Source organism: Dama dama, chromosome 32 (genome assembly GCF_033118175.1).
Source record: "Dama dama isolate Ldn47 chromosome 32, ASM3311817v1, whole genome shotgun sequence".
In the NCBI taxonomy this organism is placed as follows: Eukaryota; Metazoa; Chordata; class Mammalia; order Artiodactyla; family Cervidae; genus Dama; species Dama dama.
This window is the reverse complement of record NC_083712.1, coordinates 18,368,120-18,512,298: the sequence shown is the minus strand read 5'-3', so window position 1 is coordinate 18,512,298 and position 144,179 is coordinate 18,368,120.

Genomic DNA, 144,179 nt, shown 5'->3' with positions numbered 1-144,179 from the left:
CTTGGTTAATTATATGTGTAGCAACTTGCTGATGAAAATATGAATTTCTCCTTACATATGCAGGTTAGCTGAAGTTTAGTGGGTGAAGTAATTCCCTTGAAAAATTTCCTCAAGGTCACAAAGCTAGTAAATGGCAAAGGAAACATTCATATGCAGATGTATTTAACTTCTAAGTTTATATTTTCTATTTGTTTCATTATAGCATATCAAGGATCTTCCCATTATTATATAACTTCAGAAGTGTCCAAGTTGAGGGGTTAGGTTATACACTTAGACTGCAACTAATCATAAAATATATTTGTCTCTTGGTCTACTTTATTATAAAAATCTTAAGGGTTATGAATATGCAGCCAAAAGATGATCATTTGTGAAAGGTGAAAGTGAAGTTGCTCAGTCGGGTCCACCTCTTTGCGATCCCCGTGGACTGCAGCCTACCAGGCTTCTCCGTCCATGGAAATTTCCAGGCAAGAATACTGGAGTGGGTTGCCATTTCCTTCTCCAGGGGGTCTTTCCAACCCATGGGTCGAACCTGGGTCTCCCGCATTGCAGGCGGAGGTTTTACCCTCTGAGCCACCAGGGAAGCCCAATATGAAATATGAGAAGGAACAAATATGAGAAATATGAGGGAAGAAATATGAGACTATGTGAAATTAACAAATGATACCCAAATAATGTTTAAGCCAATATTTTAAATATGGAACATACTACACACTCCTCATAAGATTTTCTAAGAAAAAGAAAAAGTTGACCTGAATTTCATCTTTTCCCCTATCTTGAGTTTCTCTCTTAGAACAATAACTATCCAAACAAACAAAAGGCTCACTTAGCACTCCTTAAATCCCACAGCTTCAATGTTAGCAAGGACTTGCTTGGCTCTTCCTTAAAAGACAGGAATCTACTGAAATTCAGGATAATTTGTATAGAATTCAATGTAATACTAAATGTCTTCCGTATACAAAGATATTTAAAAAGTAATTGTGCTCAGTCACTTGAGTCATGTCCGACTCTTTGCACCCTATGGACTGTAGCCCATCAAGCTCCTCTGTCCATGGATTCTCAAGGCAATAATGCTGGAGTGCAGTGCCATACTCCTCCAGGGGATCTTCCCCACCCAGGAAATGAAGCCATATCTCCAGCATCTGTCTCCTATATTGCAGGCAGTTTCTTGACCCATTGAGCCACCTGGAAAGCCCTATAAAAGGTAATCCCCAATCTCCAAATTCCCAGTGTTTCTTATCTAAGTCAGTAGTCAGAAGAAAACAAGTGTGCAATGACTATAGCAAGAGAGAAACCATGAGAATTGCCTAATAAAGGCACAAATAAAATACTTCTGGAGGGTGAAAGATGGGCTTTTCATTTTGTTAATGAGACATCTTTTTTTATAAATAAGATCCATATAATCCTGTATAGAGCTGCTGCAATCTAGTATTTTTAAATACAGGCACACACTGACACACAAAAACATCTGATTCATGCATTTAACCCATTTACCTTTAAGGTAATTATCAATGTGTATGACCCTAGTACTATTTTCTTAATTGTTTTGGGTTTATTTTGTGTAGATCTTTTCCTTCTCTTGCAATCCCTGTTTAGAAAAGTTTTTTTTTAGCATTTGTTGTAAAGCTGGTTTAACGGTGCTGAAGTCTCTTAACTTTTGCTTGTTTGTAAAACTTTTGATTTCTCTGTCAAATCTAAATGAGAGTCTTACTGGGTAGAGTATTCTTGGTTGTAGTTCCTTCTCTTATCACTTTTTTTTTTTTTTTTTCAGCTTTTATTTATTTTTTTATTTTTTATTTTTTTAATTTTTATTATTATTATTATTTTTTTTCCAGTGGGTTTTGTCATACATTGATATGAATCAGCCATGGATTTACATGTATTCCCAATCCCGATCCCCCCTCCCACCTCCCTCTCCACCCGATTCCTCTGGGTCTTCCCAGTGCACCAGGCCGGAGCACTTGTCTCATGCATCCCACCTGGGCTGGTGATCTGTTTCACCATAGATAGTATACATGCTGTTCTTTTGAAATATCCCACCCTCACATTCTCCCACAAAGTTCAAAAGTCTGTTCTGTGTTTCTGTGTCTCTTTTTCTGTTCTGCATATAGGGTTATCGTTATCACCTTTGTAAATTCCATATACATGTGTCAGTATGCTGTAATGTTCTTTATCTTTCTGGCTTACTTCACTCTGTATAATGGGCTCCAGCTTCATCCATCTCATTAGGACTGGTTCAAATGAATTCTTTTTAATGGCTGAGTAATATTCCATGGTGTATATGTACCACAGCTTCCTTATCCATTCATCTGCTGATGGGCATCTAGGTTGTTTCCATGTCCTGGCTATTATAAACAGTGCTGCGATGAACATTGGGGTGCACGTGTCTCTTTCAGATCTGGTTTCCTCAGTGTGTATGCCCAGAAGTGGGATTGCTGGGTCATATGGCAGTTCTATTTCCAGTTTTTTAAGAAATCTCCACACTGTTTTCCATAGCGGTTGTACTAGTTTGCATTCCCACCAACAGTGTAAGAGGGTTCCCTTTTCTCCACACCCTCTCCAGCATTTATTGCTTGTAGACTTTTGGATAGCAGCCATCCTGACTGGCGTGTAATGGTACCTCATTGTGGTTTTGATTTGCATTTCTCTGATAATGAGTGAGGTTGAGCATCTTTTCATGTGTTTGTTAGCCATCTGTATGTCTTCTTTGGAGAAATGTCTGTTTAGTTCTTTGGCCCATTTTTTGATTGGGTCATTTATTTTTCTGGAATTGAGCTTCAGGAGTTGCTTGTATATTTTTGAGATTAATCCTTTGTCTGTTTCTTCATTTGCTATTATTTTCTCCCAATCTGAGGGCTGTCTTTTCACCTTACTTATAGTTTCCTTTGTAGTGCAAAAGCTTTTAAGTTTCATTAGGTCCCATTTGTTTAGTTTTGCTTTTATTTCCAATATTCTGGGAGGTGGGTCATAGAGGATCTTGCTGTGATTTATGTCGGAGAGTGTTTTGCCTATGTTCTCCTCTAGGAGTTTTATAGTTTCTGGTCTTACATTTAGATCTTTAATCCATTTTGAGTTTATTTTTGTGTATGTGTTAGAAAGTGTTCTAGTTTCATTCTTTTACAAGTGGTTGACCAGTTTTCCCAGCACCACTTGTTAAAGAGGTTGTCTTTTTTCCATTGTATATCCTTGCCTCCTTTGTCAACACAACAGACAACACTGAAATACAAAGGATCATAAGAGACTACTACCAGCAGCTCTATGCCAATAAAATGGACAACTTGGATGAAATGGACAAATTCTTAGAAAAGTATAACTTTCCAAAACTGAACCAGGAAGAAATAGAAGATCTTAACAGACCCATCACAAGCAAGGAAATCGAAACTGTCATCAAAAATCTTCCAGCAAACAAAAGCCCAGGACCAGATGGCTTCACAGCTGAATTCTACCAAAAATTTAGAGAAGAGCTAACACCTATCTTACTCAAACTCTTCCAGAAAATTGCAGAAGAAGGTAAGCTTCCAAACTCATTCTATAAGGCCACCATCACCCTAATTCCAAAATCAGACAAAGATGCCACAAAAAAAGAAAACTACAGGCCAATATCACTGATGAACATAGATGCAAAAATCCTTAACAAAATTCTAGCAAACAGAATCCAACAACATATTAAAAAAATCATACACCATGACCAAGTCTGCTTTATCCCAGGAATGCAAGGATTCTTTAATATCCACAAATCAATCAATGTAATACACCACATTAACAAATTGAAAGATAAAAACCATATGATTATCTCAATAGATGCAGAGAAAGCCTTTGACAAAATTCAACACTCATTTATGATTAAAACTCTCCAAAAAGCAGGAATAGAAGGAACATACCTCAACATAATAAAAGCTATATATGACAAACCCACAGCAAGCATCACCCTCAATGGTGAAAAATTGAAGGCATTTCCCCTGAAATCAGGAACAAGACAAGGGTGCCCACTCTCACCACTACTATTCAACATAGTGTTGGAAGTGCTGGCCACAGCAATCAGAGCAGAAAAAGAAGTAAAAGGAATCCAGATAGGAAAAGAAGAAGTAAAACTCTCACTGTTTGCAGATGACATGATCCTCTACATAGAAAACCCTAAAGATTCTACCAGAAAATTACTAGAGCTAATCAATGAATATAGTAAAGTTGCAGGATATAAAATTAACACACAGAAATCCCTTGCATTCCTATATACTAACAATGAAAAAACAGACAGAGAAATTAAGGAAACAATATCATTCACCATTGCAACAAAAAGAATAAAATACTTAGGAGTATATCTACCTAAAGAAACAAAGGACCTATACATAGAAAACTATAAAACACTGATGGAAGAAATCAAAGAGGACACAAACAGATGGAGAAACATACCGTGTTCATGGATTGGAAGAATTAATATTGTCAAAATGGCTATTCTACCCAAAGCAGTCTATAGATTCAATGCAATCCCTATCAAGCTACCAACGGTATTTTTCACAGAACTAGACCAAAGAATTTCACAATTTGTATGGAAATACAAAAAACCTCGAATAGCCAAAGTAATCTTGAGAAAGAAGAATGGAACTGGAGGAATCAACCTGCCTGACTTCAGACTCTTATCACTTTAAATATATTCTGTCATTCCCTTTTGGCTTCTAGAGTTTCTGTTGAGAAATCAGTTGATAGCCTGATGGGAGTTCCCTTGTAGGTTATTTGATGTTTTTCCCCTGTTGCTTTTAATATTTTATCTCTGTCTTTAATTTTTGTCAGTTTCATTACTTAGTGTCTCAGTGTGTTCCTCCTTGGGTTTATCCTGCCTGGGATTCCCTGTATTCCTGGATTTGGTTGACGATTTCTGTTCTCGTGTTAGGGAAGTTTTCAGCTATTATCTTTTCAAATATTTTCTCAAGCCCTTTCTCTCTCTTCTCCTTCTGGGACCCCTATAATGTGAATATTGGTGTGTTTAATGTTGTCCCAGGGGTCCCTTAGACTGTCCTCATTTCTTTTCATTCCTTTTTCTATATTCTGTTCTATGGCAGTGATTTCCACCTTTATTCGTTTATCCATTATATGTTCTTTATCCTTTATCTTTTATCACTTTTATTCTTTATCCATTCTTCTGCCTCAGTAGTTCTGCTATTGATTCCCCTTAGTGTATTATTCAATTCTGTTTGTCCTTTAGTTCTTCCAGGTCTTTGGTAAACATTTTTTGCATCTCCTCCACTGCTTTCCTGAGATCCTGGATCATCTTCACTGTCATACTGAATTCTTTTTCTGGAAGATTACCTATCACCACTTCATTTAGTTGTTTTTTCTGGGGTTTTGATTTGTCCTTCCATCTGGGACATAACTTTCTGCTTTTTCATCCTGAGTAACTTTCTGCAAAGTGCTTTTTATTCTAGTCACTGTGGGATTGTGGTTCTTCATGCTTCTTCTGTCTGCCCTCTGATGGGGGAGGCTAAGAGGCTTGTGTAAGCTTCCTGATGGGAGGGACTGGCAGTGGGAAAAACACATAGATTGACTGGGCTGATGAAAACATGTGCATGTATGCACTTCTGCTTACCACATCACTCTACTTAACTCATCAAACTATATGTAGTTATTTTATATTGTTAGGTTAATCTTGTTTCCATTATGGTTTGCAATTGTAATGCTCTTTTATTTTTTGTCTGGCTATTGATTATAAATACATCATGATTATGATGTACATCATGTGAAATACTGGGCTGGATGAAGCACAAGCTGGAATCAAGATTGCCAGGAGAAATATCAACAACCTCAGATACAGAGATGACACCACTCTTATGGCAGAAAACAAAGAAGAACTAAAGATCCTCTTGATGAAAGTGAAACAGGAGAGTGAAAAACTTGGCTTAAATCTCAACATCCATGAAACAAAGATCGTGGCATCCAGTCCCATCACTTCATGGCAAATAGATGGGGACACAATGGAAACAATGAGAGACTTTATTTCTTTGGGCTCCAAAATCACTGCACATGGTGACTGCAGCCATGAAATTAAAAGACGCTTGCTCCTTGGAAGAAAAGCTATGAACAACCTAGATAGCATATTAAAAAGCAGAGACATTATTTTGCCAACAAAGGTTCACCTAGTCAAAGATATGGTTTTTCCAATCGTCATGTACGGATGTGAGAGTTGGACTATAAAGAAAGCTGAGCACCGAAGAATTGATGCTTTTGAACTGTATTGTTGGAGAAGACTCTTGAGAGTCCCTTGGACTTCGTGAGGATCCAACCAATTCAACCTAAAGGAAATTAGTCCTGAATATTGATTGGAAGGACTGATGCTGAAACTCCAGTAGTCTGGCCACCTGATGCGAAGAATCGACTGATTGGAAAAGACCCTGATGCTGACAAAGACTGAAGGTTGTAGGAGAAGGGGATGACAGAGGATGAGATGGCTGGATGGCATCACCGATGCGATGGACATGAGTTTGAGCAAGCTCCAGGAATTGGTGACAGACAGAGAGGCCTGGCATGCTGAAGTCCATCAGGACGCAAAGAGTCGGACACAATTGAGCGACTGAACTGACTGATGGATTATGAAAATTCATAAATGTCTTCTACTATTGTGAGTTTTTGCTTAATACAATAATCATATCATGATTGGTCAACAGAAAATAACAGAATTCTGTATCACTAAAACTACCATTTAATAGAGAAAACTATAATCACTTTTTAAATCCAGATGCATATCAGAACTACCTTGGAGTTTTTTAGAAAATGAAAATGCCCAGGTATGGCTTTCCCCCTCCCCCAAATCTCCAGATGTGTCTCTAATAAGCAGCCATGTTTAAAAACAACTGGACTACATGATGATCTTTTAATTTTATGTAGTTAATTTCACTTTTTCTATTTCATATTCAGTGCTCCCATTTCATTTAGTTTATATTTTCCAGTTTCTCTCTATTTTTTTTTTTTTTTTTGGTTGATGTCCTTTCTCAAGCCTTTACCAAGCATTGTAGAAAATCTTGTGTGTGTGTGTGTGTGTATATCTAACAAAATTTATGAATTTTTGCCTAGCTAAACAATTTATGACATTTAATTCCACTTGCTTGACTTATTATGAAAAGAAGATTTCAAATTTGGATTCACAGTTCCATGTATTTTGGCATCTAGTATTGCTGCCAAAAATCTAGAAAGTTTATTAACTCAGTGATTAAAAAAATTTTGAATGGGGCTTGAAACTTCTAATCTAATTATGAGAGTATAAAGAAATATTATGTTGCAAAAAAATAAAAACAGAAAATTGACATGTGATATAACATTACCAACTAAATTACAGATTTTGTTAAAATCTCACAAAATTTTATCCTAGTGTCCATTATTTGTTTTTACACCTTATTCAAGATTCCGTATTGTTTTTAATTTCACTGAGCAGCTTCAGTTGCATGCAATAAATTCTGGTCAATTCTCTTTTCATTTTAATTCTATTACACACATTTTCTTATTTTCCTTGTTATGGCTTCTTAGATATACTCCTCATTTAAAAGTGGACATTTAATTTTCAGACATATGGGATTTTTAAAAAGTATATTGGATATTAATTTCTCATTTTGATATTAATTTCTCATTTAAATGCCTTCTTCTCTACAATTACCCTGTGTGTGTGGTTTTTTTAGCCTTCTAACTTTACTGAGGCTTTCAATAGCTAAGTCAAAGATCTCTCTTGGTTACTATCACACTGCACTTGAAAATATATGAGTATTTTCAAATGTCTTTTGATATTGATCTCTAACATAATTCCACAGTAATAAGAGAACTGACTCTGTATGATTTCAATACCTTCAGACCATGAAATTTCTGCTCCTGGTCTTGTGTGTCTGTTCCAGTATCTCCTAGTTTATAGTCTATGGGAACTGGAAGAGATTTGTGTCCTACCATTATGTGAAAATTGTATAAATCTTAATTATGTTGAATTGGTTCATAATGCTTTTCAGGTCTATTATATTCTTGCTTCTCTGTACATTCATTCTATTAATTAGTGAGAGTTTGATACTGGAACTCCAACTAAAAATCTTAATGTGCTGTGCTTAGTCGCTCAGTCATGTCTGACTCTTTGCGACTCCATGGACTATCGCCTACCAGGCAAATCCCTTTGGATTTTCCAGGCAAGAATACTGGAGTGGGTTGCCGTGTCCTCCTCTAGGGGATTTTCCCAACCAGGAATCGAACCCAGTCTGCCACATTGCAGGTGGATTCTTTACCCTCTAAGACATCAAGGAAGTAAAAAATCTTAATATAGCTGCTTAAAACAAACACTGGAGAAGGGAATGACAAACCACTTCACTATTTTTGCCTTGAGAACACCATGAACAGTATGAAATGGCAAAAAGATATGACACTGAAAGATGACCTGCCCAAGTCAGTAGGTACCCAATATGCTACTGGAGAAGAGTGGAGAAATAGCTCCAGGAGGAATGAAGAAGCGAAGTCAAAGTGAAAACAATGCCCAACAGTGAATGTAACAGATGATGGATGTTGTAAAGTCTGATGTTGTAAAGAACAATATTGCACAGGAACCTGGAATGTTAGGTCCATGAAACAGGATAAATTAGAAGTGGTCAAACAGGAGATAGCAAGAGTGAACATCGACATTTTGGGAATCAGTGAACTAAAATGGACTGGAATAAGCAAATTTAATTCAGATGACCATTATATCTACTACTGTGGGCAAGAATCCCTTAGAAGAAATGGAGTAACCCTCATAGTCAACAAAAGAGTCCAAAATGCAGTACTTGGGTGCAGCCGCAAAAACGACAGAATGATCTCTGTTCATTTCCAGGGCAAATCATTTAATATCACAGCAATCCAAGTCTATGCCCCAACCACTTATGCCTAAGAATGCCACTTATGCCTAAGAAGCTGAATGGTTCTATGGTGACCTAAAAGACCTTCCAGAAGTAACACCCCCCAAAAAATGTCATTTTCACCATAGGGGACTGGAATGCAAAAGTAGGAAGTCAAGAGATACCTGGAATAACAGGCAAGTTTGGCCTTGGAGTACAAAATGAAGCAGGGCAAAGGCTAACAGAGCTTTGCCAAGGAAAGAACTGGTCATAGAAAACACCATCTTCCAACAACACAAGAGAAGACTCTACACGGGGACATCACCAGATGCTCAATACTGAAATCAGATTGATCATATTCTCTGTAGCAGAAGATGGAGAAGCTCTATACAGTCAGCAAAAACAAGACTGGGAACTGACTGTGGATCAAATCATGAACTCCTTATTGAAAAATTCAGACTTATATTGAAGAAAGTATGGAAAACCACAAGACCATTCAGGTATGACCTAAATCAAATCCCTTACGATTATACAGTGGAAGTGACAAATAGATTTAAGAGATTAGATCTAATAGACAGAGTGCCTGAAGAACTATGGATGGAGGTTCGTAACATTGTACGGGAGGTGGTGATCAAAGCCACCCCCAAGAAGAAGAAATGCAAAAAGGCAAAATGATTGTCTGAGGAAGACTTGCAAATAGCTGAGAAAAGAAGGGAAGCAAAAGGCAAAGGATAAGAGGAAAGACATATCCATCTGAATGCAGAGTTTCAAAGAATAATAAGGAGAGATAAGAAAGCCTTCCTCACCAATCAGTGTAAAAAAATAGAGAACAATAGAATGGGAAAGACTAGAGATCTCTTCAAGAAAATTAGAGATGCCAAGGGAACATTTCATGCAAAGATGAGCACAATAAAGGACAGAAATGGTATGGACCTAACAGAAGAAGAGATTAAGAAGAGGTGGCAAGAATACACAGCAGAACTATATAAAAAAGATCTTAATGATCCAGATAACCATGATGGTGTGATCACTCACCTAGAGCCAGACATCCTGCAGTATGAAGTCAAGTGGGCCTTAGGAAGCATCACTACTAACAAAGGTAGTGGAGGTGATGGAATTCTAGTTGAGCTATTTCACATCTGAAAAAGATGATGCTGTGAAAGTGTTGCACTCAGTATGCCAGCAAATCTGGTAAACTCAGCAGTGGCCACAGATTGGAAAAGGTCAGTTTTCATTCCAATCTCAAAGAAAGGCAATGCCAAAGATTGCTCAAACTATAGTACATTTGTACTCATCTCACTGCTAGCAAAGTAATGCTGAAAATTCTCCAAGCTAGGCTTCAACAGTACATGAACTAAGAACTTCCAAATATTCAAGCTGGATTTAGAAAAGGCAGAGGAACCAGAGATCAAATTGGCAACATCCTTTAGATCATAGAAAAAGCAAGAGAATTCCAGAAAAGCATCTACATCTGCTTCACTGACTATGCTAAACCCTTTGACTGTGTGGATCACAACAAACTATGATAAATTCTTAATACCAGCTCACCTTTCCTGCCTCCTGAGAAATGTGTATGCAGGTCAAGAAGCAACAGTTAGAACTGGAATCGGGTGGAGAGGGAGGTGGGAGGGGGGATCAGGATGGGGAATACGTGTAAATCTATGGCTGATTCATATCAATGTATGACAAAACCCACTGAAATGTTGTGAAGTAATTAGCCTCCAACTAATTAAAAAAAAAAAAAAAAAGAACTGGAAATGGAACAACGGACTGGTTCCAAATTGAGTAAGGAGTACATCAAGGCTGTATATTGTCACCCTACTTATTTAATTTATATGCAGAGTACATCATGCAAAATGCCTGGCTGGATGAAACACAAGCTGGAATCAAGATTGATGGGAGAAATAGCAAAACCTCAAATATGCAGATGACAACACCCTTATGGCAGGAAGTGAAGAGGAACTAAAGAACCTCTTGATGAAGGTGAAAGAGGAGAGTGAAAAAGCTGGTTTAAAACTCAGCATTCAAAAAACAAAGACCATGGAATCCAGTCCCATCACTTCATGACAAATAGATGGGGAAACAATGAAAACTGTGACAGTCTTTGTTTCTTGGGCTCCAAAATCACTGCGGAGGGTAACTGCAGCCATGGAATTAAAAGATGCTTGCTCCTTAGAAGAATACTATGGCCAACCTAGACAGCATATGAAAAAGCAGAGATATTACTTTGCCAACAAAGGGCCATTCTGTCAAAGCTATGGTTTTTACAGAAGTCATGTATGGATGTGAGAGTTGGACCATAAAGAAAGTTGAGCACTGAAGAATTGATGCTTTTGAACTGTGGTGTTGGAGAAGACTCTGGAGAGTCCCTTGGACTGCAAGGAGATCCAACCAGCCCATCCTAAAGGATATCAGTCCTGAATATTCATTGGAAGGACTAATTCTGAAGCTGAAACTCCAATACATTGGCCACCTGATGCGAAAAACATACTCATTGGAAAAGACCCTGATGCTAGGAAAGACTGAAGGTGAGAGAAGGGGATGACAGACGATGAGATGGTTGGATGGTACCACTGACTCAATGGACATGAGTTTGAGCAAGCTCTGGGAGTTGGTGAGGACAGGGAAGCATGTTGTGCTGCAGTCCCTCAGGTTGCACAGACCTCAAGTAACTTTGTTCTGTATTTTCCAAGTCTCCTGTAAATATGTTATCATATTTTTGTAATATGAAATATAAAAAAGAAAGATAAAAAGTCTGAACCATCAGAAATCCATACAGTGGCATTACCTGCAGTCACTAAAAAACCACTATAGCAACACAAACTGACTGATTTAACATAAAACAATATTGAATGGTCAGAGGAGGCATCACTGAGAAATATTCCAACCAGGAACAAAGAGTGAGGAAAATCATTCCTAAAGGATAGAATAGATCATGCATGAAGACACTATGGCAGGATTGTGCTTATAGATTGGGAAGAGTGAGGCACAGTGGGAAGGCAGAGGGGCCAGCCGGGAGGGCATGCGGAGACTGGTGTGGAAAGTGCTGGGCAATAAACAGGGATCCACTCATGCAGGCCCTTGTTATCAGGTCCTGGGTATTCCAAGTGCAATCTAAGACATTCAAGTGTTTTAATCAGGGACACGATCGATTTTCTAAGATGAGACCCTTCAAAGGTGTGTGAAGGGATTGGGGGCAGGCAAGAATGCACTTGAGGAGACTGATGAGAAACTCACATTAGTCTATGGAAGAAATGGCGGCTTGGCTTGGGGTTGTGGAAGTAGATGTGGAAATCAAATGATAGATTTGACACCAAATAGTTTGGAAATGGAATTTACTGGACTGCATGTTAAGATTTCTGGTGCAAGTGAGATCCAAGAATGAATTTGAATTAGAGAATTCAAGTTAAAAGTTAGAATTAGAGAAAGAGAATTAGAATTTTCTTGATAAGAATCTACTCGTAGCCTACTCCTGACATCACTCTGATAAAGCATAGATACATACTACCCCGGAAACTGGTTACATATCCATTGTGACTCTTATTCTACATTTCCTTGTCACCAGCAGTAAATCACTGGTAGCTCACGTTAATGAGTACTTCTTTCTGAACTTTTTCACTGGGACCATTGTCAAATTCCTCTGCCCTGCTCTGCACATAATCAGATAACTTCTCAGTTCTCTTTCCTAGAGAGGTTGGTCCAGATCACATTTCCTTTGAATGCACTGGTTCACTATAACATTCTTTGTTTCTACTTTACAACGCTCCTTGCTTCCATATTCTAACACTGTAGTCCTCTTCCCTCTCCCCTACATAAATCATTCAAACACGGTTCTTCACTGACCATGCAATACTCATTTGAGTGCCCATCAAACCAGACTAAAACTACAAGACCTATTCAAGTAATTTCTGAATAATTACTAATCAGTCTCAGAAATATTTTTATTTTTAAGTGCATAATGAACTCTTTAAATTCTATCATTCAGTCTGAACAAGAGACACTTTCAACAAATTGAGTACTAAGTTTAGAAAATCCTATTTTCAATATCAATTACATTTCTAACTTTCTCTCAATGCAATTCTTTTATTCATCTGTTTTACTAATGCTCACCCTGAAATCAAGTGTTCAATTATTCATACAAAATAATTTTTGCCACTTATTTCCTTGGTAGATGCAGTGAATGGGTTATTCTACAAGCATATAATTCTTCATTTTCATATTCTTGACGGAGTAATGACTTCAGACTTCCCCCCAATAAAATGCATTTGATGTCTTTTGCAAAAGTCACTTAAGCATCAAGATTAGGTTCATATGCTACACCTGAGACCTCTCTTCGTGTTCTAGGCAAGGCCCAGCAGCAACAGTCTTGGCTATTTATTTAACATCTGTCATATATTCATATGCCAAGGACCCCAAATCTTTTATTGCCTAATCTCTACTCTGTAGCTAATCAGTAGTATTATTATATATCCTCAGTCATTTTTTTTTTAAATAGATATATGAAAAGATGTTTTATATTATTCACAATCAGGAAAATAAAAATTAAATCTACAGTGAGATAATACTATACAACAAACATTATCAAAAAATGAGAAATGAACACTTACAAAGTATTGGCAAGGATTACATAGTATTTTCCAATTGCTGCTGGAATAAAGTACCACAACCCCAGTGGCTTAAAACAACACCTATTTCTGGAGGTCAGTCTCACTGGGATAAATTCAAGATGTTGGCAGGGCTAGTTCTTTTTTTTTTTTTTTTTAATTTTTTTATTCTAACAACTTTTAAAGTTTTTTCTTTTTTACTTTATTTATTTTTTTTTTAATTTTTTTTTATTATTATTATTATTTTTTTATTTTTTTATTTTTTTTATTTTTTTTGTGAATCAGTTCTATGAAGGTTGGTAATGTCCCTGAAATGGTAATAAAATGTATTTTAGATAAAAAGTTTGTTTACTTGATTTGTGATTCTACATATACCACATTTTAAAGCTACACAATCATTATTTAAATAAGAAACATCACAGAAAATATCAACCATTTTATTACCTCGTGAATTGCCACACCTTTAAATTTAAAGGGTTTTTCATTATAATTAAAATACTCTTCCTCCCTAGCAATGACCTAGAAGCCTTTAACAAGAAAATGAACACCAAATGCATCAGCAAAGCAGGTTGAACTGGGAAAACAATCTTGATCAATCTTTATCTGTGTTTCTCAAATCAGAGTCCATAAAGACCAGCTATCGAAAAGATTTAAATGCACACTTGTGAAGCAGTGTGTTCACTGGTCTGGAAGGGACCTATGACTCCACCTTTGCAACAAAAACCTCCAAAATTATTCTGATTCACACCAACATGTGAAAACCCTGCAGTTATATTACACCCTGGGCAGGTGTTAAATGACTATGTAACAGGTGACTAGAAAGAGGATAAGATTAATCTATTAATTCAGCGGAAGATTGTACTGCTGATATAAATGATATTTCTACAGAAAATGCCATTTTTCTTTACTCTAGCCACAGTAAAAATAAAAGTCTTGTAAAAATAAGTAACTGAAGTTACCTTAAAATTTTAGGAATACAGCATCAAATACAGAATTACAAACACTCATTTCATCAAACAAGATTAAAACATGGAAACTCTAATGATAGCTGCCTCTTGAAATCAAATGGTATTGTCTGTGATGGCACAAATTTCTCCAGGATTTAAAGAGCGACAGAGTCACACAGTCACTTGCTGAGAATATCGCCTGTAATTCTACCTCTCTCCTTGCCTGGGTGTCATTATTGTGTAATCAAAGAGATATCAAGTTATTCCACTGATGCTTCCTTCCCATTTTTCTGAAATTTGTCCTTTTCTTGTAATGAGTGATGAGCAAAATTCTGAGTGCAATACCACGGTACCTAAGGAGGTGATTTCTTAGAAGAAAAAGAAAGGCATGATGAAAAAGTCCCTTTTCCCCCTGTGTGCACTTGGAAGTAGCAATCTATCTGTAGGGATCTGGGGATATAGATAGTCTTTTCTGCCTTAAAATTCAGAGGGTTCTCACCTACATATAAGATGAAAACACATAGTTATGAAGAAGTAAGATGCATGTGACAGACAATATATGTTTAATGAACATTTGAAGAATTGATAGATGGAGAAGTGAGTGAGATTTGGCAAAAATGCAAGAATTGGAAAAATCAAGTCATAACTGGATAATCCTGAAACAAAGAGAGGGATGCCTAGCCCTTGCAGAACCCCAAAGCCTTTGGATATTAAATCAATGTGGCAAATCAGGGCAAAACTAGGATGCTCTTAGCTGGATGACAAAAACAAAGTTTTACTGGTAACAGAAATAAGTCAAAGAGAAGTAAGTTGGTTTCTGGTAAAGCTGAAAATATACTTCTTGAGTTTGAGATGATGACATGGTGATATGAAGCTGAAGCTTCTAGATATAAAAAATATTGAAGACTCATGTAGTAACACAAGAGGACTATCATGTGGCAGGGGCTGTGTTAAGGAGATGCATCACCCCTCCTTGTCATTAAAACCCTTGACCTGGGGTTGTTTTCCTTCCTGTTTTACTTATAACAAACTGAGGCTTGCTCATGGCCTCACGGTTATCAGTACTCACACAGCAGAGGCAGTTAAGACATACTTTCACAACATTTTCCAAAAGCCAACATAGAACACGTGTGTGTCAGACACCAAGACCCACCCGCATCCATTTTTCTACATGGTGCCTCTTCCACTACTTTTCATCTCATCCACATCAAAAACATGTGCCCTCTTTGACCAAGCAATCCTACTTCCAGGAACTTACTCTATTTCAGCATTAGTCTACACATAGAAAGACACGCATACTAGGATTTTCATTATATCCACCAGCAAAAATATTTTTAAAAAAATATGGTCATGTAAAATATGTAATGGGGGCCTATGTAATAATAAGAAACATGTAATGAAATGGAAAGACATCCTCAACATATTGCATATGAAAAACAAAGGAAATTAGAGAACACTTATTCTACATAACAAAGCCATTTAAAAAAAATCTATCTTATATGTGCATGCACATGTACACAGAGACTTGTGTGTATGGAAAAAATATCTGGAGAGATATCCAGCAAACTATTAGTCATGATTACTTCTGGAGAACGGGATTGGTTGGGAAAGTCTGGGTGGGAGCTTTCATTAGATACCTTGTAAACCTCCGTATTATCTCCAGTGACAAGTTTTACTTTTGTAATTGAGAAACTCGAAACTATATAGGAGTAAATCATGCAAACTCAAATTCTCAGAGATAAGAGAATGAGATGACCCAAGCACAAGATATATATATATGGCAACCTGGTATCTTAAACCGCGAGTGAAATCACCTGCAAACAAAGTTCATACCTAAAGATGATCCATATGGGCTTCCACTTGCAGAGCCATCTGCTGAATTTAACTTTTAGGAAGGGAAAATATTGTGATGCCAACAGGAGTTTCTCTTTCTTGGTGACAGAATATGGGGTATGACACCAGTAGAGGTGATTTACTTTATTATGGTAGTGCATCTGTAAGATGTTTCTAGAATGTCATAACATAATAACACAGTGTCATACTTTTCCTTTCTCTCTCTCTCTTAAGGACCAAAATAATGAATTTTCTAAGCTTTCATATTGAAACACACACTTTTCTTCAGACTGGAAAACGAAGAAAACCACTTCTTAATACTGCATGTTTCTTACCGTGTACAAATTACCACATCTAAAAATATGAAAAATGTAGTCGTCGGATTTATAAACACCTTATTTCTCCTACAAATTTTAATGTACATCTATCTACATTAAAGAGCTTACTTTATGCCATTAGTTCACATTGGCATAGGGACATATAAACATTATCTGACAACAAATAAATTACTCTCATACCTTTTCTACTTTCCATTGATTATCTCACTCCTGGTCCAGGGCCATGAATCTAAGGGCTATTTATTAGCTCTAACTGATCGATTGACTCTTAGTTACTTAAAGGCTACATCTTGCTGGTTTTTTCTTTTTAAGTCAAGTAATTATAACTTGATTTTGTAAACGCAGCTTTAAAAGAAGAGAAAGAGAAAAACATTTTTTTACATGAAAAGACATGTTTTGAAAAGGTACAATTCAACATAATTACAGCAGGCAATTACAAAATGCCTACCTCATGAATCTGAATAGATTACCTATAATCACATTAATGTGACTGTAGCCTAGACTTATAAAGCACAGTTGATGAAGATTTAACATGCTTTCTCACACCAAGCCAACCATGGTGTATCTTTTTTAAAAATAGAAACAGGAATACATGGCACGGTAATTTCACTCTCCTTTTTCTACTTCATTAAGATTTCCTAGGCAGGGGGTATTACTGTCTCATGCTGCAGGCTTTTAAAGATTTCTTTCTATAGCAGCATCACACCTGGTGACTGCTGGGAGGTGGGTGATGACATCCAAGTTTTCGTTCTCATCACTTTAGGTCTAAAAGGACAATTAATAGGTCAGGTGGGATATTCTGAAATATAATTTTAAAAATTGCTTTAAGTACTTCTGACCAAAACCTATTAACCTCCATACATCTCTACCAGAAAAGCAGAAAAAAGCTCTTCTGAGGCTTGGCCATACTGCGCCAGCCAAGTGGCCCCAGACCTTGGTGGCAAGTTGGTGGATTTGTGATAATGAGAAAGATGCTCACTGCGGATGCTCAAATTTTGCAGAGTAGGAACTGAGAGAAAAACCTGATTTTAAAAGGCAAGCATATATGTGTTTGTGTGCTTTCTTTTTTTAACAAATGAAATCTAAGTCTTTTAATTCAATTGGCTAATATAATAGAAAGATTCAATGGGTTTTTGTCACTGTATTCAGTTATCTCAGTTTATGAAGTAAACAGCTTTCATTGAAACTTTAGAAGTAAGCATAATTATTTCAACAAATGTGAAGGTGAGATTTAAACATAAGTGAATATGCTATGTAATTTGCATATCTGTACATATCCTGTGGTTAAAAAAAAAATTCTACACACATACGACAAACATGAAAATCTGGATCTTGTTACAAAACACCGAAGCAGTGTAATTATCCTCTTTGTAGTGATACTTTATTAAAGTTCCCTTAATGAAAACAGAAAAAAAACACCCTCATCAGATTTGCTGCTGTTCTTAGCCCAAGTCACCGTTTGGCTCAATGTTCTGAATTAACTCATAGCGATTACATCATAGATAGAGTCATGGTAACCTTTAGTGATTAGCTAACAAAGGAAAGATTTAATTCAAGCACATGTGGAACAGAACATAGACAAAATGTCCAATTACACAGAAGTTCAGAAGTATTGCTAATTTTTCCTGATATGGCAAAATGAATAACAATCTCAAAATTTAAAGAGGCAGTGTTCTAACTAAAGCAATTTATAGATTGAAAATTTTGTGTAAAAATATAATGTGGACCTCCAAATTATCCTTTGTAATTTGTCTTTAAAATATTGGTCTGATCCTCAGCCTTCTGAATTGAACCTACAGCCTAAAATAAGCTCTTTTAATTAGCTAAGTAGATTTGCAGCCTCTCTTTTATTGGGTGAATTCCAATTTTATGCCAGTTGGAACACTCCCTGTATCTAAAAATCATTTGAAAAAGCTGAGTTAGTCTCAAAAATATTAATAGAAACTCTAAAACTGTATGTATTACTAATACTACCTAATACTACCATGATCTCTAACACCTTGTGAACAATTAACAAACATTCATAAACTGAACTGACACCAATAAATATGAATAGGGATCTTGTTAACGGACTAGCTCCATCTATAAAATACATTGTTTAATCATTAACATTAGAATACATTTTTTTAATCACAAATTACACTGACACTATTTTCTTTTTTGAAAGTCAAAAATACTTTAGAACTTTGTTGCCTCAGGCTAATATCTTAGTGTTTAGTATAAATATGTATAAGTCTTAATGAAAGACAGTTCCATTTAATATGATAAAAGGAATTCCATATTTATTTTTCAGAGTTTCAAGTCAGCTGTCAATTTCAGGTTAAGATATCAGAAGCAGCTAGATTAGATATAAGGAATCTGATGTACCCAATTATTCTAGCTCACTAAAATTCAAATGACTTCAGTTTTTATATATTCTCCCAAATTCTTGATACTAAGGTGGCTTATTTAACTGGTTAATTAAAATATTTACACTCTAGTCCAGAAGATTCCCTTTTCAAAAGAAATCAGCATATATGTGTATAGCTTTCACTACATTTTTTTTACATAAAAATACAGACTCTTCATGAACTCAAAGGTGAATTTTACTCCAAATGTATATTAGCCAGATCTGCATTTGATTCAGAACAATTTATAACCACGTTCCAAAGAGATCCTAATATTTTGCTTTTAAAGAGTTGTGTTAAAATGCTCCGATTTTATTAGGTATAACGGTTATAAATTAAATGCCATCCTTCTGTTTAATTTTAAAGATAATGACTCAGAAAAGTAAATCAAGATAAACATAAGGGTTAATACTCAAGCTTGGCTGGTGTCTCTCAATACCAAGAGTATACCTGCTTTTATAAAATGAGGAGGGAAACACCCAACTACTATCTCTTTCAGTGTTCCCTCTAGCATATCCTAAGGAATACACCTAATTGTTAAATTTCTTTCTTTCTTTCTTTTTCTTTTTTGAGTCAAATGTGTTCAGGTCAAATAGTCTTAAGGAAATGCCATCTGAGTTCTCTTCTGGAGATTCTTAAAGCCAAGAACACGTAAGTTGTGAGAAATTCCCAATAAAAATAAATAATAATAATAAGCAAAGATAAAAAAAACTAAAATTAGTTATGTTCTAATTTTACATGATTCCTACATTTTTTAATATCTCATATTTGTCTATTAGCAGTCCTTTATTTGGGGCAATACTGTTCTAAAATAATTTTTCAAAATGCCCCAACCAGTTTCTAAAGCTTCATTATTTCCTTATACTTCATGAATGGGGCTCATTCTTTACTCTTTTTGATGCCATCAGAACCCATATACTGATCACTTTCCATGTGGTTTATGGAAATATCCTTTCCCACCTTTCTGCCTGTTTCACAGCCCTCAAATTCATCTCACTAGCACACATTTAGTCTCACACTTGTAAAGCACTATTTTGCATAGCTACTTCATTGCACAGATTCTCATATGTGTAGACACAAGCTCCGATTCTCACATTTACAATTCTAGACAACTGCAACACAGCCCGTAATGTACTTTAGTCCACTAGTTATCACGTGAATACCCTGCTTAGCAAGTCTAATTCGCCAACCACACAGAGAGCATCCTTCTGGCTTCATTCTGCCATGTGTCCTCGAATGTGCCCCTCATTCTGATCCATGTAACCAGGTCTGTATCTTGCGCCGTCTCCTTCTGTGTCATTCTATTAGATCTCAACTTGACTACTCTTGTTACTTGAATCATCGGTGGGTGTATCTGCCAATTGTGATCTCTTGATTTGTCTGTCTTGATGCTACCAACAAATTCGCCTCAGGGAGGCCTGAAACATACATTTCACTGTGTTTTTGCACAGGGAAGGCAACTAGCCTTGTACCTTACAGAAGCCACTTAACAAGTATGTACTGCTGCTTATATTCATGTATTTATTTGGTCACTTCTTGAATCATTTACCAAATATTTAGTGTCTATTTGCTGCTGAACCCAGGGCTCAGCACAGTTTCTTAAGAGCTGCCAGAAGGTCTCAAACTCTAGTGTTCTATTCGTCTTGCTGGAGTGGGGTAGCCTGCTGTTGAAAAAGGGAAGAAGAGGTGATAGCGAGCAGGTAGGTGTTTTAGAGGATGAGGCCCCCAGCTGGTGGCAGCCTACAGCCTGTACACAGATAGTGTGGATCACAAGGCGTCCAACTCTTTATTACGAGCACCATTTGCACTGACCAAATGACACTCCAACTTCTCAGCTAGTGAGACGAGGAACAGGAGTTCAGGCTAAAATCTGTCACAGAGTGTGCTATCATTCTATAACCTCTTAATATTTTTCAAAGGATTTTACAGGAATTACTTAATCAACTTTCATATTAACATCAATAAATCAGAAGGACCTGGGACATTTGGTTGGTCCAGTCTTCATTTAAGCAGCCACTCCTCACTGAAGAACCTGAAATACAACCTCACTATAATTAAGCTGTCCTGACAGTATAATTTCCTTTGAGCAGAATTATACAGACCCACCACTGGGTGTTAACTCTTTCAAGCAACAAGGTTGTCGTCTATTTAGTCTATGAAAGCTGTATCTTATTGAACAAAAGTCAGGCAAACTCAAGACTTATTGAAAGTTCTGGAAGCCCCCCTTTACATTATAGGGACCCACAGGAGGTGCCTCTGAGAGCTATACATTTCAGTAGATTGAGATGACATTTAAAATCAGTTCATTGTGTTATGTTATGCTTCCAGAACAATCGGAATGCTCCTGCAAACAGCTTGTGCTAGAACAAGCTCTGCATGTGTCTACTTCTTTAAAGGTAATAATACGAAAACAGACCTGGGAGTCAGGGACTTTAGTTTACAAACACCAGTTTACTGAAGCTGCTTCACACTAATAACTAAGTTCTAAAATGAGTCAAACAGAAATGGAATGCTGAACAATTAAGAATCTCTCCCCATAAGCCCATCTCTATCATTTTATTAAAGGCTACTGGGAAAACCCTTACTGAATAACTAATTCTAAATTATATTCGATGAAAACAAATTAATGTAATAATTTTCTTTCTGAAATTAATTTAAATCTCTGTGGATGCTGCAACAAATTTAGTCTTTACTATGCATACAAAAAGTTATGAAAAGCCTTATTGCACTCACCGCTTTAGGCAAAGATTCATTGTCTCACACAGTCACTGGTAATGGCCATGATTTCAATTTAGCAAACTTGCTTTAATCAATCATTTTTGCCTATTTGGCTCCAATATTTAAATTACTCTGTGTTTTGGCAAGCAGTACTTGCCAAAATGCTATTGGCACAATGTCTACTGTTTCCAAAAGGTTCTATTTTGTTTCTAGAAACCCTCCCCTAAGTATATTTCTCTCCACTTCTATACTTGCCATTGAATTCAAACACAGGCAATACAATCTTCAAGAATTTTACAAACTTCAGATGTTGCTCTTTTGAAATATATTAATTAGCTGTTTATTTCTTAGATTTTAGATGATTCTTAAATATAAAAACAGACATTTATATGTGGTCTGGTAAATGTTCTAAATTGTTTCAGTTGTGGCTGACTCTTTGTGACTATGAACTGTAGCCCACCACCTCCTCTGTTCATGGGATTTCCTAGGTAAAAATATTGCAGTGGGTTACCATTTCCTTCTAAACAGATATTGGTTTTAGTTGATTATTTAAGTATAAGATGAATCCCCTGAATTTACAATCAGATTATTTAGGTGATGACTCAACTTTTGCTTTAGAAATATTTCAAACTTCTATCTGAACATCTATGCTAAAATTGTACTCTTCTTCTTATTAGTCAAAATCATGCAATTAGTAGGATTTAAAAAAATTAAAATCAGGAGCACATTTGCCACGGCTTAAAAAAATAAATCCATTTGTAATTAACCTAACAGCCACACATATCATCTCTAAAATACTGAAGAGAACAAAATAATTGAAAAGTCACAAATATTGTTGATGGTGTGAGGGAAAGAATGTTTATAAATTAATAAATTAGAGTGCTAGAAAAATCTATTGGAAGATGCCTGGTGGGCAGGACAGTGGTCCAAACAGGCATGTGGCCTGCAAATTCATAGCCAGGATGGAGCCCCAGAGTTAGGGGAGACGAAAAGAGAGTTCTCGGCATCTCAGGGCGGTTAATATGCCCTCAAGTCAAGTCCTTCAGGTTTTCCTGATCTCTGTCTATAAGAACCTGGAGAGTTCTATTAGGAAGACCGCAGACAAGCCCAACTCCAGATCAAAACAAAGCCATGGATGACCTTAATCAGTGTCCTGACTGCACTACTGTACATGTCCCCTCCTGGTAGCTGGGGCTTCCATTAACTGAGGATCTCAAGTTGGGAAATTCTTCCCAGGTTCTGAATGCATTTATTTAGACCAGGGGACTGGTCTTCACCCAGAGATGAAGTTTCTGCTGCAGTGTCTTGTACAGGCAGGTCCTGGAGACCTGCCAGGGTGAGGGAGTGTGAGAAGTCCATCTAAAGAAAGGGGGTCAGTCCCCTACTGTGATTTTCATCCTTTCTTCCCTCCATTTACACAGTCAGACCTCCACTGAGCATGCGTGCAAGGAACACCGGCCATCAGCATGGCTCAGTCTCTGCCCTCCTCTCTTCTTCTCACCCTTCCTTGATGATCTTCAGTCACAGAATCCCTGGATGTGTGCCAGAGCAAGGCTGAAGCCCCGAAACCCTCTTTAGGGCAAAATAGAAGTAACCACTGTGACACATTCAAACAGAGAGTACTGAAGGTATAAAGGCTTGCAGGGACTCTGAAGACCTCCACAAGACCCCATCATCCTCACTGCGCGCTGCTGGCTATTGTACCCCCTACTGTTTTTCCTTCCTGTTCCCTCCCTTCCGCCCTTCCTTCCCCACTCCCTACCTCCCTCCTTTCTCTCTTTCTTTGCCATGGGTACTCTTTCATGTTTAGCCTCCCATTTTTCCCCTTCCTGGTTTCATTCATTAAAAACTACCACTGGGCACCGATTGTGTGTAGGTCCACTGTGTCAACAAAAAGGAACAAAAATGTTTGGCTTCTGAGCTCAACTCACTATGAGCAGGAAATGTAGTATTCTAAGAATACTAGTTTTATTATACATACTAGTTTTCCTAAGAAAGTAATTCAAGCATGAAACCCACATGAACAGGAAATTCAAAATAAATTAAATCTTTTGTTAAAATAGAAACATGCAGAGGGTGTCAAAGACTGCATCATTAGAAAACCCTATTAAGTATACACTTTATAGTTTAAAAAGTAAATCAAGCAAATCTATGTCAGTTGCAGGGGGGGTGGGGGCTTCCCTGGTGGCTCAGATGGTAAAGAATCTGCCTGCAATGTGGGAGAGCTGGGTTTGATCCCTGGGTTGGGAAGATTCCCTGGAGGAGGGCATGGGAACTCATCCCAGTATTCTTGCCTGGAGAATTCCCTGGACAAAGGAGCCTGGCTGGCTAGAGTCCATGGGGTCACAAAGAATCGGAAATGATTGAGTGACTAAGCACAGCACAGCATGTTACTTTGGGGCTTCATAGTGACTTAGAGGTTAAAAGAATTCACCTGCAATGAGGCATATGCAGGAGACACTGGTTCGATCCCTGGGTTGGGAAGATCCCCTGGAGAAGGGCATGGCAACCCACTCCAGTATTTTTGCCTGGAGAATCCCATGGACAGAGGAGCCTGGTGGGCTACAATCCATGGGGTCGCACAGAATTGGACACGGCTGAAGAGACTGAGCACACACGTATGTATGTCATTTTATCTAATATTTTTATTAGTAATAACCAACCCTGTACAAGTATTTCCCATTTGTCATGCCTTACTCAAAGGACATTTTTCTAGATCTAGCCAATAGCAGAAATACTGTTCTTACAAATATGTTTAAATTTGGAAACAAATCTGGTTCAATGGTGTGCATTATGCACACTCCTCTTCTGTGTGTATAAGAACTCCATCTAAATGTTCAATACTGCCCACGGGGCTTTACAGTTAAAGGTCCTCAATATACATGCCTTAATTCCAAACTTAGAATAGCTTGCAGACAAAATAATGAAATAAAGCGCAAGCTTACTGAGATAGAGGAGAAGGTGTTTGTGTGGGGGGGGGGGAGGGGAGCAGATAATCCCCATTGTTATGCACTTGGTCTGATTTTCATTTAATGTAAGGGAAATCTGTGATGGACAAAGACTAGCATGTTTTATTTATTCTCATCTTGATTACTTCTTTCCTGCACATTAATGCAGTTATGAGTCCATTTTATGGACACGTTTCTATAAATGATGAATGTCCAGAAACTTCCCAACCAGGTCCCACTTCAGGAGTATTCACGGTGGGGTCAGCACAAGACTGTGTTTGAATCATGGCTCTGGGAAGTGCCGGGCACTTTCTGAAAGCACTGACCTTCCCAAGCCTCAGCTTCATTTTCTACAGCATTTTCTACTCTTTCATATGCTAAGAGAGCTGTTCAAAGTTAAATGAGGGTATAATGTGCATGCTTTGATAAAACAGCACTACAAAACAACATTTTCTTCCTAGTTTATTATAGCTTATTTAGATATTTGGCATCACGTCACTGGATTTACAGTTCATGAATGAAATAAATACTGATATACTGTGATTTTCTTAACGGCATGGTGAATATCTAGAAGTATCATCTTTAGATACATTTGGGGAAAAAAAGTAATGAGTTTACAAATCTGAAAGAAGATACAGTTTAAATGTACTACCTGATCATCACCATCAAAGAACTTTATTTTCTCATATGTTTTCACTTCTCTACAAAAATGACTCGTTATCATCATCTTCATTGTCCTCATCCTTTAGGTAATTCATAAAATGTTTTGTCAATGGTATAGTGATATATTATTTATATTGTGATAATAATTTATCCAACTGAAATATGTCACATGTTAGTAAATATAAAATGTAATTAATTTTCTTCTGATGTGTTAGATTCTTCATATCTTAGGAAAAAATAATTGTATTATATATATTTCATATCCTTCTATGGATTTTTTTCTAATTTTTTAAGATGACATAATGTAGCCAATGAGAAGAGACAACTCATTGGAAAAGACCGGAATGCTGGGAAAGACTGAAGGCAAAAGGAGGAGAGGGTGGCAGAGGATGAGATGGTTAAATAGCATTTCTGACTCAATGGACATGATTGTGAGCAAACTCTAGGAGACACCAGAGGACAGAAAGCCTGGCAAGCTGCAGTCCATGGGGTTGCAACGAGTTGGACATGACTTAGCAACCAAACAACAACAATGTAACCAAACGGCAAATTAAACATTAACATCTCTAAACCACACTCTATGGGACAGCCTTGAGACATTGTCTTAGTGGTATGTTAATAATTTTGGGGGGCTCCAAAATCACTGCAGATGGTGATTGCAGCCATGAAATTAAAAGACGCTTACTTCTTGGAAGGAAAGTTATGACCAACCTAGACAGCATATTAAAAAGCAGAGACCTAACTTTCCCAACAAAGGCCCATCTAGTCAAGGCTATGGTTTTTCCAGTGGTCGTGTATGGATGTGAGAGTTGGACTGTGAAGAAAATTGAGCACTGAAGAATTAATGCTTTTGAACTGTGGTGTTGGAGAAGACTCTTGAGAGTCCCTTGGACTGCAAAGAGATCCAACCAGTCCATCCTAAAGGAGATCAGTCCTGGGTGTTCATTGGAAGGACTGATGCTGAAACTGAAACTCCAATACTTTGGCCACCTGATGCATTGACCAAGATGGCCAAGAGTTGACTCATTGGAAAAGACCCTGATTCTGGGAGGGATTGGGGGCAGGAGGAGAAGGGGACGACAGAGGATGAGATGGTTGGATGGCATCACTGACTCAATGGACATGAGTTTGAGTAAACTCTGGGAGTTGGTGATGGACAGGGAGGCCTGGCGTGCTGCAGTTCACGGGGTCACAAAGAGACACTACTGAGCGACTGAACTGAACTGCACTGAACTGAATCATTCTACCAGTGTGACGAGCACTGGAAAGAGCCGGGAGCATCCACCCAGCCCTTGACAGAATCACTAACCAGACAGCAGCAGTCACTGGGAGGAGGTGCTGATTATATCACAAATAATCAAAGTGTCCGGAGGACGGCAACCAGGTATTTAATACAGGCCAAACATTGCCTTAGTCACTCTAGACTACCTTTGGAAGATCAGTGAAATGATAAACTCTTAAGGCTGATTTATAAAAGTTTTCACAGTTGTCTTGGTCTTTAGCCAGATGGAAAGTTGGATTAAAAAAAAAAAAAGGCTGTTAAAGAGCTCAAGCAAGAAATGATCACACTTTAAATATGGAGAGTCATGGTACAAGATTCACTGTGCTTACACCATGTGTGAAACTTCGGATTCTGATAAAGATGGAAAACAAGAGCAGACCCTCTCTCTTCCCAAAGAGACTCTTAACATCCACTAGACTCACAAGGCGATTGATGAGAAGTAGTATTTCTGTTAACAATCGAATTTGAAAGTTATTCCTAACTATGAAATGAACCAATTTACAACTCTATATATCTCAGCAATGACTATGTGCTTATTTAACCATAAAATCTATAAAACAGACCCGTGGAGACGCGCGATTCAGCCACAATAAAGCTATTGAAATTACTAGAGGTAGTCAATGAAGTAACACTGAATCAGATCCCCATTTTTATTCAGGTAAATACTGTACCCATTTGTCTGTAAACTACAATTTTTTTTTCCAGCCTCTCTCTCAATTATTTCTCAGTGAAAGAGGACAAATTCCCTTGCTTTAGACATTTGCTTTAATGGCAGTGTTAATTTGAATTCTCAGACCATTGGCTGCCTTGTGTTAGAGTTTATTAGGCGATAATACACAGTCACTTCATCAACCAAAGTTAATATTCTCTGTGTATTTAATTAGATTTGAGAGGAAAAGAAAAATCAAATAATAATAATAATAGATTTACTCCAAAAAGAAATCTAAATGTGACCTAGATTAAATGTGGATTGGGAATAAATTGATGAACTGTGGAAACACTGAATTATTTAAAAGGTATGGTTATGAAAACTGCATTTCCATATGACCTCATATAAAGCCACAATTCTGAAGGGGATCCTTTAATTGTAGATTATTACAGTTTTACATACTATAGACATTTAGGTAAACAGTTCATTTAGACAGCCAGATGATGTTTTCATAGATTCCAGGCATACATATGAAAAAGTTGTCCAGAAAAGGGAAGACACTGTATAGAATTTGCAATTTCACAGTGAATCATACTTTAGTAACAAATCTCTTAAACCACTGGTTTAAGAGGATAATTCCTTATGTGAATGTTACATAATCCTTTTGTTACCTGAAATGTTACAAACATGGTTTTTAAGAAACAGCGGCCCAGGCCAAGTTTTAGGTGTTGCTCGGAGGTCTCCAACCACTTAAGACATTGTTTGTGTTGAAGAGCAAAATTAATCAATAAAATGCTATTAGATTTGTTATAAAGCATCACCAGCTTCTCATTAAATGTCATCAAAGTAGAAGATCTCACATCCTTTCCTCGGTTTTCCCTCTAAGGTATCAGCTTGCTGACACAGATGGTAGTCTCAGCTCCATGGAGAGGCGTTTTATTATCTCCCCATCACAGGTTTTCCGTAGGATGGGCCTCCTGTGTAGGGTATTTCCCTTTAAGGTTTTGTCTCCTATATATGAAAGCTCATAGCTGAATATGGTCACCCAAGCTGGCTTTTGTTTTCATTGACAGCTAATTGTCATAAAAATAATATGCTACGTGATATTTCCTTTTGTACCATATAATCTTACTTTCTGGGAGAAAAGGTCAAAATTGTTTCAAGGATTCATTAATAGAACAATAGGTATATGGGAGCCTTTTTCTTATTTCTTTTTAAGCTCAAACAGTCCATTTATTAGCTGAATACTGACAGTTTGTACTATTTCAAAATGTTTCCCAAAGTGCTGCTGCTAACATTATTGCTACAACTCCACGTCTATGATTTCTACAATAATAAAAAGATTCTTTAATTGACAGCTTAATCAATAATAAGCAGTTTTCAAACTATTTGTATGGACTAGAAGTCACAGTTCTATGAGGTTAGTACTGTTAGCATCTCCATTTTACAGAAGAAAAACTGGAAACAAACATTAAGTCACTTGTACACAGTTAATAGCTGACAAAGCATGCAAATCAATGCATTTTCCTCCTGCACTGACACTCTAAGCTACCTGTGCATATAAAGAATAAATTGTTCTGGTAAATAAAAATAGAACAATTTCTTAAAATAGTGAAAAACAATTTATGAGTAAAATATAATACTTTTCAAATATTAAATGTCACAAATAACACAATATTTAAAAGTAGGGTATAGGTGCCAACTAATATCATTTTACAGAAAAAGTGAAGTTGCTGGGCCCCAAAGATATGACCTTATTTTCTCAGTATCTGATAATTAGTAGAAAGAACAAAGTGAGAATGCTTACTTTCTGAAACTAAGATGTTTCAGAAATTTTAACTCATCATTGGAAGGACTGATGGCTGAAGCTAAAGCTCTAATACTTTGGGCACCGGATGCAAAGAGCCAACTCACTGGAAAAGACCCTGATTCTGGGAAAGACTGAAGGCGAAAGGAGAAGAAGGCAGCAGAGGATGAGATGATTGATGGCGTCACTGACTCAATGGGCATGAATTTGAGCAAACTCTAGGAGATATCTGAGGACAGAAGAGCCTGGTGTGCTGCAGTCCACGGGGTCACAAAGAGTCAGACCCGACTTAGCGACTAAACAACAGATCTCCAGTAAGTTTTAATCATATGCGGGAAGCAGCCCTTGAGATGACTCTCAGTGACCCCTGTCTCCTGGTATCCCTGCCTTTAGGGAATCTCCTCCCTTAAAATTATGAGCTAATCTCATATCAGTTCAGTTCAGTTCAGTTCAGTTGCTCAGTCGTGTCTGACTCTTTGCAACCCCATGAATCGCAGCATGCCAGGCCTCCCTGTCCATCACCAATACTCACTTCTAATCAATAAAACACAGGTGTCACTTCTGAGGTTTGGTTACAAAACAACCATGGCTCCCATCTTGGCACTCTCTCTTTCTATCCCTTTATCAATCAAAATCCTTACGGTGGAGGAAGCCAGCTATCATATTGGGCTGCACCATATGCAGAGATCTATATTGGAAGAAATAATCTCTACCCACTAGCGAGTGAGGACCTGGAGACAACTGACAGGCAAGAGAAAGAGCTTGGAGGAGGGTCTCCCCCACTTTTCAAGCCTGAAAATGACCATGTTCCCAACCAACACTTTGCAGCCTCAGGAGATATCAGAGCCTGATACACAAAGTTAGGCTTTCAGATTCGGGGTCCACAGACACTGAGTTCTGAGTTCTGGAGGCTTTAGTTTTTTAAGGAGCAACACATAACAAATATACCACACATATATTTAAATATATATATATATATAGAGAGAGAGAGACAGACAGACAGAGACAGAGAGAGAGGCAGGCACAAATACATAAACCCAGTGCAAGTATACTTAAAACCACATACCTTGAAGGAGAAATTCTATTATACTTAATGAAATTGGCTTTATTCCAAATTATGTCAACTCATGACAAATTAGATAAAAAAATAAACTTTGTTTAAAAATAAAGTCTTAATTAAGAATTACTAGACAACAGTTACCCTTCAAGGAGATGGAGCAGAGGTTAAAGAGGTTCCATCTTTAGAACATGGCAATTGCCAAGTTTTTTCCAAATGTAAGAATTGGTCAAATTCAAAAATTAGCCACATTCAGAAATTAGCCAAATCCCTGCTCCTATCTGTGGGAAAAGGCAGCAATAGTTTAAGAAGTACCTTCTGTACAATTAAAAATATGCTGTCGTGTTTTCACATAATAATTGTGATGCAACTATGCTACATTGACTAAGTCTATCTAGTTGGCAAATATACTTTGAAAGTGATTTGGTGTCTCCCTTTCAACAAAATTGGAGAAGGAAATGACAACCCACTCCAGTACTCTTGCCTGGAAAATCCCATGAATGGAGGAGCGTTGTAGGCTACAGTCCATGGGATCGCAAAGAGTCGGACACGACTGAATGACTTCACTTTCACTTTCAACAAAATTAAGCTCCAATAATTTGTATATATTTTCTTTACTTTTATAAATTCAGCATCTTTCTTTTAGAGTTCAAAAGTAATTTTTAAAGTGGATCTCTGTAAAGTGACAAATTCTGAAATGTATTTGTTCAATCCTTCATCATTTCTTATGACACTTGTAGAGTCAACAACAGACTATGGATTTTATCCCTAAATCTTCCCTTCAAAAAATTACTGCGAAGTATTTTTTAAAAGTCCACATCATAGCAAAAGGTTTTTTAACAATATCTAGTTAAATCAGATTTCAGGGGAAATGCTAAGTATTTATCCACAGAATTTAAATGTGACTTTTTAGGAGCCTTTATGGTAAAGTTCAATAGATGTTCTGTAGGTGAAACTGTGAAAAAAATCCAGTTGTTATCGAACAGCGCCCACTGTGCACATTCAAAGAGAGGGAAGGGATGATGGGGAAAACTCTGTGCGTCGCTTTTAAAGTTTCAAAGTTGAAAGAAAACTGCAGTGTACACTTTACATAGCGTATTTCCCTCAAGTTCATCAATCTCTTTTTCATCTGTTCTTAAAAAGCACATCTAATTTTCTTCCTAGAGGCCATAACTCCTACTGAGAGAAGCACTACATACGGAAATGCTAAGAATAAGGAGAAGCAATTCAGCTTTCACAGTTAACCACAGAAACCCTAGACTAAATAAAGATTCTACATAGCTACATTTTCTTGCATTTATTTTCTTATTCACCAATATACTCATAATATGATATTAATTGATAAATTGTTTTAATGCCATCATATCTATGTCATGATTTTCCAAGTAGGTGGAGGAAAAAGAAAAAATGAGAACTTCACATGTCCATCTTTTATTTGCTTTGAAAGAATACCATTCTGCAGGTCAGTGTTCTTGTTATTAACAGTGTATTAGTATGTGTTGATATGTGCTCAAGACTTTTAATAACTAAGAACCTTAAAATTTTATAAAGTAATTCTTCCTAGTAAATGAAAAGCCAAAAAAGTCACTGCCAACAGACAGCTTAAATGCCAAGCTGGGAAAAGACCAAGGTAGTATGAATATTGCCTCAAAAGGTGGGTCAATAGCACCAACAAAGGAGGAAATTGCAGAATGGTTATGGTGGAGAGGAACACGGCTGGTCAGTCCCTCTTTCTGGTATGAAAAATTAGGTCAGCATTTCAATCCTAGTACACTTGAACAAAGATAATGATTAGATATGAAATTATATATATATATATATATATATATGTATATATACACACACATACACTTATGTGTGTATATATAAAAATATATATCAGATTTACTTTTGTTCTCCTGTTAAAATGACACTGATACCAGTGTAGCTTCACAGATGAGATGAAATTACATCAGAAATGGACATTCTGCAGTGGCCCTACTTTAGTCTAGGGTCTGCCATTCACAGGTGGCCGGCAGGGGTCCCATTATGATCTGTGGCTACAGGAAGCTGGCCCTGCATGCCATGTCTATACCACAGATGCTAAGAATCCTCCTCACTGTACATGCATTTTGTTCTTTAATTTCACCTTATGGACTGATAATTCATAAATATTGAAAATGGAAATGACTACCATTTCTATGATCACCTTCCAGATCGCCTTACACAAGGAAGAGGTAGGAGCATTAGACAATCAGAGTGATAAGAGTCTATTTTAGATTAGTAGAAGACATTCAAATGCAGAAAAAACAATTCCTAATGATTCTTAAATTTGCATATAACATCAATATGAAGACCAGAAAACACTTGAAATAATGTAAATGCACTTACATATAAATACATAACCTGGTTCAATGGTAAAGAACCCATCTGCCAATGCAGGAGACTTAGTTTCAATCCCTGGGTTGGGAAGATTCTCTGGAGAAGGAAATGTCAACCCACTCCAGTACTCCAGCCTGAAAATTTCCATGGATGGAGTAGCCTGGCGGGCTATAGTCCATGGGGTCACAAAAGAGTCGGACATGACTCAGCAGCTAAACAACAATAGCAACGTAAACTATGAGAAAATGTACACATTTTAATATGGGGCATGTGAATACTTATGTGAGAGCATTTAGATCTGAGAAGAGTAAAATCTAAAACATAAGTTAAACAACACTTGAAATTTCTATTGGTTCTTGAACTGATTAAAAAGCAGTCCTGCAAGCATCTTTCAAACGTACACATTTTAGAAGAAACAAATTCAGAAATCAGCTATTTTTATAACCAACCAAATTTTTTACAACGGCTATTTTGCAAGGTAACAACAAAGGGATTTATTTAGCCAGCAGTTTAATATTTAATACTAAAACCTTATCAGTCGAGAAGTAGTATCTTGCCTTAACAAGAGCAAGAGGGATAATTTCATTATTGGGTGTTTTGACTATGCTACCACGGTGCCGTTATTCTTTAAATGTATACTTTATAGGATATGCGAAGTTATACTTTAAGGTCCCCCTAAATTTTTCTTAACTGTTAAAAGAAGTAGTACTTATAAGTAAAAAGTTGGACGATATTCACCAATCAAAGGATGTTTTGAAATTAGTACTTACTGATTCAATACTTTTTCAGGGCCTCACATTATACCCCTATAAGATCTCTGAGAATCTTTTAGAAGTATCATGCATACTTATTCTTCTAACAGGATGCTTAATGATTTGCGATCACATCACAGAATGCCACAATTCTAAGAAGTTGGTAATAGGAGAGCAGATGGTCCTAAGTATGTAAGTAACTTGCAGAAAGCATTCAAAGGAATTCAGAATATCATGTGTGTGTGCAAAAGATAGTACAAAAAAATAGAGATACAATAAATATATATATAAAAAATATATATATATATTTACTCTATCCTGTTTTCTATAGGACAAATCCCACAGGCTTGAAAAATATTGAATAGAACATATGCTCTATAATGTAGAAATAGATTGCAAAAATAGTTTCCTAACCTCAGCGTTCCTCTGTTTGGAGGGTGGTCTGTCATCTTGGAGTGTCACATCAAAAGAAAGAAGAGGTGTGACCTGCATTCATTCTATCGCTAACTATTTGCCATTTCAGGAACTGACAAAATGTCACACGATAATATACATTTCCATTTCCCAATTTTGTAGAATTGACAACACTATAACCTTCTGAAATTAACTTTGACCCAAAGATTCTTTCCTTGCAACTGCTATTGTCAATACGGATTGCAATGAATGTATTAAATTGTATTCAATCCCTGGATTTGAAACTAAAGTCACTCAGAAAAGTACCCCAAGATACTCATTCTAGCAGCCTCAAAAGATTTCAAAAACTGACACGGTTTAATTAAAGCTAATGAGCAGACATCAAATTGTAGCATGCCACATCCTTCCATAATTATGCACTTAACAGTTTGACTTCAGTTTTTCCTCCTTAAACTGCATTCCTGTGAGTGGTATCCCATAATACCCAGTACAATGAGGAGATTATTCAAATTTGTAACAGGTGAATCAAGCATTGGAGAAGCTGTATAAAAATATTCAAATTATAATGTATACATATTTAAAACAGCTTAAGGTATATTAAGGTGTTATGGTATAAACTACAATAAACGTTAATAAATTATTAATGGTGCATTCTGACAAGAATTAAAGATGGGCTTGATTCAAATGGAATTCCTGCAGGGGAAAACATGCACATTTTATTTTATGATTTAAATTCACAGAGAGCAGTTTGATATGCAACACTTCAGAGAATTACAAGCCCTAGAAACAATCAACTTTCATTCTAAATTATAAAAATTAATACAGATGCTATTTTAAATTAAATTTGAAGCACTTTCATTGGCAGAAAAAAATGATTATGGAAATTATGAACCTTAAAATACCTGTAATCCAAAGTTGATGTTTTAAATTGCAATCAACCTGTCATAGTAATTTTCCTCTTTAAAAATATATGTTAGATAATTTTGGTTCAGAAAGTCAGTATTCAGCTCTTTTTCATCTTTTTTGTCCAAATTAAAGCTTGTAAGATTGATGATTACAGGTCAAAGTGTGACGGTTCATAAAATACCAAAAGTCTTTTGTGAAGAATTAAAGCAACAAAGCTGAATAAAAGTGAAGGGAAAGATGGTTACACCTCAGAAAGCCAATAGCTGCCCAGGCAGGAAGATTAAAAACACTCATACCAATAGCACACTGACATTTTCCACCTCTACAGAACACTTTACTGTCATCATTGACTTGACGTGGAGAAGTATTTTTTTACCAAATGGAAAATATACAATTTGCATAGGAGAATAAAATTTTAAGACACCAAAAACACTTAAAGAAGTTACCATGTGAACACATACCTAAAAATACCCTTTGATTTGGCTCTGGTTTGATTAAAACTAAAGGAAAAACAGAGCCATAGACTTAGGAAAGTGCATTGTGACCACAAGCGAAAACGTGGATCTTTAGTGATATAAGAGTTCAGTGGGTCACCTCATGAAATCCTGTGGCCTCCATTCTCCAAAACCAGACAATTAAAAAATCCCTTATTCCTTTCAACCTCCCAGCAGCTGAATCTCAATAAGTCTGAAATTTAGCATGGGAAAAATTAAACACTGATGCTAAGCCAGAATTACTGAGTGGTAAGACGGTGGATAGAATGTGTGTGAGACAAAGGTATCTATTTACAGACAATAAGCAGACTTCATAGTAAAGGATGTTTTAGCTTCTGCAACAAACCTCCAGGTTTTATACTTTAAACTTAGTGTGGATGTTTAATATCTGGGCCCAGAATGCCACGGTTCTAGGAGCAAATACTCTGAAATGCAATGCCAGTTTGAGATGATGTTTTAGCAAACAAGCCATTATGTCTCATTTAACTTTCTTTAAATCCTTGAAATAGATGAGCAATAAAACAGCAATTGTCTTGAATAATTTATTATGTATGGTAAATCAGTGTGAAAATAACAAGTTTGGACGCTCAACCAAAAATCCCTGGTTGTGTGATTACTGGATATTTTTGGATGTTTGCTAGCTAATAAAATACATTTCATTAAATAGATTTCCTTGAAGTAACTGCATATATCTATATTTACATAAGTCCATTCAAATGTACTTTTTCAAAAGGTTTTTAAGGAACTGTTCTTCCTGCAGTGTTCTGAATCTTCTGTCTCTACAGAAAGGTCAAAGATACTCTGGAGACGAAGTATTATGTTATTTTCACATCATTATTAATGTTTTTAGGGAAAGGGTGGGTATACAGTAATAGTATTAACATAGAAATAGTAGGTAAACAAGGCTCTATGTGATTGTCAGTGACTCAGTTTATATAGTTACAGAATATTAAGATAGAAACTTGACTAAGATTACTACTCAGTCATAAAAAATAATTTTGCCATTTGTGAAACATGAATGGACCTGGGATATAATATACTTGCTGAAATAAATCAGATAGAGGATGAAAAATACTGTATGTTTTCACTTATATGTGAAAAATAAAAAATTAAACATTAACAAATACAACAACTATAACAAAAAAACAGATGTACAAAGGGCAAACTAGAGGTTATCTGAGGGGTGGGGCAGGACAAGAGGACCAAAATAGGCAAAGGAATTAAGAGATATAAATCACTATGTATAAAATAAGTCACAGTGATGTAATGTACGGCTCAGAAATATAGCCAATAGTATTTCGTAATAGCTTTATAAGGATATAAGCTAGGAAAATACCAAATCACTATGCTGTGCACTTGAATTAACATAACATTGTAAGTGAACAATATTTCAATTAAAAAAAAATCGTAAGTCACTTCTATAGCTTTGTGGAAATTTGATTTCACAAAGCTGTAGCATTGGGAGGGGTCTATGAATCTGAAGGGTTTATTTGGGCTGTTGTGTGTTAGGAATACGAGTTAAGGTTATGTTTACATTTGGACTCAGCCTAGATATATTAACTTGTCAATAAATTATTAATACTAAAACTTTAAAACCTATTTAGACTCTTTAGGCTCTGTTTTATATCAGTATTTTTTTTATAAAGCAATTTTTTTTTCTTTGTATTTCTTATTTTCTATAAAGCAATGTAGGGTTAAAAACGTTTCAGTAAAGGAATCTTTCAATATAGAATTTGATGAAACTCACAAACAACAAATTTACCACAATAATTACTCCTACTAACATACTGTTTTCAGTTACTTTTGCTTAACTATCATACGGATATGAGAGCTGGAACATAAAGAAGGAAGGCTGAGTACCAAAGAACTGATGCTTTTGAATTGTAGTGCTGGAGAAGACTCTTGAGAATCCTTTGGACTACAAGGAGTTCAAACTAGTCCACCTTAAAGGAAATCAACCCTGAATATTCATTGAAAGGACTGATGCTGAAGCTGAAGCTCCAATACTTTGGGTACCTGATGCGAAAAACTGAGTCACTGGAAAAGACCCTGATGCTGGGAAAGACTGAAGGCTGGAGAAGGCAGTGGCAGCGGATGAGATAGCTAGATGGCATCTCCAACTCAAAGCACATGGATCTGAGCAAACTCTGGGAGATACTGGAAGACAGAGGAGCCTGGAGTGCTGAGTCCATAGGATCGAGTTAGTGACCGGACACGACTTAGTGACTGAACAACAACAATTACAGAGCTTACATATTCCCTTTGTTTAATGATGAAAAATATTCTATTGTAGCAAGTTTAACAATACTGGGCTTAACCACAATAACTTATGTGTATCTAAAAATTACCTCAATTAGGAAAGGCTCTTTGTGACAGAAGATGAACACTATGTTAATTGTTAAGAAGAGAGTTCTTATTATTTACATATGTTGCAATGATTTATGAAACAGACCTCTAAGCATATCATGTTGATGAGTCTTTTGTCTTTGAACTATGTCATTCTTAATTATTTGACTAACCATAAAAAATAAATGAAATACAATATAGTTTTCTGATGGATCTCTCCAACTTAATAGAGCTTGCTAACTTGCTAACTCCTGGGAAAGAGTAAAAAAAAAAAAAAAAAAAAGTAGGTCCACTCAACTAGGCAAAATCAAAATAGAAACTGATAAAATTTGAAATCCAACTACATTTCATTTCCTCAAGGGGAGACATGTGGTCTGTGATCATTTGGGTAACACACAGAATCAGAGATGTATTATAGCTAGCTATATGATAAGTGAAAATGCTGCAATTTGGTAATTTTTTATTGAACCTTTTATTCTGTGCTAACGTTTTGTAATTAGTCAATAAAACCTTTATTTTAGATGTGTTCTTGATATTAAAAATAGTATGGTAAAGATCATGATAAAAGTTATAATTTACTTTTTCCGGACATCTAAGTACCACTGAATAGCCTACTTCATCACCATCTTTCTATTGCAAAGGAAGTATATCCTAGTTTTGGACTCACGGTTCTAACTCCCCTCTTCCAATTCTACTGTTTGACAGGATGAGGACAGGTCTGTGTTTTTTGGGTTCTTTACCAAGTATCAGCTCTTGGAATAGTGCCTGGTCCATTGATATCTTTCAAAACACATTTATTGAATGGAAACCAGATAGAATGTGGTATATGAAACACAAGCCAATATTTTTTAAAAAAATATTATTTATCTTTAATAAATTGAAGAATAGGAATGATCACTTATAAAAAAAGTCATTTATAAATAACATTTTTTATAAGTGATAGTTCTCAATCATCAAGATTGAAATAATTTTGGACTTCCTTAAAACAGACAAATTGATAGGATGAAAAGAAAGTATTTCAGACTGTGAGTAAAGAATTCCAGATTTTAGTTTAATCTTTGTCTGGCTCTGTGGTCTTGAACACATCACTAAACTTGCCTGATATTTGATGTCTTTATTCACTTAAAAAAAAAGAGAGCAAAAATGTATGAATGTACCTCTGTCTCTAAAGCTCCAATAAATCAACTAAAATGATACTTAATATGAATTACTCAGAATCCTTTTCCATAAATAAATAGATTGATCAATTTGTTGCTTTATTTGTTCAGGAAGAATTTAAGGAGACTTCCTCTATCAAGAGTCCTGGTTTTATGTATCTTCTAAGCCCAAAGTCTGGTAAACGGTACAAACACCAATGCCTTTACCCTCTGCTGTACGCAGGTCCCTACAACTCATTAGGGACCAATCAGTCATACATACTTCTGTGCTGTCATCCTAGCCTGAAAGAAGCCAGGTTACAGCCCTAGACATGGTGCCACCAACCTTAGTTTCCTGGATTTGGCATTTTATATGCAGATGAAATGCCCAGGGGACTTATCTGTGCATAGATAAATCCATGCTTGCGTGAGCTGAGCTTACAAGGAAATCAGTCAAATCAAAATCCATGTCACACTGCTTGTTTAATTCTATAAAGTCAATCTTATTTTAATAGTTGGCTGGAGCTCCATTAAAGCACCATTACACAAAAGTAAACTTTAAGAAACCTTTCAAGTTGAAGGGTGGTGATGCTTTGATAGAATGAAAAATTGTGGATGGTAATTAATACAAAGTGGTAAACAGTCTTAGAACTTCCAGCCTGTGTGATGTTGGATGAGAGACTTGTTCTCTTTGGTTAGATCAACTCTGAGGTCTTGTAGCGAGGGACGATCCTGTAATTTTAATACTTCAGATTCCATTTAAATGTGTGTACCAGGAAAAAAAACGATGAATGGGGTAATCGGGAACATAAAGCAAACCTTGACAAGTCTGAATTTAAGAGGGAAACTATTTGCTTTACATTTATTCTCTTGTGAATATGCCACAGAAAGTGAACTTTTATATCCTTGAAAGAAATGGTTATGAACTAATGAAGTTCATAGCTCTGCGGTTCACCTCATCTCACCACATTAGAAGCCACGTCACACTGCCTTTAATCACAAACCAGGCTTTGCTGAATTCTGTGGTTTGCTTAGATGCTGGGCCCATCGTACACTCAAGGTGGGGTTCTTCTCCAGTGGGAAAGCACTGGGTTTTGTATTAATAATAAAATTACTCTGCCTGGTATTAATGGAGCAGATGATCTGAGGAACCACTCCATGGAATGCTAAGACCTCAAGCCGTTCAGATGTGCAGCTTCTCAAATGTACCTATTTGTTATCTCAAAACACCTCAGTCTCTGCAGTAGCCCTTTAAAACACATTTATAATGAAATCCTGAGAAGGTAATTCATCAAACTGCAATGGGAATTGGGACAGGATTTACAGCAGTTTTGTTGTGAAATAAAAGGAGTTCAAAAAGCCGGAATGAGTAGTACCTCACCAAACACACGGAGTTGGGTGATATAAAATCAACTTTCCCGCGAAAGGAATCTCCAAGCTCTTTAAAAACAATGACTCGCGTGTCGGTAGGCATCAGCTAAGGCCAGGGACAGCCAAAACAGCATAGCTGTGAGGGTAGGAGCCCCCTGGTCTGGGCACCAAGGTATAAATAACATCCAAGGATTTCTGGAAGGGTTCGGTTTCTCTCTTATGTTTCATTATTTATTTAACAAATGTTCAAATGTAGATGACACATCCCTTGACCACAATTTTCCACAGATTAGCTTTTAATTTTCAGCCAGCGGTCTTACCTACTACAGGTCTTAATATTGAAAGTAAACAGTGATTTTTGATTCGAATGAAATGTTATGGCAATATTTCATACTGGGATCACTTTCTGCAGATGTTTTCATTTTATTTTCTGTTTACTCAACCTTGCAGGGAAGCCAATATTGGTAACATATACGATATAATTCGAGACTTTTTTTTTGAGTGCAGAAACCATTTGAAAGGCTATAAGATTACACTGAAGGTTATGTTTACATAGCAAAATTGCATAGCCAATTTACGCATAATGAAAGGAAATGATTAGCTTATATGCTTCATAAGTTACTTGTATAACAACTGTCAATTTTTTCATGAGAATAACAATATGCCTATATATGTATGTGTATATATAAATGCATGTACATAGATATAAATTCCAAAGAAATTTACTGTTAATCACTAAATCTGGATTTATTTTAAAATCTAAGAGAACTAAATTTCTACCATATATGTAATAACTCAATATGCATATTGAAACTGAAAATGTTAGTTGCTCATTTGTATCCAACTCTTTGTGACCCTTAGACTGTAGCTTACCAGGCTCCTCTGTCCATAGGATTCTCCAGGCAAGAATACTAGAGTGGGTTGCCATTTCCTTCTCCAGCAGATCTTCCCAACCCAGGGACTGACCTGGGTCTCCTGTGTTACAGGAGACTATACTGTCTGAGCCACCAGGGAAACATATTACTGGCAGATTTATTAACATTTATAGTTGGCTCATATACACAACTCTGTAAAAGACCTTCAAGTTGCAAAATTCAAAATAAAACAAATAATGTAAGCCCTATCTAAAAATGTATAAAGTCCAGAAGAGAGTATCACATATCAATGTGCTAAAATAAAGAGGAAAAAACCCAACATTTTATTAATAAGCATATAGACTGGCTTAATTTACATATTTTGCTCCTATTATGTAAAATTTGAATGGTTTTATGGAAATAAAATCTAAATAGTTTCACGCCACTAAGAATCTTAAAAATTACTTTTAATGCTGTCATTTTTTTGTGAAGCATTTGTCTAAACCAATATGCTCTACAATAGAGAAAATTTATGTGAAAGAGAGTGTGTGCATGTATGTGAGAGAGAGAAAGAGAATGAGTATGCATGAATCTATTTAAAACAGCAAAAGGAAAATTTTTGTTTAAAAGAGACATGACATATAAGTATCAGTGCTTCAACACAAAAAAGAATCAACATGATTCTCTGTTCATATTACATATGCATTATATATCAATATATAATTTTGTGATAATCTGGATAAAAAGATATTTACTTTTACCCAGAAAATACGGAATATTTCTTCTCTGCTTATTGCCCTCAAAAGTTAACCAACGTACTGTGTGGACATACATATATGTATATGTATGTATGTAAGTATGTATGTATGTATGTATATAGTGGTTTCTTAGTTATTAGCTATGAGTATTAGCATTCAGCTAAATAATTCTTTTCTCAAGACGTATAACCTAGAAGGTAACACACACTTCATATGGACTTTTCCAGGATTGTTCATAATTAAACCTATTTAGAAAGACGTATTTTTGTAAATATGTTAAAAATAATATAAAGCAAGACCATTTTAGAATTCTCTATTAGGAATATAATTAGAGAGCTTTTTTAAAAGTGTCTCTTTAAGAGAATGATTTTCTTTTTCTCCTCCTCTTCTCTTTTACTTTCTTAATAGAAAAAAAAATAGATGAATTTTACTCTGGAGTTCAAATACCTTTCTCCTTTTTAGTAAAGAGGTAACACTCTTTTAAATAAAGGGATTGAAAATCATTTGAAACACAAGGTAATAAAACATGCCTTTTAATTTCTTAAGATTACTGTTTCTCTGTTAATTTAAATTATCTTTATAGTATTTCAAACTTCCTTCAAAGCACTCTCTAACAACAGACATCACTGTTTTCAAAGCACTGTTACAGCACCATGATTAAATTAAAAAAAATTAAAGATTATTTTCATACGTTTTCAACAGAAACATTCAAAGGCGTGCAGAAAGTGAGTCAGTTTATTAATACCCGATGTCCATTACCATATAGTGGTTATGCCAACTCCCCCTGTTTTTTCCCTACTCAATAGCATCTTGATGCTGTAGTTATGTACAGAAAAAATGTACACATATACACACACACACCCCTCATGTCTTTCTCCATTAGCAAACACCGCAGAAAAAGGGTTACAGTTTATCGTTGCAAAGATTTCTCTTAGGAGCTTTTTAAAAAGTGTGAGCATAGGCAGAAATGCATATAGCTATGAAGTCTTCGTTCATATTTGTAGGAAGATTCTTTTTAATGTACTTATTAGTGGGAGCTAAACAGTTTGAATGTTGAAAGGAAGGGGCATGCAGCTGATGTATAGTTCAACAGTGGATGGAATACAGAGCTCATTAAAGAGAACACATTTTATAGAGCATCTTGAATTGCAGATAGTTCTGAAACCTAGTGCCTACATTTTTCCAATGTAACTGTGCTGGCTAGAAATACAGAATTAAATCTAAATGTGTAACCTCTTTACTCCCCTTCACATAACTCACTAAAATGTGGGCAAAATGAAACGTTGAATTCAGCCTCCATCCCATACGATGATTTTATTTAAGGGAGAAATCTGACTGACTTAACGTTAGTTATAGATTGTAGTTGTTTTTAATAAGGGTATATGATCTCTCAAGAGATGCAATGTTATTGCAGATTCTGTGGTGCCAACAACACTCCAATTCAAGCATGGAGGGAAAAGAGGACTTGTTCAAAGCTGGCCCTAGGGGGAGCAAATTGGGTTCTTGCCTAGGGCACACACGCTTTTGGAGAAGGGATGGAATTTGAACACTTACTATAGGTATTGCGGTCCGTTTCATCTAATAACCCGCGGCTGTCTTTGCCAAGCTTCCAGGAAACTGCAAGACTTCATGCTTAGAAGTGCATCAAGACACCCTGATACAAGCTGGATATAGGACGCCTCGGGGCAGCCTTGAAGCAGAGTGAAGGTTATTGTGGCTAAATGAAGGAAACTAGACAGAAAAACTGTTGGAGGCGGGCTTAGAAAGAGCAGGGTGATTCTTGGTGGTTTCAGGCATAAAATTTTTAGGGGAAGTGGTTGCACTGGCGTTAAGTTTAGAGACCTATCAAATCTAAGCTGACTTTGTCTCCCACAGTTGCTATATTTATTTTGCACTTATGTTGTAGCAATGTTAATTTATCAATTAGTCTGTTACTTGGATAGTCACAGCTCTTAGAATCATGCTATCATGCAATCCAGTCCAAAGTCAATCCAAAATAGAACATTTACTGAAATGATAAATCTGCTATCTGATTTTAGTCTTTAAGGAGAGAGGGGAAAAAGGAAATTGATGTCATTTTAAAATCTGGATTGGGAATTACTATGTAAAGTAACTTCACTTTTCGTTTTCCTAAATAAATGTAAAGAAATAAAACAGATAGTAAAATACTATAATAAATAAAAGTCACTGTGAGATATACCACCATAGGGAAATGACTAATAATCAAAAATGTATAGAAAACTTTGATAATTTCTGACACTTAACTCATTCAGTGAGTTACATCTGAATTTTAGTTCTGTAGGACCAATGCAATAGGTTAAAGAACACACAAACACACACATGCACACGCACACACACACACGCACACACACACATATACCGGATATGGTACCTGATTCCCCATCCCATAACTCAGAGAGCAGCCTCTTGTAAACTTGGAGACGGAAACTATCTGTGGGTTTATGCATAGCTGAGGGGCTTGTAAAGCGGTCTTGAAAGGAATGTTAAAACTACACACACATTTCAGAAATGCACAGAATTCTCTCTCTAAAATAGGTGTAGAAATGTATTGGAACCAACAGCTATGCAGGCTGCCAGCTTGAGGAAAGGCGTCCTCCCCTGGAGCTAAGGAATATATTTTTGTGCTTCTGGGAGTAAACGAGAGAGACATGGGGGGAAAGACACACCATTGCATCTAATACCTGATCTAGAAAGGGTGAGCTCCTTTACGGCTTGAGGGAGAGTTAATGCACTACATTATTTGTTTTTCAGATCTGCAGCACAGGTAGATCAGCAATACTGAGTCAACTATATTTTTTTTTTTTTTTGATCCCTCCACTACCTGTACCCCTGGAGAAGGAAATGGCAACCCACTCCAGTATTCTTGTCTGGAAAATTCCATGGACGGAGGAACCTAGCGAGCTACAGTCCATGGGGATGCAAAGAGTTGGACATGAGTGAGTGACTAACACATTCACTTTCACTTTTCCCCTGCCTCTAATCACATAATGTGCTGGCTGGGCTGGGCTAAGTCGCTTCAGTTGTGTTCAACTCTTTGCAACCCTAAAGGCTGTAACCAGCCAGTCTCCTCTGTCCATGGGATTCTCCAGGCAAGAATGCTGGAATAGGTGGCCAGGCCCTCCTCCAGGGGATCTTCCTGACCCAGGGATTGAACCTGTGTCTCTCACAACTCCTGTGTTGGCAAGCAGGTTCTTTAATACTAGCATCACCTGGGAAACTCCAACCATATAATGCCCCTTCCTAATTATTATGGTCAAATGGAAGTAAAGATATCACAGTTACAGATTAGAGCATATAGTACAATCACTTTTTTCGACTTGGGAAAGGAAGTTGGTAAGGTGTGAAAAATATAAATAATTAGCATCATTGTTTACTATAATAGAAACTCATACCTCTGACATCATTCATGATGATTCCAGGAAATAAAAATTACCATTTACTCTTTCAATCAAGCAGAATAATCTGAACTTTTACAAATAATTTGAATGCCAAACTATGATTTCTTGGTGAAAAAATGCTTTTGTTTCTGAAAAATTAAGTATCCCAGCAATCATGCAGAAAAACAGTAAGGACTAATATTAGATGCAGGTCAGGCTTGATATTAGTTGTTTTCCACAGTTACTTTATTAAGTGCTCATAATTTAATAAAGTAGGTAATTTTTATTATCTACAGTTTACAAATGAAAAAACTGGGTCCCAAAGAGGTAAAATATCAAATGATCTGGTCTCTGAGCTATGGGATAGGGGATCAAGTACAATACCCTGTGTGTGTGTGTGTGTTGCCTTAAATCTACTGGATTGGTACCACAGACTAAAATCTAAGTGAGGGAAGTGGCCATACTTCAAATGGCCAAGTATTGTTAGCAGATTATGCATTAGTCGAAATAAAGCAGCAGCAATAACAAAAAGATTCACTGAGATTCCAATATTCTTTACCATGGAAAGGAGGAAGGAGGTGGATATCTCTTTGTTGACAATGTTAGCAGAAATTAGGTAGAGAATGAAATAAATCCAATTTTTTTGGAGCAAAACTGGGTTCGACTTGCAAGTGTCATTAAAAAAGGAATTTCTGAGCTAAACATATTTAGTAGAAAGTATAAAAACGGTTTCAAATAAAATTAAGTGTTTTGTCATAGATTTATAAATGTAGACAGGTAGAAACATGCTTACATATACAACATAGCTTAGGTTACAGATGTTAATGGAATTACAGAATCAGGCATGGCAAATACCAATGACACTTTGTAAATCTGAAAAATATTCTAAGGAGAAATCCTAGATGCAATTGTCATCTGATAAGGAGCAAGAGAGGAAGAGAACAGGCAGGGAAGAAAGAGAAGATGTAAAAGTTACATATGTGTGTGTGTGTGTACACACACACAAGCCCAAGTGACCAAGATGCTTTCAGTGAAAAGGAAATACTAAATCTTTAAGAAAGGCAGAGAAATTCTATCAGAATTAATGTATAATAATAAAAAATAATCTGCAGCAAGACAGTTGCATAATATAAACTAACGGAATCCAATATTCTTTAGTGACTATGTGCAAGTACTTGTGAGGCATTAGACATCGTGGAAATGAGGATATATCTTTTCTTTTATTAGAACAACGAGGAACCAGACATGAAGCCTTTTAATTGTACACATTCATAACACAGCTTTATCTCTCCTGCTTCATTTTAATCAAATAGCAGCCCTACCAACAACTATGGATTTGATTTAAAAATTATGAATATACTGATCACTATTAAATTGGAATGCTTTCAACAACTTGGGGGACATATAAGTAAATATAGAAAGACAGCTTTCAGAAAACTCAATTCATGGCTATATGTGAAAAATAAATTAACCATGATTCATCCTATTGATTCCCCAGGACCATCTTACTATACTGGCCTTAAGATCCATTCATCTCATGTGATTACTACCAAACCAGAAGTTTGGTAAAACATAAGGTGATCATAGACAGGTACATCTGGGCATCTGTCTTTTGTGATTTTCAAAAGAGTTCATAACTTAATTCATCAGCCTCTGTTCGATTCATAGGAGTCTTGTTTGTTCTCTAACATCCAAGAGATACCAGTCAAGTATTTTCACTTTGGTGCTAGTCATGAAAAGGGATAATTAATAAACTGACTTACTCAGGATGTCAAAAACAATGACCGTAAAAAAATCCTCTGATCTTTTTTTCTTACCAGTTGACTATGTTTTATCACAAAAATGGTAATAAATAACATTGACTTTATGCAATTCAAAATTAAGTATGTTTTCTATGATTATTCTAGATATGACAAAAAGTTTGGTGTAGGTATACTTATTACATTGCAACTTTTAAATTTATTTGCACTATTACTTATCACAAAATTGAAGATGCATATTTCCAATTAAGATTTGAGAGACTTTTTAAAAAAAAATAAAGATGCTATAAACCACAAATTTATCTTTAAAGATTTTTAGCTGGCACACCATTACTCATTGGATGTTTCATTATCACACAAAATGACATCATTTTAAGAAAAGTCCAATGGGGCATGATTGCTTAACATCTTAGAAGGCATTGCTTTAGAACATGAAGAATGTGGGCTTTTGAACTTGGTTTCAAAAACTGGCACCATAGTTTAGAAATCTTGAGCAAGCAATTCAACTTCTCTGAACCTCAGTATAATTAGATATAAGGAATAAAAAGACTGCTTCTTTCTCTGAATATGAGATAAAATGAGATAATATGTGTATCTCAAACTTTCAGCATCTAATGAATACTGATTATCTAGCATGTGCCAGATACCATTTTCAATACTGGAAGACAGTCTGGAACATGGAAAAACTCAGCCTCTGGGAGCTTAATTTCTAATCAGCTGAAGAGGGTAAGAGGAACAGCAAATATACACACATATTACAAATAAACTAAAAGTACATGCATGCATAGCTACACACATACACAGATACATACGTCAGTATAGTGTCAGGGACAAATGCAATGAAGGGATTGGTGATGAGTGACGAAGTGAATGGGTATTACAATATATGTTTAGATTCTCTATAAATGCTAAAATATTTTGTGTTCTTTCTTTTATCCCTCCTTCCTTTAAAGCTCCTTCTTCTAAGGCTTTCAATCAAGACTAAACACACACACATACACACATACTCTCATAGAGCAAGCCGGATATTGGTTGTTACTATGTCAGTGGTTATCTGTACATTACAGGCTATTTTTCTTGGGCTATTTTTTCCTTCTCTATGTAAGTATATTAACATTCTATATATTACTGTTCAAGCATATTGAGGTGGAAGGCATGCTATGGTCTTGGATCTTTCTTCTTTGTATCTTTCCTCAAATTTTTGGGGTATATATGTGCAGATGTGCAGGAAATGATTTTTACAGCTTAATTAAATGCTGCCCAATAAAACAGAAGTACCTTGAGAAAAGGACTTTCCAGGTGGCGCTAGTGGTAAAGAACCCACCAGGCGACGCGTGAGACATGAGACACAGGTTCGATCCCTGGGACAGGAAGATCCCCTGGAGAAGGGCTTGACAACCCACTCTAGCATTCATGCCTGGAGAATCCCATGGGTAGAGGAGCCTGGCGGGCTACAGTCCATAGGGTCACAAAGAGTCGGACATGACTGAAGTGACTTAGCACACACGCACAGTGAAAAAAAAATGACAATTTTTACCTCTTAAAGAATTTCCTAATCAACTGTCTTAGTGATCCAAAGCCTTCAAAAAGGCTTATTTTTTTTTTCTAAAATATTGTATGATTTAAAGGATTTACTTGGTCAAGTAAATATCATTATATAAGGAATCATTTCTCATTACTCTTGAAATTGCTATACTCAATTTTTTTCTTCCAGTTTTGTTTTTTATGATTGATGTAAGGTACTGTGTAAGTTTAAGGTGAGTAACGGTGATTTGACTTGCATCATGAAATGATTACCACAATATGTTTAGTGAATACCTAACATCTAATATGCATACACAATTAAAGAAACAGGAAAAAAAAAAGTAATTTTTCCCTGTGATTAGAACTCTTAGAACTTACTCTCTTTACAAACTTTCATATATAACAGACTGCAGTGTTAATTTTATTTATCATATTGTATACTACATCCCTAGTATTTATTTATCATATAACTTGACGTTTGTGCCTTTCTGACTGCCTTCATTCAATTCACCCTCCCCTCATCCCCTTTCTCTGTTAACCACAGATCTTGATCTCTTTTTCTATGAATTTGTTTGTGATGTGTAATTGACCTACAATACTATATTAGTTTTTCTCACACAACACAGTGATTCAATATTTCTACACATTTCAAAATGATCACCATCTTAAGTCTAGTTACCATCTGTCACCATACAAAAATGCTACAAAATTATTGGCTATATTCCCCACAATGTGCATTTCATACCCTGACCCATTTACTTTGCAACTGGAAGTCTGTACCTCTTAATCTCCCTCACCTACTTATTTTCTCCCTCCATCCCCTCTTGTCAACCACCTATCTGTTCTCTGTATCTGTAACTATTTCCATTTTATGTTTGTTCATTTGTTTTGTTTTCTTAGACTCCACACATAAGTGAAATTATTCAGTATATCTCTTTCTCTGTCTGACTTATTACATTTAGCTTAATACCCTCTATGTCCATCCACTTTGTCACAAATGACAAGATTTCATTCTTGAATAATATTAAAATTGCTACATTTACAAATGTCAATCCATCACAGTTCCTAATTGCCTGAGCTTGCCAATGTTATAAATCAACAATGAATTGGCATAATTATAGACAAAATGCAAATAACCGATCATTCACTTGTTTAAGCTTTGTTGTGAAAATTTAATTGCATATAAATGTACATGTATACGCATATGTGAGTATACACTCACACACATGCACACACATATTTATAATTTAGAACAGAGCTGGGTGTACAGTAAGTGCTCAATTAATCATACTTTCATCTTTCCAGCTTTCACCATCAAAGCTCTTGTAATACCTTCCCTAATTGATTTTCTACTTCCAATCTCTCTAGGCTTTGTTCTACATTCCAACGTTCACCAGGTAACCTTTCTAAAATATAAATGCTGCTTTATAAAATATAAATGCAGATTATAAAAATATAATCTGCTTTCAATGTTTCCTCATCACTTTGTCATGGAACAAAGCTCCTTCCGAGGAAAGGGTTCCCATTCTTCTCTGAGGATTCCCAGCATCTCCCTGCTTCCCTCCAGTGCTGAGAATACTCTGTTACAAGTTATCTTGGGCTTCCCAGGTCGCTCAGATGGTAAAGAATCTTCCTGCAATGCAAGAGATCTGAGTTTGATCCCTGGGTTGGGAAGATCCCTGGAGAAGGGAATGGCAACCCACTCCAGAATTCTTGCCTGGAGAATTCCATGGACAGAGAAGCCTGGAGGGCTACAGCCCACGAGGTCACAAAGAGTGGGACACAACTGAGCAACTGACACATGCATAAATACACGTTATCTGTTTTTGGCTTTTGTCTCCGTGATTACATTGTGAGCCATTCACAAAAGGGAACCCATTTCATTCACCTTTGGAACTTAGTGGATATTCAGAAAATGGAAAATAAACAGATTAATTGAACAGATAAGAATGTGCCAATGATAGGATGCACACCAGACATGAACATTCATTGTTTTTAATAATCTAGTTGATGGCCTCTTTCACACAAATGCATTTGTTCAAGGAACACTTTGCTGAAGTATTTTACTGATTTGGGATGATTTTGCTCTTAAGATTCTACCTTTAATATCTAAACCCAAGAATCATTTTCAAGAGAATCATCATCTTGTGTCCCCCCCCCCTCCCCTAACAGACACGGAGACTGTGAAAGAACACCTGGCATCTTTCTAAAGTGCTGCCTTTGGAAAGAAAAGGCAGCACACTCTTGTTTATTTCACACGGCTTCCCTCCTGAAGACAAGATTCTCAGGCAGGCACTCGAGCTCCTCCCACGATGCCCTGCTATCTCTTCAGCAGCAGCAGCGGTGACCCTCACCCCCAGGAAGTCCTTACGAGGGACTCCCACCCTCAAACACTGTCTTGCTGACTCTCTCCCGTAGTGTTTCACTTCTGCTCTTTCTCATACAAGGAAAGGTTAGCAGATGTGGATGTGAACAGTCCCCATCTCTCTGTAGGTAAGGACTGTGTGCTCAGCTGAGGATAAGACACCCTTAGGTCTCAGCAACTTCAGGATCCATCAGCCTCAGTTTCCAAAGACCACCAAAACCAAAGGCAAGCTCTCTCACACCTGAAGACCAATCAAGAAAGTGTCAAAAGGTCCACTTTGGCCAATTCAGGATTCTCTTACGGGGAAGGCTGGCTGGCCCCAGTCTGCCTGCTGGGCTGGGAGAAGCTTTGTCACCAAGTCCTAGCTCAGTTTCTCTCCCTGCCCGGTCCTGAGGGGCCCACCTGTCATTCATTTCTAATGCACATCTGGAATAAACCTTCAGCTCAGCATCTGCCCTACAGAACCCTCCTGGCCACGAATGGCTTTCCTCACTTTCCTTCCTGCCCACATCATCCATCACTTCAAGGCCAGTTCACATTTTCCAGGCCTGGACTGACAAGGCCTAGGTTTAACAGATCCTGTTCTACTTTTTCAAGCACTTGCTACCTTAGCAGCTCATTTTGAGGAACATTTCCTTTCATTTGTAGATAACTTGTGAGTGTGTCTTTTCCTTATCGATTTGAAGCTATGCAATTAACTCTTAAAGGTCAAGGGTCATCTCATTCTTTTTCCTTCTGTCTATGGCAGGCAGTATAGTACTCAGCGGGAAGAACTAAATATTTACTGAACGGAAAGTAGCACATCTTAGGTAATTCAAATTTGTGTTAGGGTTTTTTTTTTCATCTCATTCTTTTTCCTTCTGTCTATGGCAGGCAGTATAGTACTCAGCGGGAAGAACTAAATATTTACTGAACGGAAAGTAGCACATCTTAGGTAATTCAAATTTGTGTTAGGGTTTTTTTTTTCCCCCCTCTACTTTTCTGTAAGTCATATTTAACGTAATTTGGTTCATCTTAAACTTGTAAAGAAGAATAAAGTAACTTCCTATGCATATTTCTCCCTGTATATAATTTGAGTAATACACTTTCCTGAAAGTTCTATAAAGGAAAGCATTTGGAGTTTAGAAGCATTTTTATATTCTTGGCTCAAGATGTACATAAATATTAAGGTATAATTTTTGGCAAAATATCAATTAATGTGAAGTCAGCACTGATAAGTTAGTAAAATAAAGCCTAAACAAAGTAGTAGCAAGCACATTAGTATCTCTAAATTATATTGGACAGAATCAACACTGTTTGGTTGTGATGCAGCAAGTTAAAATTTTAGGCTTCATTCAAAATAAAGTATAATTTAAATTACTCGCAAAGGCATTTCAGATATCTCTTAATGTAAAAAGTAAAGATACATTTAACTCATAAGAAACAAATCAACCCCTCAGAGGATGGGATGGTCTTCTAATTATTTCTAATAGACATAAGCAATATTTTTCCTTTAATTTTTCTATAGAATCCTGGGGAGACTAAGGGAAAGTCTTTATTTGACATTTGATTCTTAGTTTCTCCAAAACTTTCAATCAAATCTAGCAATGGTGATGCAACTTGGAAGAATATAGGTTTGAACTTGGGCTTCCCTGGTAATGCTAGTGGTGAAGGATCCACCTGCCAACGCAGGAGACTTAAGAGACTTGGGTCCAGTTCCTGGGTCGGGAAGATCCCCTGGAGGAGGACATGGCAACCCACTGCAGTATTCTTGCTTGGAGAATCCCACGGACAGAGGAACCTGGCGGGCAACAGTCCATAGGGTCACCAAGAGGCAGATACAACTGAAGTGACTTAGCACACATTTGAACTTAAAAAAAAAAAAAATGCAAGAATTCTGACTTCTGCATATACACATGATATTAAGTTTAAAATCCCCTAAAAATAACAAAACATGTGTTCCCAGAAATGAAAGTCCCACTCTAACTTCCTCCATGTGTCCTTTTGTTGATTACAACAGAACTGTGCTCCAGCTGTGAGAAGTTTCTTTTATTCTTTTCAGCACTGAAACAAACATGCTCTGTCCTTGAAACTCTTAATAACTTTGCTTCTGATTGCTTGTTTTTGAGGAAATATTGTTTGTTTGTTTTAACTGTTATTTTTTTTTTTTCTCTCTATTTGCTACTTGGAGTAGTATGGTATTTATATCAAACCTTCTTCCTTTTAAGAGCAGTAAACAAGCATATCATTTCACTCACTTTGGATATCACTTTCCTTCATGGTAAAGCTGACTTTTGTCTGAAATATTTAGGCTGAAGATAACCTATGTGTTCATTTCTCTCTATATAATACCTTAAGGCAAGATAAGTTTAAAAATGTGCTTAATGGGATAAGTGATCAACTGATGGCCTTTTGTATGAGACAACATACTTGACTGGCAATCACTTATGGACACAGAAAATAAAGCCTGGATTGGACTTTGAAAACTGTGATGAAAGCCCACCTCAGACAATCTTTTGAGCAAAGAGAAGAAAAATGTCTTTGTTCTCCCTTGACACTTTGTCTTTGGGAAAGGAGCAGGGGTCCAGAACAGGCTAAAAGAATAAATAAATATATTTGATATATTATTCTATGTAAGAGACTCTCAAAAGATGGATACTTTTTGTTATCTTCACAAACAGTATACCATGTCTTCTAAAACACTTTACCAGAACTGTTGTAGTCCAAGGGAAGAAGAATTTCCCCTGAGATAAGAGCAAACACTCTTTGAAAGTAATCCCAGGTATGAGGATTAGAAAGATAACTCCAAGCTTCATTTCTTTTATCTTATCACATCTTTGCTCCCTCACAGGAGTATAAGTGATAAGTTCTGTTTCAAAGAACACCACGTTGGAGCTGCAAAAACTGAAGCAAAAAAAATTTCCCAACTTCTTATGTGTAAGAGGAAAAAGTGAGCTGGTCCCTTACTGACTCTCAGAAAGTTTATATAAAGCAGGTGACTGAAATGGCCCATCTTCAGATTATGTGCTTAAACCTAACAAGAGCAAGTCACAGCAAATTTGAAGTGAGCATGTCCAATGCTTTAGCAGAGCAGTGATGCTCTCTGGCATAAAATGCACCGAGAAAGGGTGCACAGTTCAACCACAACAGGAATTTTTCAATATTTAGGACTTTTAGCATTGGAGTACAAGAGAGTGGCTTCAAAGACACATCTCATCTTTCCTGCTTCACGTTCCCTTTCTTTGGCGACACGTAGGTGTCACCAGTAGGCTCTGAGCTTTGGATCTGAACGTGAGCTGAAAGCAGAGCTTCGAGTCTGGCTGGGGTGCTGGGGAGATTTTGGGCCTGGCACTTCTCTTTGTGAAGAAGAGATCCAGACTCTACAGTTGGTTTCACTTTGTTTTGATTTTGAGGGCTTAAATAAAGCACTGTGCTAGCCGTGTGCTCAAATAAAGTCACTTCAGTTGTATCTGACTGTTTTGCGACCCTATGGACCATAGCCCACCAGGCTCCTCTGTCCATTAGATTCTCCAGGTAAGAATATTGCACTGGGTCGCTATACTGTCTTCCAGGTGATCTTCCTGACCCAGGAATCAAACCTGTGTCTTTTATGTCTCCTGCACTGGCAGGCAGGTTCTTTACTATTAGTGGCTCCCTGGGAAGTCCAGTATAACATTATTAATTTAGATAACACACATTTTAATATTTGTGATCATTGTATCAGATCTAGGTTGAAATAAATGTGTTCACTATCTGGGAGGAAAAGGCTTAAGAAACTGAACAAGATGTGTTTGAAAGATTTGTATAAAAGAAAGAGAAATTTCAGATGCCAAATATCAGGGAAACATGACAGTAATTCTGTTAACTAGAGATAGGAAATGGGACATATTTGTCTTGGACACTAGTCAGAACACTTAATTTCTAAGTCAAGAAAAGAACCTTATTTTATAATGACCTTATTTATAAGGTAGTTTCATGGCACACACCCAAGGACATTATTACAGCAGGGCTCACAACAAATTATTCATATCCATTTCCTTTAATAATCTATTAGGGACCTGCAGTAGAGTGAAAAAGCAGCATTTCTTTTACACTCCTCTATAACTCAGATTTTTATCAGTGCAGACTAACCCTGTGGTCAATTAAATCTGAAGTAGTGCAGTTTCTATGTTTCTTGAATCTAGTGAACTCAAAAGCAAATATTATTTTATGATATGTTAATAACACAGGGAATTTTACTAGCAATATTTAGTGGAACATAAAGACACCTAAGCTCTATCTATTTGTGCAGCAGCAGAATGGATCTCAGAATGATTCCAACCATAACTCTTAGTCAAACACATTAGCACAGTCCATTTATACGCGAAAAGTTCAGTAAAGACCTGGGACTATTGTTTACAGTCACCATCAGAATTTGTCTCCAAAATGTCCTTGTGCGTATCAATGCCAAATCTGAACTGTGAATTAAAACCCGTAACAAGTGGCTCTAATTTGCTGCAATCTGAAAATAATATAATTTGTAGCTGAACCAAAGTTTTGCTTCTCTCCAGTCCTGAGAACCAACTCAAAATACATGGCACCTTATTTTGTTTATTTGTTCACTTGTTTTCCCCAGAAATAATTGAGTCATACTTTTAAAAACACCAAAATATTCTCAGAAAAGTCCGAGATGGCCTTGATATTTTACTTAGCTTAGAACCCTAAAAGAAAATGCTAGTGCCAAAAAGGACCATGTAGCCAGTTACATTGCAAGGGAACAGTGGAATTGTTCTCAACAATGCAAAATGCAAATCAACTCCTTAGAGGTAAAAATGAATTCATTCCTCTCATCTGTTGTTTATAGATACACTCATTCCAACTAAGACTCTTTTCTTCCTGATTTCTGTTTGCTTCTGGAATTTTGTACAATCAGAATGCAAGATCATTTTCTGCTCTCTGGATTCTCTCGTTAAAATCAAGTTCTCTCTTCCTAAATTGCTTCACTCTCTCTAATAGGCTCTAGGTTCACAAATACAGTATATTAATGCATATATATGGAATCTAGATGGAGAAGGAAATGGCAACCCACTCCAGTACCCTTGCCTGGAAAATCCCATGGATGGAGAAGACTTGTTGGCTACAGTCCATGGGGTCGCAAAGAGTCGGACATGACCGAGCGACTTCACTTCACTTCACTTCATGGAATCGAGAAAGATGGTCTGATGAACCCGTTTGCAGAGGAGCACTAGAGACGCAGACATAGAGAACAGACTTGTGAACAAGGGTGCAGGAGAAGAGGGAGAGATGAATGGAAGAGCATCATGGAAGCATATACACTAACATATGGAAATAGACAGCCAATGGGAATTCACCGTATGACTCAGGACCCCAGACTGGGGATCTGTAATTACCTAGGGGGTGGGAATGGGCAGGAGGTGGAAGGGAGATTCAGAAAGGAGGAGACATATGTACACCTCTGGTTAAGTCATGTCAATGTATGACAGAAATCAAACCCATATTGTAAAGCAATCATCAATCAATTAAAAATAAATATTAAAAAAAAGGATCAAGTTCTCTTATGTATAAAACTTGACTGATGCTATGTATAATTAAGCATGTGATGAATGTGACTCTTACATGATACATTTAGTATGGTATGAAACACATAATCAGTTTTGCCCTAAATTATAGCTTATCATCAACATCCCACTTAGCTCTGATAATCATCTGCTATCATATTTACAGATGTTCTGATATAAAGATTTTTATGAGTTTTGATCAATATGTGGAATTGAAGTAACTTAACTATTACTACTATGGTTTAATTTAATTGTCATCACACATACAACCATTTCTCTCAGTTCTGACTATGAGTTCCAGGTGGCAAGGTTTGAGAATATAATATTTAAAGAAGAATAGCATGCTCCATGAAATTAAAGATCAAATTGTTTTATATCATGTTGTTTTGGACATTAAGTGTTATAATGTGGGATATATACCAGATATTGCATTTATCAAAATCTTAGGGGAGAGAAAGATTTCTGTCTAAAATATTGACATAAATCCCTTTTTCTTGAAAGCTGTATTTGGGAAGGGAGAGCGTAATCTTGTAAAATGAGCATTATACCATGCTTAAGGAAAAAGCAAAAAAAAAAAATTAGAGATTGGTTGAATCTTAAGTACATCTTTTCATTTTTCATTATTATTATGAGAAGATTATTATTTCATTATTATTTATTCAAAGAAAGCCTACTAACTCCCTTGTGAGGTGCAGAAAGAACTTAAAAAATGAGAGTCAATTTCTGCTTAATTCAGAGACACAGAGAGGGTAGGGCAGAGTGAGTAATCCAGCTTCAAAAGGAATCAGAGCATGACAGAAATCCACCTTGTTAGTGGACAGAGCAGTGTATCTGCCTTGGGGATCAAAGTTTTATTGAATATTCTTATTTTAAATGGACAACATAAACTATGCCATCATTACCTACAAGCATGTCCTAGAAGAATCTACTGTACCTATACAGACAGGTGACAGGATTGTTAGACTGACTTATTCTTATCTCACACAAAATAGACAAGAGAGAAATGCACAATTTTGCTGATGCAAATATTAAGTTGAAAACTGTGGCCTTAAAGGGGTCAGAGAAAAAACAGAGGACTTTGAGTAGTGGATATATTCTTGCCTGTTTTATTAGCTGTGTGTCCCCATTGTTATAATGGGTGATCAAACATATTCTGTGAATTTTCTTAAAAAGTACTTGAAGAAGAAATACTTACCTTCAAGATTTAATACGGTCTTCAGATTACCCACAAATTACCACTCCATCTTATACATCAATTGGACCAATAATTAGACAATGATGACAATACACTATGCTTGTTTGAGAATTTTATAACTTATTTCTTATATAACTTTCTTGTCCAAAACTTCCCACAATGGTGGGTTAAGAATCACTTCTATAATGTTCTAAGAAAGGAAACTTGGGTTACAATTAATTGCCTCTCACTGGGTCCCCAATTACCAAGTCAGACAGAATTATTTCTATGTAGTTCATATATGGTCTAGCCTGCTTCAGTTAATACCAGTATTACTCAAGAGCTCTATCTTTCCTCCCCTGTATCACTGCCAAGGTCTCCCTGTTTGACTGTTACTTCTCATTGTCTTCTTCCTCTTGTCACCAAGCCCTACCTTACCAAAGTTAATTATATATTTTGAAAATAGTCTGAATGCTGAAAATACAGTAATTAACAATCCCCTCCTTCAAAGGAGCGGAGACAGAGGGAGGAAGGAACAGAGATTGGGCAGGCAGAAAAACAAAAAACAAAAAAACACCTAAGTTCAGTGCTACAACAACAAGCTAATCACAGTTTTATGGAGCCTACAGGAAGAGCAACTAACTATGCATTATTTTGAGACTGTATCAGAAGCAACATTGAAGTGAAGATTTTAACAAAAGGGTGGGTTTAGATTTTCCTTCTTTGGCAACATGTAGGTAGCTATGGCTAGAGAAGGACGTAGCAACCCACTCCAGTATTCTTAGTTGGAGAATCCCAGGGACAGACGAGCCTGGTGGGCTGTCGTCTATGGGGTTGCACAGAGTCGGACACGGCCGAAGCGACTTAGCAGCAGCAGCAGCAGGAAGCTATGGATGGAAAGCTTCTCTAGGCATGGCAAGATTCCCAAGTAAGAGAAATGAAAATGCATTTATGCATTGCAGGTAGTTTCCTATGGCTGAATCAAAGCGAGCGCAAAGAGGATGGGTTGGGGCTGGTGGGGCTGCAGTCAAAGCAAGAGGGACTTGATGATGTCACAGGAGCCAGGTCAGGTAATGGTACCTGGTTCTGAGCTGGTGGAGGGGCGATGGTGGTGACATGGATAATGTGTGGGGAGGTGGAGGATGAGACTCAGGTCTCAGCTTAGGGCACTCGAGTGAATGAACCGCAGCGCTCTTCACTGAGGGGTGGGGGGGAAATGGGAGGTTCAGGGAGAAAGGTGTTTGATCAAAACGTGTTCTATCACTTTGGAGTTTGTCTCTCTTTCCCTCTTAATCTTTACAGCAGAGAGCTGCCCATTGTCTTGTCAAAACATCCATCTTCTCCAGTGAATTGCTTCCTACTTCTGCTATTGTTGGACACGCATTCTCACCGTCTTTCTAATGTGAAGAAATAACCATCGGAGACAGGGCTTCTTAGAGGAAAGTGATTTTCAACTAATACCTGGAAATTCTTATCATTTCACTCCGATTCCATCTTCAAGATTTCACTGCACGTGAAGATGGAATCTGAGGAAAGTGGGAAGATGTCGCAAGCTTCATTCTTTGAAAGATTTACTCCTAATAATTTTCTCATCTCAGTTTGAAAGCTGGAAACTACAAACCAGAGCTGTGATTGGAGCACTCACAATAGGTGCTGGACAGACTTTGCTAAATCAGTTAAGAATAAAGACTCCATAGAGTTAAGCACTATTTAAACCAAATTGCACAGTACTGAAGAAAAATAAACATGGCTATTTATCCAATTTTACTAAATTACTTGAAAATTCAATACATAATTCACTCCTAGATTTTGTCAAAAAGTATTCCATCTTGTACCTATTACTCACAGAATAAATGAAATAGGATAAATATAGAGATCGCGCCTATATATTGGAAGCTCCCCTGTAAAGTTCTTTGATCGTCACTCACTTTTTTGCCCAAAGAACGTGTGAGCCTTTGTAGATATCTGTTAAAACAAAGAGCTGTCCCAGTGGTTGACAGTTCTTTGATATATGGTTGTGCTTTTTTGTAGAAAGGATACAGAAGTCTTTGTCAGAATCATGTATTAATATATATGTCTTTATCTAAAGGTTTGATGTAAATTGGATTTTACATCTCCCACATTAAAACACTAAAGAAAGTAAAAACTCCCTGGGTCAAAATTTAATAATGGACTGCATTAACTTTTTTTTTAATCCTCTAGTTCAGTCTGTTAATATGACAAAAGCCAACAATTCTGTGATATTCTGAGGCTTTTTTTCTTTTTTTTTTTTTTTGGGTGAGGATTTTATTGCTATTTTCATCATGTGTCTGGTATAGCAACAACCTAACTACATTCACTAAATTTAGTCACTAAACTTCAAAACTTATTATTGTTGACCTGGTTGTATTTCTTGTTTCCAACCAATATATCCAGTGAATGAAATAAATAAATAAGAATGTACAAATATATAAAATTACACGACAGCAATTTAGAATTATATAACATGATTTCATCCTTAAAAAAATCAATCACATTGAAAACTCTGCAAATAATTGAAAATTCACTGAGAGATTATAAAATATTCTGACATGAATATAAAGATGTCTAAAATGTGTTTTAAAATTTACTTCCACTAATTCACTCCATTATATCAGAAGCAAAACATTAATTTTTCCAATTAAAACGAATTAAAATCTTTTAAAAGAAGACTAAAGGAAACAGAGGATGAAATGTTTGGATGGCATCACTGATTCTATGGACATGAGTTTGAGCAAGCTCTTGGGAGCTGGTGAAGAAGAGGGAAGCCTGGCATGCTGCAGTCCATGGGGTCGCAAAAAGTCAGAGTTGACTGAGTGACTGAACTGAATTAAACTGAAAGGAAACACTACATACTACCCAACACAGTTGTGTAAGCAACTTAAAAAAGTGCAAGTTGATGACTCTGTTTGCAAGATTTTATAGATCATTTCACATTTTGCATAAAATTACTACTCATGCTTTAATGTTCACATTGTCTTTTTTTTTTTCATTTAGTGCTTTTAGACACAATTTCCTTTTCCCAAGACTATATGTATTTCTTTCTCCCATCATTTAAACAGGAGATTGGTATATACTTTCAGCTTTGTCATGAACCTCTTCCAAAAAGACCAGAGGTGGATGGACCTAGAAATCGTCAAACTGAGTTAAGTCAAACAGAGGAGGAGAGATGTGGTATGACATCTCTTATATGTGGGAATCTAAAAAGTAATGATACAAATGAACTTACAAAACAAAAAGAAACTCACAGACTTAGAGAAGGAAATTATGGTCATCTGTACACACTGCTATATTTAAAACGGAGAAACAAGGACCTACTGTATATCACAGAGAACTCTGCTCAGTGTTATGTGGCAGTCAGTCTGGATGGGAGGGGAGTTTTGGGGAGAGTGGATACGTGTATATGGATGGCTGAGTCCCTTCATTGTCCACCTGAAATCATCACAACATTGAAAGTCAGCTCTACTCCAACACAAAATGAAAAAAATAAAAAAGACCAGAGGAAATTGACCAGGCTAGCTCTTTTAGTGCATACTCTTGTTGAAATACAACCCTAATCTCTTAATTTGCTTGTGTTTGTCCCTGCTCTGTCATCCTGCAAAGCACTTACACCTAAATTCATCATCCTTCCATATTTTAGTCCAATGTTGCTCAGTTGTAGTATCTATATACTGTGAACTTTTCTACAGATCTTGCTACTTGAAATCATACATTCATAACAGGTGATGGTGGATCTCTACAGCTCAAGAGACCATGACCTAGGAAACCAAATCTCCTTCCTCTTTTTAATGATACTGCCACAAAAAATCAAAGACAATATGCCTGTGCATTCTATTAATATATTATTTTTTGATTCAACCTTTTCTAGTGTGCTAGTGGGCAAAGCTGTGTATGCTAGAAAGAAGGGCCATGGGATCTTCGGAGGAAAATTAAAAACTAAAACAAACAAACAGTGGACCATTTGATACTATTTAGTTTAATGATGGAAACAGTAGCAGATGAGTCAAGGGACATTAAAGGATCAGTTTCCTGCCTTAGGATCTGTTGAGAGTGCATCTTTTCAACAATATTGACTGTCACTAAAAATACTGAGAAAGAAGGATTCATTTCAACTTCATCACACATTCTAATAAGAATTGATAACTTTTGCAGGTTTTGTAGATATTTTATAATGAGCAAAATTCACTTAATAGTGCACAAACAAAATCTGCTCACAGCAAGCTTCATTCAAGTTCCTCAATTCTACAGTGAGTATTCACCATTAACATTTTTGTTTGGATTTATTTTTGGAAATATATGAAATCATACATTTTTAAGGGTATAGTATACATATATATGAATGAAAACTCTTTTTTTTTGGTATTTAAGTCCTTGATTTTATTAAATCTTTAGAAATAACCTGATAAGCAAAATGATTTTGTGGTTTTAGCCACCTGAGTGTCTAAAATCAGGGGTTAATGATACAAAATACATAACAGTGTAGTTTAATTAAATGAGTCTATTTTAGTATGAATTCTTTCAGTTAAGTAGACAAAAATCAACTTACAGATAAATGCATTATGCATTAGTTTTACTCTCTGATATCAAATTGAGCTAGAAAATAAATAGTATTTCCTTCTTTTTCACCAGTTAAAACAAGCAAAATTATATTTAAAAAATCTATTAAACACTAAGAATGCTTTTGATATTGAGAAAAGATTTAAAGGTTTAAGGTATTCTAATTGCTCAAAGTAATGTTTTTAATTAAAAAATGTAAAAAAGTAAATACATTCTTGATATATATATAACAGTTTTTCCAAAGAGGATTCAGTTTGGGATTTTTTCCCTATAAAAATGTATGTGGATAACAGTTCATCAGTTACCCTGTGACACTTGGCAGGTCATCTTAAGTGAATAGGTTTAATCATTTTATTATTTTCTTTTTTTTTTTTTTTTCTCATTTCTTCTTTGGCATAAAGGGTCTCTGACAGTTCTGTTACATGTATCGCTTTACTCTCTACCTTTGATAGTTTTGAAAGGATAACATAATAGGTACTTTTGTCAAACTCAAATAGAGAAGATTCAGGAGCTTTCAATTTTATGTAGGAACTCGGGAGAATTGTTTAACAAGATTAGACAAAAGGTCTTCTGTTTCCCTGGTGGCTCAGACAGTAAAGAATCTGCCTGCCATGCAGGGGACCTGGGTTTGATCCCCGGGTCGGGAAGAACCCCTGGAGAAGGAAATAGCAGCCCCTTCAGTGTTCCTGCCTGGAAAATCCCATAGACAGAGGAGCTTGGCATGTTACGGTCCATGGGGTAGAAAAGAGTCGGACACGACTGAGCGACTAACAACTACTACCAGTAGACAAAAGGTCTTCTGATTCCTAGTCTAATGGTCTTTGCACAATATTACATTACTTTTCACATTGTGTCCCAAACCCCCTATTATGTTCACAGAGTCACATGAAGACACAGAAATAGAAACAGCACATTGAATGAAGTCGATTACATTTTATGGCAATCAACTGGGTCTAGAAACTTTAAAATAACACACACATTTTAATGCCATATGTGTCTGTGAAAGAATAATAAGGAATAATGCTGGTTCTTGTTTCATGGGGTTTGCAGTGGGGCCCCTTTTTGTCCCATAATTTCCCTAATTAGTCTCAATTGCGTTCTCCCTCTAAGTTCGCAGGCCAAGATAGTACCTGCTTTATTGCCATGGGAGGAAAACTTGCTCTTATTGAGCTTTATTAGATACTCCATTCTCTCATTTAGAATCCTATTAAGTTTCCCCTTGGCATTTTCTAAATCAATTAGTTTTAGCCTTACCCTTCTTAATATGCTCCTTTTGGAGGCTCCTCATTTGAGTCCCTAACTCTGGTATTTGTAGTTGCCTTTCTCTTTTCTTTTGGGCAAAGATTTCAATCAATTTTCCCTGCAATAGTGCTTCGCTGGCGTCCCACAGAGTCGTATCTGTGACCTCACCATTATCACTGTCTGCTAAATATTCAGCCCATATGTCTTGGAGCTTTTCCCTAAACTATTGCTGCTGAAGGAAGTAATTATTACTTTACCATCTTAGCACTCCCCTGTCGCTTTTCAAGGGAAATAATTCCACAACCCAAGTGAATCATTGCAGAGTCCAAAACCAGAATCCTGTCAATAGAAGAGCAACTTTGCCCTCAGTCTCTACTGAGAATAGGGGAAGAAATGGTCTGAAAAAGGAAGAACAATTATAGAATAAAATGTGACTTGTGGTCATGAACATGCTTATTTGCTTAGAAATCAATAGAGATGGTTAGTAGATGGCACAGTTACAAAGAATTAGAAGACAATTAAATTTTAACACTATGAAATACATAAAAATTCTCTAAAATTAAGAGGATTGTTTCAATAATTTATTTATTCAGTTCACATATTTCTTTTTATAAATACATTATAAATAAAATGCACAATAAGTTCTTAATTCACTTAAAATAATTGGAAAAAAAAAGACTGGAAGGAAATATATAAGATAACTGTTGCCGTTGTTCAGTTGCTAACTCATATCTGACTCCTTTGCAACCCCATGGACTATAGCTTGCCAGGTTCCCCTGTCCATGGGATTTCCCAGGCAAGAATATTGGAGTGGGTTACCATTTCCTTTTTCAGGGCATCTTCCAGACCCAGGAGTTGAACATGCGTCTCCTGCATTGGCAGGCAGATTCTTTACCACTGAGCCACCAGGGAAGCCCATAAGATAATTAGTTCTAATTCTACTTTTTAAAAATGGTTGATTATGGATCATCTTAATTTTTCAAATTAATCATTTTTCAAATAGTTAATAGCAATTATATTTATCACTAAAAGGAATTTTTAAAAAAATTAATACCTATATACTATAATCTGGGTAACCTGTGATTTCTAAGCTTCACACACCAAAAATGTGGTTATCTTATAAAATTAAGGAAATGAGTTTCATTGCTTTGCTTTGCAACTGTATTACTGTTTTTTCTGGTGAATGTACAATTTTAGAAATATGCATTTCCTATTTATGTTAAAACAATGCATTTTTCCCAAATACGCTTTAATAGTTTTAAGTAAATAATCTGAGGGCCATAAATGACACTATCAGCTAGTGTCACAGGACTAGAAAAATAAATTCTAGTAAAGACAGTATAAGGAAATACATTCATAATATCACTGATGAGCAAGAGTGTGTGCGCTAAGTCACTTCAGTTGTGTCCGACTCTTTGCGACCCCATGGACTGTAGCCCTCCAGGCTCCTCTGTCCATGGGATTCACCAGGCAAGAATACTGGAGTGGGTTGCCATTTCCTTCTCCAGGGGATCTTCCCCACCCAGGGATCGAACCCGGGGTCTCCTGTATTGCAGGTGGACTCTTTACCACTAGCGCCACCTGGGAAGCCCAATGAGCAACAGCACAAGAATGTAACATTTTTACTTTCTAAATAATTTTCAATAAAGTATGTAAAAACTGAAGAAAATAATTCATTGTTCCATAGTTTATTAAATACTAGGTACCATGTTTTTGTTGGAACATGACATTTATGATATAGTTTGCAGGAATCACCATGGAACATTCCGTGTCCCAGCATTTCAGTTGCCACTACAAACATAGCTGGTATTGGTGAGGAGGTCCACTGTAGTCATCATTTCCCTGGGGTATACTTAGCAGAACAAGAAAACATCCAATAAAACCTTAAGTAAACACATTTCTTTTCAAATTGTTTGGGAAGCCGGACCATAAACCTGGCAGTCAAGGTGGCCCTGAGTGGCCCTGGGAGTGTTAACTGCCGTAATGGTCTCTATGCCTATGCTGTTTCTAAGTGTTCTATTCACTGAGGACTCTGCTACTCATACTGAAATTTTCCTGTTACCATTTTATTAGTATCCTGAAAGTCTTCTCCATAGAGAAGGTTGGAATCCAAAATGAATTTTAGGTCTCATAGACATTGACAACACAATTATATTAAAGATAACATTTTCAAGGTCAAAATTGGGCAATGGCCTGAAGCTATTTTCCCTGGAGAAGGAAATGGCAACCCACTCCAACATTCTTGCCTGGAGAATTCCATGGACAGAGGAGCCTGGCAGGCTACACAGTCCATGGGGTAGGAAAGAGTCGGACGCGACCGAGTGACTGTTACTCACTGAAGCTATTTTATCTGCATGTAGCTTTTTCCTTTGGATTCTAATATTAATTGTTTGGGCTGTAACCATTTTTAAAGTTTTTATTTTCCCAGTGACATTTATTTTTCAATTCACTGCATTTTATGAAAGCAGTGTCCAACATGGATAGAAATTTAAAAAAAAAAGTTTCTTCCACAAGATAGTTTTAGGCCATATAAGAAGCATTTGTCTTAGGCCATATGAGAAGCATTCCCAAATTTCAAAATATAAATTTCATACAGACTACATTGAATACTCATTTAAGAAAGAAATCAATAATTTAAAAAAAAAATCATAGTAAACAAACAATTGAGTATAGATTCATGGGTCTAGGGAGTAATCACAAAGACATTTAGAAATCACTTATGACTGATCAATAAAGAATCAAAACTAGCGGCATCTAGATTAAGGCAGTGTGTAGAAAGAAATTTGCAGTGTTAAATGATTAATTGAGAAAAAAAAAGTAAGCTGAGTGTTAAATAAAGTAAGTGTCCAAAATAGGAGACTCAAAAAGAACCCTAAGTCTAAAGGAAGTAGAAAGGAATCCTGCGATGTGAACAGAATTAATAAAAATAAAATTAAAATTAAATAAGTGACTCAAAAATCCAAAGCTTGGTTTGTTAAAATGTTTCATGAAATTGACAATCTATTTCAAAAGTCTATAGGTTAGGTTTGACCAAAAAGGTCGTCTGAGCTTTTCCATAATGTCAGGGAAAATATGAACAGTTTTTGGCCAACCCAACATACATAAAACTGGGTTTGTTTGAGAGACAGAATTTTTTTTTTTAATTTTTCCACCAGAAGAATAATAGTATTATTATTAGTATTATTATCTTTTAACTTATATGTGTTAGCCCCTATCTGTCAGTATATTCCTACTGTCAGCAGGCCTTTAAACTAAATGAAAACTATCTATTTCACCAGCCTTCTGAATGCAGTGAGACACTGCCTCATTCTGCAGCTAGTCAGTAGGTGGGGGTAGCCAGCAAGAGGCGATGAAAGCTTGTTGGGAGCCTCAGGGCCAGGAAAAGAGAATAAGAAAGGGATGACTTGGCCACAGGGGAGGTACTGGGTTTTCAGCAGGAGGAAAGACCGACCCATGGAAAAAGAAACAAGAAAGCTATTTGGTCACAGAGGGGAGGGACAGATATGTTTTAGTTTATTTTATAAGGAAAATGAATAGGTGACTCTGTATGAGCCATTTGGTTTACAAAAGAAGTCTTTCTGAGCATAGCCTGGATGGCTAAGAGGAAAAAAATTGTTCTGCAAAATGAAGCAGAAACACAGTGAGTCTCCAAGCAGAGCTCTGGAGAGAAGCATCATGGACTTGGGAAGCGGGAGAGGCAGGAAGAGTTAGGAAGATTCAAGGTCAGAGTCAAGAAGGAATCATCTGTCACTGGGATGAAGGGATGGTTGGCAGAATAGTGTAAATGAGATAACTCCGACATCAAATATCTGAATTTTAAGTAGGTCCCCATATTTTGATGTGGTGCAATATCTTCCCACTGTAACAAAACATTCCAAGTGTCCTTTATTAGTGATCTTCTGAACAAGGGACCAGAGGCAGGGTCCAGGGCTGGAGAAGGTAGGATGAATGGGGAAATGGGAGGCACTGGGTTCCCCAATCCATGTGCAATGCTCAGACATTTTTATTCAAATAGTGAAAGGCAGAGAGACCTCAGAGGATGGGAGATGTCTAAGAACCTTAACAACTCAGATTGGAGTTACAGGGGCATGAGGTAAAATAGATAATGCCTAAGGCAGAATTGCAACTCAACATGTTTTCAGATAGTAAATAATTAACTAAATAAGAAACATATTATGACAAGACAGGGAGTTTATTATTATATTAACATAAATTATATGCTCTTAAATTCCTGGACTTACCTCTTAGAAGTTCAATCTTATTTATGAAGACTAACTGATACCAAAACCAAGATGTCATCTTTAGTAACTTCCCTCTTTCCACACAATCTTCAAGCTGAGCCAAGTATGAACTTAAATATACATCCTACTTCTCTGCACATTCCTCTATATCACTTTCCTAGTAAAAGATCCTTGTGCAGTGGCTCAAATTCCAAATATTTCCCCCGCAATCCCTTCAGTCCTTTTTATTTTGGGGCATATGACTGTGCTCAGTTTAGAGAAATAGGGACAATGAATTATCAACAGACATGAAAGCCCGCCAGAGTCCAATGACTAGCAGTATCATCTTGCATTTCCTGGACTCAGAGTAAATATGAACGTCCACATTTCAGATAGCACATCAGCTTTTGACATATTAGCCTTTCAGACTTTAAATGGAACTATCATCTCCCTCATGGAATTCACTCCCTCCCTCATGGAATGTACAAGGACACATGTGTAACTAGGGTGAAAAAGAATATTTGGCCCTTATTGTCAATGATAAAAATCCTTCAAACACTGGTTTAGCATATATTTTATATTTTATATACCTAGAGTATTCCCATTAAAAGAAATAATTTTTAGCATGTATAATTGGTTATGTATAACACTCCAATGGCTGTAGAATCTGTAAGCTGTGTGGAAAATAGAAGGCATGGTTCTGTATTCCAATGGTTTTATAATAATATAAAGAAGCGGTGTTTGAGGCAGCCAATAATGAGGCTCAAGGATATCCTCAAGGATATCATTATTGGCTGCCTCAAATACCACTTCTTTCTCTTATCATCTCTAACGTGAGCATGAAACTCTGTTTCATGAAACTATCCACAGACTCATGTGTTCTAAGAATGATAATATTCTAAAGAATGCTCAAACTACTGCACAATTAAACTCATCTCACATGCTAGTAAAGTAATGCTCAAAATTCTCCAAGCCAGGCTTCAGCAATATGTGAACTCTGAGCTTCCAGATGTTCAAGCTGGTTTTAGAAAAGGCAGAGGAGCCAGAGATCAAATTGCCAACATCCACTGGATCATCAAAAAAGCAAGAGAGTTCCAAAAAAACATCTATTTCTGCTTTATTGATTATGCCAAAGCCTTTGACTGTGTAGATCACAATAAACTGTGGAAAATTCTGAAAGAGATGGGAATACCATCAACAGTTAGAACTGGACATGGAACAACAGACTGGTTCCAAATAGGAAAAGGAGTAAGTCAAGGATGTATATTGTCACCCTGCTTATTTAACTTATATGCAGGGTACATCATGAGAAACGCTGGGCTGGAAGAAGCACAAGCTGGAATCAAGATTTCTGGGAGAAATATCAATAATCTCAGATATGCAGATGACACCACTCATGGCAGAAAGTGAAAGAGGAACTAAAAAGCCTCTTGATGAACGTGAAAGAGGAGAGTGAAAAAGTTGGTTTGAAGGTCAACATTCAGAAAACTAAGATCATGGCATCTGGTCCCATCACTTCATGGGAAATAGATGCGGAGACAGTGGAAACAGTGGCTGACTTTACTTTTTTGGGCCCCAAAATCACTGCAGATGGTTATTGCAGTCATGAAATTAAAAGATGCATACTCCTTGGAAGGAAAGTTATGACCAACCTAGATAGCATATTAAAAAGCAGAGACATTACTTGGCCAACAAAGGCCCATCTAGTCAAGGCTATGGTTTTTCCGGTGGTCATGTATGGATGTGAGAGTTGGACTGTGAAGAAAGCTGAGCGCCAAAAAATTGATACTTTTGAACTGTGGTGTTGGAGAAGACTCTTGAGAGTCCCTTGGACTGCAAGGAGATCCAACCAGTCCATCCTAAAGGAAATCAGTCCTGATTGTTCATTGGAAGGACTGATGCTGAAGCTGAAATGCTAATACTTTGGCCACCTGATGCAAAGAGCTGACTCACTGGAAAAGTCCCTGATGCTGGGAGGGATTGGGGGCAGGAGGAGAAGGGGACGACAGAGGATGACATGGCTGGATGGCATCACCAACTCGATGGACTTGTGTTTGAGTAAACTCTAGGAGTTTGTGATGGAGAGGGAGGCCTGGCATGCTGCGATTCATGGGGTCGCAAAGAGTCGGACACGACTGCGTGACTGAAATGAACAGAACTGAATAATACTAAGAGAACACTTATGTGACTAATAATAATTATTATTATATTATTACAAATCCATTGGAATACAGAACCATGACTTCTACTTTCCACACAGCTTACAGATTCTACAGCCATTGGAGTCTTATACATATTATATTCACAATAATAATTTTCTGAGAAAAGGATCTATTTTGAACTAAATAATGGGAGGTAGATATTTCCTACCACATCCAGTAACTCAAAGGTAATACAATATGTATGTATCCCACATTTTATTCTCTCTGACTTCTGCTTTCCATGTTGGAGAGGAAGATGGAAAACTTAGGGAAGAGGATTGCTTTCTTTTTTTTTAATCCCCTCCCTTTTGAAACTCCCATCTCCCTCCCCTACCCATCTCTCTAGGTTGACACAGAGCCCCTGTTTGAGTTTCCTGAGCCAGACAGCAAATTCCCCTTGGCTATCTATTTTACACATGGTAATGTAAGTTTCCATGTTACTAGGAAAGAAGATTTCTTGTTTGCACCATTAGAATGGTGCACTTTTTCTTTTGTGTTCCAAGCAATAGAGACAATGACAAATAAGAGAGAAAATGCATAATTACACATAAAATTCAGATAAGCAGAATCCTCTCCTTCCCCCTTCCACTTTTTAGCAAATGAACAGTAATTGAACAATAGATGGAACTCTAGGAGCTCCCCCACATAGCTTTCCCCTTCACCCTGTTCCAGGAGAGTTATTCAATGTGAGTTTCTACAGTTATGGTTATTAGAAAAAGGTCCATGCAAATATATTTATTATTATGCAAAAGTGAAAGCAGATTCCAACCACTGTACATAGTCTTTTACACCTTTATATACAAATATTGCAAAACATGAGAAACAAATGCTCTGGAGAATGAGAGAAGAAAGAAAGAACCCTAGCTTTTTAAAATATTTATCACTCTATAAAAAATTAAAGATCAGTGCTATTTTGACAAGGATGTGTGGCGTGCTATAATATGCACATCAAATGTTGTATCTGAAAAGGGTTAAAGAAGCAATCACAGGGGTCATTCTGACATGTGCTCCAGAATGCCTTGATGGACAGCATCTCTCCCCAGTGCATTAGATATAGAGGTACAATCAGTGAAGCAAAGTTTATCACAGTCATCTATCAGCTGTTCAAATAACCAGATCTATCCAATCCTGTGAAGCCTGATGGACTTCACTAGTTAAACATCATAGTGTTCCAGTGCATTAAAAAATGTCAGTCTCCTATCTAGTTACCTGACCAAGAGAATGATGTTTTGAGGAAGCACATTTAATGCGACTGGGAATAACAAAATATTTATCTGCATTCTTCCTATGGAGGCAAGTTCATTAAATCAGGATGATCAGATTTCCTATGAACAACTAAGAATGGATGGGAAAAAAATTTTTTTAAGATAATTTTAAGACTGAAAATATGATTGACTCAAATGGCAAGGCCTCCAACAAGATAGGGACACTCAGGCCACAGACAAGTAACAAAAAAGCATTTGTGTTGACTAAAACTCTGCTGAAGAAATCTAGATAAATTTTTATTGGATTTGTGTTTTTTTAGTTGTGAGACACACACAAAACTGTTAGTTAGAACTTGTATAACTTTACCACCTATGTGATTCAGTCCAAAGACATGGACGAGTGTTAATTGTGGAATTTATCTGTCTCCACCCCAACATTCCAAGTGGAAATGTGTTGGGCCACTCACGTGTCACTATTTCTTAAGTTCAAATCTTATACTGGGTTGGCAAAGAAAGCTCATTCAAGGTACAGAATAAACCCGGATGAACATTTTGGCCAAGCAAATATATATAGCTCTAGCAAAACTTTCTCAAGCAGGTGTTTTCATGATTCCTATTTCACTGATGAAGAAATTGAGACATATTTCAGCAATTTGCTTGTGAGGAAATAACATGGAAATATAAGAGTTAGGATTTAAACCTAGATATTCTGACACCAAAATTGTGTTTCTTTGTTTGTTTGTTTTTTAAAGCATTTTAAGTACTTTTTTAATCTGCAAGTTTATTTTGGCCATAATTGTAATCTTTTATTTAACGAAGAATTCAATTCTTTGTTTCCTCTTTGAGAGGACTTACGCACGAGTTTCTCCTGCATGTAACTGATGCATGATTTTAGAATATCCTAAGAATCATCATAAGATTAAAATATCCATCATTATATGTGCATTTTCAAACATTCTAGTGAAAACAGAAGCATTTCATTACAAGGATTCCTCCTTCTCTACTCATTTTCTTCGTAACAATGGCTTCCCACTAAATACATCATCTGAAACTGAGACAGAAGGGTGAAGACTATGGTAGGTATTGTTCCTTCTCATGCATCTCTCATCACTATGGCGTTGTTCAAACTTAAGTAACATGTATTTAAAAAGGAGAGAGGGATCAAGACCATCCCCAAGAAAAAGAAAGGCAAAAAAGCAAAATGGCTGTCTGAGGAGGCCTTCCAAATAGCTGTGAAAAGAAGAGAAGCGAAAAAGCAAAGGAGAGAAGGAAAGATAAACCTGTTTGAATGCAGAGTTCCAAAGAATAACAAGGAGAGATAAGAAAGCCTCCCTAGGTGATCAGTGCAAATAAATAGACAAAAATAATAGAATGGGAAAGACTAGAGATCTCTTCAAGATAATTAGATACCAAGGGAACATTTCATGCAAAGATGGGCTCAATAAAGGACAGAAATGCTATGGACCTGACAGAAGCTGAAGATATTAAGAGGTGGCAAGAATACACAGAAGAAGTATACAAAAAGATCTTCACAACCCAGATAATCACGATGGTGTGATCATTCACCTAGAGCCAGACATCCTGGAATGTAAAGTCAAGTGGGCCTTAGGAAGCATCAAATTAGACTTCCCTGGTATCTCAGATGGAAAAGTGTCTGCCTACAATGTAGGAGACCAGGATTTAATCCCTAGATTGGGAAGATCCTCTGGAGAAGGAAATGGCAACCCACTCGAGTACTCTTGCCTGGAAAATCCCATGGACAGAGGAGCCTGGTAGGCTACAGTGCATGGGGTCACAAAGAGTCGGACATGACTGAGTGACCAAACTTTCTTTCTTTAGGAAGCATTACTACGAACAAAGCGAGTGAAGGTGATGGAATTCCAGTTGAGCTATTACAAATCCTAAAAGATGATGCTGTGAAACTGCGGCACTCAATCTGCCAGCAAATTTGGAAAACTCAGCAGTGGCCACAGGACTGGAAAAGGTCAGTTTTTATTCCAATCACAAAGGAAGGCAATGCCAAAGAATGCTCAAACTACCACATAATTGCACTCATCTCACATGCTAGTAAAGTAATGCTCAAAATTTTCCTAGCCAGGCTTCAGCAATACATGGACTGTGAACTTCCAGATGTTCAGACTGGTTTTAGAAAAGGCAAGTGAACTAGAGTTCAAATTGCCAACATTCGCTGGATCATCGAAAAAGCAAGAGAGTTTCAGAAAAATGTCTATTTCTGCTTTATTGACTATGCCAAAGCCTTTGACTGTGTGGATCACAATAAACTATGGAAAATTCTGAAAGAAATGGGAATACCAGACCACCTGACTTGCCTCTTGAGAAACCTGTATGCAGGTCAGGAAGCAACAGTTAGAACTGGACATGAAACAACAGACTGGTTCCAAATCGGGAAAGGAGTACGTCAAGGCTGTATATTGTCACCCTGCTTATTTAACTTATATGCAGGGTACTTCATGAGAAATGCTGGGCTGGAAGAAGCACAAGCTGGAATCAAGATTTCTGGGAGAAATATCAATAATCTCAGATATGCAGATGACACCACCCTTATGGCAGAAAGTGAAGAGGAATTAAAAAGCCTCCAGATGAAAGTAAAAGAGGAGAGTAAAAAGTTGGCTTAAAGCTCAACATTCAGAAAACTAAGATCATGGCATCTGGTCCCATCACTTCATAGGAAATAGAGGGGGAGACAGTGGAAACAGTGGCTGATTTTATTTTGGGGGGCTCCAAAATCACTGCAGATGGTGAATGCAGCCAGGAAATTAAAAGACACATACTCCTTGGAAGAAAAGTTATGACCAACCTAGATAGCATATTAAAAAGCAGAGACATTACTTTGACAACAAAGGCCCATCTAGTAAAGGCTATGGTTTTTCCAGTGGTCATGTATGGATATGAGAATTGGACTGTGAAGAAAGCTGAGCGCCGAAAAATTGATGCTTTTGAACTGTGGTGTTGGAGAAGACTCTTGAGAGTCCCTTGGACTGCAAGGAGATCCAACCAGTCCATCCTAAAGGAGATCAGTCCTGGGTGTTCATTGGAAGGACTGATGCTGAAGCTGAAACTCCAATACTTTGGCCACCTGATGTGAAGAGCTGACTCACTGGAAAAGACCCTGATGCTGGGAAAGATTGAGGGCAAGAGGAGAAGGGGACGACAGAGGATGAGATGGTTGGATGGCATCACCGACTCGATGGACATGAGTCTGTGTAAATTCAGGGAGTGGTGATGGCCTGCCGTGCTATGCTCCATGGGCATCGCGAAGAGTTGGACACAACTGAGTAACTGAACCGAACTGAAGAATCTTTATGACATTTTGGTCTTAAGCTGGATATTATAGATTCAATAATTCACATTTAACACCTAGGACAGATCAACAGAGCTCGTATATAAAATAAACCCTATCTAGTAAATCATCCTGAAAAGATGCTAATTTTTGTCACACCTATATGGGGCCAAAGCCTGATGCTTTCTCCCTTAGTTGAACTCTTTATAGTCGTGGTGGAAAAAGGAGGAGAAAATATTTCTCGGTATTTGCCTGCATATACAAAGATTCCACAAAAAATACTGCAGAAATCACATAACATCAAAACACTCTGTTGCCGTACGAGCTATGGGATGGTGTTGACCTATATCTAAAGGAAGAATGAAGCAGAGTACAGAGCACGTGTGAGAGCTAAATGTCCTCAGATGTCAGTGGGAGCTCTGTGGGGTGTAGAACAAGATGAGAACTCACTATCACTGCACCAATAATGTGGACCCTCACATAGCACACTGAGGAATGTTTTGTTAATGCTACCAATTTACCTTACCCTGGCTACGGGTTTTTTTTTGTTTTTTTTTTCTTTACAATATAATGGAAGTATATGTGACAAAAGTGCTGATTTTGTAAGAAAAGACTGGTAAAGAAAGAAAAATAATAGGATCTATGTTTAGAGATAAAAGAGAACAGTGAAAACTGGCTTCTCATAGGAAGACAGAATATAGAGATATGATCAAAGGCATCATTTTATGGATATGCTGAGCATAGTCAATGAAAAAGAAAACAAGAAAAATACATAAATGTTGATCATGTATGTACTGAATGCTTACTATATGGGTCTTCTAACAAAGGATCCTCAAAGTGAACAAATTCTACCTCTTAGTGATAAACAGATGTCTTAACATTAGGAATTCTAAAATCACATTCAAAGACACTTTATTTATATAAATCTCAAAATGTATTTTTTACATTTTTATAAAGAATATTTCTGAGGGAACTACTGCTGAGCATTTATATAATAAACTGGAATTTACAAGGAATAAAGGAGAACATTTTCCAGTGACAAAAGATCTTGAGTATACATAGCAGCAGAAACTCAATGTAATTTTTCTTTTACAGAGAAAATATGTAATCTCACCTGGAAATATGACCAGATTCATATTAAACAAAACCAGTATCTTTACACTATAGATCACCTTAGAAATCAGTACACAGCCACTTCGACCGTGTTTGCTTCTACATTTCGGATTTTGAGTGGTATTTTAAAATGTGAATTTGATCTTTAAGAAGTCAGACATTTACAAACTGGAATGAACTGCCTATATTATCTTATTTATTTATTCAATAAATGTTTGATTTTGTTGAATGTGTTAGCTCTTCATAAAACTTTTCTCACCTAATTACATTTACAAATTCAACAAGAGCTAGAAAAGCAGATTTTATTTTCGTTATAAGTTAGGCAAAAATAAAATCTGTGAATCAAGATCTAGATAGTTCTGTCACAAAGACTTGCTACCTCAAGTAAACGAAGAAAAGGAAAAATGCACATTTTTTTTTTGCTCTCAGATAATAAAACTTCAATGATAATCATAACAATGCCAACACTTATTATGATTTTGTTGTTGTTCAGTTGCTAAGTCATACCTGACTCTTTGCAACCCCATGGAGTGCAGCGAGCCAGGCTTCCCTGTCCTCTGCTATCTCCTGGAGTTTGCTCAAATTCATGTTCACTGAGTCAGTGATGCCATCTAACCTTCTCATCTTCTGCCACCCCCTTCTCCTTTTGCTTTCAATCTCTCCCAGCAACAGGATCTTCCCTAATGAGTCAGCCCTTATGATTTACCACAAGGTATGATTTGCTCACACTCATCATTTTAGGTAGAAGTGTTATTAGAAAATCCACCACCCTATTACTGCTTTCATTGCACTCATATCAATGACAGAACTGAAATTATGCTACTGAGGGCACTTTCTATAAAGATGTAAAGCCAGGTTTTAAAGTTCAGACAGTCCCCTACATTACAGAATAGTTCAGCACATCTATTACTGCTTAGTTTATATAGTTATGATGTAAGTCTTACTCTTTGTAAGTTATTACAATTGATTGTGCTTCCTTTTACTCTGTTAATCTTAAAGAGGATCATACTGTAGGGACTGAACAAAACATTTATTACTTGTTATAAAACTTGCTGAATCTTCTATATCATATTCAGTTATACCCAAGTTTCAGAGTGATGAGTCAAGTATCAATCAAAGACTTAATTCATAAAATGTTTTCCTGGTTGAAGAACATGAATTGCATGAGGACAATAAAAAAGTAAAAGTTCTATCAGAAGTAAAGTGTAAGAGAGTTAGAGACAATAGATCCTAGCAAGCTGAATAAAAAATGATGGAAGGTAAAATAGGAGAAAGAGAAAGGACAGAAAGATAGAAAGGGGGGGAGAAGAAAATAGTGAATTAAAATGGCAATTAAGCTAATGACTTCTTTTTATTAAAAAAAGAAAAAAGTATATCATAAAATACTCATTCTTTCAACCATAAACTCCAGAAACATGGTCCCTTGATCCCAACAGTTTAAGAAGACAGCTAGAGTGTTTCCATGAATGACTTACAGTTTTTGTATGTCTATCAGTTCAGTTCAGTTCAGTCGCTCAGTTGTGTCTGACTCTTTGTGACCCCATGAGCTTCAGCACGCTAGGACTTCCTGTCCGACACCAACTCCTGGAGCCCACCCAAACTCATGTCCATTGAGTCGGAGATGCCATCCATCCATCTCATCCTCTGTCATCCCATTCTCCTCCTGCCCTCGATCTTTCCCTGCATCAGGGTCTTTTCAAATAAGTCAGCTCTATGCATCAGGTGGCCAAAGTACTGGAGTTTGAGCTTCAACATTAGTCCTTCCAATGAACACCCAGGACTGATTTCCTTTAGGATGGACTGGTTGGGTCTCCTTGCAGTCCAAGGGACTCTCAAGAGTCTTTTCCAACACCACAGTTCAAAAGCATCAATTCTTGGGCGCTCTGCTTTCTTTATAGTCCAGCTCTCACATTCATACATGACCACTGGAAAAACCATAGCCTTGACTAGATGGACTTTGTTGACAAAGTAATGTCTCTGATTTTTAATATGCTGTCTTGGTTGGTCATAACTTTCCTTCCAAGGAGTATGTGTCTTTTAATTTCCTGGCTGCAATCACCATAGCAGTGATTTTGGAGCCCAGAAAATAAAGTCAGTCACTGTTTCCACTGTTTCCCCATCTATCTGCCATGAAGTGATGGGACCAGAAGCCATGATCTTAGTTTTCTGAATGTTGAGCTTCAAACCAACTTTTTCACTCTCCTCTTTCACTTTCATCAAGCGGCTTTTTAGTTCCTCTTCACTTTCTGCCATAAGGGTGGTGTCATCTACACATCTGAGGTTATTGATATTTCTCCTGGCAATCCTGATTCCAGCTTGTGCTTCATCCAACCAAGCATCTCATGATGTACTCTGCATATAAGTTAAATAAGGAGGGTGGCAATATACAGTCTTGATGTACTCCCTTCCCGATTTGGAACCAGTCTGTCATTCCATGTCCAGTTCTAACTGTTGCTTCTTGACCTATAGGTTTCTCAAGAGGCAGGTCAGGTGGTCTGGTATTCCCATCTCTTGAAGAATTTTCCACAGTTTATTGTCATTCACACAATCAAAGGCTGTGGCATAGTCAATAAAGCAGAAATAGACGTTTTTCTGGAACTCTCTTGCTCTTTGGATGATCCAGCAAATGTTGGCAATTTGATCTCTGGTTCCTCTGCCTTTTCTAAGACCAGCTTGAACATCTGGAAGTTCATGGTTCACGTATTGCTGAAGCCTGGCTTGGAGGATTTTGAGCATTACTTTACTAGCGTGTGAGATGAGTGCAATTGTGCGGTAGTTTGAGCATTCTTTGGCATTGCCTTTCTTTGGGATTGGAATAAAAACTGACCTTTTCCAGTCCTGTGGCCACTGCTGAGTTTTCCAAATTTGATGGCATATTGAGTGCAGCAGTTTCACAGCTTCATCTTTTAGGATTTTAAATAGCTCAACTGGAATTCTATCACCTCCACTTGCTTTGTTTGTAGTGATGCTTTCTAAGGCCCACTTGACTTCACATTCTAGGATGTCTGGCTCTAGGTGAGTGATCACACCATTGTGATTATCTGGGTCATGGAAATCTTTTTTGCATAGTTCTTCTGTGTATTTTTGCCACCTCTTCTTAATATCTTCTGCTTCTGTTAGGTCCCTACCATTTCTGTCCTTTATAAAGCCCATCTTCGCATGAAATGTTCCCTTGGTATCTCTAATTTTCTTGAAGAGATCTCTAGTCTTTCCTGTTCTATTTTTTTCCCTTAATTTCTTTCCATTGATCACTGAGGAAGGCTCTCTTATCTCTTCCTGCTATTCTTTGGAACTCTGCATTCAAATGGGTATATCTTTCCTTCACTTCCCTTCTTTTCACAGCTATTTGTAAGGCCTCTTCAGACAGCCATTTTTGCTTTCCTGCATTTCTTTTTCTTGGGGATGGTCTTGATTCCTGTCTCCTATAGAATGTCACAGACCTCCATCTATAGTTCATCAGGCCCTCTGTCTGTCAGATCTATTCCTTTAAATCTATTTCTCACTTCCAATGTATAGTCATAAGGGATTTGATTTAGGTTATACCTGAATGGTCTAGTGGCATTCTCCACTTTCTTCAATTTCCGTTTGAATTTGGCAATAAGGAGTTCATGATCTGAGCCACAGTCAGCTCCAAATCTTGCTTTTGCTGACTGTATAGAGCTTCTCCATCTTTGGCTGAAAAGAATATAATCAATCTGATTTCGGTGTTGGCCATCTGATGATGTCCATGTGTATATTTATATATGCAAATAAATCAGTAGAAACCTGGAAATATAATAGATTAACTTCATTGTCCATGATATATACGTCACTTTCCTTTCTAGCTTTGAAGAACTCAGAGGCAGAGTTTGTATGTGTGTGTGTATGTGGTCACGTGCACACAGTCATGATTAAAGTTAGACAATAGGGACTTTACGAAATAATAATAAAGTGAGAGGAAAGGGCAGCAGAGGATGAGATGGTTGGATGACATCACCGGCTCAATGGACATGAATTTGAGCAAACTCCGAGAGATAGTGAAGGACAGGGAAGCCTGGCATGCTACAGTCCCTGGGGCTGCAAAGAGTCAGACATGACCGTGACTTAGGGACTGAACAACAGGAATTCTCTGAGTCAAGCCTGGTGCCAGAGAAAGGCTGAGGTCAGATGACCCACAAAACCAAAGAATGCTGACTGAAGCCCATCTAGGATGATTCTAACCCTAGTTATCCCATTTTTTAGTTATTCAATCAGACTGAAAATTTTGAGAAACAAAAACATCTTGACAAATACACGCTATACATGCTTAATAATGTGAAGTCATTTTGAACTCCTTTTTAGAAAGTAAACACTTGCTTCAAAATCCACCCCTAAATTATGATATAGATACACATTTAATGTATGCTTATAAAAGATTTATAATTTAAAATATATTTACAGTCCCCAATCACTTAATATAATGCCAGCATTTACTTATGAAGTGTTATCAAACATTATGAAATGCTGTAATGCTGTAAATGAAGGACTTCAATGAATAGATCGTAACCTTTATACTTACATTTGAAGAGCTAAAAATAACTATTCTTTGTAACTGAAGAAGTCCTACTGCAGGGTCAGTATTTGGCAGAAACCATCATATTCTTATGAGTAAAAGCATCTAGAGAGCTGCGAAGTCCAGCTGGCTAAAGACAAGTAGCTGGAGTCTGGTACAGCAGGGGAGAGTGGCTGACCAAGACATACAATGTTTCTATAAGAACCACTGTCAACAGAAGTCTCCTCAATGATGCCTGCAGTAATTGATAACCTTTACACTCTGGATTGCATTGATTAAACCATTTAGGAGACACCAAATTATTATAACAGGACTCTCTGGGTCAGTGATGTCTGCACAAAGCATCACGTCCATATGCATGTTTTCAGCGGTGTCTGCAGTAATTGATAACCTTTCTACCGCTTCACATTGGTCAAGTCATTCAAGCCACACCAAACTATTATAGAATGTATTTCTGGATCAATGACTACACAAAACATTATGTACCGTACCACATTATTTTTCTCAGTAATGTCTGAATATATATTGCATACTAGCAAGGGAAGTGTTTAGAAAGTAATAGAATGTTCTTCTTTGAGAGGTACATTCCTTTTACTCATGCTAAATAGAAATTTTTCCTAATGAACAACTTATCAAAACACATAAAGCGTTTGAAAGCAGCATTACTGATTGGGCTAGACTTTACTTAAACTACTTGGTTTAATTATAATGATTAAGCTGCCTACTGGGGATTCAGTTTTTAATGACTTAATTTAATGTGCTGTCCATTCAAATGTCACCTTGTGAAGTTTTTCTTTATCCAGTTATCAACTTACTGGACGCTCAAGCAAAGATAAGCATCATTTGAAAAACAGCTCCTATAGTAGGTCTGAATTGTTGTCTTCAGACTTATGTGTTTGTAAGTAATATAACTTTTTTCCGCCAACAGTTTGATTTCTGAGTTTGAGGCTCCATGTTGTGGATGAACAAAGAAGTAAAAAATAAAACAAACAAACAAAGAAAAACTTCATACCACTTCCCCTCCAGCCCCTCTTTTGTTAACCACCAGACCTGAAAGATACTAGTACCCATTCAACATAGATCACTGGGTTGTCTGCAAAAACTGCAAGCTAGCTAGCATATTGACAATCTAAATTCCAGCATGGTGGGTGTACTTGCAATAAGGAAAGACTACAAGTCAGAGTGACTCCCAGAGCTGGTTGCTAAACAGGTCCCAGCACACCATACCCTACAACTGATCAGCATTAAAATGAATAAAATCTCAAATACTTTCTGTGATTGTTATGGACTGAATTCTGTGCCCCCCTGTATAGTGCATATGCTAAACCCCTCACTCCCAGTGTGAGTATATTTAAAGACAGGGCCTTTAAAGTGGTATGTGTGTTAGGTTGCTCAGTCATGTCTGACTCTGTAACACCATGCACTGTAGCCCGCTAGGCTCCTCTGTCCATGCGATTCCCCAGGCAAGAATTCTGGTGTGGGTTGTCAGTTCCATTTCCACGGGATCTGCTCGACCCAGGGATCAAACCTGGGTGTCCCACATTGCGGGCAGATTCTTTATTGTCTGAACCAGCAGGGAAGCCAAACAGTTGTGGCCTGTGGGATCTAGTTCCCTGACCAGGGATCAAACCTGGGCTCCCTACATTGGGAGCACAGAGTCTTAGCCACTGGACCACCAGGGAAGTGGGAATTAAGGTTAAATGAAGTCTTAAGGGAGGGGACCTCATCCAATATAACATGTCCTTATAAGGAGAGGGAAAGATGCATTTCTGTGCACAGAGGCAAGGCGATATTAGGACACAGTGGAACGATGGCCTCTGCAAGCCACAGAGGGGCCTCAGGAAAAGGCAAACTAGCCAACACCTTGATCCTGAACCTCCAGAACCATGAGGGAATAACTTTCTGTTAGGTACCCCGTCCGGGGCACTTTGTTACAGCAGCCCTAGCAAACTAATATAACCATCAAAGCATTAGAGAGTACAGAACACCAGTATACACAACATATACCTTATAACATAAAAGAGCTGGTAACCTTGTTTTGCCATAAGACGTATGTGAACATTAAAATGCAAGTGCGTATGTGTGACCCAAAGGATGCAGGCAGTTCAATGGAGGGAGAGGAAATATCTGGTCAGGAAAATTGAGTTCATGCAAGAGGAGACCAATAGCTGGGTTCTGAACAGAATTCTGATAGGTGACAATAAAATGGAGCCCCACAAAAGGCAGAGAAATGAGAAAATGAATGTTTTTTTAAGTTTCCGATCATTTAATTTTGGGTTTCCTCGGTGGCTCAGTGGGTAAAGAATCTGCCTGCAATGCAGGAGACGTAGACGGTATGGGTTTGATCTCTGGGTTGGGAAGATCCCTTGGAGGAGGAAATGGCATCCAGTATCCTTGCCTGGGAAATCCCATGGACAGAGGAGCCTGGAGGGCTACAGTCCATGGGGTTGCAAAGAGTGGGGCACAACTGAGCGACTGAGGATGCACGCATGGGCTGCAAGTTGTAACAAACATTGTAAATAAGTGTTTTAAGATGTATCAGTAAGGTAAAAAGAATCACAGACAAGGGCACTGGTTTAGACATGAAAAGAGAAACGGGGGCCATCTCTGAGGTCACTAAGCCAGCAGGGCCCAGAGTTGAGCTGGAACTGGAACTGGAACTGGACTGTGTATTCAGAGCATCGCTCAATCATAACGAGTAGTGCAGGAAGAGTGCTTGGTTCTCAGTGCTATGTAGTTGCTGAAATGAGGTCAAACAAAAAAGAAGTGTTAGCGACCATGGCAGGGATAGGGATTTGAGAGATGATGACAATACTAGTCAGCTAGGACTATGGTAACAAAGTTCTGCAGACAGAATGGCTCAGATGCAAAAATGTATTGTTGGAGAATTCTGGAGGATGGAGTACCGAGATCAAGGTGGAGGCAAGTTTGGTTGCTCCTGAGACCTCCTTCCTTGGCTTCCATGTCCACCTTCTTCCTGTGTCTTCACCTGGTTTTCCTTCTGTACCAAATCTGTGTTCAGGCTTCTTCTTTATAAGGAGAGCCATAACCTTGAATTAGGGCCCATGGTGATGACCTTGTTTTAATTTGATTATTTCCCAAAACCATCACATTTTGATGTTTTGGAAGTTAGGAGATGAATGTATGAATTTTTAGAGGACACAGCTTAGCCCATACCAATAATAAATTTTAACAAATGAAAAAAGTGTAACCATTTGTATGCTGCAGGGAGTATGAGAAGAAGGAAAGAAAAAAAGATGGCCCCAACATTGGGATCCATGAACAAGACTAGGTCTGCTGGCAGAAGGATCTAAAAGATTACAGATGCTTTCCTGATCAGATCATTTTCAAGAACATTTTAGAATCAAACAGATTCAGAGTTACAATGCAACACTACTCTAGGACTTGGAGTGTCATCCCTCAAAATCTCAAATAATAGATCACAAACATTCACTCTGAAGTACCGCTAGAAGGATAAAATGAAATTCTATAAAAGTATGTAGAATATTATTGAACACAGAATAGACGCTGGACAAGTGTTTTCTTCATGATGACACTTGCTGTTACTACAAAGTCATGCAGTAGGCTAGGAGATGTCTAAGCATGCGCTTCATCACCTAGGTCTACCTCAACATTAGAATTCTTCCACAAAATGCTATCTTTTGAGATGTTGTGTTCACGGGAAAGTGTATTTACTTTCTGGATAAGTTTTATAAACTTATCCAGCCACTAGCAGTAAGCCTACTGAGGAAGTGTATGGCATCAATAAAAAGAGGAAAAGTATATGATGAAAAGGATGACAAAAATTACTTTAAACAATTTTGTTCTAAGACTGACCATATTTACAATGACTACTCTTCTTCTCAGAATTAAACTGAAAGTCAATTTTAATTTTCTCTTTCGTTCACATTTCCAACCCCCTGTTATAAACATTACATGTCTCAGTCTCATTTCAGAAATGAAGAGAAGAAAGTGATCATGGTTTGTCTCAAAGAAATGAAAGCACAGAAATGAATATTTTAGAATGCAGAATTTGATACTCAGCTTATTGGTCCATGAAATGCAAAATAATTAATATAGAGATTATGCTTTACCATTGGAGCTGAATTCAGTGTGGAGACCATGTTTCATAACTGAGTGTCTGGGGCAGACACTGCCCTCTCTACACAGTCTCTAGCTAGTGTTATGCTATGGAGATCTGAATTATAGAGCCCAATACTGTTAGAATTCTACCAAGAATTTTTCTATAATTTGGTCTTTATATCCACAGAGATGAAGGGGATATGCTGCACAAGACCTTTATTGCTCCCTCTTCATAAAGTAGCTTTCTTATGTAACTTATATAGTGTCTAATTTTTCAATGTGTCAGATAATATTTGCAACTGTTATATTTTAAATTTAGGGAAAAGTGGCCACACTTAATTGGCAAAGTTAAATGATACAATACCCTGATTTTAATCAATGTTTAAAAAATGTTCTTAATGACAAAATGTATGCTCTTGTTTTCTTAAAGAGAGCACATCAAAAATAACTCACTCCTTTGGATGCCTGAGAATTTTCATTATTCAGTGATGGATTTTGCACCCTAATGCAGTTTGAAGGACACGTTCAGGACTAGCACGCTGTGCGGAGGGCAGCAGCTGACCACTGGTCCCCCTCTGAAGTGTCTTGGAGTTGCTTACTTCACTGAAGCTACATATCTGATTTTCTTGGCTTTTATTTTCCACTTTCCTATTTTGGGCTGTCCGCTCTCATTCTTTCTTGTCCCCATTCATCTTACATTTACTATGCTGAGGGAAAGGAAAGGAAAGGCGTTCAAACACAGCACCCCTCTGTAACAGCGCTCACCTTGGACAAGTTACCCCCCTGCGATCTGGGAGGGGCAGTGTCGCCCAGAAATCTACATGCAAGGGCACGTGGCCTGTAAAGAGCGCCTGGCTGACACAGCCAACAACTGCACACGCAGTGACTGCCCAAGGCCTTCCTCCTTCGTGACAGCTATCCTGCTGTATTAACAACATTCCCAGGTATTTCCAAATATCACTGCAATTTGAGTTTGTGTAACCAAGAGTGCTATGCCTGGAAGACTGTCACAGCAGGAAGAGTGCCTGTTGTGTGTCCCTTTTCCAGGAGGAGAGGCAGGAGATGGAAAGATGATGCCATGAGCTATTAAATATTATCACAACCACCACAAAACCCTTTAGTTCAAGACGTAAGACTATGAGTTACTAAATTAAGTTTTATATGCAGACATGGCACATTCCCTGAAGAGTCTCTAGCCTATGATGAAGAGTACTTTCTGAAGATGGCTTAATGATTTGCTTGTGCACATGCTGACAATGAAAATCCACTCTAGCTGAAAAACATCAAAACAAAAATTTTGCCAGCCAAAAACTCCAATAACTAATTTATAAAAAACAAAGAAATATGTGTTATTTGTTTGGCTGGAACCAGACACAAAAGAAATTTATTATCCTGCTCTCTTTATATTGATGAATCTTAACAGCTATTTTTTTCGACCATGCCTCAAGGAATGTGGGTTCTTAGTTCCCCTAGCAGGGATTGAACCCATGCTCCTTACAGTGGAAACATGGTCTTAAACACCACCAGGGAAGTCCCTTTGATAACTATTTTGATAATTAATCTGGGTGTCATTTATGTAGCATGGTAAGAAATCAATTCTGCTTCCTGAAAACTTTTCTTTTATAAGTGTAAATTTCTGGGTTTTCCCTCAGAACTACTAGATGAATCTCTTGAGAATTATGCCTTTTAAACTAGTTTTTTTTTTTTCCTGTGATTCTTATGCATATCAAGTTTGAGAATTACAGTTTTAAGACTGGCCTGATGGTCTCCCTTGAACTACAAGGAGATCCAACCAGTCCATCCTAAAGGAGATCAGTCCTAGGTGTTCATTGGAAGGACTGATGTTGAAGCTGAAACTCCAATAATTTGGCCACCTGATGTGAAGAGTTGACTCATTTGAAAAGACCCTGATGCTGGGAAAGGTTGAAGGTAGGAAGAGAAGGGGATGACAGAGGATGAGATGGTTGGATGGCATCCCCAAATCAATGGACATGGGTTTGGGTGGACTCTGGGAGTTGGTAATGGGCAGGGAGGCCTGGCGTGCTGTGGTTCATGGGGGTTGCAAAGAGTCGGACACGACTGAGCGACTGAACTGAACTGAACTGAACTGATGGTCTCTGGATTTTATTTGTGCTAAATTATTAGAGTATAAAGGAATGCATGCATACTGCACATCCCAGATTGTACATGGCTTCTTTAATGCAACCTGTGCTAAATAAGCAATATCTCTTTCTAGTTATTCATTATAGTGGAGAAGAGGTCATGTTTCTCTGTGTTATTTACTCAGTCAGTCAATACTTATCAATATTTATTGATCATTCACTCTTTGTTAGAGATTAAAACAGTATGCTATTATGTGTTGGGAATAAAACAGTGAGCAAAGGAGACTCTGTTTTGCTCTCATAGAACTCTGATCTATTGTTGCTATGATGCTATAAAAAAACATGAACACAGACAGCAGGCTTTCATTTAGAGAATTAAATTTTATCTAGTCAAAGCACATGACAATTGAAAGACCTCAGAATCAGTGAAGATGGGTTCATTCCGACACTGCACCAGGGCCTCTGGGAGCCAAGCCTGTGAGTGGAGTGGTTGGCCTTGTTACTAAACCTCTTCACCATGTATGGGAGGTGAGCTTTGGGTTTGCAGGTCCAGCTGCCAAAATTTTCTTTTGTCCTCAGAAAAGAACTCATTCCACATTTAGACACCTATTGGCACTGGATTAGCAGCTTTAGATAGCTATACAAATTTAATTCCCAAAGGAAATGGTATTTTGGCTTTTTCATTGCCAATATAATGGTTAGATTTTCCTGAGGAAAGAGCCAGAAGATTTCAGACAGAACTATACCCAATGGGGCTTTCAATCTCAATGTTTTAGCAATGGTTAATGGTTACTTTTTTCATATTAGGAATGGTCCTTTATTTCACCTAATTTCCCAAAACACACACATACACACCAACACACCACACCACACACCCACACCCCCACCCACATGGAAGACACCTCAGATGTGATATCACTCGATAGATTTTAAAACTTAGATAATAAAACTACATATTGAGAACAAATTGATAGAAAAACACTTTTAACAGAAAGTTTATACTGTGTGTATGATTCTAAATCTTTTCAAGAGAAATGACATTGAAAAGTGTTTTCACATATTCTTTATAGATTAAGAAACTCAGAGACTGAATAACTTATCCAAGGTCAGACATCTGAACAGTAGCCACTCTGGGCTTTGTCTTGTCTAAAGCCTACGCATTTTCTTTCTGTCACCATAGGAGGGAGGGTTCCTGGCCCTATAGAAAGGCTTCTGATGGAATTTGGACCTTCATGTTTCAGGACACTTTCTCTTCCTGCTCTGATTTTCACACACTTGAACTGATGTAACAACAAAACTTATGGGGTCTGAGTGAAGTGAGCTAATTTAAACCTCACCTCCAATATCGCATTTCCTTTTTATTATATGCTGACTGAAGGCAGTGAGGAAAGAATACCAGCTCCCCACATTTCATATGAGGCACATGGTTTTTCTGCCTCATAGTAAAGCGTGATTCTTGTCCCATCTGTGAAAAGCATCCTTGCCAGCTCCCTTCTGCATCAAGTTCTGTGACTTCTCTTAAGTACCCCAGTCAGTTAGAGGTATCTGTCCTTATGGCACCTCGCCAGCCTTTGATGGAAGATTCCTAAACACATATCTTATAATGAGAACCCTCTAACCTTTTTTTTTTTTTTTTAAATATCATCGTCAATCCTTTGTTTCTCCACTGTGCCCGCAGATAACATTCATCTCCACAAATTCCTTTTAAACAGCATCCCTCAGGCAGAACTCAGAAGTCTTTTTGGCTATCAGCAGTCAAATTGTCCTTTTCTTCAAAAAAAAAAAAAAAAATTCACATGGGACACTTTTTAAAGGTTGTTTTTGGCTATTTAATCATGTGCTTCTTCTTCCTTTAATTGGAGTCCTCGCTTTGAGCCCACAAACCCTCCTCTGCAGGCCATTGGCATTCTGCTGCTGTCTTAAGTTCTGTCTTCCCAAATGTATGTATCCTTCTGAGGGTTTTTTTTAAAATAACTCTCCTTTCCCCCACTTTGATTCTATACATTCCAACTCTTCCCCTAATCTTGGGTTCTGCGTCACTCTCTCTTTCTTATTTATTTACTTATTTTTTCTCAGACTTTGTTGCTGGCCACCCTGGGTCTGTTATTTTCTCTCTCTTTAATCATCTCTTCCAATAACTTCTCAACTTTTCCCCGTCCACCTTCCTCTTGTCTTCTATAAATTTCAGATAAACCTATGTTTTCTGAGTTACTGTTTCCTGATTTTCTTTTCTTTCACGTGTGTATTTTTTTTTTAATCTCGCTGTTTTCTTACCCAAACCCCACTCACCCCACTCCTCCTCATGGTTCCTTGCTCTCTGATCTATTAGCCTGACTTGCCATCCACTGTCTGAAGCCTCCTGTCAGGGTATCCACTTTGCTCATCCCCTGGAGACACCCCTGCCTGCATAATGGCAGGTGTTATTGCTTTTTCCCCTCTCTTCTCCCTTTTATTTTAAATTCATGACTCTATTCCAGCAGTGCCTTCCTCACTTTTATTGTGCCACACGTTTCACCAGTTTGCATAGGTATGAATCTTTTTCCTTACAAAGGCGACCCATGATTCTCTTTTCTCAGGAAGCAGTGCTGTATCCTTTTTCTCCACATCTAAAACAATGTTCCTTTCTACATGTTCTTTTTATTTAAATGGATTGTGGAATCACATATATAGCATAGCCGACTTCGATGCCAGCCAGATCTCTTCTTTGACTCGCAATGGCTATCCTCATTCTGACTTTGCCAGTTGTATTTTAATTGAATGTGACACTATGTAAAATCCTAAACTTACATTCTGATTTTATCTGAAAGTGTTAAAATATGAAAAAAAATACAAACGAGATCACTGAATTTTCCACATTCACTGGGATGCTGAGAAAAACAAGTATACTTATCCTTGGCTTGCTAAATAGAATGACACCCTTCTTTATATGTCTAGATTTTTTTTTTTTCCTTTTGGTGTTGCCTCTACAGTCAACCTTATTTTTCCATTGCTTTGAAGTTACTTATTTTAAGGTGATTGAATTAAAGACAACATATTCTTACAGGTCAATTCTAATTAAGTTAATGACCAGCGTGCCTTCCAAGGTTAGCTTGTTGCAAAGCTTTTGTCCTTTCTGAAGGAGGAAGACTCTCTCTCTCTCTCTCTCTCTCTCTCATGCACACGTGTGCACACACACATACACCCAGAGGCACTTTTTAAGTTTAAATATCTCTTGACATATTCTTAGAGTAATGATTTAAGGCTTATCTAACACTTATCTATAGGCTATCGAGTTGAATTTACTCCCTCAATCCATCTCATACATGAAGAAAAATTTTTCTTTTGAAATAATTTTAGAATATTTCTCTTTTCTTTATGAAACTTTAAAAAGAATATCAAGCAAACAACTCAACTTTCTTTCCTTTTCCATCTCCTGTTCTCTGTTTTTCTCTCTTTCTAACATATTTTTTTCATGATCTTTTAAATAAATTCCCTCAAAATTCTGATTGACAAATCAGAATTACAGAAAGAGGGAAAAAATCCCAGTTCTCTTATGTTCAAATTCTACATTTCCCAATTTTGTGCTGTCTCTCTGACAGCCCCTTGCCCTTGCAAACTGCCTTACTTCATGCTTCCAGAACTCCTGGTCCATAGAGCTGACTTGCTACATTGTCTCCTATCTCAGGTAAAGCTCTCAGCCCACAGGACCTAAACTGGCTTCTTCACACCATATTCCAGTCATTCTCCAGTGAAAGTAAGTGAACAATTGTCATGGAGAGGCTATTTTGTTCATCTGTATGCTAGATTTTCACTTTTTTTTCTTGCTTTCTTTAATTCTTGAGGTTCAGATTAATCTAGAACAGACTCAATGTCAAGATAATCTGTTTTCACACACCCAACCTTTCTGCAAGGTTCGTAAGGAAGATACTATTACTCCTTATTTCATAATTAACTATTTGAAAACAGAGAAGCCAAATAACCTGATGAAGCTCCTCAAGAACATGAGTGAAACACAGGATGAGATCCTAGTCCTTGGGATGTGTCTACAAATTTAGATCCTTAACACCAGGAAGAGGCTCACAATCTTATAGTCTGTCCTATGAGATGATTATTACAGATTACTAAACTATAGATACAGGGCTCTGCTGTGTGTGTGAGGGTGTACCTGTATTCTGAGAGTAGAATGGTGGAGTAGATCTACTTGGTTTTACTATTGGCAATTTATCAATGAGATACATCAAAAACCCTCTGTCAAAATAAATGACAACTTATAGAGTTCCCCTTCATATAAATAATGGGTTAAAATTCATAACACTTTTAATGTCAGGCACTGGTATTTTTATATTTTATAGTTTGGGGGACTCAGTTCGGTTCAGTCACGCAGTCATGTCTAACTCTTTGCGGCCCCAGAGACTGCAGCACACCAGGCCTCCCTGTCCATCACCAGCTCTTGGAACTTGCTCAAACTCATGTCCATAGAGTCAGTGATGCCACCCAACCATCTCATCCTCTGCCGTCCCCTTCTCCTCCTGCCTTCAATCTTTCCCAGCATCAGGGTCTTTTCTACTGAGTCAGTTCTTCACATCAGGTGGCCAAAGTACTGGAATTTCAGCTTCAGCATCAGTCTTTCCAGTGAGTATTCAGGACTGATCTTTAGGATGGACTGGTTGGATCTCCTTGCTGTTCAAGGGACTCTCAAGAGCCTTCTCCAATGCCACAGTTCAAAAGTATCAATTCTTTGACACTCAGCTTTCTTTATGGTCCAACTCTCACATCCACACATGACTATTAGAAAAACCATGGCTTGACTAGATAGATCTTTGTTGGCAAAGTGTTGTCTCTGTTTTTAATATGTTATCTAGGTTTGTTATAGCTTTTCTTCCAAGGAGCAAGTGTCGTTTATTTTCATGGCTATAATCACCATCTGCAGTGATTTTGGAGCCCAGGAAAATAAAGTCTGTCACTTTCCATTGTTTCCTAATCCATCTATTTGCCATGAAGTGATGGGACCAGATACCAAGATCTTCATTTTTTGAAAGCTGAGTTTTAAGCCAACTTTTTCACTCTCCTCTTTCACTTTGATCAAGAGGCTCTTTAGTTCCTCTTCACTTTCTGCCATAAGGGTGGTGTCATCTGCATATCTGAAGTTATTGATATTTCTCCCAGCAATCTTGATTCCAGCTTATGCTTCATCCAGCCTGCCATTTTGCATGATGTACTCTGCATATAAGTTAAATAAGCAGTGTGATGATATACAGTCCTGGCATACTCCTTCCCCAATTTGGAACCAGTCCATTATCCCATGCCCAGTTCTAACTATTGCTTCTTGGCCTGCATATAGATTTCTCAGAAAACAGGTGAGGTGATCTGGTATTCCCATCTCTTTAAGAATTTTCCATAGTTTGTTGTGATCCACTTAGTCAAAGTCTTTAGCATAGTCAATGAAGCAGAAGTAGATTTATCTTTTTCTGGAATTCTCTTGTTTTTTCTATTATTCACCTCATTTGGGGGACTATTTTCCATGAAATAGAAATTAAAAGCTAAATATATATAAGAACTCAGTTGTGTATAATTCAATGAATATAATATAGCTTATATTAATTAAATGTTAACCACATGCAAGGCAACATGCTGAGTATTTTATATTTACATTTTTTATTTAATTCCTACAATAGCTTTATAAATTAGGTACTTTTGTTCTCATTTTATAGATGAAAAAACTGAGAATAATAATTAGTATCAACTAGAATAGTGTCATATAATAAATAATTGGTAGAGCTGCAATTCAAACCCAGGAGACCTGGTTACTGTGAACCATCAAAGCTATGTTACCTTACAGATTCTTTTATATTGCCACCACATACAAAATGTATTACTGTAAAACTTCATCAGATATTAGAAATATATTTGATAATAAGATACCAAAGTGATTTGTGTTTATTAATCTTTTGGTGTTTTGTCTTTGTTCTTATTGTTGCATTTTTCTAGAGATGATATACAGACTTTCAATACTGTGACTGTACATTAGCTATGCGCTTACAGAAAAAGTTGTTTATAAACTCAAATCTCAGCTTCTAATATGACTATCGTTTGTTGGTTTGAATCAGGCTGTGTGATCTGTGCAATTATAATCTATACCAATATGTAATCTCAGAAAAGAAAACAAGTCACTGAAAAAAAAATAATAGAAAGACAGCTTGCAAGATCATCAGATAATACCTTGTTTTGATTCTTTAAGGAACTACCACAAGTTCAGTCTTTTTAACTGGGGGAAAAGTAATAAATATTTGGTATTTTTTCTAAAAAAAGACACACAGAAAAGTAAAGACAGAAAAACAAAGGAGACAAACATAGATATAAGCAAATATCTAAAAGAACTATGCTTAAAAAGGAGCTGAAAATCACATTTAAGTAAGGTAGTAAGAATTACTTAATAAGACTTTCTTAAAAAGAAATCATAAAAAGAGAGATCGCAAATATTTTATTTTGGATTCCTTGTTAAAAAAATAAATTTCGCAAACAATTTGGGATGTGTGAGCACAGAAGAATAAAATATTTCACTTTAGAGGTTTGTTTTTAATGTCTGAGCAATATCTAACAAAGGCACGTTTATTATTCAAAGCAATTATGCATTTATTTAAAGACGCATGTTGAACATCTATTTTGTGTGAAGCAACATACAAAATAAACTATTTTATTGTTGTTTAAAACTCCTGTACATTTTAGTGAAATACATCTTTTAAAATTACAAAGAATAAAAAAAGAGAAGAGTTTTATACACTTAGAACATAAATCACCATAACTACTGTTCAATCACCATAGTCTGAATAGAAAGTACAGCTGAGTGCCCTAATGGTATTTATAGTAGCAATTCACTAAATCCTATATTATTCCTGGGAACTGTTATTGCTGGACTCTTCCTCCTTGAAAGTACTAATGAACAATAGAAATGACTCGTTTTATTAAATTTACAATATAATATATAATACATATCAGGAACAGATCTACATGTCTTGATTATAAATAAGGATGTCTACAAAAAAAAAAAAAATGTGGGTATTTCAGCACTGCTATTACCATCAAACCAGGACTTCATATTTAAGACGAATGTTTCAGAAAAATACTTCTAGGCTAAACGTATCTAAAAAGTCATAGATCTTCTCAGAGCATACACAGAGAGATAATGAGCAAATTAACCCTGGTCATGTTCAACCAAACTATACATAGTTAAATAAACACAAATATCTTTAAAATGAATGAGAATTTCAAGATCGAGGTTAGGCTGGACCTCTTGAGTAAGACTGTGACCTACTTTTATCTTTGTGGGTATTGCTTTAATATCCAATCAAATGCTCATGATTCCTGAGTGACATGGAGACAGTCAATAGCGGAGAGGAGACAATAATGTCTTAAGGTGTCAGCCCTCATCTGACAACATGAAACTCAGTATCTGTGACCATGAAACTCTGGCAGCCTGATGAGCAGAGAGTATATGAATCTGTGATTACCTGCCCAGCGTTTGGATTTTAGAAAACAAGAGAGATAGAAAACTACAAAATTAGGTTATAAAACCATGGGAGAAAATAAAAAAAAAGATGCTAGATAATTCAAGCAAGATTTGACATGGTTAGTCCAAAATCACAATAGCAACACATTGACTTTTTACATGGTAGTGAGTTGAGAGATTTATGCATATATAGAGGCTGTTAGGAATCTTTTTTTTTTCCTGCTAAAGTAGACTACAATGAAGATCATATAGATTTCCAAATAAGACAATCTTTTGTATAGAAAATCAGTTCAAGTCAAGGATTCTGAAGACACTTCAATCAACTTTAGTACCTTTAAGTGTTAGAAGCTATACATCAGTGTGTGTGTGTGTGTGTGTGTGTGTGTGTGTGTGTGTGTGTGTGTGACATGGTAGCAATGAGCTGCAGTCCTGGGTCTGGACAGTTACATGTATTTTGGAACAAATCCAGAAGACCTAGATGAGCTTTTAGCTAACTGAGGTAATTATGCTTATTTCTTGTGGAATGTTCTTCTTTGAAATTATGTTTAGTTTTCCTTCCAACTTTCACGACATGTTTATTGAAATCAAGTGTAATTACTCAAGGTTTCCTTTCTGTGCCAACCAACAATTTCTTGGTGGTGTTTTATATGCAGTATTAATTGCTTCTAGATGATTATTCAAAGAGTCAAGCACTAACAGTTGTCACATGACTGAATATCAGGTTTCCATATTCTTTAACACTATGGATAATAGTTGTAAAATAACTGCCAGAAGGTTTATACTTAATTTCTGATTACCACACTCTTATTTAAAGAAAATGAAAAAATAATATAAAATAATATTGAATGTATCTCTTTCAACTTTATTTAATGGCATCTATTCAGAAAATGGCAGTCCATCATGTCATGTGAATTTTCTAAACAGTGAAATAAGCACAGTTTTTGCTCTGAGGTTGTAAAGAGCATTCATATTATGGATCTAATTTTTAGTTAGTGGAAGGACACTATATTTGATTTATATATTTGTATTTATATGGGGCTGGTTTTAAATGAAAATATAACTTTTGTAAAAGAAATGGGTGGTGATATCACAAATGCCTTAATATTCAGAGAAGGAGGAATCATTTTTTTAATACGGAAATAATGTTCTTAATTGTTGGGTCTTTTCTTTAACAATAGTTTACAGCCCAAGGGCAAGTGCAAGACAGAGCAGACATAAAGAATCGCAGAGCCACTATTTTAATTTCTGGCATTCATAGCATTTAGTAGCCGAAAGTCTCAAAGGAAAACAATTACTTTCGTTTGTGCCTCCTGCAGCCACCCTGTCAGGGGAGAGGTCTGGGCTCGGAAAACGCAGCTCATTAAAATGAAGAATATTCCCCGACTTTGATATTCACAGTTCACTGGGGACTTACTACCTGTTCACTGAGCTATTTTGTCTGGAAGGGGGTTGCAATGCAGCAGACTCTACCTTAATTAAACTGCCTTAATCAAATTCATTAGGTCTCTAACATTTATAAAACATATTGAATTATGACACTGATATTCTTAGTATATATTTTTTTAAAATTGTCTTCTCCTTCCTTTATTTAATTGGTGCATTGAGCAAAATTCAGAACAATACTTTCATCTGTCTAATAAATGTCTTACTGGCAAGCAAGGTACATGCTCTTTGTATTTCCTTACAAACAACTACTGCTGCTTTCAGATGAGTAGAACTATTTTCTGAGCCTGTACACATTAAGTTTTCTAGTCATTATCTGAGAATGGACGACTTTTCATTCCAAAGTGAATTTTGTAAATAAAAAAAGAGTCTTAATATTCTACTACCTACCTTTATTACCATATTGCAATTTGAGTAGAAAGGTTTAAAACATAGACATTCTTTTAAAAAAAGCTCAACATGGCACACATCAATGCACTAATTGGGAAGCAATTGTTTATAATAGAGATATTGGCTCTAGACTTCTAAATATTTTTTCTGACCAGCTGGCTTCTGTAGACAGACTACAAAGGAACCCATTCTTGTGTTTCCTGGGAAATTTTTGTTCTCTCTTTTAATAGCTGTGAATAGCTTTGGCTCTGTTTGCTCTTGGCACAAAAGGACTTTGTAATTTCTTCTACATCCCAGCAGAGAAAATGGAATTTCTTGGGCAAAGTTTAGTATTCCCTAAATTTCTTACTCTATGAGTAAATGTCAATTTATAAAATGATAGCCCAAGAATTACACACATGTATAATATATTATTTCTTATTTTAGTAAACATTAAATAAAAGTGTAGGACAATAAAAATGAGAGAGGAACAGGAAGGTCTTAAATTTGAGGTTGAACAAGCTGACAGTAGAGGAAAGCTATGAAAGTTACAAAAGCACAATTAATTTCTACTGTGCAACTTATGGGCTTATTCTTTGCAGGCAACAAGCTAAAGAGAAAAAAATTCATCTTGATGAAGTTATTACATTTGAATTTAACTCACTGTAGATATCAACAAAGTATGTCCAGATTTATATAGTACCAGAAGTGCTTTGGAAAAACTTAAATTATCAGTGAAGGTAAGTACTTGAAGATAAGGTGATAAAGGTACATGTAGGTCAGACTATAAAATGTTTGAATGCAAGTTAAGGATTTTATATTTCAAGCTATAGGGAGACACTGAACATTTCTGATTAACAGGCTGACATAATTTAAATCATTTTTAAGAGCAATAATCCAATTATGGAACACAAAATGGATTATAGCATAAAAAAATTAAACAGAAGAATATGAATTGAGGAGACTGATCATCTGTTGTGAGGTGACAGGCAGTGAAGGTATTTTGAAAGTAGAGAACACAAGACTTTGGAAATGCATGACCAGATATATGGAGAGTGATGGTCTCCAGATGTAAGCATCTGGAAGTCTGATGCAAATAAAGGAGTCCTAAGAGCAGGTGAGAACTATAAGGAGAGGACAGAAAAGGCAAAGAAAGGAGTTGAGATTTTAATTCTGGGAATAGTCCACACTGGGTGGGTAGAAAGAAGAAATGTGTATAATTAAGGAGACAGAGAGTTGCCAATATAAGTAGGAAGAAAACTAGAAAAAATAGCATCCTCATTATATTCGACAAAGGAAAGAGCTACTGCAGGAAGGCTCATCCAAAGGGTCAAATGTGAGCAAGGATGAGAAAGATCAAGGCTGCCAATGGCCGAAGGACTTAGAGACGTGGGTGTCGTGAACAACCTTTGTGGGTAGACTTCAACACAGTGGTCAAGGGCAAAGAAAGCCTACAGGTTATGGAAACAGTGGGCAGTGCAAACGTGTGGCTCAGGTTAGTCAGTCTGCTGAGAACAGCAGCGTGGAGAATGTGGGGACAGTTACGGAATAAAGAGAAGGATTTTCTTTTGTTTCAATGAAGAAGGTGACTGAAGTTTATTGGGGTAGAAATGGAAATAAAATGTGGAGAGACTGAGGCTGGTAAAAACCTAAGTGTGGGAGTTAGAGAGAAGGAGCTAAGAAATCATGGGACAGGGTTTATATCATGTTCCTTAGGTTGGCTGCACTAACTGAACTCCTGAACAACCACTTTGCCAGTGATCTAGAAATACTCTAGCAGTGACTATGTTCATAGTGAATCCATGTGAGTCATGGTATATTAAAGTATTATATTGCAAAAACATGTAAATCTGAACATATATATCTTTATTGGATTCTTCTCAAATTTTCTATGAGTTACAAGTATCAATATGAAGAATTCATATTTATTGAGGTGCACAGCAGAGCACTCTGATAAAACTTGAAATAATAAACAATATCCTTTTGAATATGCAATTTCATCAGAAAATGGCAAAGGGAGAAAATTAAGTTCTTTGACACACATTCATAGTCACCTAGAAAACTTTTGAGAATTGATACTATTTGTGAGTGGTCACTTTAATATTAATGATGTAACTCTGTACTATTCCTAAAAGAAAAAAAAAAATCACAGGGAGATAGTTCCTAAGCATGAGAAGTCTAAAAAGAATGCCCAATTGTTATAAATTATGAAGATAAATATAGGATGTTTTGCTTGTATCTAGTAGCCAATGAGGAAGAAGTGTAACTAGTTCAGACTATGATTCACTGATTTCCCAGGGGATGTTTTTTCCTAGGTAAATGAGGAGTGTTTTTGAGATTTTCTATAACCATTTCCTTGATCTCAGGAAATTCACAGCTAACCACATTTCCCCTTTCTAACACCTGCAGGTAGATCCATCCAAATTACTTAAGGTCACCCTGGGACTATATATACTGCATCTACAAGCTATCACTTTCTGAACTACAGAAATCTCCTAGCCACTTTTTTTTTTTACCCTTTTTCATTGCTTTTACTCTTGGATTTCCAATATTACCAATCCAAACATATTTCAGCTCCAATTTCAATCTAGTTCCTTGAATTGACTACTATGATTTTGACCTCACATTTCCAGCTGACTTGGGCATGTCTTTAGGTAACGAACTCAAATGTCTTCCTGTATCCTTGATAGAACACAATATCAGGTACAATGTACAAATGCAAAAATAAAAGTGACCAGTTTGGCCCAAGCTATAGTCATCCCATTTCTACTGAGAGAAGAGGACAAAACAAATTCTAAATCAAGACTCAGTTCTCCGATTTGTTCATTTACCTGGCATCATTTGAAATCTGTTTTTCAAAGAGATTGTGAGTTATTTGGTGTCAATATTTTACCTCAACAATAACAAATTCAAATAAAAACAAGATATAAATATGGGCAGGAGAGTCTAAGTTAGTTTCATTTCTGCAACATTTCCACTGTTGTGGTCAGAACAACATATATAATAGGAGCTACAAGTATGTACTTTTGGTGATTCTGGATAGGACTAAATGCTCTCATATTCATATCTAAAATTGGCATTACACATTTCTAATTTTGTTAATTTGGTTTTTCTCTCTTTGTTTCTTAATGAGTCTTGCTAATGGTTTGTCAATTTTGTTTATTTTTTCAAAAAACCAGCTTTTAGCTTTGTTGATTTTTGCTATGGTCTCTTTAGTTTCTTTTGCATTTATTTCTGCCCTGATTTTTAAGATTTCTTTCCTTCTGCTAACTCTGGGGTTCTTCATTTCTTCCTTCTCTAATTGCTTTAGGTGTAGAGTTAGGTTATTTAATTGGTTTTTTTCCTGTTTCTTGATGTAAGCCTGTAATGCTATGAACCTTCCCCTTAGCACTGCTTTTACAGTGTCCCATAGGTTTTGGGTTGTTGTGTTTTCATTTTCATTCATTTCTATACATATTTTGATTTCTTTTTTGATTTCTTCTATGATTTGTTGGTTATTCAGAAGCGTGTTATTTAGCCTCCATATGTTTGAAGTTTTAACAATTTTTTCCCTGTAATTGAGATCTAATCTTACTGCACTGTGGTCAGAAAAGATGACTGGAATGATTTCAATTTTTTTGAATTTTCCAAGACCAGATTTATGGCCCAGGATGTGATCTATTCTGGAGAATGTTCCGTGTGCACTTGAGAAAAAGGTGAAGTTGATTGTTTTGGGGTGGAATGTCCTATAGATATCAATTAGGTCTAGCTGGTCCATTGTGTCATTTAAGGTTTGTGTTTCCTTCAATAGATGCAGAGAAAGCCTTTGACAAAATTCAACACTCATTTATGATTAAAACTCTCCAAAAAGCAGGAATAGAAGGAACATACCTCAACATAATAAAAGCTATATATGACAAACCCACAGCAAGCATCACCCTCAATGGTGAAAAATTGAAGGCATTTCCCCTGAAATCAGGAACAAGACAAGGGTGCCCACTCTCACCACTACTATTCAACATAGTGTTGGAAGTTCTGGCCACAGCAATCAGAGCAGAAAAAGAAGTAAAAGGAATCCAGATAGGAAAAGAAGAAGTAAAACTCTCACTGTTTGCAGATGACATGATCCTCTACATAGAAAACCCTAAAGATTCTACCAGAAAATTACTAGAGCTAATCAATGAATATAGTAAAGTTGCAGGATATAAAATTAACACACAGAAATCCCTTGCATTCCTATATACTAACAATGAAAAAACAGACAGAGAAATTAAGGAAACAATACCATTCACCATTGCAACAAAAAGAATAAAATACTTAGGAGTATATCTACCTAAAGAAACAAAGGACCTATACATAGAAAACTATAAAACACTGATGAAAGAAATCAAAGAGGACACAAACAGATGGAGAAACATACCGTGTTCATGGATTGGAAGAATTAATATTGTCAAAATGGCTATTCTACCCAAAGCAGTCTATAGATTCAATGCAATCCCTATCAAGCTACCAACGGTATTTTTCACAGAACTAGACCAAAGAATTTCACAATTTGTATGGAAATACAAAAAACCTCGAATAGCCAAAGTAATCTTGAGAAAGAAGAATGGAACTGGAGGAATCAACCTGCCTGACTTCAGACTCTACTACAAAGCCACAGTCATCAAGACAGTATGGTACTGGCACAAAGACAGAAATATAGATCAATGGAACAGAATAGAAAGCCAGAGATAAATCCACGAACCTATGGACACCTTATCTTTGACAAAGGAGGCAAGGATACACAATGGAAAAAAGACAACCTCTTTAACAAGTGGTGCTGGGAAAACTGGTCAACCACTTGTAAAAGAATGAAACTAGAACACTTTCTAACACCATACACAAAAATAAACTCAAAATGGATTAAAGATCTAAATGTAAGACCAGAAACTATAAAACTCCTAGAGGAGAACATAGGCAAAACACTCTCCGACATAAATCAAAGCAAGATCCTCTATGACCCACCTCCCAGAATATTGGAAATAAAAGCAAAACTAAACAAATGGGACCTAATGAAACTTAAAAGTTTTTGCACTACAAAGGAAACTATAAGTAAGGTGAAAAGACAGCCCTCAGATTGGGAGAAAATAATAGCAAATGAAGAAACAGACAAAGGATTAATCTCAAAAATATACAAGCAACTCCTGAAGCTCAATTCCAGAAAAATAAATGACCCAATCAAAAAATGGGCCAAAGAACTAAACAGACATTTCTCCAAAGAAGACATACAGATGGCTAACAAACACATGAAAAGATGCTCAACATCACTCATTATTAGAGAAATGCAAATCAAAACCACAATGAGGTACCATTACACGCCAGTCAGGATGGCTGCTATCCAAAAGTCTACAAGCAATAAATGCTGGAGAGGGTGTGGAGAAAAGGGAACCCTCTTACACTGTTGGTGGGAATGCAAACTAGTACAGCCGCTATGGAAAACAGTGTGGAGATTTCTTAAAAAACTGGAAATAGAACTGCCATATGACCCAGCAATCCCACTTCTGGGCATACACACTGAGGAAACCAGATCTGAAAGAGACACGTGCACCCCAATGTTCATTGCAGCACTGTTTATAATAGCCAGGACATGGAAGCAACCTAGATGCCCATCAGCAGATGAATGGATAAGGAAGCTGTGGTACATATACACCATGGAATATTACTCAGCCATTAAAAAGAATTCATTTGAACCAGTCCTAATGAGATGGATGAAGCTGGAGCCCCTTATACAGAGTGAAGTAAGCCAGAAAGATAAAGAACATTACAGCATACTGACACATGTATATGGAATTTAGAAAGGTGATAACGATAACCCTATATGCAGAACAGAAAAAGAGACACAGAAATACAGAACAGACTTTTGAACTTTGTGGGAGAATGTGAGGGTGGGATATTTCAAAAGAACAGCATGTATACTATCTATGGTGAAACAGATCACCAGCCCAGGTGGGATGCACGAGACAAGTGCTCCGGCCTGGTGCACTGGGAAGACCCAGAGGAATCGGGTGGAGAGGGAGGTGGGAGGGGGGATCGGGATTGGGAATACATGTAAATCCATGGCTGATTCATATCAATGTATGACAAAACCCACTGGAAAAAAAAAAAATAATAATAAAAAAAAAAAATCACTTGGAAAAAAAAAAAAATAAAATAAGCAAACACTATTACCTTGATAAACATATTCTTTAAAATAATAAATTAGTGATAATTCTTAAAATAAAATTTAACTCTACCAATAAAAAAAAAAATAAAATAAAATTGGCATTACACAATAAAAAGATAAATGTAAAAACTTATGCTAATAATTTAAAATTTAATGTTTTACTTAGAATACCATTAAAACATTTAAAAAAAATACCATTTCAAATTGAGAGAGGGAATGTGGAAGAAAACAGCAAGCTTTACATTTTAGTATCTTCAATCATATTTATTTCTTGCCTTTTGAATAAAGAATACCAATTTTTCACTCTGCCTCCCAAAACTGTAGCTGGCATTGCTCTAAAACATTGGGGGTGAGGCCCTCATGATATAATTTTTCAAAACTGAAAAGACTGGAAAAGTCCATCTCAGGCATAAGGAAACATCTATGCAAATGATTGTTGATGGGAACAAGCCAATTGTGCTCCTGAAACAGAAAGTCAACGTCTCTGTAATAGCAAAGAAAGTGGTCCAAAATAGAGTCAGAGTGGTAGGCTGGGACCAGATCACAGAGGTTGGAAAATAATTTCTCCTCTCTGTATTGGGTAGCCTACTGAAAGCTGAACAAAGGGGAGTTGCATGATTGATAAAGATCATAAAAATATTATCTTGGTACTATAAAGTGGAAAACTGACTGTTGCTAAAAATCCTCTTCTGGTACAAACATTTAGTGTACAAACACTTGGTATGACAACAATCACGAACACACACACACACACAGTGAGAGCTCAGGTTTTGGGATGTTTTCACACCCATACAGACTAAAGAACAAGTCGCTGGCACAAGGAAGTAGAGAAGAGGCTTGGAGTGAGTCAAAGAAACCGAAAACCTCCTACACAGACTGTGCGGTTATTTACAGCACAATTACTGAGACGCTGGGAGACGTGAACACCATATGTAAACTGGATGCAAGAGACATTGATTGGAATGCATGCCAAAAAGTGAATGCATATTAACTTCAAATGAAAAATGTGTAAATATGTTTAAATGACCCTGAAAAAAGCCAGTGAAGTAACAACATATAGACCACATAATTGGACAAAACAAACACAAGGATACAGCTGATATATCCCACAGATTTTCAAGTATGAGGCACAACTATAGTAATTCATAGATCATATAAAACATGGAAATAATTATCCATTTAGAATCAAATGCTTTAAAGCACTACCCACCAAAATTTGTAATATATCTAAAGTGGAATTAGTTAGGAATTTATAAAATTCAATGTAAGAAAAGAAAATTAGACTAGACATTTAAGAGAAAAGCATTCACTTCAAGAGGTTAGAAAAATAACAAAAGAGGAAAAACATTGAAAGTAAAATGAAGAAAATTTAAAGTAGAAGCAAAAAAGTAAAATCAAAAACAAACCCATTGTAAAGGATTGACAAAACCATTAATTGATTTTTTTAAAAAGCTAATAAAATGGACAAACTTCTAACAAGACTGATCAAGAAAACCAGATGCTAATAAAAGTTTTGATAATAGAAAATGACCATAACTAAAGAAACAAATCATAAAAGAATACTCAGAAAACTTTACATCAATGAATTTGAAATATTAGCAGAGAAATTTTCAGAAATGTTGTCATAGATTTCACCAAGGTTTCAAGGGACCAGTAACTCAGTTGTTGTAGAAACATACACAGAGGATATCTTTTTATGAGACTAATTGATCTCTGCAGAAAACTTCATTAACAAACATTATAAAAATAAAAATATGTGCATCAACATACATGCAAAAATGTTAATACATTAAAAACTGTAACCAAACATAAAAAACCCCATGATCAAATAGGGTCCAGATTGGAACCATAGGATGAGTTAACACTAGAGAATCTTTTACTATGATCAACCAAAATGCTGAATATTAAGTGGAGGAAAAACATATTATCTCAAAATGTGTAGTAAAACAAAAAAGAAAACTCAGCATCTGGTCACATATATTTTTATAAAATACACAAGTCAAACTAGGAATTGTATTTAATTTTATTAGCTCTGATGGGTTTCCACTAAAATTCTGTAAAACATCATTCAAATAGTAAATTATTATAAGTTCTACTGTTACATCATAACTTCCTACTCAACATTAGAAGGAAAGGACTAGTCAATGCAAGAAGACTGGGAAAAGAAATATGGGTATGAAAGGTGGGCAGAAGAAATTCTAAAATACTGTTAATATTGCTCAGTGATGATTATTTGCATATAAATAATGAGAATCTATAAATAAGATAAACAAAGACAAGTATTCTAGATGACAGATCAATTAAAAAAAAAAAAGACAGCAACATTCCTCTATAGCAGCAGTGCCAAGTTAAGTAGTGTTAATTTACTAATCCTAATCAAAACAGAACAAACCTTTAAAGTAATAGGTAATAAATCTAAAAATTATATAGTGTTTATATAATTATTATAAGATTATATTGAGAGACACAAAGAGAGATCTCAGTAAATGGGAGAAGAAGCCATGATTATGGATGAAAATATTTAAGATGGTAAAATGTCCATTGGCTACAAATTAATTCACAAAGTGAGTACAATATCTCCCCCAACATATTACAGATTTTTTGGTCCTTAAAAGTTTTTTTGTTTTAATTTTAAAATATACTTTGAGGACTAAATCTGGCATGAATATATTTGACTTTGAATAAGAGGAAGAGCAAATAATAGCTAAATAGCAATACCAGAAGCAGGCAGCCCAAGTCTGTACAACTTCAAGGGAAGGCCATTAAGGCAACTCTCACCAACTCCATCATCCTTCATGTGTGGCTCCTATGACCACGTTCAAAAGTGGGTGCTGTAACTTCAGGCAAGTGTTTGTGTTATATATTGGAAGGAAGGCAACATAAGACAGAAGGGAGAAAAAACAGAAACCTCAACCCCACATTTCATCATTTGTCAGTGGCAGGACACTGACAAATACCAGCCCAATGGGAGAAATTCTGAGAAGATAGTTTTGTTTTTTGTTGTTTTTGTTTTTTTTTAAGGTTTTTAGTTCTCTATAATACAGAAATTCATCAGAATGTTAGTTTTGTGAAGGCAAGCATCTTTGTTCTCTTTATAGATACTTTCCAGTTGCCGAGAAAAGCCCCAGAAACACAGGAGGTGATTAATAAATGACAAATTCAAGGAAATGACATTAGACAATAAAACTACTAAAATTAAAGCAAAATGACAAGATGCATTTTTATGCAGATAAGAATGATACATTTGGAAGGGAAATATTATATATTTGGGGGAGAAAGAGAATTGTTGGATGAATTGAATAAGAAAGTAAGAGTGGATATGATTCTCAGCAGAAAGGACATCAGCCCTTCTATTACCTGTGAAAGATACAAAGATAGTATGGGCATAATAAATATTAGTAGATGGTAGATGAACATACACATAAGAGGAACAGAGAAATTTCTCTCTGTGATGTGAAAATAATGGTTCTTTATCCTAATTTCTAATTACTTTGTCACTGCATACAAATGGGTCACAAATATGGAAATGGAAGATCTGTGGACAATGATTTTGGCATCATCTTTTATACTTTCAGGTTTTTGTTTTTTGTTCTTGTGTTTTCTTTTTTCACAGCTGGGTCACAAATATGGAAACTTAAGATTTAAGGACAATAATGTTGGCATTTATCTTTTATACTTCTAGAAGTGGACAGCAAAGCTTTCTTCTACTCCATATTTTAAATGTATTCAGTTGTGCTTTATTGAATATAACATCCTATATTTCTCACACCATCAAATATTCTAATAAATTTTTATTGCTAAAGTTTGTCTATTTCATGTATACTGTTGTAGAAACTGCTATGATCAACTGCCTCAGATCCAGTGTCAAATAATATCATGATAGTGCCTTCAGAATTGTTTTGGGCTAAGTGCTCTGTGGGCCCAGAGCCAACATAAAATGTCTGAACCCTAGGGACTATCTGAACCTTTAAAGAACCCTATTTCCTTACCCTCTTCCTCACTCAACTCTCACTGAGCGAGAAATAAACAAACACTGTGTTACACATAATGAATACTATGTGAAAGAATTTCTGCATTTCTTAAAATAATGTATCATTTAAGTAGGAATCTGTTACAATTAGGAGAGTAGTCAAGATGGATATTCCAACTGCTTCAACTGCTCCAACTGATTAGATTTATGTTTGAAAGGATACTAATCTTTCTTTTAATAATTTTAAAGTGGTATTATTTTAGACACAGAGATAAGAACTGTGGCTTTATTTACTGACTTGTAATTGTGGAACCTTAAGAGCTAGAGGGGATTTGGAGATTTAATCCCGTTTCCTCTTTTTTCAAGTGAGGAAATGTAGGAATTTTAAATTCAGAGATTTGCCTGAGTTAAGAAAAGAGCTGAGATACAAATTCCAAATTCTTATTTAGGTAAAAATTTATCCCAACTAACATTTGTTAGGTCATTATAACACAGACTCCATGTTGTAAATATAGCTGCTATTTATTACCTGCTGCTGAGTATAAACTATCTACACTGATACTGGTTGATTTATGTTGATGATTCTCCACCATTTCTAATATAAACCTGCTTCTGAAGAGGACATACCGGGGAGTAGGGATAACCTCCCCCATTTCCATCCCCCACTCTGCTTTTTCTCTGACAAGGAGATTTTGATTAATTGTGTTTTCCAGTTTTTAATACAGAAATTTTTACAATACCAAGTGTGTTTCTTTTTTCAGATTACATGTCTTTAACCTACTCTAATTTGTATATACCCCACCACCACACATAAACATGTCAATGAATCTCATCTCTGATTTAGATGAAAACTCCTAGTGGGTAAAATTTGATTATTTTAGTCTTTTTCTTAAAGGACCCAAAGAAAAAAATCTCTGTCTCAATTATGTCCTTTATAATAATGTTGAATATTTAATATTTGATGAAATTTTTATTATTATCTAGCTGACAGTTTTCACAATTTGTTTTTGAAGAGAGTTTCAAAAAGATGTCCAGCTCATCATATCTCTTAAAAATAAAATTTATTCTTAAACTATCTAAAATCTAAGGAATATAATAATCCAATCAATTACAGTGAACAATTGCTTTAGAATAATAAAAAGTTCTTCCATATCCCTAAATTTTAATGAAAATTAACCTTCATTATTAAACAAAAAATTCTTTTTTTTTAATATGAATGTTTACTTGAGAAACTTACAGATTCATCTATTCAATATTACTCTCAATAGCTTTTTCATAAAGTGTCACAGTTGCAGTTGGATAAATGAGTACCATGATATCTATTCAATGATCTAACTATTACATTTTTCTAAGTATTAAATTTAAAGCTTCCTATTTTCATTTAATTGCTCATGCATCAGTTTAACAGTTCAGACAAAATTTCTATTTTATTGCTCACAAATTGAAAGTAAATAGTTTAGTGGGAGTTTGAGAAAAGTAAAATTCTTTAGAAACAGTAGTTTGTAAAGACTTTAAAGTTCATAATTAAATGGACTGAGTTATGATATTAACAAGATGTACACAGGAAATTTAAAATATCACATAAGCAGAAAGTCGAAAGGAGCTTTGAGCTCTCATTAAAGTTCTTTAAAAATACACTGAAATTATTTATTACTGGTCTCTTGTTGTCAATTTTACAGTCATTTTACCAATTATCTGAGCACCCACTTACAGACTAAAACTCTGCATCCTTGATTCCCTTACAATGAATTGTTCCTGTTTTAATACTCAATTGGTTTTGACTTTTTGAAAAGTGTATTTTATATTCACTGCATGTGAAAGTCGCTCGGCTGTGTTTGTCTCTTTGTGACCCCATGGACTGCAGCCTGCCAGGCTCCTCTGTCCATGGAATTTTCCAGGCAAGAATTTTGGAGTGGGTGAAGTGAAGTGAAGTGAAAATTGCTCAGTCGTGTCCGACTCTTTGCGACCCCATGAACAATACAGTCCACGGGACTCTCCAGGTCAGAATACTGGAGTGGGTAGCCAATCCCTTCTCCAGGGGATCTTCCCAACCCAAGGACTGAACCCAGGTCTCCCACATTGCAGGCGGATTCCTTACCAGCTGAGCCACAAGGGAAGCTCAAGAATACTGGAATGGGTTGTCATACTCTCCTCCAGAAGACCTCCTGACCCACGGATCGAACCCACGTCTCATGTCTCCTGCACTGTAGGCAGATTCTTTACCACTGAGCCACCAGCTGTTCCCTTTTCTGGGGGATTTTTCCAACTCAGGGACTAAACTCAAGTCTCCTGGATTGCGGGCTGAGCCACCGGGTCACTACTTATACACAAAGCAGTCTTTTTTTCCTAAAACATATGCCTTGAAGATAGGGTTTATAACATATCTTTATATCGTTTACACATTTTAACTGAATATTATATATACATTTATGGCCTTTAGAGTGTTTTCAATCTCCTTATCTGAATTATACCTGAATTATAACACTGTCTTAAATATTTCCTATACAAGGAACTTCCTTCTGTAGAATGCCCACAGATTGAGATTTCTTAATTCAACTCCTTAATTAATGAATAATTATAATGAACTAATAAGAAATAGTAATAATAATCTTTATAAAGTACTGTTGCCCAATAGACCTTTCTACAGTGATGGAAATATTCCCTATCTGCGTCATTCAATACCTTACCTACTAGATGCATATGGTTATTCCTCACTTGGAATGTAGCTACTGTGACTGAAAAACTAAATATTTAATGTAAATTTTAAGAGCAACATGTAACTTACAGCTACCATTTTGGAGAGAGCAAATTCAAAGTACAAATTCCTCATCTTGGTTAGTTGTGATAGGTGCTTTGTAGAAAAAAAAAATAGGGGTTCTATAGTCAATTTTTTTTTTAAGTTTGCATAATGATTGTTTTCTTAAGGATTTACTGTTCACCTAGAGAGAGTTCTGAGGAGCCATGTAGTACTGAGTGACTGAGCACAAACACACACACACACACACACACACACACACACACACACACGCATACATTTAATTTATTTAGTTTTTCCCAATAAAACTTGAACATAAAAACTTACACTGTACAATTTGTTTTCTTATTTTGGTTCTGCTATTTGCTTTGAAAGGAAACATTCTGATCTAGGGAATAATGTAAAACACTTTAGCAAGTCTGGGAGGCCACTAAAAAATAAAAGCCAAGCCCCACATTCTCTGCTCCAGTAAGACAGTTTATTTGTTTATTCTGCCCATACTAAACATTTCCCACAATTTCTCATTCTGGATATTTTCTCTATTTTCTTTCTTCTATTTAATGAAAGTCTGTTTACTCAATGCAGAAAGAACTCATCTTTAAATGAGTAAGAACCTCTCTGTTCTTTAAAATCTAACAGTACTTTTGCCTTTATAGATTATTTTAGCCATTAAGAACTATTAAAGCAATTTCTTCTAACACAGTGATTCTATTATTACCTTGGGCTTCTTTTTTTTTTAAGGCTCTATTTTAATCACTGTTAGGTTTTTAGATATAATCTCTCTTATTAGTCTTTGTGATGTTGAGGAAAGGGATCCTATATTTCTTTTTTATTTCTTTCTTTTATTTTTTTGCCTAATGTGCATAGCCACTGAATGTGTGCACTCAGTATCTGATCTCCTAAGACCAGTCCTACTTTTTGATAACCTCAAAGAATACATACATACATATATATATATATATATATAAAATGTAGGGCCTTTTTTGTATCTACTCTAAATGCTTTGTACTGTAAGGTTATTCTATTTTGAGGCAAAATAGGTGAACCTGATTATTTAAAAAATAATTCTTAAATTTTACCCTTAAAAACCAATTCTCAGGACTTCCCTGGTGGTCCAGTGGCTAAGACTCTGTGTTCCCAATGCAGGGGAACTGGGGTTTGATCCCTGGTCAGGAAACTAGATCCCACATGCCACAAATAAAGATCCCAAATGCCATAACTAAGACCCTCAGCAGCCAAATACACAAATAAACATTAAAAAACCACAATTTTCATATCCTTTTATTATCACGAAAAAAATTATTTCCCTTCTCTTCTTTCAGCTAAATTATCCCAGTTTGTTTCTCCCTAGTCATCAAGTTTTTACCTAGCTATGCAAAACTTTTGCTACAAAATATGACTTTGAACCACATCTAAGGAAATCTTAAGACAGAAAATAGCTTGTAATAAGAATTAAGGGAAAGATACATGGTGGTGGGGGGCAGATGGAAAGAGATGTTACTATCCTCAATAATTGACATCAAAAACTGTAAACCTAATCTCTCTTCATCATATAAAAGAACAAGTAGATTGCAATTTATTTTCAGCAAGAAAATATTAAGTCAGTTTCAAAGGATGATATGACACTTAGACCAAAGATCCCTTGGATGGAAAGAGCAGCAAAATTGATCATTAAAAAAAAAAAGGAAAAAACAACACAGTTGATCTACAAAATGAAAGAAGAGCCATTCGATATTAGAAAATTTCTGGTCTATAGTTTCAAACATTTCTAGTTTCTGACATTTCAAAGAGATTTAGTTTTGATCTCAGAGAACTCCAACAGGGTCTTGAGAATAATGTTCTCTAAGCTACTATACTTAAAATAAGAGAAGGCAATGAAAAAAATTTTAATGTGCATATAAATTTACATATATATAAGCATATATAATATGGACATATTTACATATATAATATTACTAGTAATTATCACAAATTTTAAAATGTCTAACATTATAGAATTTTTCACTTTTGGGTAGTTTTAGTCCAGCTTCAATTTTACTTAAAAAATATAGAGCTGGAATTAATTTAATATAGGATTGATTGAAATAAATGAAAGGTTAGAGTTTAGAAATGAAAATCCTTTGTTTTTCACAAGTTTGATAGTATAAAATGTAATTTTTTTAGTCCTTATGTCCTCTCAAATGGTTTTGATTGATAAGATAGCAATTTGAGACTGAGGTACTTTATTTTGAAATGAAGAGGTGACCAAAAAAAAAATAATAATAATACTTCTACTTTAGCAGAGATAAGAAAAGCAAAAATCTTATATTCTTAAACCAAAACTGTAAGAGGACAGTGGTCCAAGGATCCATACAACACATAATATTAATGATCAGAACTAGATAAAAGTCCCAAGACACACAAGTACCTATGGAAGAAACAGTTCATCTAAAATATGACTGCACAGCAAAAGTGAATAAAAAAATCTACCTTCTGACTGGTGTATCTACCCACGTAATCTACCTCAGACCCAACAGACTCAGTTACACCAGCCCAGTACACTGACAATGTCTGAAACAACGCATTTTCTCCAAGCCTATTCAATTCCAGATTATTCCAAACACATTCCATCATGCCACAATATGCTTCCCTCATTTATCCCCATGTGAGGATATGTTTCCCCACATTTCTATTTATAATACACTTTTCTGGCTCATCAATTCACAAAGGTAAAAAGGAATAGTGAGAATGTATTTAAAATAAAAATACAAATCTCTGTCTCAGTGTCTCTCTCTTTCTTGTGGGCTTAGGGAAGAGAAGAATGATTTTTTTAAATGCCTCTTTTATTTTCTGAGACTTGATTCATGTTATCATACCTGACATGTATCATATACATCATCTTCCTAACTTACAAAGTAATATACAGATGGGCTTAAAAAATATATGAAGAGTAAAAAGATACAATATAAAAACATGTTATTAGACTATTACTACCATAATTATGCTGTATTTTTGCTATATCCTAAAATATACATTTATTTCAAATAGATGGCATACTTAGGATTTAATTTTAATTCTAATGTTGAAAATCAAATGAGCATCACTTAATAGATCTACATATTAACAATAATCAAATAATTTAAAAATATCACCCAGTATTTTTCATCCAGTTATGCAGCAATCTACTTTTTTTATGTACATACAGTATTTTTAAAGCAAATGTTAACTTTTCAAAAATCTTATGAAATCTACATAAATTCAAGAAATCTTTTTGCTACTAAAACAAAATGAAAATTACATTTCCTCTTCACTTAATGTGTAATATACTCCTTAACTTCTTGTGACTGACAGTTTATCAAGTTGGAAGCTATAATATAGATTTATGGAGAAAAACATGTCTAAAACTAAGAATATATGTAACCAGTTAATCGAACATGATTCAACATTTGAAATTATTTTCTTTAATTAGATAGCTCATAATCTCCTTTCCGCTTTCTGTTTAAATCATATAAATGAAATGTTTTTACTTAAAATGGATTAAAGGTACACATTGTATAAAATCTAAATAACATTCAGCACTGCGAGCCAATTCTGTGGCTTGCTTATAAGCAATCTGTATCACTAAACTACAGTAAATGATCCATCTGGTCCATGAGCAGAGCTCTATGGCCATGGTGCTCCATATCAAAAGCTATATGGCTGTAAAAATCAGCAGACAGAGGCTGAGTTTTGTGTTTTTATCAGATTGTGATCCTTGGACAAGTTCAGGATCTACTAAATAGTGATTTTATTTTCTTGGGCTCCAAAATCACTGTGGATGGGAACTGCAGCCATGAAAAGCTATGACAAACCTAGACGGTGGGTTAAAAACCAGAGCCATCACTCGGCCAACAAAGGTCCATCTAGTTAAAGCTATGGTTATTCCAGTAGTCATGTATGGCTGTGAGAGTTGGACCATAAAGAAGGCTGAGTGCCAAAGAACTGATGCTCTCAAATTGTGGTGCTGGAGAAGGCTCTTGAGAGCTTGCGAGTCCAGTGGGCTGCAAGGAGGTCAAACCAGTCAATCCTAAAAGGCATCAGTCCTGAATATTCATTGGAAGGACTGATGCCGAAGGTGAAACTCCAATACTTTGGCCACTTGATGTCAAGGACTCACTCATTGGAAAAGACCCTAATGCTGGGAAAAATTGAAGGCAACAGGAGAAGGGGGCGACAGAGGATGAGATGCTTGAATGGCATCACCAACTCAAAGGACATGAGTTCAAGTAAGCTCTGGGAGATAGTGAAGGACAGGGAGGCTTGCTGTGTTGCAGTTCATGGGGTCACAAAGAGTTGGACATGACTAAGCAACTGAAAAACAACAAAATAAGTTGCAATTCTATCTTGAATGAAATAAAAGAAAGTATACTGTATTACCCAAGTCTTTTTTACAGTATATAAATCCTATTTATTACAATATGAGTAATGTACCAAGTTTGAGGTATACTTCTTTATTTTTTTCACAAAGCAGTCTGAGTCAGTATGAGGATACTAAGCCACTAATCAGAATTCTCAGAGATACTATGCAATTGCTTCTCCACCTTCAAAGAAGCATAAAGAAAGTGCCTTTCTGAAATAATGTAACCCCAGGACTTTGCACAATGGAACTTGAAAATTCCACAAATTATGACTAATGAGAGAGATTTAAGCATATGAAAATCTACAAAGGAAGCAGATTCATATTTTATTTAATTATCAGATGACATAAAATGACAATGAGGCAACGTAGCACAAATAAGTCCATTTCTTGAATGATATTTAGAATGGCAGAAGAAAAGAAAATTTTAAAGCTCATTGCCATAATAAACACAAGAAATGCCTGCACATTTTATATGAAATGATTCTACGTTTCATCAAAGTGAAACTCTGAACATCAAGCCCCAGAATTAATCAAAGTGGCTACAATGCATTTGAGCAGAAGCAGAAGTCTGACAAAGATGAATTGTGCAAAGAAATGCTGCTTCTAATTTTAGAAGAAAAAATTATACAGTCACCTTAATGAAGAAAGAGGGTTATGCACGGAAAACTCAGTAAGACTCTATACTCACAACTTCCTTGAAACTTCTACTTGCTAAAATATGTGTATCCTGGTCCTCTATTCCACATGATAATTGAAGTTTTACGGTATTAGAGCTTCTATTCAGCAAATTCTAAGATAGTGTGCTGCTGTGGAATGAACGACATTCCTGCCCCTCCACACACACACATCACAGCAGTTCGTATGTTGAAGCCCTAGCCTCCCATGTGACTGTATTTAGAATAATGAAATCATTTCAAGGTTAACTGAGGTCATAAAGATGGGGCCCTAATCCAGTTGCATAAGTGTCGTTCTAAGAAGAAACACCAGGAAGTCCTTTCCTTCTCTTTTTTTCTCTCTGCACTCACAAAGAGGTCATGTGAGCACACCCCCAAGAGGGTGGCTGCCTGCAACCCAAAGGAGAGCTGAAATGAGACACCAACCTTGCTAGCTCCCTGATCTTGGACTTGCAGTCACCAAAACTGTGAAAAACTATATTTGTGTTGCTTAAACCATCCATTTTGCAATATTTTATTAAGACAACAAAAACAGACTAAGATATGCACATCGTATATGTATCACACACACACACACACAGTAAACAGAAATACTAATTATTACATGCAAAGAAAACAATAACAATCCTGTAAGTGGAAACTGAGGCAGAGACAGGATCACAGATAAACAGCTATGCAGGTCCATCAACTGAGAGCTCAGTGGAATGGAGACTAAGTAGAAAGAATCAAGGGCAGTTGAGACTTACAGTGGGCATCACACCAGCATTTACACGTCCAGAAAGAATTTGCCTCCTCGCCTGTCCTACTTGCCACCTGCTGCATCATCCTCGTTCATGTTTAATAATTCAATAATAGGTAGCTCAGTGGGTAAAGAACTCACCTGCAATGCAGGAGACGCAGGAGATGTGAGTTTGGTTCCTGGGTCGGGAAGATTCCCTGGAGGAGGGCATGGCAACCCTCTCCGGTATTCTTGCCTGGAGAATACCCTGGACAGAGGAGCCTGGCAGGCTACAGTCCATGGGGTCACAAAGAGTCAGACATGACTGGCGAGACTGAGTACGCACGAGTAATTGTGTAAGTGTTATAATAAAAGCAAATATTTATAAAGATTATCAGCTTTATGTAAATTGCTTTAACCAGCAGTTACTAAATTAAGCAAATTCATATTAAAAATGCACAGAATGTTTTTTTTTTTGCCCCTATTTAAGTAGATGTTAACATTTGTCAATTAATCAGCCATCCCAACAAGCTTTTATTTGCTCATGTATTGCATATGGAGGGTCTGTAATGTTAGACTCCAGCTCAGGTACATGGGAGACCACTATGCGTGAGGAACACTGTTTCTGAGGCCATCACAGTGTAGGAAGGTTATTTAGAGACGACAAAGAAATAGGACTTTTTAACAATATGCTGTGGTAGGTGCTATGAGAGTTGAAAATAAATGTTGTGGGAAAAGCAAGAGGAGTCACAAGCCCTGTCTACTAGAGGAGGGAGGGCTTCATGCAGGAGGTGACACTTCAGTTTAGTCATGAATAGAGTCCACGTGGAGAAGGGGCTAGGGTAGGAGGATCCTAGAAAGAGAAAATGATTGATAAAAAATCAGGGAGCAGTTTAAGAAAATGGTATGTGTGTTCAGTGGAGAGTGATTGGTGTGAATAGACCTAAGTCATGAAGCAGAGAGACCAGAGGAGGCTTGGAAAGCAATTGGAAGTTCCTTGGAAAGAACACTCAGGTACCAACACAGGATGATGGGTTTTGTAAGTGTTCACCGGGAAGGAACGTGGCCAGACTTACTTTAGAACCACAACTCTCACATCAATATTGGGGGAAGAAATGGAACAGGATGCCAAGCGTGGGGTGACCAACGAGCAGTTATGATAAAGTCCAAGGGGGTGAAGATAAAATTTTGTATAGAAGCAGTAACAGAAGCTTGGTTTTTAAACATGAGAAGCATTCATAGAAAAAAAGAATACATTTGTCATTGATTTCATAGGTAGCAAAAGAGCAAAACAAAAAGGGTTTATTTATTAGATCTATTTTAGGAAAAAAGAATAATATAGGAAATACAACTTTTCTTTTTTTCAGTTTTAAAAAATGTCACAGATAGCCACTCAAAGAAAGTAGTCTTCTGGGAAACAATTTGTGGAACACAGTCATAAATTTATAATTTTCTGGAAATTCTGTCATGATTTTAATCCTAAAACCAAAACTATAAACAAAGAGAAAAAATAATACCTGCCCATAAGTGTCCAAAAAAAATGATTCCTTGTGAAAATATTCAGTTGTAGCAGAATGAAAAAAGAAATAAGTAGACTTTGCAGAAGAGATAAGCCACTTTGGTTTGCTTCACATACATTTCTCTATAATATTGCAAATGGGGGACCATGCTGAGGGGTGAAAAGGAGCATATGGTCTAATTTATGATGGTTTTAGACTCTAAGTAAATACTATGAGAATAACTTATGGTTGGAACAGTACAAAATAGGGCTGGCCATGATCATCTTTTTCAATTATGCAGCAAAGATCTTAAGGTGCTAAGCTCTTTTGATGGTGACTCATTTTAGCAACTGAAACTTATTAGCAATATTATTCTGGAAAATATATCTCATGATGTTTATAGCTCAGGATGTTTCACACTGTGCTACATAGTAAATACCTATTAGAGAGAGTCTGCAACATTTCCATGTATATTTTAATAGGATGAGAAGCTGTGTTAAATTTGCACTGCTTGTCTGCACTTGGACAGACTGATATCTTCTTATTTATTTAATGTAAATCCATGTTTGCCTAAATTCTGCTTATACACATGCAGGATAATTAGGTATATTCACTGCACAATCATTATTTTTGAGCTGGATTTCTAACTGGGAGGAGAGCCATGTCAGAATAAAAATAATTTTTGAATCAAAAGCTTGAAAATTGGCCTTTTATTAGAGGGATGGAAATAGAACTCTTATTTCTTGGGTGGTTAACAGGGTTAATCATTTTTTCTCCCCTTCTCATTCTGTATTTTTAGTGATACTTGATATATTGAGACAGATTTATTGCCTCAGCAGCACTAATTTTAGTTCTATAATAGTGATAACTATGATTCATTGGGCACTTGCTATTCATCAAGGAACTATACCTAGAATACATGTAATTCATGCATTTTAAAAACAACCCTGAAGACAGGTATTTAGCCCCATTTTACAGCTGACTAAACAGAAGCACAGAAAAACTGTGAGTCAAGGTCACATAATCAAACTGGGGATTTGGACTCAAACCAAGCCTGATCAAAACAAAGACCACCATCCTCTTCCCATTCTGCCTACTGCTTCTGTGCTCAAGGTGGCCAACTTAATGCATTTATGTAGCTGCTGCTGCTGCTAAGTCACTTCAGTTGTGTCCAACTCTTGTGTGACCCCATAGACGGCAGCCCACCAGGCTCCCCCGTCCCTGGGATTCTCCAGGCAAGAACACTGGAGTGGGTTGCCATTTCCTTCTCCAATGCATGAAAGTAAAAAGTGAAAGTGAAGTCGCTCAGCCATGTCCAACTCTTAGCGACCCCATGGACTGCAGCCTACCAGGCTCCTCCATCCATGGGATTTTCTAGGCAAGAGTACTAGAGTGGGGTGCCATTGCCTTCTCCGGCACTTATGTAGACCCAGATGTTTTTCAAAGTTGACTCTGAAATATGTCAGGAAAAACTCGTGGCTTCCTAGCCTTGTTGCATGCCCCCCACCTTTTTTTTCTACTTTCTCATCAAATGTCTAAACTTGTATTACCTTTGCACTCAAGAATGAGGAATAGGAACAGAGCATGTCAGGTGTTGAGGGGCTTGAGAAAGAGTCTACCTTGTCTATTCTTCTTGTTCTTGTTTTAGTAGCTCAGTCATGTCCAACTCTTTTGCAACCCCATGAATTGTAGCCCACCAGGTTCTATTTCTATTCTCCCATTACCCCAATTTTTCCAATAACAAAACTAAGGCTAAGAGAGAAAGTGGTTTATCCAGAATACTGAGTGAATTTTAGTGGCGAAACTAGAACTTGGACACTACAACTCCTTACTCTGAGTTCAGTAAGTCCCTTTCCTGTTAATATTTTTTACATTAAAGTTCATATACATACACCTGAACATTCAAGAAGCATTCTCTGACAGCACAGTATATGTTGTTAGGCATATAATAGGCACTAGAAATAGAAAAATAGTTTTTCTCCCCCAAATCTTGGATGTGCCATTGAAATATGTACAAAACTTCAGTAAGAAAATTCATAAGTAACAAGCTGTTATATCTTTATAACACCATTCTGAATCAATTGAGTCATTCATTCATTTATTCTAATACCTGCTCAAGAAACACTCTTGCCTGCCTACTATGTGTCTGACACTGGAGAAATGGGAGGAAAGCAAAGAGTATGGTTATCTGAGTTCAAGAGGTTTATGGATTGGCATCCAGCTGAGGAAAACTGACATGGGAAAATCTAAGAACACTGAGTGAATGGCAATGAGAAGGGGAAACAGGATGGGCATGACAGACATTTGATAACAGAAAGGAAAATGCAGTTTTCAGAAAGTGTCCCTGATAAAGATTCCTTGAAAATAAAAGACAGCTAATTTACTAGAAATGTAGTAGTTTCTCAGCTTGAGAAAAAAAATCAACAAAAAAGATAATCTTCCCTCTTTTTCTCTGCCTCACAATGTATCCTGCCTCTCTCCCTCATCAAAGACAATCGAGTATCCAATCCAGCATCTAACATCTGGCTTTAAGGTTACCCTAAGGGGCAAAAAGGAAAATGCAAAGAGTCAGAGCTGTAAGTTCACACCACGGGCTTCTGAAAAGCAACATGATTTCCCCTGACACAGAGTAGCTGACCATCAATGCCAACAAAAGTAAACAACATTCAACCCATTTACTCAAGCACCTAGATAGTTATAAATTAAATTTCTGGGAAAAAAAAAAAACGCAACTAAACAGAAAGATAAGGAATATCTTTGGAGACATTAAAAACAGGAAAATAGGAGGAGATCTCATTGTTTGAAGTGGATATTCTATAGAAATTCCATTTCCTCTTTAAACAATGAAGCCCGTATCAAGTAGCAGAAGCAGAATGGCTATTCTTGCCTTTGATAATCCTGTACTGTTTTCTCATTGCTGCCCAGAGACGGGCATCCCATCTCCCCACACATACCATACGGATGTCCATGCCGATACCGCGATTCACACTGGAGGTCTGTGTCTGTTCCCTTCCTCATGTCCCTGCTCCTAAGCTCCGTCAGGTGGGGCTGAAGCTACCAATCATGCTGGTGGTTGTAAACACCATCCCCTTTGTGAAACTCCAGGACATATTGATTCCATCATAAAGATCGGGAGCAGGAACGTATGATTTTACCGTATGTATCCAATATAGAATCGCAACCACTAGCACACATGTCCACACACACAAAACAAGCTGTTTGACTGTTTCTGAGTTTTCTGTTAATATTCATTTGCTACTTGTTCATTCATTTTATCATCTGCTAGCTTTTGCTAGCAGGCAAGTGGGAGTCAGTGCCAAGGGCTTAAGGAAATAGTATAGAAAAAAAAATAAACTAAGGGATTTCTGTGCATTTTCTTAATTTCATTTGACAAAGGAGGAAGGGAGAACTTTGCCTTCATTCCTGGAACAACTCAATGCACCTAATGGACCAAACTGGTAGAAATCAGAATTGGATGGCCCCTGCATTAATTCCTAGTGCTAGTCCCATGTTTTCTGTGGCCGGCTTCCCAAACACAAGGCTATGTTGCTCATACATTTCACTAACTTGTTTTAATTTATACCATGCATTTAATATCTCAATTTAAAAAAAATGTGAATCTCAGCTTTAACAATACCTTCAATTGGTTGAGACTAACTCTGAAAATCAAAATGACATAGTTTGTAATTTTACACAGATTTAATTAGTGTTATGTGGACAGTGTGTAGGCACCTTTATTTTGTTAAGACTAAGCCTACCTCACAGCCTGAAATTTTACCAGTGAGCTTAGGTACACTCTTCTGGTCACTCCCAAGAAGTGACTCATTCAAATCCCAAGGCAGAATCCCAGAAAGTGCCCAGTTATACTTTATTTTAAGGCAGGATGTCTAAATTGCTATTGGGATATTCTTGGATTTGGGAATCCTCTAAGGCATCAAATACTGTACCTTAGGAATTTCAAAGATCTTAATTTCAATACGGTATTTGTTGCTTTTTATTCTGCACTGATCTGGTCTGCAGCTCATTTGTAAAACAGGGTATTGGCAGGTGTTAAACATAAGAGGACCTTATTAAATGCTGGATCACTCACTGATTGATAATTCAATTCTTGAAAATGAGTAATTTGCTGTATAATTTCCATTCTATTTATAAATACCGTTGCCAGGAGGTTGCAATGGTGTATTCCACGTTCCCCATTCTCATCACATTTCTTAAATAACAATGCATTTTTTTCTCTAGTAGATACAACAAAGCACAGACACTTCTGCATATAGTTTGTATGATCTTCATACATCACTTTGATTCTTCAGCTTTACTTCGGTAACTGTTGCAAAGGATCAACCGAGATTTGCAAATGAAGGGCAATTTTTTTCCCAACTGTTCCTTATGAGTCACATAAAATACATTTTTCCTCCCTAGCAGTGGTCGTATGGTAATAAGATGATAATGCAAATCATAAAATACAATGTAGTAATCCAACTAAGTGAAAAAATTAGAGTCAGTCTTAGAATTTGAAAAATGGTTCATTTGGTTTCAGTGAGCATGTTATTTTTCTCCACACAAATCTTCTTCACTTAGTGGCTAATTTGTTAATCAGTCAAGTCACCCAGGCTTGAGAATATATCTACCAAAGTTCTTATCTTAAATGTAGACATATTTATTTTCTCTTCTGACTAATTAAATATTCATTACAAGTATAAAGGAAGATTTATTGAAAATAAATATTCTGGACTACAGCAACCATAATAAGGAAGAAAGAAAAAAGAGCTAACATAGATTAAATGTCTTGGCCAACCATTATGCTGAACACATTAAGTGCTTTAACTGACTTAGCCCTAGAATATGACTAAATAGATACTCTCATCTCCATTTTCCAATGAGGACATGGAGATACAAAGAGCTAACAAATGGTTTTGTTAGTTTTTTGGTTTTAGTTGGTTTTTTGGTTTTAGTTGCTAAGTCGTGTCTGACTCTTGCAACCCCATGGACTGTAGCCCACCAAGATCCTCTGCCCATGGGATTCTCCAGGCAAGAATACTTGGGTGGGTTGCCATTTCCTTCTCCAGGGGATCTTCCCGACCCAGGAATCAAACCCAGGTCTCCTGCATTGCAGGCAGATGATTTACTGACTGAGCTATGAGGAAATGGCAGAAATTCTCACCTCTCATAATTATTACCTCCCTAAAGAAACATAATTTTTCTACAACTTTCTTTAAAACAAAAGTATATTATATCCCAAACATCAAACTAATAAAGCATCCCCTTGTGTGTTAAACCTAAGTCTCTCAAGCACACATCTTGAGCCACGGGGCTTGAAGAAGAATCCATCTGAATGCCTCCCTCATCTACATCTTCATCTCCATTCACCCCTCAGTCACTGGAGTTTGACATCTACTGGAACCACTGTCCTTGAGGAGCTCAATTGTGCCGCAGATGATCGTATTTTCTGGGCATTTTCTATTCTTCATTATAGTGAACCTCATAGTATATGTGACAGGACTCAGTTACATCTTTCCCTTTGCAATGCTTGATTCTTGGTTTCCATGACACCATGGATGCCCTGCTTTGCATATTTCATCTCTTTTACTGAACTGTTTCATCCCAACTTTAAATATTGATATTTTCAACTTTCTCACTTGTTTCTTCTCCCTTCAATTTTACACATCTTTATGATGATTTTAATTTATCTGTAAGCTAACTTTACAGATGTCTTTTATAATTGTGGACCACATAAGTACACACTGGAATCCTCCACTGAGTCTTATGAAGTCCAAATTCTAATATCTCTCAGGCTCATTTTTGGTTCTTCATCTCTACTATAGGAGGAAGAATAATATAGTAAAAGAAGCAAAGGACTTGGATCCAGACTATGATTCAAAGCAATATGCCATCTACGCTGGTATATTATACATACCATCTCCATTGAGATCTTTATCTTCAACTCTCAGTTTTGTCTGATTAGTATAACCGGACATAATCACACCAAAACCACAGGATGCTGGTGAGAAGTAAATGAGTTAATACTTGGAAGGGACCTAAAATAGTGTTTAAAACTTAGTAAATAACCAGTATGTCTTCCTCCCACTTAGAATAGGCTTTTAATGAATGACTGTGTAGCCTGCAACACTGACTTCTAATTGGCTCCCTCTGGCTCCCTCTCCTTGCCTTTAAACCCGATCTGCATGCTGTGCTGACCAGATTTACAAACACAGATTTTAACAGCTCACTTGCTTACATGAACTTGCCCATGAACTCCACAGTGCCTAAAGGATTAGGTTAACGTTCTCAAGCTTCCAGCCCACGGTTGTTCCAGCTCCCTTCTCAGCACCTTTTCTGCTCCATCCCCACATCGCCTAGTCCATTATGTGGCCTGTTGCTGGCTGCAAGTCCCATGTTCCCTCAAGATGCTTTCTTCTCATCCCTGTTTCTCATCCTTCACTTAGCTCCCTCTGGTTGACCTGGCAAATTTCTATTTTTTTTTGTTTTAAGATTCGTCCCATGTATATCTCCTTTTTGACATTTTTCTTGAGATGGTAGAAACATTCCTCCTCTCATCCTATGATACACAACCTCAGATTGAGTTCTTATTTCACTAGATTGACATCATCCTTATATCATCTCACCTACCTGTCTCTGGGCTTCATCTTATCACACCTGTAGTCTCATCTTTGATAGAGAGTAGATACTCATTCACTAATCATTTACTGGATGAATCAGTGAAAGAATAAATGCTTTTGATTCAGCCCATCATAAGCTCATGATATGCATACCTTTGTGTCACTTAACACTGGTAAGGACTCAAAATACTGGTCAACACTTAACTGATTTCTTATTATGTGCTAGGAATAGGTTTAAGCATCTCACTGCAGTCATTTAATTTTCTCAATAACATTCTAAGTGTGGTTTCAACATAAAGTTGATATATTTTCTTAGATGGACTGACTTGAATTAGATGACAATTAACTCCAGAGCCTGAACTTTTAACTACTGTATAGTATTTTGACATGAATCTAAAAAAGTTTAATTTCTGAAAAACAGCAGTTGTTCTAAAAGCTGTGCGTATATTTGTGTTATGATTTACCACAGAAACATTTTTGAAAGAAAGACATATTCTGACCTTTTAAGAATTTTTTTTTCATTTCCAAGCTAAATAATTCAGGTTTTCTCACTGACTTTAAATCTTTCATTTTACATAGAACCTCCAAGGAATCAAATAGTTGGGAATATATTAACTGCAAGGTTTAAATTATAATGTCATAGCTTTACACAAAGAAATTAATTGAAAAAGTTTTAAGAAAATCATGTTCTTCTAAAATAAATGTTGCTACCTGGGGGCAAAGAATAGCTAGAGGGTTTATTGGGAATAAGTTTTTCTTTTTTTTTTTTCCCCTAAACTAGTCTGGGATTTGTTGTAAATAATATGTTCACCTACCATGTAACACTTTCATTTTCTTTTAAATTCTAAATAAATATAATGAGACTTCTGATTAAATTTCTCTGGAATACTACTCTATCACATTACCTTTAAAAAGATTTCCTCTTTTTAAAACCCTGTAGGGGAATATATTTTTCTTGATGAAAATTTATATTATGCAGTGAACTTATTTTTTTTTTTTTTTTGCCACTTGTGAGTAGTTTTTAAGTTGAAATAAATGGTACTTCAACAGAGCTGTAAGTTTATTCTACAAATCTCCATAGAGCATTTTCTGTATTATGTTTATTCTCAAAAGAAAACAAAACAAATGAAAAATGATGTCCTCATTTATGATATAATAAAAACTTAAAATTACAAGTTTATTCAATTAACAAAAGGAAAATAATCAAAATATCATGCACAATGTCTTACAGATATTTTCATAAACAATTCCACACACTTCTAATACTGCTGATAATAAATATCTCTTTCAATATCTATATTTTTCTGTGAAAATTTGGAAAACAATACATTCTGAGCTTTTAATAGGCTGATTTTTCTTCTAAATCTATTCTCTGTCAAGGATGATAATACAAAGTATGATAAATCTAAACTTTAACTCATAAGTACCTTAATTCAGTCAAGATTGTTCGAAAAGAAATGCTTCCATCCGGTACAATTTAAGAAACAATTCCTCATTCTAAACTATAATCTTGAATTTTTCACATATTTTCATTTATTTGCTTACCAAGGTTCCCAGAGAAAATATATTTGTTATGAACCTACTGATGAAGAGCCTACAGACTGAGTATTTTTTTGGAGCTGAGGTAATCAACTTATTATTTGAAACAATGCTGCTACCAGGATTGAGTTGATTCATCATGACAGCATAAGCAATTCACTGGTTAGTCCATAATAGCAAATGATTTTAAAGCACTACCTCAGTCATTTATTTATAGCACGGTACACAATTTAAATATTACTAAATACGTTTTATAAGCCAGGAACTCGGCTAAGAGCTGGGGTAGAGAACCACCGGAAATTACATTTTAGTGGGAGAAGACAGTCCCCTTACAGTCATTCTCATTTGAATCTAGACAAAGAAATCTAATAAAGAATGCAATTATAACTTAACTGCCTCAATTCACATAGGTTAATGGATTTGTTGGCTATCAAAACAAAGGGTGATATATGACTGGGAGCAGAATCAATCCAGTACCTGTCTGCTTAGATCTTTCTCAGGATCCAGGACTCATATGTTTATAGTTCCTATGAACTGCTAAGAAACTTTTCTATCACCTTGCTAGTGGCCAACAGCACAAATGCCCATTATTCAGTATCTTTAAACAAAAAGTTTGACATCTATGTTAGACTTTCTACAGTAATTAATCCTTTAGTAATAACTGTTGCCATGTACCTTGCACCAAGAGGAGAAATAACTCAAATAAACATGATTAGTTTGCAATGATGTTTACATGTGAACACATCTCTAGTTAAGTTGTGATTTACACTGTGTCTTTTCCTGTCTGAAACTTTGTGAGTTTCTCTTAAGGCAGTGGCCTCTGTGTGAATAGATAAAAGGCACCTAGCAGGAATCATCTACCCACCATTCACCAAAGATCCAGGCTTCCATATCAGTGGGCTGCAACCCGGCCCTTACAGTGTTAACTATTCAAGTAGAGCCTGTCTGAGTGCAAGTTCTAACCTGAACTATTTTATCCTTTTCTTAATTATTTTCAAAATTATGAAAGTATGATAACACATTTACAGGAGACTTGGAAAATATAAAATAAGGTTACATATAGTTCTACTACATATTACAATTTTTTTGTATTATAAGCCAATAAATAAAGATTTTTACTTGGAATTTCAATATCAAACTCTCAAAAATTAACAGAATGTATATACAGAGAAGGAGAAGGACATAGTAGACCTGAAAAGCACCATGAACCAACTCAAAATAATTAAGATTTACACAATTTTCACACAACAGTAGGATACAAATTCTATTCAAGTTTCTGTAAACTATAAACTAGGAGACACTGGAACATATCCAGGGACATAAAACAAGATGCACAAACTTTATTGTTTAAAGGTATTGAAATCATACAGAGTCTGTTCTCTCATCACTGTGGACTTATGTTAGAAATCAATATCAAAAGATATTTGAAAATAATCCACATATTTTTCAAGGGCAATGTGACATTTACCAAGAGAGATCTTAGACTTAGGCATTGAAAGCCTCAATAAAGTTGGAAGACTGAAAAAAATACAGAGGGTGATTGCAGAAAAGAAAGCATTTAAATAAGAAATGAATATCAAAATGAGAAATGAATATCAAAGATACTTAAACACATATTTGGGAATTAAATGTCCACTTTTAAATGATGCTACCCTGCATTATTAACTAAACAAGGACCAAGGCCACGGACATGAGTTTGAGTAAACTCCAGGAGTTGGTGATGGCGAGGCCTGGCGTGCCGCGATTCATGGGGTAGCAAAGAGTCGGACTTGACTGAGCGATTGAACTGAACTGAATTCCACTGTACTTAATTAGGATGTGAAGCCTATGCAGGTCATTTGTTAAACACAACTTCTATACCAGTCCATGTGCTATGTGCTCTGGGAGAAGGATTGGAGTTTAAGCTTTAGCATTAGTCCTTCCAATAAATATTCAGGACTAATTTCCTTTAGGATGGACTGGTTTGATCTTCGTGCAGTCCAAGGGACTCTCAAGAGTATTCTCCAGTCCTTTGGCCACCTGATGTGAAGAACTGACTCATTTGAAAAGACTCTGATGCTGGGAAAGATTGAAGGCGGAAGGAGAAGGGGACGACAGAGGATGAGATGGTTGGGTGGCATCACCGACTCAATGGACGTGAGTTTGAGTAAACTCTGGGAGCTGGTGATGGACAGGCAGGCCATGGGGTCACAAAGAGTTGGACCTGACTGAGAGACTGAACTGAACTGAACTGGGAGAAGGATAGATGCATACACTATCTCTAGAAATGGATAGTCCCAAGTCTTAGGGAGCTTGTTAGTTTCATCCATGGGCTTCTGGATTTAGAAGCAGACATGCTTCTTCCATAGTATGTGGCAATTTTATGATTAATTTCTTATTTAATAGGCATGCTGAATAAAGCAAGCAAACAAAAAAATATAAATAAGTCCTCAGTGAAAGCAGTGTTTCCAGATGATGGATATTTGTTTATATAAACAGAGAATGGTAAAGGTTTCTATTTATCAGCCATTGCCAATGTGGCAGCAGATGAGTGCTCTTTGATGTGCAGTTCTAACCAGCTGAGATCTGTGGTCTCCCTGTTCCTTCTACTGATATTTCTAATGGGATGGATGTGCTTAGTCATACAATTGTGTCTGACTCTTTGAGACCCCATGGACTATAGCCCACCAGGCTCCTCTGTCCATGTAGATTCTCCAGGCAAGAATACTGGAGTGGGTTGCCATGCCCTCCTCCTGGGCATCTTCCAAACTCAGGGATCGAATCCAGGTCTCCTGCATTGCAGGTGTATTCTTTACCATCTGAGCCACCGGGAAAACCCATTTCCAATGGCAGAACCAGTGCAATTTCTGGTCAAATGTGATTTACTTCATTTTATTCTCCATTTTAAACTCTCCAGTGGGTTCTGATGTCACTCAGACACTACATTGTCTGCCTTTCATTCCATCTGAACCCTAGCCACACTGATCTCACCAAAGCTGCTACTGTTACCTTGAAAACTCCTCCCTTAGATGTCCATGTGGCCCTGTCCCTCATTTTCTCCCAGTGTTATTCAAATACTACCAATTCCTTTATCCTGTTTAATATTTCTCTACAGTACTTCTCACCACTTAGTAAATCTATTTTCTTTCTTTTTTGTTTTCTCCTCCTCTACTAGAATATAAGCTACACACAAGCAGCAATTTTTGTCTCTTATGTTCACTAATGCAACCAAGCACAGGGATTGCATTAAAGTATTAATATAAAAGCATGAATAATATTAAAATATTTTTTAAACAAATGAATACATACTTTAACTTACTACAGAATAATTCACTCTTGCCTAGTCCTACATCTCACTCAACCGCTGTCATTACCTCTGTGTTTCTCAGTATGAGGTTTGTCTTCCTGGGTTCAACTTGAGTGCTTTCCTTCAAGGAAATGCACCCGTCTTCCAGGAATGACTACAATCAATAGACAGGAGGGGATGCAAGGAAACCATGGGAAAGACTGTTGCAATAACTTGCTAGACAGATGGTAGTGGCTTAACACACGTGCTGTAGCAGCGGACATGGTAAGCGCTGATGAGACTTTGGGTAAATGTTCTGTACAGCCAAAGAGTATTGTGATAGATCATCAAGGGGGACAACAGAAAGAAAGAGAGAAATTGAGGCTGATTCCAAGACGGCTGGCTGAGGAAGCAGAAGAATGAAGCTGTAATATATTGAGATGAGGGAGACTCTTAGGGAGCAAGTTGCGACAAACCCAGTTACATGTTTTAGACATGCAAGGGTGAGATAGGATATGAAAGTCTAGAATTAAGGCAAGAGCCCTGGGTCACAGATACACGTTTGGACGTGTAAACATATGGATAGCATTTAAAACCAAGAGACTAGAGTGAATACATCAGAAAAGGGAGGTGCTCCCTGAACAGAGCCTGAGCCCATCACTATTTAGGAGAAAGGAAGCTGAGAGAAACCAGCAAAGAATTCTGAGACAGAGCGGCTAGTATAGTAGAAGGAAACCATAGAAAGTTGTAACCTGGAAGCCAGATGAAAATATTTCAAGAAGCGGGAAATGAATACTTCTGTCAAAGCTGCTCTGATTTGAATTAAGATGACTGAACAATATGGCTGCTAGTGATGATCTTGATACAGTATATAAGTCAGGTGGTGGGGGCAAAAAGAAAAAAAATGGGTTGGAATGAGCTCAAGAGAGAAGGAAAGGAGAAGAAATGGAAACTTTTCTAATGGACCACTCTAAGAATTTGATCATAAAGAGGTAAGTGTACCTGGATGTAGAAGTAAGGATAATATGCTTAACATTTTTCATTTGCTTTTTTTTTAAAGATCAAAAAAATAACATATTTATAATCTGATTGAAAAGATCCCTCTGACTGATTATGCCATTAAGAAGAAAGAGACGTGCTAGAGGAATATCCTTAAATGGGCAAGAATGGGCAAGAATTCATGTACATAGACTCAGTATTTAATAGTTCACAAACTTTATCAGCCAATTCCCTGTTTTATTTGAGATCAGTTATTAATGTCTGTTATACATGAAGCATCCCCAAAATATAGTCTGGGACAAGCCATTGAAGATCATACTAATTGTTTGCAACGGCATGAGGGTTTCTGATGAGCATGTAAATGAGCAAAACAATCACCCTATTGTATAATGCAGACATTATGTTCCCTTAGGATTTTATTCCAAGGAAATTATGATCGTGTACAAAGATCTAACTACAAATATATTCATGGAAGTATGGGATAAAAATAATGTCAGAAATAGAGTGAATGTAAGAGAATGCATTAATAGCAGAGTACTGCTTAAGTTAAATACAGTGATCCCAGATGATGGGAGTCTGTGAGACTATTTAACACACTGAAGCACCAGAACATGCACTGACTTGGAAATATATTGGTAAATAAACAAAAGCAGGTTGTAAATGACATGCATAGCTTAGGGTCGATAACATAGGAAAAGCACAAGGTCTGTATTCGATGTTTAAATGTGTATGTGTGTATGTAAGTTTGAGGAACTAGAAAAGAACATAAACGATGCACATTAAAGAGTGCAGTATGCATGGTGGGATTATAGGTAAATTTTGTTGGTAGGTTTTCTTCTTTGTTTTTTATTGTTTATCTATTATTTATAAAATTTCTTAGCTATCACACAAACTATAACATGTAGAAAATGCTTAAATTGAAATATCCATGTGTATGTGTATGTGCACGTGCATAATTTTTGTTGATTATTCTTCCCTGCACAATACCTTCCAATTTGTTGTTTTAATCGGATTGAATTGAAATTTTGGAGGCAGTCAAATTACAGATATTTTCCTTTTCACACTATTTATATATGTAAAATATGATATATACAGAAATTGTTAGTCATGTCATCAGTTTAGTTCAGTTCAATTCAGTTCAGTCGCTCAGTCATGTCCGACTCTTTGTGACCCCATGAATCACAGCACACCAGGCCTCCCTGTCCATCACAAACTCCCGGAGTTTACTCAAACTCATGCCCATCAAGTCGGTGATGCCATCCAGCCATCTCATATCCTCTGTCGTCCCCTTCTCCTCCTGCCCCCAATCCCTCCCAGCGTCAGGGTCTTTTCCAATAAGTCAACTCTTCACATGAATCATATCACCTTAAAATGCTTTCAAAAGAGTTTTCCAGTATAATCTAGCAATGGTGTTGATTTTTACTTTTACTCATCCCTTGATCAAGGACTTTGGGGGAAATGCCAAAATTAAATTTTAAAAATTGATGGCATGTTTTCAGGTTCTTTCAGCAATCATAATTTTGAAATATTTTATACCACAGCATAACCTTTTTCTTGTTCAAAGAGGGTGTATCAAGCAGTAGTCATGACATATGGACAGCAGCCCAACATTCAATCACAAAAATTCATGCAAACCACATATACTTTTTCCTATTTTAATAAGGAAGCTAAATATTAGGATGTTTGGGGAAAGAAAATGTGGACTTTCAAGGTAAAATCTAAATCATATTTTTTATAATAAAATTATATGAAGATTTATTTTGCTGTATTTTCAACTGGGGTTTCAGACGGCTCAGACAAGTGCCACACGGGACACTTTCGGCCAAAGATAAATAAAATAAATGCTTTATGACCTGTACATGAACCCAAATATTGGACATACGTTCAGAAAAGATGGTGCTAGTATTTTTATCCCTAACATTTTACTTAAAATTGAAAGAAATTTCCATTCCAAGTGGAATGTGTAATTGAAAACCCTGGCCAACAGCACACGTGTCTATTTCTGACTCTGAGATAACTAAACACTATACTTGCGGATAGTATCTATAGGCATATTTAATTTCATAGACTCCATTAGCATTAAAGGACTAAATATAACTTTTATACTTTCATTTGCAGGAGGGATTTTTGTGTTTAGCACTGAAGTAACCAAAGCTCAAGACGATTTGGGAAATGTTCAAAGCTACACAGCTTGTCGCTGTCCATGTATGGTCCAAAACTCAATTCTCCTGATGGGGAGTCTAGCAATTTTACTTATTTTGAACAATCTGAGCTAAATGCAGAATTTATTTTACTTATTTCAAAGAAATAATATGAGTACTCGAAAACACAGGCAATGTACCTGACTCTGGTCTCATTTTGTATCTTATTCTAGGTTGCTTGATCTCTGTTATAAAAAAAGAATAAAACCAGAGAATAGAACCTCAATGAGTTGCTGATTTCTGGACCTTCACTGAAAAATGTTATGGATGTAAACACAGTATATGACATTTTGGACCAAAAATTCTAGATTTGTTTTTCAGAAATATAATTCATGTTCATCAGGAATATAAGCACTTGAGTCACATAATTAACAGTGTTAGTGTGTATTTAAAGATATTCTAACAAACTTCATTTGAAAAATCTATATGCTGCAGATATGTAGACATCCTCAAATGTGATCTATTCACTCTGATAGATACAAATTATACTGGTAAGTGAAGGCACATAGGTAGCGTTTCTAGTTTTAAACCTTCCAACCCATGTTCCACACACTCACTCAAATGATCTTTCTTAAGTACAGGTCTAAATATTTCACTCTCCTCTTTAAAAAGTTCCTAGGTTGCCCTTTTGCTCATCAGATAAAACATACAATCATTAGCACAAAATGTCAGGCTCTTCATGACCTTGCTCTTAACCTACACTGCTGGACACAGCTTTATCCCCCTTCCTCCTTCCCTGGAATGCCCATACAATCCAGCAGCACTGCATTTCTGCAAGACCTATCACCCGTTTCCCCGCAGCTGCCTGTTGATGATCACCACACCACAAAATCATCACGTTCTGTTCACTCCCTTGTCTTTGACACTAGACTCCAAGTTCCTTACTGGCAAAGGCAAGTGGTATTTGTCTGTGTATCTTCAGGGCTTTGTACAGGAACTGAACTCAAAGAATGTATGTTGAAAAAGTAAAAACAAATAAATAAAGGTAAAAGAGTCAGTTGGGACTACAGAAAGTTTCACTGATTCATTTGAATAGCTCCTTAATTTACCAAGCAGATTTGTGGCAGGAACATAGAAATTCCCAGTCTGTTGGCATGTAAAGATATGTTCACACATGTAACTCCAGTTAAACAAGTAACTAGACAAGATACAGATCGTAGTCTCCTGTTCCAAATTTCATTATAAGAAAGAATCCTCATTGCAGTTTCCTACTAAAATTCAAATCTCCCCCTCTCATTCCAAGATTACAATGCAGTCATTTTGTGGTCATGAAAAAAAAAAAATATATATATATATATATACACATATACATGTAAATGTTTTCTGTGATATTCCATAACTTGGCAATTAAAATATTTCCCTGCCAAGCATCTAGGTGTTAAATAAATGAAGATTTACTATTTTTTATTCAATTAAAACCCATTTACTCAAACTGCACTCATCATTGCAATTAATTGTTGTATGCCAATATTTAAGAAATGAATCAACAGTAGGAAAAATAATCAACAAATTTCTTTTTCCCCTCACCGATATGCAGCTTTGACACCTTCTTCATCCTAGTGCCCATCAATGTCAATCACCAGATAAAGTGATCACACTAACCTGTGCATAAGAAGAGAACCATTGTTGGCTGATCCTCCTTCATATTATATAAACAAGCATGTACTACTGCTAATGAATAATTGTGCAGAAGGAGCTGAATAAAATTTTATTACTCAACTTACAGATTTTTTCTTCCTCCTTTCAATTTTTTTAAAAATATACCTTTCTGTGTTTGCAAATTATTCAAGCTGTTCAGGTTATAAAACAGTGTGTCCTGTTGACTTCAAGACACAGAAATATGCCACACACACTCTTCTAGAAAGCTCTTTAAGAACTTCCATTATCTACTGAAGAACTAATGCACTCCCTTAATTGTGCCTGCTGGGTGATCAGGCAGAAGCTGGGAGGAATTCAGGCCCACACAGAAATGCAAGGCGGCAAAAAGGACATTTGCTCAGCAGGAAAGGTTGCAGAAGTCCTATGACAAATGAGACAAAGGAAGTCGAGTAATAACAGAGGGGCTTTTTGAACATTTTCAGTAATTTGGTTATAACTAATTTTAGAGTGCATTAGCAGAAGATTCTTAATCAGACTCTACTTTTCCATTAGCGAGACTAATTACAGAGTGTCTTTTATTGGTAGATTTATTTTCCTCCATAAAACATGCTTAGCAAATATAAACTAATTTGTCTGAATTTCCCTTAGACCACATCACTGTTTTCTGAGCAGGCCTGATGCTGCCACATCAGAGACTGCACACGCAGAGGGCACTGTTCACTAAATAATCCCTCTTCTGCTGGCAACAGATTAAACCCAATCCCCGTTAATGTGATATCAGCTCCCATCCCTCAATCGTAGTGTCTCTTGTAAAACCTTGCTTTTACAAGTCTGGTTGAATTCCGCTATCTTAATTCCATTTCTTTTAGAAAAATTGCTTTCAATCTGAGCGATTTATTTTCCTCTTGCTGAATTTATCTGTTGCTAGGCCAGTGATCTGCTTAAAGACTTCTAACTTACCAGGCTGCCTAAGAGAAGGGGTGTCCGTTTTATGCCTGGGTGACTAAGATCACACATAATCCAATATAACTTGTTTTTCAGGCACATTTCTCACACAAAACAGAGTAATCCATGCCTTTCTGGTATGGTCTTGAAGATTTAACTGGCAGAAAAAAAAAAAAAAACAACTAGGAAAATGCTTGAGTTCTATTTTATTAACAGTCAGGTTTACTTGCTTTTTTTTTTTTTTAACAAAGCAGTAGCAATAGTTTTCCAGTCGTATATGCATCATTAATTGAAGAACCAGGCTTCAGCCTAAATGACAATGGACTTGTGAATGTAATAGCCTCTTAAGCAAACTAAGCAAAGGAAATTGAGAGAAAGTGTAATATGTATATTATTTCACCCATGATTATCACACAATTCAAATAAGATTTTTTTCAATAAATAATACATAATATATATTATCTTCTAAAGACACAGTGGTAAATGAAACAGTCTTGGATCCAAGATTTTTGTAACTTACATTAAAAATAAAGTGTAATGAAAGTTACGTATTTTTGAAAGCTTTGAGAAATTTTAGAAAGACATAAAATTATTGTTTATATATTGTTTTGGTTTCTTAGTCAAAAAAGTCAAATATCAGCAAATTTACATGTTTTTGTCTAACTGTAAAATGTAGCTAATCACTGTGAAAACATTTTGTATCAACTGATTAGCTTGTAAACTATAAAATGCTAAATATAATTTAGCTATTATCACTGTGGCCTTAAAATATCTTTCAAGCTTTTCTCATGTCAGTGACAATAATAAAATCTTCTCATGATACACACTCAACTTGAGGAATCAAAAGTGTATATTCTTCTCTATTTTTTTCTACTGTACATTTGAAAAGTTTTAGGAAAGCATCAATTATGTTCTCCTTATCTTTTATCTCCTTCTGTGTTTGCTACTTTCAGATTTATTTTCTTGCATTCCTGATACTGCTACTAATGTTTTTATAACTTAATACAGAAAAATCTCCCTTACCACCCTAGATTTTAATTTTCCATCTAGTGATATATTGCAGAATATTTTTTTGTTAACTGAAGATAATATCTAAGATATTCAGTGTACATTACTGTTGGAATATAACACTTACACTTTATTGAGAACCTATTGTGTATAACCCTTAAAAACAATCTAACTCTTGGAACACAGCTAGATAGGTTTATTATATCAATATCTGTATATGAAAATTATAGAATTTAGTCTCTGTCTTTCAGTTAGCGTGTACGGAGATAAATTCACTTATACTGCATTTTAATACTCACTCATTCATTAAATATTTTTTGAGTATTCAGCTTAAATAACAGGATACAGCAGTGAACGAAATAGACAAAATACTTATTCTCATTTAAATGTGCATTCTAGCAGGAGTTGAGTTCATGAAAGGATTTAAGCAGTGCAGAGTTATATAAACTGTAAGCAGACAGTTAATTAATAAAGACACAAAAGAAAAACCTGGATTTAACAATCAGCCAGGAATAACACTAAATGTAATTTCATCATAATCTGCATTCCTCTTCAAGAGTTTTATGAAAGATTAAGTAAAATTATGTCATAAGTCTTGTACAATGCTTAGTAATTGATAGAGGCTTAAAATGCATTGACCACAATGATAGATATTTTACATTTTAATATTATTAGTAATCTTTGTATATATGGAACATACATATGGCTCTGGACTTTAAAATAATCGATACAAAGATATAAACACAGAAAGTCATATGTTTAAAAATTTCCTGTAATAAAAGCAACAATTATTCTAGATAAGCAATAAAAATAGTGAAACATATGATTTAGTAAATCATCTAGCCAGGGACTTGGTCAACCTTCCTTAGAAACATTTCCATAGCTAAAGAGAGAAGACCTCTGAATACAACAGAGCTGAGAAGGCCAAAAGTCTCCTTAAAATGCCACTTAAAAATCCATAAGTAACAAACAGTGAAAACTAAATTTCAAATCAGGTCTATCAGAGGCCCAAATCAACTATTTTAAATTTCACATCAATATATGGAAATCTGTGTTAGAATATCAAATGTCAAAATCAGTTTTAATGTGTTCAATAATTATTAGTATTCTCAATAATTGTAAGCATACTATTGTATATGTTTTATTCACAATATAATTTCTGAACATTAACAAAAAATTCACAAGAGAAGATATAAATCAGCAAGAGATAGAATTAAGTTGCTGTTACACTGAAGAAATGTTGAAGAATAAAATAAAACATCATTTGACTCAATTGAAGCCTGTGAGCAACAGTTTATATCTGAAGCACTTGAACTTAATAAATGATTATTTTTCTGAAACAAACATGTATTAAATATAAGTGAGTTTTATTTCTATAAAGTTAAAAACTATAAAACTAGTCCCTCTATCTTTGTAAATAAACACAAGGACTTTTCCATAATTAGTAAGATAGAACATGTTCAGTAATAAACATATGTGGATTACTTATTATTTTTATTGAAGGATACAGTAATAGTTAATTTTATGGGTCAACTTGGCTGTGCAACTGTGTCCAGACATTTGAGCAAATGTTATTCTAGATATTTATGTGAAGCTGTGTTTTAGATGAGATCAACTTTTAAATCATTTCTTTTCTCCTTTGGTTTTTGCTTCTCTTCTTTTCACAGCTGTTTGTAAGGCCTCCTCAGACAACCATTTTGCCTTCTTGCATTTCTTTTCCATGGTGATGGTCTTGATCCCTGTCTCCTGTACAATGTCACGAACCTCCGTCCATAGTTCCGAGAAAAGGAAAGATATTCCCATTCGAATGCAGAGTTCCAAAGAATAGCCAGGAGAGATAAGAAAGCCTTCCTCAGTGATCAATGCAAAGAAATATAGGAAAACAACAGAATGGGGAAGACTAGAGATCTTTTCAAGAAAATTAGAGATACCAAGGGAACATTTCATGCAAAAATGGACTCAATAAAGGACAGAAATGGTATGGACCTAACAGAAGCAGAAGATATTAAGAAGAGGTGACAAGAATACACAGAATAACTGTACAAAAAACATCTTCATGACCCAGATAATCACAATGGTGTGATCACTCATCTAGAGTCAGACATCCTGGAATGTGAAGTCAAGTGGGCCTTAGAAGGCATCACTACGGACAAAGCTAGTGGAAGTGATGGAATTCCACTTGAGCTATTTCAAATCCTGAAAGATGATGCTGTGAAAGTGCTGCACTCAATATGCCAGCAAATTTGGAAAATTCAGCAGTGGCCACAGGACTGGAAAAGGTCAGTTTTCATTCCAATCCCTAAGAAAGGCAATCCCAAAGAATGCTCAAACTACCGCACAATTGCACTCATCTCACAGGCTAGTAAGGTAATGCTGAAAATTCTACAAGCCAGGCTTCAGCAATACATGAACCGAAAACTTCCCGATGTTCAAGCTGGTCTTAGAAAAGGCAGAGGAACCAGAGATCAAATCGCCAATATCTGCTGGATCATTGAAAAAGAAAGAGAGTTCCAGAAAAACGTCTATTTCTGCTTCATTGACTACACCAAAGCCTTTGACTGTGTGGATCACAATAAACTGTGAGAAATTCTGAAGGAGATGGGAATACCAGACCACCTGACCTGCCTCTTGAGAAACCTGTATGCAGGTCAGGAAGCAACAGTTAGAAATGGACATGGACCAACAGACCGGTTCCAAATAGGAAAAGGAGTACGTCAAGCCTGTATATTGTCACCCTGCTTATTTAACTTATATGCAGAGTATATCATGAGAAACGCTGGGCTGGAAGAAGCGCAAGCTGGAATTAAGATTGCCGGGAGAAATATCAATAACCTCAGATATGCAGATGACACCACCCTTATGGAAGAGAGTGAAGAGGAACTAAAAAGCCTCTTGAAAGAGGAGAGTGAAAAAGCTGCCTTAAAGCTCAACATTCAGAAAACTAAGATCATGGCATCCGGTCCCATCACTTCATGGCAAATATGGGGAAAGAGTGGAAACAGTATCAAACTTTATTTTTTTGGGCTCCAAAATCACTGCAGATGGTGATTGCAGCCATGAAATTAAAAGACGCTTACTCCTTGGAAGAAAAATTATGACCAACCCAGATAGCATATTAAAAAGCAGAGACAGTACTTTGCCAACAAAGGTCCATCTGGTCAAGGCTATGGTTTTTCCAGTGGTCATGTATGGATGTGAGGGTTGGACTGTGAAGAAAGCTGAATGCCAAAAAATTGATGCTTTTGAAATGTGGTGTTGGAGAAGACTCTTGAGAGTCCCTTGGACTGCAAGGAGATGCAACAGTCCATCCTGGAGGAGATAAGTCCTGGGTGTTCATTGGAAGGACTGATGCTGAAGCTGAAGCTCCAATGCTTTGGCCACCTGATGCGATAAGTTGACTCATTGGAAAAGACCCTGATCCTTGGAGGGATTGGGGGCAGGAGAAGGGGATGACAGAGGATGAGATGGCTGGATGGCATCACCGACTCGATGGGCATGAGTTTGAGTTAACTCCGGGAGTTGGTGATGGACAGGGAGGCCTGGCATGCTGCGATTAATGGGGTCGCAAAGAGTCGGACATGACTGAGCAACTGAACTGAACTGAACTGAACTTTTAAATCAGAGGACTCTGAGTAAGTGGATTATCCTTCATAATGTGGATCAGCCTCATATAGTCCCTTGAAAATTTTAGTAGAACAAAGACTAATCTCCTTGAGCAAGAAGGAATTCTGCCAGCAGACAGTCTTTGGACTTGAGTTGCAACTCTTCTCTGAGTCACTAGCCTGCCAGTCTACCCTGTAGATTTTGCATTTCCCAAGCCTCTACACTTGTGTGAGCCAACTCCTCAAAATAAATCTGAATCTTTGTCTCTGTCTTTCTTACTCTCTCTTTTTGAACAGATATACACATGCACAAACACCCCTATATACCCCCTGTTAGCCTGTTTCTCCAGAGAAACCCAACTAAATACAAACTAAATTTGCAGAAAAGTTCAAATTCTTGAGTTTCCAGAAACTAGAAAACTTAAACATATACTGCATAATGTCATCTGGTAAATTAGCCCTCTGAATATATAAAAATAATAAACTGAATAGAAATTAAAGGAAAGTGTACCCGGGATAGTTAACTATAGAGACATGAGAATATTTACCGTGCATCTATATAAATCAATCCGAGGGTCTAGAGTGGACTAACTGAATGAATGATTGAAAAATTAACTGCTACTAAACTATCAATTTGATCAATAAGGAAAAGCAAGTAATAATTAAACTGCACTGAGAGTAGAATGGTTTTTAACATTGAGACAAAAAATGGTGAAGACTGGAATGAAAATATTTTCATAGAAAATTTTTATTAAATGAAAAATATAAGGAAACTTGTTAATTTTTGCTACAAGTTGCTATGGTTGACCATGATAAAATCTGCAGATATTTCCTAAAAACCAAATTTGGCTCTGTGGCTGAGTGTCTCGCATGCGACAGAAGCTATGTAACTGAGTGCTCACTACAACCTCATGTAGGAGAAATCATATTTCCATTTTACAAACTGAGGAACTTGCCCATGATCACATAACTAGAGTGCTGCAGTGCCCATTCAAACTCAAGTCGGCCCAGCTCCAGAACCGTCCTCCTAACACAGTATGGCGAGAAAGCATACAAGGTACCAGGAAGAATTTTGGATTCTTCATCTTGTGTGATTTTCAAGTGAACAATCACTGTCTATCCTGTTTTAGATTAGATCTTTCTGCTATGGATGTAAAAAACAGCTAGTTTCCTGAGATCTTTTCCAGGTTTTACTCATGTAGGCTTGTTTCTGAAGTAGTTAATTTTAGCGATAGAGCTAACTTCCAAGATTCTGTAAAAATGAATCATTTTTCTGGGTAAATGTGCTCAGGATATTTAAACTGGCAATGGAAAGTTATCAGAACTAGGCTGTTGGGCTTTGAAAAAAAAGTTATTTTGTTTGAAAAGAATCTTTGTACCACACACAGTATATGGTTTATTTTTTGCATACCTGTTCCTTCTATAATCATGAAACCACATTTTAGACTTCATTTCTCCAGGGAACACTGTGATTTTGAAAATAGAGCTGCCTTTGTCCTCCTCTTCATGCACTTAATTGTCACTAATAACCATACAATAATAAACAAATGTGGACTACACTTTTATACACTGAAGTGATTATTGATGCCACAAAGATAATTTTAAAAGGATTTATCAAACTTGTCACTAAGGATCAACACAGATCCAAACATTTGTATAAAGTCATGTAGGAATACTATACCATGAAAAACAAAAGTTTATTTTTGCATCTATGTCTGTGCTGGGACACATTCATGATTGGATCATGCACAAGGGCAGCTTTTTAATACTTCTGTTTTTAAAAATATCTGCTGACACAGAATGTTTAAATATAGTTTGTCTTGTAAACCACCTCAATGCTTTGTTTTCTATTAAATCAGTATTTATTTCTCCAGCTGTTTTGCAGAAGGGCAACAGCAGATGTCAACATCAGTTTTTGTATAGTGCCTATTTTTTTTTTTCTTTTTGTTTGTATCACAGCACCATCAAATAATGTAACATATGTAAAGGTAAAAAATGTGGTGAGGAATTGCCTCTAGAATTGCTTGAGTGGCCAAAAAGCTTGAATATCATCCTCCTACATACCAACTAAAGCAGGCAGAATTGGTTAAGAAAAAATAGAGTATCTAATTTTCAACATTTGAAATATGAAACACTTATGGGATTATCAGAGAAGTTCAGTTGAGAGTCTGCACTACGATAATATATCATGCTGAGTTCTATGAAGTTGCTGATATTTGACCATTTGAGCTACAAAAATGGTAATTCCAAAGGTTTTGACCTATAGTTAGATTTTAGAGGAATCAGCATACCCTTTGCAATATAGCTTAGAAAGAGAAGTTGCTCAGGCATGTCCGACTCTTTGCAACACTATGGACTATAGCCTGCCAGGCTCGTTCAGCCATGGGATTCTCCAGGCAAGAATACTGGAGTGGGTTGCCATTTCCTTCTCCAATAGCTTAGAAAGTACAGGTAAAGTCATCAAAGAGGAACTCAGGGGAAGGGAAATTCATTTATGAAGGGCCACTTAGCATCATCCTTACATGTGGCTATTATACCTTCCTTGGTTTACATTTTTATCAGTGATTAACAACAAAATTAGAAACTGAATTAAAAATTATTTCTTCTCTAGTGATAAGCTGCCATTTGGTCAGAGAGTGGACAAAAAAAAAAAGAAAACAGTCTTTCATTATGTCTCACTGTTCTGGGAAGGCAAGAGTTGGTGAGATACTAAAATATCTAATCAGGAGAACTTTGGTTTGCTGCTGCTGCTAATTCGCTTCAGTCATGTCCGACTCTGTGCTACCCCATAGATGCAGCCCACCAGGCTCCTCCATCCCTGGGATTCTCCAGGCAAGAACACTGGAGTGGGTTGCCATTTCCTTCTCCAATGCGTGAAAGTGAAAATTGAAAGTGAAGTTGCTCAGTCATGTCTGACTCTTTGCGATCCCATGGACTGTAGCCTACCTGGCTACTCTGTCAATGGGATTTTCCAGACAAGACTACTGGAGTGGGGTGCCATTGCCTTCTCCAAACTTTGGTTTATACTTGGGCAAAAGAGAATGAAAGGTGAGAAATTGTTGTGGATATTTCCAGATGGTGAAGCTCAGCATTCCTTCTGCCACCAGTAGCCTAGGGCCATTTTCTCTACTATAGTCTCAGAACAGGCCCTTGGGATGGAGCACATGTCTCCTGACATATGAGAGATGCATGAAACCGGCTACAGCTCTAGCTTGGGAAAGGTGTGTGACCCAATTAAAGCCAATCTGAGTTAAGGTGAAGACCTCAGTTGAAGTTCCTGAGAAAGAATCAACTGATGCAGGTCTAGAGATGCTAAAGTCTACAGTGTAGGGAAGGCCACTCTGAGAGTGAGGGTGGAAGAGAAGAGAACCAAGAAATGGAGAGAAATTAGGAGTTCTGCTACTTTTTAAAATCTCTATTGCCAAATACCTAAGACATTTCTTTTCAGTTACACAGGCATACATTCCTTTTGGTTTAAGCAAGCATCAGGCAGGTTTTCTGAACTTTCAACTTCAGAAAGTCCTGAGTGATATAGAGTGATACAGTGGAAGGATGAGATGATCAGAGGGAAGTGAAGAAGCTCCCTCTGGGTTTGTTCTCAGGGAAAGAGCTCCTTGCTGGGAGGAGGGAAGGGTCTCAGCAGCTGAGGAAACCAATAGCTGACTTTAGCTATGTACCCTGCATTGTGCACAGGCTTACAAAATAATAGCATTACTAGCCTTCAGAATCAAAACAAAAGTCATTATGAAATCATAGATCTCTCTAGACCATTTTTCAAACAGTACCTATATAAGTATTCTAATGGAGACAAATGCAGCTTCTATTGAATTCACAGGGCCCTACATTTCAGAACTTCTTACTGAAAAACTCTATTCCTACCTATACATCTTAAAAACTTATTCAAAACTTTCTTCAATTTGAAAATATTTCTCCGTCAGAAAATAAATCATTCTTATAGCTCACACTTTCAATCATTCTGCTTTCTGAAAAGTTCTTTTACTTACTTTTTTTTCCATAAAGATCTTTCTTCCTTGAAGCTCAGCTCAAATATCACCATCTCAATGAGGCCTTGCATATCAGTTTTCTCTCTCAATTCAAATCATAAAACATGTGCTTATGCAATTGTTTTTTTCTGCCCACAATATTAATCAAATTCTTATTAATGTGCTGAATACTTTGCTCATCCAGTTCAATTCAGTCACTTAGTCATGTCCAACTATTTGGGACCCCATGGACTGCAGCATGCCAGGCTTCTGTGTCCATCACCAACACCTGGAGCTTACTTAAACTCATGTCCATTGAGCTGGTGATGCCATACAACCATTTCATCCTCTGTCATCTCCTTCTCCTCCTGCCTTCAATCTTTTCAAGAAACAGGGTCTTTTCCAAAGGGCTGATTCTTCTCATCAGGTGGCCAAAGTATTGGAGCTTCAACTTCAGCATCAGTCCTTCCAATGAATATTCAGGACTGATTTCCTTTTAGGATGGACTGGTTGGACCTCCTTGCTGTCCAAGGCATTCACAAGAGTCTTCTTCAATACCACAGTTCAGAAGCATCAATTTTTTGCTGCTCAGCTTTCTTTATGGTCCAACTCTCACATCCATATATGACTACTGGAAAAACCATAGGCTTGATTAGATGGACCTTTGTTGGCAATGAAATGTCCCTTCTTTTTAGTATGTTGTCTAGGTTGGCCATAGTTTTCTTCCAAGGAGTAAGTGTCTTTTAATTTCATGGCTGCAATCACCATCTGCAGTGATTTTGGAGCACAAGAAAGGAAAGTCTGTCACTGTTTCCACTGTTTCCCCATCTATTTGCCATGAAGAGATGGGACCGGATGCCATGATCTTAGTTTTTTGAATGTTGAGTTTTAAGCTAGCTTTTTCACTCTCCTCTTTCACTTTTTCAAGAGACTCTTTAGTTCCCCTTTGCTTTCTGCCATAATGTTAGTGTCATCTGCATATCTGGTGTTATTGGTATTTCTCCCGGCAATCTTGATTCCAGCTTGTGCTTCATCCAGCGCAGCGTTTTGCATAATGTACTCATCATATAAGGTAAATAAGCAGGGTGACAATACATAGCCTTGATGTACTCCTTTCCCAATTTTGAACCAGTCCATTGTTATGTGTCTGGTTCTAACTGTTGCTTCTTAACATGCATACAAATTTCTCAGGAGGCAGGTAAGGTGGCCTGATATTCCCATCTTTTGATGAATTTTGCACAGTTTTTTGTGTTCCACACAGTCAAAGGCTTTGGCATAATCAATAAAGCAGAAATAGATGTTTTTCTGGAACTCTCTTGCTTTTTCAATGATCCAACAGATGTTGGCCATTTGATCTCTGGTTGCTCTGCCTTTTCTAAATCCAGCTTGAACATCTGGAAGTTATCGGTTCATATAATGTTGAAGCCTCACTTGGAGAATTTTGAGCATTACTTTGCTAGTATGTGAGCTGAGTGCAATGACGTGGTAGTTTGAATATTCTTTGCAGTTGCCTTTCTTTGGGGTTGGAATGAAAACTGACTTTTTCCAGCCTTGTGGCCACTGTTGAGTTTTCCAAATTTGCTGGCATATTGAGTGCATCACTTTCACAGCATCATCTTTTAGGACTTGAAATCTCTCAACTGGAATTCTATCACCTCCACTAGCTTTGTTTGTAGTGACGCTTCCTAAAGCCCACTTGACTTCCCATTCCAGGATGTCTGGCTCTAGGTGAGTGATCACACCATCATGGTTATCTGGGTCATGAAGATCTTTTTTGTACAGTTCTTCTGTGTATTCTTGCCACCTCTTTTTAATATCTTCTGCTTCTCTTAGGTCCATACCATTTCTGTCCTTTATTGAGCCCATTTTTGCATGAAATGTTCCCTTGGTAACTCTAATTTTCTTGAAGAGATCTCTAGTCTTTCCCATTCTATCATTTTCCTCTATTTCTTTTTAGATTGGTCACTGAGAAAGGCTTTCTTATCTCTCTGTGCTGTTCTTTGGATCTCTACATTCAGAAGGGTATATATTTTCTTTTCTCCTTTGCCTTTGCTTCTCTTCTTTTCTCAGCTATTTGTAAGGCCTCCTCAGACAACCATTTTGCTTTTTTGCATTTCTTTTTCTTGGGTATGGTCTTGATCACTGGCTCCTGTACAATGTCACGGACCGCCACCCATGTCTCTCATATCTCCTGCATTAGCAGGATAGATTGTTTACCACTTGTGCCACCTGGAAAGGGGACTTTGCTCATTAGTGAGGATTAAAAATAAAATCTAGAATAGACCTCTTCCATAAAAGACCTTACAGTCTAGGGAGAATTGTACATTAAGAATTTACTAATCTCTGAAATGAGCTTCCAAATATCTAATTACAAGTGAGAAAATCAGAAGGAAGCAGGAGATGTATGAGGTGCTGAGTGAGGAGGTGAGAGGTGACAGGGTGAGATTCTACTAAAGCAAAAAGCAGATATTTGTTCATGAGGATACTTTCATGCCCTTCATCATCATAAAGGGACATGAAATTGAAACCCATTTAACGATTTTAGGTAAGAGTGCAGCATCACTAGATTGCATATTAAATGTTCATTTTGGCATTAGATTGGAGTATGAAAAGGATAATCTTCCACACTGATTTGCCTGAGACAGTCCTGGTTCATATTTGTTGTTTGAGCATAATTATGAATTGTCTCCTGTCATTCTCAAAAATGTCCTGTCTTGCAGTATGGTACGGGCACAAAGACAGAAAAATAGATCAATGCAACAAAATAAAATGCCCAAAGATAAATCCACACACCTATGGATACCTTATCTTTGACAAAGGAGGCAAGAATATACAATGGAGAAAAGACAATCTCTTTAACAAGTGGTGCTGGGAAAACTGGTCAACCACTTGTAAAAGAATGAAACTAGAACACTTTCTAACACCATACACAAAAATAAACTCAAAATGGATTAAAGATCTAAATGTAAGACCAGAAACTATAAAACTCCTAGAGGAGAACATAGGCAAAACACTCTCTGACATAAACCACAGCAGGATCCTCTATGACCCACCTCCCAGAGTAATGGAAATAAAAGCGAAAATAAACAAATGGGACCTAATTATACTTAAATCTTTTGCACAATGAAGGAAACTATAAGCAAGGTGAAAAGACAGCCTTCAGAATG